General features: G+C 55.0%; 8 protein-coding genes across 8 annotated transcripts; all 8 read right to left on the bottom strand.

The window, feature by feature from the left end:
• Positions 1 to 312: 312 nt before the first annotated feature.
• LOC140596370 (ral guanine nucleotide dissociation stimulator-like) lies at positions 313 to 5,470 on the bottom strand. Its single transcript, XM_072745049.1, has 10 exons — positions 5,422 to 5,470; positions 4,987 to 5,225; positions 3,990 to 4,205; positions 3,528 to 3,631; positions 2,957 to 3,026; positions 2,129 to 2,200; positions 1,635 to 1,709; positions 1,056 to 1,088; positions 583 to 704; positions 313 to 391 (listed from the first exon to the last, which is right to left on the bottom strand). The coding sequence occupies exons 1-10, from the start codon at positions 5,468 to 5,470 to the stop codon at positions 313 to 315; spliced, it is 1,059 nt and encodes a 352-aa protein (XP_072601150.1).
• Positions 5,471 to 16,083: 10,613 nt separating this feature from the next.
• Positions 16,084 to 21,242, bottom strand: LOC140596382 (ral guanine nucleotide dissociation stimulator-like). The gene is made up of 10 exons (XM_072745053.1): positions 21,194 to 21,242; positions 20,759 to 20,997; positions 19,762 to 19,977; positions 19,300 to 19,403; positions 18,729 to 18,798; positions 17,901 to 17,972; positions 17,407 to 17,481; positions 16,827 to 16,859; positions 16,354 to 16,475; positions 16,084 to 16,162 (listed from the first exon to the last, which is right to left on the bottom strand). Exons 1-10 carry the CDS (start codon positions 21,240 to 21,242, stop codon positions 16,084 to 16,086), a joined length of 1,059 nt encoding a protein of 352 aa, XP_072601154.1.
• Positions 21,243 to 31,852: 10,610 nt separating this feature from the next.
• Positions 31,853 to 37,011, bottom strand: LOC140596393 (ral guanine nucleotide dissociation stimulator-like). The gene is made up of 10 exons (XM_072745056.1): positions 36,963 to 37,011; positions 36,528 to 36,766; positions 35,531 to 35,746; positions 35,069 to 35,172; positions 34,498 to 34,567; positions 33,670 to 33,741; positions 33,176 to 33,250; positions 32,596 to 32,628; positions 32,123 to 32,244; positions 31,853 to 31,931 (listed from the first exon to the last, which is right to left on the bottom strand). The coding sequence occupies exons 1-10, from the start codon at positions 37,009 to 37,011 to the stop codon at positions 31,853 to 31,855; spliced, it is 1,059 nt and encodes a 352-aa protein (XP_072601157.1).
• Positions 37,012 to 47,623: 10,612 nt separating this feature from the next.
• LOC140596400 (ral guanine nucleotide dissociation stimulator-like) lies at positions 47,624 to 52,782 on the bottom strand. The gene is made up of 10 exons (XM_072745063.1): positions 52,734 to 52,782; positions 52,299 to 52,537; positions 51,302 to 51,517; positions 50,840 to 50,943; positions 50,269 to 50,338; positions 49,441 to 49,512; positions 48,947 to 49,021; positions 48,367 to 48,399; positions 47,894 to 48,015; positions 47,624 to 47,702 (listed from the first exon to the last, which is right to left on the bottom strand). The coding sequence occupies exons 1-10, from the start codon at positions 52,780 to 52,782 to the stop codon at positions 47,624 to 47,626; spliced, it is 1,059 nt and encodes a 352-aa protein (XP_072601164.1).
• Positions 52,783 to 63,387: 10,605 nt separating this feature from the next.
• LOC140596407 (ral guanine nucleotide dissociation stimulator-like) lies at positions 63,388 to 68,546 on the bottom strand. Its single transcript, XM_072745071.1, has 10 exons — positions 68,498 to 68,546; positions 68,063 to 68,301; positions 67,066 to 67,281; positions 66,604 to 66,707; positions 66,033 to 66,102; positions 65,205 to 65,276; positions 64,711 to 64,785; positions 64,131 to 64,163; positions 63,658 to 63,779; positions 63,388 to 63,466 (listed from the first exon to the last, which is right to left on the bottom strand). The coding sequence occupies exons 1-10, from the start codon at positions 68,544 to 68,546 to the stop codon at positions 63,388 to 63,390; spliced, it is 1,059 nt and encodes a 352-aa protein (XP_072601172.1).
• A 10,617-nt stretch (positions 68,547 to 79,163) lies between these two features.
• Positions 79,164 to 84,322, bottom strand: LOC140596416 (ral guanine nucleotide dissociation stimulator-like). The gene is made up of 10 exons (XM_072745073.1): positions 84,274 to 84,322; positions 83,839 to 84,077; positions 82,842 to 83,057; positions 82,380 to 82,483; positions 81,809 to 81,878; positions 80,981 to 81,052; positions 80,487 to 80,561; positions 79,907 to 79,939; positions 79,434 to 79,555; positions 79,164 to 79,242 (listed from the first exon to the last, which is right to left on the bottom strand). The coding sequence occupies exons 1-10, from the start codon at positions 84,320 to 84,322 to the stop codon at positions 79,164 to 79,166; spliced, it is 1,059 nt and encodes a 352-aa protein (XP_072601174.1).
• Positions 84,323 to 94,936: 10,614 nt separating this feature from the next.
• LOC140596424 (ral guanine nucleotide dissociation stimulator-like) lies at positions 94,937 to 100,095 on the bottom strand. The gene is made up of 10 exons (XM_072745074.1): positions 100,047 to 100,095; positions 99,612 to 99,850; positions 98,615 to 98,830; positions 98,153 to 98,256; positions 97,582 to 97,651; positions 96,754 to 96,825; positions 96,260 to 96,334; positions 95,680 to 95,712; positions 95,207 to 95,328; positions 94,937 to 95,015 (listed from the first exon to the last, which is right to left on the bottom strand). The coding sequence occupies exons 1-10, from the start codon at positions 100,093 to 100,095 to the stop codon at positions 94,937 to 94,939; spliced, it is 1,059 nt and encodes a 352-aa protein (XP_072601175.1).
• A 10,614-nt stretch (positions 100,096 to 110,709) lies between these two features.
• LOC140596437 (ral guanine nucleotide dissociation stimulator-like) lies at positions 110,710 to 115,867 on the bottom strand. The gene is made up of 10 exons (XM_072745075.1): positions 115,819 to 115,867; positions 115,384 to 115,622; positions 114,387 to 114,602; positions 113,925 to 114,028; positions 113,354 to 113,423; positions 112,526 to 112,597; positions 112,032 to 112,106; positions 111,453 to 111,485; positions 110,980 to 111,101; positions 110,710 to 110,788 (listed from the first exon to the last, which is right to left on the bottom strand). Exons 1-10 carry the CDS (start codon positions 115,865 to 115,867, stop codon positions 110,710 to 110,712), a joined length of 1,059 nt encoding a protein of 352 aa, XP_072601176.1.
• Positions 115,868 to 136,280: the final 20,413 nt, after the last annotated feature.

Genomic DNA, 136,280 nt, shown 5'->3' on the forward strand with positions numbered 1-136,280 from the left:
CCCGGGTTTGAGGCCCATGACAGGCCGCCCACAGGGAGCCCGCCTCTCTCTCTGTGTCTCTCGTGAATAAAGAAGGAATATCTGGGGGAAAAAGATGGAAAGTGACTATGAGACTCTTTAACTCTCTCACATTACTACAGGAAGTCAAAGGCCCAAACTCCTCCTGGACTGTAAAGCGGCTTTAATATCACAACATTGAAGTCTTCCGTTTACAAGTGAAGACAATGACGTATCGTCCTCCCAGTAGAAGAGGCGGGAGGAAGTGGTGTCCTGCAGACGGGCCCCGTCCCCGTGAGGCCCCTGCACCTCGGCTCAGGCCTGAGGGTGACTGCGGGCGGCTCCTCCTGTCTGGGGGCAGGCTCGGGGCTCCAGCTGGCAGGACAGGGTGTAGCTGAGGACAGAGGGACACGTGTGAGTTGGGCAGGAGCTTCAATTCCGGAGCCTTCCCTGGGATTTCCAAGGAGCTGGAGCCTGGAGCCCCAGCAGCAGGGCTGGAGGCGGCCCCGGGGGCCTGAGGAGAAGGATCCCTAGAGGCCCCCCCGAGTTGGCTCCCCCTCCCGCCCTCAGCCCTGGGAGCCTCACCTCTCGTCCTCGCTGAGCCACGTCCCAGCCTGGAACCAGGCCCGGAACGGCTGCTCGGGCTCTATGTGGTACCGATCCGCGGCCACCTGGAGCAGCAGGATCTCGGTGAGGACTCGGTACTCCTGGGCCCAGAGAGAGGACATGGCATGAGAGGCCCGGGGGGCGGAGAGGCCTTCGGCGGCTGCGCCCGGGACAGGCGTCGGGGCTGGTCTCTGCCACGTGGTGACCCCCCATCCTGCACACTCCTCCCGGCCCAGCTTGTTCTCAGATGGGAGCACACCCCGCCCCGGCCTGGCCAGGTGTCCCCGATGGCGGTGCCTCTGGCCTTGACAACTACAGGGACTTTGCCGTTATCAGGGAGCCATTCCCGACAATGTGACAATGCGGGGATGGAGGACCAGCGTGGTCCTCCCTGGGACCCCTCTGCTGGCCCCAGCCCCACCCTCCCTGCGGGAGCTCAGAGAAACCCTCACCTTGTTCTTCTTCCGGTGGTTGACCTCATTGCCCTGGAAAGCAGACGAGCACAGGCCATCAGGGGGGCCGCGGGGTGCTGCTGGGTGCTGCTATCCCCCTCACGCCACCCTAGGGCCAGGCACACAGGGGCCAGGACTCCCAGGGGAACAGGCCTGCGATCCAGGCCAGGCCCCGGGAGCCAGGGAAAGGAGCCCTGGGGGGCAGGTGAGGCTTCCGGGAGCACAGGAGGGGAGGCCAGAGCCTCAGGTGGACAGGAGACGCGAGGCTCCCGAAGGGCCCGCTCAGGCCGGGGCCCCTGACGTCACTCTGCCCCCACAGGCAACCTCAACGGACAGGCTGAGGCCCACACAGCCTGACCTCTGAAGGTTGGCATTCGGGCCGCAGATTCGATCTCGGGACCCGTGACCTGGGTGCAGCCTCCCTCCTCTCCTCCCAGACGTGGGCCAGGGACCCTCGCTCCCAGGGCATTGGGGAGCCTGTCACGAGGGGAGACTTGCCAAGGACGGAGACCTCGGGGCTCGGCTCAGGGGCCCTGTGCTCCCCACATGAGGGCCCCGTCCCAGCCCCGGGCCACGCACCTCCAGGTACTCCTCCATGGCAGTATCCAACATGAACAGGTCGGTGAGGAAGGTGCCCAGGAAGGGGACGACACCCTGTGTCGGGGTGGGTGTGGAATGAGGCCCTGCTCCCGTGTCCACGGGGACCCTCCCCGGGACAGGTCAGCCCCCCGGCCCGCCCGCCCCAGCTCCCACCTGCTGCTGACCAGGACTCTTGGGGCATCCATGGTTTCCCCCCTCTCCCTCGGAGAACACCAGAGTCCTCCAAACAGCTCAAGGGCCAGCGGTAGGACATCGGGGTGTAGGTGCCCCGGGCCCTGCGCCCCACAGACACATTGTCTCCAGCTGTATAAACCCTCCTCCGGGTCACCTCGAAAGAAGTGTTGTCGAAGCTGTGGCTCCGGGAGGCAGAGCCGGAGTCGGGAGGCCCCACCTGCCTTGATTTGGGGGCTTCCAGCTCTCAGGGGAGACCCCTCTCCTCTGGGCTCGAGGCCACGGATCTGGGGCTCGCTCACCTGCTGCTGCTGCCGCCTCTTCCATGCTCTCTGCACGCTGATCCCCAGGGCTCCAAGCTTAGCTGGCCGGTCCTGCAGGGCCAAGGACAAGTTCCTCAAGAGCAGGATCACCCTGGGCCCTTCTCCCCATGATCGTTTTGTCTTTTTCTTTTCTCTTTTTAAATTTATTTTTAATTGCTGTTCAAATTGCCACCATATACAATACCCCAGTGCTCATCCCATCAGGTGCCCCCCTCAGTGCCCGTCACACTGTCACCGCCACCCCCGCCCTCACCCCTTCCACCCCCCATCTTTAACCTCAGACCCTGGACATCTGACCCAAGGCACAGGGTGGCAGCTACATCGTCCTTCAGCTTGCCATGAGGGATTCCAGAACAACCTCAGCTCCAGCATTCATGGCTGCGTGACCTTGAGCTTGCAGCAGCCTGGCCTCCCAGAGCCTGGATCCTCACTGGGAAAGGGGCGAATTCCAGCTCCCCCCTTGGTCCCCCGAGGACCCAGGGTCCTATTCCCACCATCACTGTTGGGGCCCTCATCCCATGCAAACCCCTCACAGAGCGCAGGCCTGTCCTCCGGGCTCTCCAGTTCGGGAGAGGCCCCCATCGGGACCGGCTGGCGACAGGGAGCGCGAGTGTCCAACTCAGGGATCCTGGTTCAGCGGCAGCTGCTTTTCCACCTCTTGTGGATTTTCACCCCAGGCTGCGTCCACGGTCATGCCAAAGGCTGCACTCGCTGAAGGAATGCTCCGGGACGGTCCCTGATTCAGTCACGAAGGACACCGTGGCTCCCACGCCGCCTCTCTTTCTATCCCAACACCTCCCATACTACCTTGAGAAGCAGGTTCCTGCTCTGGGCATTGTCCTGGGAGCACAGTTTTTCAAATGTTCGAATCTTCTTCCTGAGTAGAGCGAGAGAAGGCAGGACGGATGTTGGCACACTAGGGTAGGGTTGAGGGCAAGTTCCTGTGATCTGAGACCTCGAGGGAGTCCAACTGCTGGGTCGGGGTGTCTTTGGGTTCCTCTGACCACTCAGCTCGTTGCAGCACATGGGAGAGAGCTGTCGTGTGGGTCATCTGGTGCAACCGAAGCCCTCTTAATTGAACAGCTCTGCTTTGGTCACTTTTGGTTTCAATTGGGAAGAGACTCCAGTTGCTGTCATGTTCACATCCAGATACTTGTAACTCAGCACAGCCCAGACTCCCCAAATGGGGACATTAGGAGGCATGGTGGCCTCTTCACCTGGTAGGCTGAGAAAATCACCTGCCTGCCTGCCCACCCACGTCCTGTTGTCATGGAGTACTGCCTCCTAGGAAGTCCAGGGGGACCGAGGAAGCCAGAATGGACAGGCATCCGGGCCATCCCTCATCCTTCATGGTCCTTCTGGAGCGAGGACCCCTCACCTGGAAACTTTGGCCCATGTGTTCTTCAGGCGGTGAACGGAGACACTCTGCAGAGCCGAGAGGATGGCGTGCAGGGAGGAGTAGTTCCGTAAGGCTCGGCAAGCCTGGGGAGGAAGAGCAGGAGCTGTCAGGGGGCCGGCAGGAGCCCTGCTGGCTGGAGAGCTGCACTCCTCTCAGTGTCAGTCTCCTCTCCCGGATGAGACCGATGTCCAGGGGCCTACAGAAGGGCGCATGGAGGACGCCGCGAAGAGCCCTGCTGGGGAGAGGGGGCGTTTCCCGTCCCTCCAAGGAAAGAGTCACGTGGGGACTGAGCACCCCAACACTGGGCCATGCGAGGAAAGGTCAGCAAGGCCCCCCGGGAAGAAGACCTGAGACCAGAGACTTCAACCTTGAGGAATGGTCAAGGGAAGAGCAGTTCCCAGGCTCAGGAGAGCAGGTCCGCCGGGCCTCCCGTAGGCTTACCTTGGCCACCTTGATCCAGTGCTCCAGCACCACCGCCCTGTCCCGGGCCGTCATGTGTGCGTTGCCAAGGCAGGTGGTGATCACGCAGTTGGCCACGTTGTTGAACTGGGTCACGGTGGCACTGACTGTGCATGTCCGGTGCTCATAGCCAGGCTCATTTCTCTTGGACCAGATGGAGCCCAGGCACTGTTGGGGCTGCACCTTCTTGAACAGATCCTAGAGAAGAGGGGGACGCTCGCTCACACAGCCATTGCACATGCAGGATTCATGTCCTACATCGGGGTCCCCTGTCAGAGCCGGGGCTCAGCAAGGGCAGAAAGTGGCCTGAACCCAGGTAGAGTCGCTGCACTGCCCTGCATTCCTCTTCCCTGAGGGAGCCCAGTGCAGGATGAACGAGGAGCAGATACTCTCAGGGGGTGGTGGGGGGCAGGAGGGCGCTGTACCCTGGTCCTCCCCTGTAACTTCAAGTTACTGGTGGCAGCTCAAGGGGGCTCCTCAGGGGGCAACTTCCCCTCCCAGTGTTCATGCCCTGGCCCTCCTCCCCTCTCAGCAGCACATTCTCACAGAGGGGGGGAAAGCCACAGATTTGTCTGCCTCCCTTTACTTCAGCTCACATTTGACACCTAAACAGTGTGGGGTGCTCGGCCTCCAAGGCAGGTGCATGGTGAGCCTTGGGCTCAGCTGCACACAGTGAGTTGCCTCCGGCCCCCCGCCCCCCGCTCATGACCAGGGCCTGCCCGTTTGCCCACAGGTTCTGGCTCATTTAGGCGACACAGGGACTCTGCGTCAGTCCTTCCCAGGGTCTAGCTCCACAGTGTGCAGGTGGGCAGTGAGAGCAAGGGTTTGAGGCACGGGACAGGGCCTTGTGGTTGGTAAGGGATGGAGCTGAGATCTGGGCCCGACCACACAAGCCCACATCACGGAAAGGAAGGTTTTGGGCAGAAGACGGCAGGAAACAAGCCTGCCCCGGCCCCGGTCTGGAAGCCCCGCTGCTCACCGCGTCTATGGAGGTCAACTGCTCTGCCACCAGCTTGGGAGGGAAGGCCATGAGCCCGGGCTGCTCCCCATGCCGCGGGTGCTCGGGGGTTGCCCAGGGGCAGGTGGCCTCTGGGGCTGGAGGTGGCTCCGTCTTTGTGCTTTGGGAAGGAGTGTCAGTCCCCACGAAGGCTGGTGGTGGAACTGACTGCAGCTCACGACCCGGTACACGGGAGGAAGGCACCAGCTCTTGTGCCAGGTCTGGAGTAGTCGAGGGAGGAGACGCTGGAAGGAGCCGTGGAGCTGGCCCTGGGACAGGATAAGGAGACATGTGTGTCCACGGGACTGACTTGCCCCATGCCCTTCCAAACACAGGGAAGAGTCCATGGCCGATAGAGAAACACCCAGCCCCTGAACCCCATCCCGGAGAGTCTGCCCAGCTTGCCATCCCCCTTACCCTCTGACTCTGCATCTGCCTCCGTGAGCTGCAGAAGTTGCCGTGGCATCACGAGAATGGGGGCATGGCAACTCAGGCCATACAGGTTGGCCTGCACCCAGGGCCCCTGTACATCGAAGCAGGCCCAGTGCAGGGATGGCCAGGTGTTCTGCAGATTCTGGTCAGGCCAGGTCCCCGAGATGGGAGAGAGGCTGCTGGGGAGAGTCATATGCGGACCAGCATCAGAGCCTGGCCGCTCATGCCCCATGGTACTCCCATAGCACCATTCTTTGTGTATGGGTCCCCGAAATGTCCCCAGCATGACCTCTAGCCCTCCTGTCCCTGTTTTTGCAGTGGCGGACCTGGTATCCAGAAAACCTGTCTGAGTCTGGTTTTTCTACTTATCGTCTCTTCTCAATGACCAAGGGCCTCGTCTACTCCATCCTCCACGCCACAGGTATTGGGGCTTAGGTTTGTGGCAGATTGGTGAGTGCTCTGCTCACCAAAGCTTCTGTTCTTGGCCCCAGCGGTGGAGGTCACAAGAGGTGGTAGAGAGAGGTGCAGGAGGAGCAAGATGGGACAGTTGAAGGGATGGATGTTTGAGGCACCGAATCCGCCCAGGCTGTGCTCCGCTCCCCAGAGGGCTCCGGACCCCATCGACAGCTCCCTTTGACTCATTCGCCTCTTCACAGGAAGCCCCCACAGTGAAGCCCTCCCAGTGGAAATCAAGAGTCTATGAGATCCCTGGCTCTGGGAGTCACTCCCCAGCCACAAACCACAGTCTCCCAATGTGCTCTGTGGAGGAATTAAGGTTCTCCTCCTGGATCCAAAGATCAATCAAAGTTTTACTTGAACTTTCCCAAAATTATTTTGAGGATATTTACTAATTAGACAAGGAGAGAGAGAAGGAAAGAGTGAGAGAGAGAGAGAGAGAGAATAAGCAAGGTGAGCAGGCGCCCCACTGAGCAGGGAGCCCAATGTAGGGCTCAAACACAGGACCCTGGGACAATGACCTGACCTGATGGCCGAGGCCTTCCTGACCGAGCCACCCAGTGCCCTTAGTTGATCTTATCGTCCATGAGAATGGTCCAAATATGGGTGGATCCATTCATCCCTGGAGGCGGCCAGGAAGATGTCAGATCTAACAAACTATGGACGTGTGTGCCCACCACCTGCAGAGTGCTCGACTGTCTGACACCCTGATGAGTCTTGGACCGAGACGCTGTATGTTCTTTATTCCTTCAAATATCTCAGTGACTAGAAATGTGTCTGCAGTACTCGGTGCTTAATATGTGTTATTGGATGACGGACTCCCAACCAGCACTTTCCATCTCCTGAGTGGACCTGAAGCTGCTCGTTCATTCCTCAGTGACCTCTCCTCTGGCCACATAAAGGACAAGTATCAGGACCAGTGAGATGGAATCTGAGAAGTCCTTTGCACACAGGCAAACGGCCTGCTTTGTCCGTGCTTCTGTCAACCCAGAGGGCCACAGGCCCATGAGGGCCGATGAGGAGAGCTTGTTCGCTGGGGAGAGACGACTGCTCCACGGGAAGATGCCCAGCAGCCCTTTCTACAGGGCCAGGCCCCAGAGAAGTCCAGGCCATGTTTCCTCTCCGGATTTCCCACAGTAGCCTCATGAGGTTCATCCTCTTACCCCAGCACTTTTCAGAGGAGGACACGGAAGCTCAGAGAGGTGCAATGACATTGCCGAAACATACTGGTAGTAGAGGCGAGCCCCCCGCCCCTGTGCTGTGTATGGGGTGGTCACTCACCCAGAGAATTGCTGGCCCAGGACTTGTTGGGCTGCGGTGAACACTTGGTAGAGACATGAAATGACTGGGTTGATGATGAGGCTTCTGTCCTGGAAGGATGGCACCAAGGACTGTAGCAAATCATCCACTCTCCCTTCTCTGAGCGTCAGCATGGTCCGGGCCTCACGCAGGGATAGGGTTGATTCCTTTTCACACCAGAGACACAAGGAGGGGCCCTGCAGTCAGCTTCCAAACCGTGAACCACTGGGAAGATCAGGGTCCGTTGGTCGGCCCAGAGACTCCCATCCCCTCGGGAAGTTGCACAGGACAAGGGACTCGAGTGCCCACACAGAAAAAGGTTCGAGGCTTCAAAGTACCATTGGTTTCAGGGCAGACATGGTAAAGCATTGGCAACCTCAACACATTCTGTCAGCTGAGCAACAACAGCATTCCTCTCAGCTAATAGCTCTTATGAAGACCAGGATGCCACAGAGTCTTCAGTTACATCCCAACTGCCACTAGAACACAGAGGCCTAGACCCTCAAATGCTGCTCAAGATCATACACATTGGGGGTGAGAGGAGACCAGAGCATGAGCTGCATGGGGTCTCCCTTATGTGGATGTGGCTTGGGCTGTTCCTGACCTACGAGGAAGGCTCGGGGGAAAACTCCCTTCTCCTGCAGGGCCCAAGAGCATCAGTTGTTTCTTGTCTGGGTTCTGGGCTTGCCCTGATCCTCTCTGGGTCTTGAGTTTGACCATGAATGTGGACCTGCTCTTACCGCAGACCTTCAATGGATGTGGTTGGTGGCCTGATGCCCCTGTGCTTGTCAGGGGAGATGGAGGAGTTCAACTCTTGGAGAAACTCCTCCAAGAGTTCCTGGGTGGAACATTCCAAAGAGAGCCAGCTACTGGTGTCAGGAAGCATCAGAGGCCTTCCCCTAATCTGGGGCTCCAGGTTATGGCAGATCTAGCATCCAAAGCTGTCTATGGGGACACATAAGGTGCTCCTCGCAGCACTGCAGACATGGCAGGAGAATGGCATCAGGTCAGGTGCCAAGGGCCTTGAAAGTCTGAACCCTGTGGCAGACAGCCCCATTGATGAAGGACTACGACGATCTATCAGGATACAGCTCATGAGCTGTTGGGCCTACCGTGATCTGATGTGTTCTGAGAGACGACATGTTATTGAGAAACATATGGAGAGAAACTATGTACACATTCGATATGAAAACATATAGGATGGCTTCATCCCACCCTTGCTTTTGTGTTACATCTCCCTCTTTACTGTGATGATTTGGAAGGGCTCAGAGAAGGTCTGCAGGGACAGTGGAGCTGGCTTCTACACAGCATATCTGGGATGAGTAGGTCAATTAATAAAAACAGAAGTAAAACCCATAGATCCTCAAGGCTTGGGGAAAAACAAGCCAAAACAACCCCCCTACAACTCCTCCAAACGTGAACTCTCTGCCGCACCACTCCAACACAGGTGAAGGGTGTCCTCCCACATCCCACGTAGCCAGAGGCTAGGCGTGGAGGTTCAGATCTCTCTGAGGTTGGGCCTGTGGGACACTCTTGTGGCCACACTAGGGGAGGGCCCCGGGTTTCACTGCATGTTCGTGTGGGGGCCATATTTCTGGGGTGAGCCCTCTTCCCTGCCTCACCTCAGAGCAGCACCGATCCCTGTTTGTCGGGAGCACCAGATCATTGTCTAGGGAGCTGGAATAGTTGAATCCACACACCATCTCCTCCAAGACCTCCTGGGTGCAGGTCTGCAAATACAGTGCCCCGTATATACAGGGCCAAGAGACCTTAGGGTCCTCCCTCTCCATCACCCCCGAGGGGACACCCCCATTAGAAACCGCGTTCTCCCGTACAGGCCAGAGGGGCAGCTGTGGAGACATCTGGCAAGGAGGGAGCCACATGAAAGAGGCTGTTGGGTTCATGACCCACATACTGGGAGTGGAGCTGTGTGCCCAGCACTCCCCTTCTCATGCGCCTGCTATGGCCTGGGGTCCTAACACCAAAGGTGTGTCAGGCTGCCAACACCTGGCAGCTGGTCTCTTCCCAGAAGGGCACGTTCCTCTCCTCGGTCCCCTCTACACTCACACACACACACACACACACACACACACACACACACACACACCCAGACACAGTCACATACACATAAACACACAGACACACACACAGTGAGGTATCAGGGGTGGGAGCCCGCTCAGCTGAGATCACAGTGTGCCTGCTCTCCAGTGGCCTCCCCAAGTTGCCTTGTGGTACCTGTTGAGGTCTCCCGCCACAGAAGCAGAAGCTTCGGAGAAGAGGGCCGAGCCGACGTCGACAGCTACGTGAACATCTCTCACTCTGGACTCTGCAGAGCCCAGAGCGCCTCAACGTAGGACAACAGCAAGAGGACATCTTGTTCTCTCAACCGTCTCCAGTAAGGTGAGCGGTTGTGGAATGCAGGTGCCTGGTCACCAGAGTTCCGAATCAGTTGCGGGGCTGTCACCAAGGAAGTGACATCACTTTTTCGAGATCCTGGGACCTGGGCCCCTTCCTCCAGTCAGCCCTATCCTGAGCCCCTTCTTGGCAGATGAATGCTTCCCCCATGCCATCCCCTTCACTGTACATCATGAGCCACGAAATGCCATAGACACAACCCACTGAACATGCAATGAGGTCTACCTGTGAGGACCCGGAGCTGAATTCAGACCTTTATGTCTCTGTTTTCCCAGTGCTGTGTCCTACCTACCCCACCGGGTCTCTCAAATAGTCCAGTTTCCCAACCTGCACTGTGGGGATCAGCCTAGAATGTCCTCTCTAGACACATCACCAGGGGCCTATGGATGATATTTCTAAGGCGTGTGCGCCGGTATCCCGTGTATCTGAGGCACAGATATACGGATGGGAGGCTGACCAGACGGGGTGGCATGAGCCACGGAGCAACACTAGAAAGCGGCCTGGGCTCCAGCAATGGAATCTCACAATAGCAGGTTCCTCTGGCCTCATTTCAACGGGGGCACCATGATGGGATGGAAATGCTCCACAGGCAGCCAGGGTCTGAGGCTAGGACTTCTAGGACTGTGTTGACTAGCAGTGGTGAGAGTGGACATCCCTGTCTCCTTCCTGATCTTCGGGGAAAGGCTCCCAGTGCTTCCCCATTGAGAATGATATTGGCTGTGGGCTTTTGGCAGATGGCTTTTAAGATGTGAAGGAGTGTACCCACTGTCCCTACACTCTGAAGAGTTTTCATCAGGAATGGAGGCTGTATTTTGTCAAATGCTTTCTCTGCATCTATTGAGAGGACCCCATGATTCTTGTTTTTTCTCTTGCTGATATGACCAATCACATTGATTGCTTTAGAGTGTTGAACCAGCAGCCTTGCATCCTGGGCATAAATCCCACTTGGTCATGATGAACAATCCTCTTAATGTCGCATTGGATTCTATTGGCTTGTATCTTGTTGAGAATTTTTCCATCCATGTTCATTAGGGATATTGGTCTGTAATTCTCCTTTCTGGTGGGTTTTTTGTCTAGTTTTGGAAAAAAGGTGATGCTGTCCTCATAGAAGGAGTCTGGAATTACTCCATCTCTTTCTATCTTTCCGAACAGCTTTAGTAGAATAGGTATGGTTTCTCCTTTCCGTTTGACAGAATTCCCCAGGGAAACCATCTGGCCCTGGACTTTTGCGTCTTGGGAGGTTTTTGATGACGGCTTCAATTTCCTCCCTGGTTATTGGCCTGTCAGGTTTTCTATTTCCTTCTGTTCCAGTTTTGGTCATTTGTGGTTTCCCAGAAATGCGTCCATTTCTTCTATATTGTCTAATTTATTGGTGTATTGCTGCTCATGAAATGTTTTTAAAATCGTTTGTGTTTCCTTCGTGTTGGTGGGAATCTCTCCTTTGTCATTCATGATTTTATTAATTCGTGGCTTTTCTCTCTTCTTTTTAATAAGGCTGGCTCATGGTTTATCTACGTTCTTAATTTTTTCAAAGAACCAACTCCTTGTTTTGTTGATCGGGTCTTCCGATCTCTATTTCATTAAGTTCTGTTCGAATCTTTATTAACACTCTTCTTCTGCTGGGTGTAGTTTCTATTTGCTTTTTTGTCTCCAGTTCCTTTATATGCAAGGTGAGCTTTTGTATCTGAGTTCTTTCCAGGTTTTGGATGGATGCTTGCATTGTGATGTATTTCCCCCTCAGGCTGCTTTTGCTGTATCCCAAAGATTGGGAACTGTTCTACCTTCATTCTCATTAGCTTCCATGAGTCTTTTTAGTTCTTCTCTAATTTCCTGCTTGACCCTTTCATCTTTTCGCAGGATGGTCCTTCACCTCCATGTGTTTGAAATCCTTCCAAACTTCTTCTTGTGATTTAGTTCTAATTTCAAAGCATTATGGTGTGAAAATAGGCAGGGGACGATCCCAATCCTTGGTATCGGTTCAGACCTGATTTGTGACCCAGTATGTGGTCTCTTCTGGAGAAAGTTCCGGGCGCACTTGAGAAGAATGTGTATTCAGTTGCATTTGGATGTAAAGTTCTGTAAATATCTGTGAAATCCACCTGGTCCAGTGTATCATTTAAAGCTCTTGTTTCTTCGGAGATGTCGTGCTTAGAAGATCTGTCGATCGTATAAAGCGCTACGTTCAAGTCACCAAGTGTAAGTGTATTATTATCTCAGTATGTCTTAACTTTGGTGACTAATTGGGTGATGTACTTGGCAGCTCCCACATTCGGGGCATACATATTGATGATTGTTAGGTCTTCTTGTTGGATAGTATGATATAGTGTCCCTCTTCATCTCCCACTACAGTCTTGGGGATAAACTTTAGCTTATCTGATATAAGGATGGCTACCCCTGCTTTCTTTTGAGGACCATTTGAATGGTACACGGTTCTCCACCCTTTCATTTTTGGGCTGTAGGTGTTTCCCTCAAATGAGTCTCATGGATCCCTGGGTGGCTCAGCAGTTTGGCACCTGCCTTTGGCCCAGGGCGTGATCCTGGATTCCCGGGATTGAGTCCCACATCCGGCTCCAGGCCTGGAGCCTGCTTCTCTTTCTTCCTGTGTCTCTGCCTCTCTCTCTCTCTCTCTCTGTCCATCATCAATCAAAAAATCAATCAATCAATCAATCAATCAATCTTTCAAAAAAATAAAAATGAAATGAGTCTCTTGTAGACAGCAAATAGTTGGGTCTTGCTTTTTCATCCAGTCTGAAACTCTGTGCCTTTTGATGGGGTCATTAAGTCCATTCACGTTCAGAGTTAGTATTGAAAGATATACATTTAGTGTCATCATGATACCTATTCAGTCCGTGTTTTTGTGGATTGTCTCCTTGGACTTCCTCTTTCTTTACAGAGTCCTCCTTAGTATTTCTTGCAGAGCCGGCTTGGTGGTCACATATTCTTCCAGTTCCTGCCTATCTTGGAAGCTCTTGATCTCTCCTTCTGTTCTGGATGAGAGCCTTGCTGGATACAGGCTTCTCGGATGCAGGTTCATCTCATTTAGGACCCCTGAATACATCCTGCCGGCCCTTTCTGGCCTGTTGGGTCTCTCTGGAGAGGTCTGCTGTTAATCTAATATATCTACCCGTAAAAGTCAGAGATTTCTTGTCTCTTGCAGCTTTAAGGATCTTCTCTTTATCTTTGGAATTTGCAAGTTTCACTCTTAAATGTCAAGGTGTTGAGTGGTTTTTATTCCTTTTGGGGGGGATCTCTCTATTTCCTGGATCTGAATGCCTGTTTCCCTTCGCAAGTTAGGAAAGTTCTCAGCTTGGATTTGTTCAAGTGCAGTGTCTGGAACTCTGTCCCTTGCGGCACCCTCGGGAACCCCAAGTAAATGGAGATTTTTCCTTCTGAGGCTGTCATTTTATTCCCTTAACCAATCCTCATGATCTCTTAAATGTTTTTATCTTTTATCCTCAGTTTCCCCCTTTGCCTTCAACTTGTCTTCTATGTCTCTCACTCGTTCTTCTACCTCGTGAACCTTCGTCTTTAGGACCTCTAGTTTGGATTGCATCTCATTTAATGAATTTTTAATTTCTGCCTGATTAATTCTAAAATCTGCAGTCATGAAGTCTCTTGAATCCTTTACGCTTTTTTCTAGACACTTGTAGGTTTATAATTGTGCTTCTGAATTGGCTTTCTGACATTGAATTGTAATCCACATTCTGTAACTCAGTGGGAGAGACGACTGTTTCTGAGTCTCCCTTTTGAGGTTAGTTTTTCCTTCTAGTCATTTTGCTCAGTGCAGACTGGCCAGAAACAAGTTGTATTGGGAAAAGGAGAAAAAGAGAGAAGAGAAAGGAGAAGAAGAAGAAGAAGAAGAAGAAGAAGAAGAAGAAGAAGAAGAAGAAGAAGAAGAAGAAGAAGAAGAAGAAAGAAGGAGAAGGAGAAGGGAAAAAATGGAGGGGAAGCAAACAGAAAACAAAAAGCCAGCGGGGGTATCCTCTGACTCTATGTACTGTAAATCCTTCGACTTCCCCTGGACCTTTTCAGTGCTGCCTGGGAATAACTGGCTTTTCCGCTGTCCCTCTAGGTGGTCTTCTGGGGGCGAGGCCTGCTGTGCTGGTTCTCAGGTGTGAGCACCTGGGGGAGCTGCGCCGACCCTTGCCAGGTGCATGGCCAAGTGGGAACTGTTCATCCTGTGAGGACCCTGCTCCTACCCAGGTACAAGGTGACCTCAGGAAGAGCCACTGTGGCAGCAGCCAGCTCCCCAGCTCTGGAGTCAGCTCTCCCAGTAGCTACCTCAGCTCCCAGTCTGCAGGGGCCTGGATGCTCCGGGGGCAGGGCCCCAGACCTGCACAACTTGGTGACCCCCGGGCAGGAGCATCTTCCTCTCCTGGGCCCTCCGGGCTTCGCCTGTCCTGGGTGGAGGCCGGGACCTCGGCTGTGTCCCTGGAGCCCTGGGCACCGGGACCTGCGCTGCTTGAATCCACTCTCAGGGCCTTGGGGCCCGCTGCAGCCCTTCGGGGAGCTCGGCCGTGGGGTGGGGGCTTCCCCTGGGGCACAGGTGCTCTGTTAGTGCCCCCAGGAGCCTGAGGGCATCCCCGCCCTCCTGAGATCCTGCTCCAACTCACTGGAGCTCATGCTCCTCCGGGTGGGGAGGGCTCTCCTGTCCTTGGGGCCTTGCCCTGGGGCCTCAGCTTGGCTCCTCGGGGGGCCTCACCCTTGGAGGCTTTTTAATTTCTTTACTTTTTCCCCGTCTTCCTACCTTCATAGAAATGCCGCCTCTTCTCACTGCAGCCTTCCAGCTGTTCTCTCTTTAAATCTCAGGCCGAATTCATAGGTTTTCAGGATGATGCTAAAGTTATCTAGGTAAGTGGGGGGTGGGAAAGTGACCTGGGGACCCTCTTCTTCCACCGCCTTGGCCCCTCCCCCATTCGTAGGGGTAATTGATAGGAATATATTTATTGCCATTTGATCCCTCAGGTCATCAGCTTGGTGGCATTCCCCCATGGAAGCCCCTGAATGCTCCTCTCATTCATCATCCATCAAAGATCCAGACAGGAAATGCTCACGCGCCCACATGACATAATGAAGTACAAGACCTAAGGGGTCAGGCTCAGTTAGCGACTCCAGACAAGACAGTGTAAGTGTGTACACTGACTCTGTGTGCAAGCTGGTGAATGTCTGTGACCACGGACCTCGGAAAAACAAAGACCTAAAGTCATCCTGTCCAACAAGGAGAGTGTGGGGGTTTCTCTGGTCGAACCGTTATTCTGGCAATGGGGAGCCAATGTCTGACCCATCAGGTCCCAGCAGGTCTGAGTGGTCACTACCCCTGGACCAAGATGCCGGGGCCTTCAGGGAATTGCTCCCTCAAGAGAGCTGCCCAGGGAGGTACAGGGAGGCAGGAGATCCTAGCTCAGAAGCCAGCACAGGTGTTCTTGGAACCTGGCCCAGTTGTGGCCTTCATGTACACAAATATCTCTCCCCCTCATGCACACCAAGAGGGAAAAGGACGTCAGAGATCACTGACGAGGACCCCAGGAGGATTCCAGGCTTGGTCAGGGGTGAAGTTGGAACCTGAGAGCGAGACTGAGGGTGGAAAGCCCTGCCTGCCCTTATGTCATCCACTAATGACCTTCCCCTGGCCTCATGCCATCCATGTGTAGCACAGTCTCTTTACACGTGTGTCCCCCCACTTTAATGTTGTTGCAATCGCAGAGGTTGACCTAGACGACTCAATGCTCCGAATAATGAGAATGTCAAACCCCAAACCTGAGCTAAAATAATCCACATCAGAAAAATGGCAAGAAAAAGTCCTCCTTCCTTGAAAGTGTACAAAGGGAGCCCCTGTCCTGGGCAGGAGGGGGTCCTGGCGGGCGGTCCCCTTCAGGACCCCAGGTCGGTGGTGTTGCTGTTCCTGTGGAAGTCCCTGCACCCTCTAAATCTCAGGAGCTCGGAGGGGTGTCCCTGCTGTCTGGCCAAGTTCCTGACACTGTGCTCTGAGGAAGGGGGGCCTGGGGATGCCCTTGAGTAGCTGGGAGGAGGCAGGATCCTCTACTTCATCCCACATACAGGAGCTGGTGACTCTGTAAGATTTCTCCTTTAAAATGAGCATAAGAGGGTCTCCTGGTGGCTCAGTGTCGGGGTCTCTGCCTCTGTCTCAGGTCCTGACCCCGGAGCCCCGGGTTTGAGGCCCATGACAGGCCGCCCACAGGGAGCCCGCCTCTCTCTCTGTGTCTCTCGTGAATAAAGAAGGAATATCTGGGGGAAAAAGATGGAAAGTGACTATGAGACTCTTTAACTCTCTCACATTACTACAGGAAGTCAAAGGCCCAAACTCCTCCTGGACTGTAAAGCGGCTTTAATATCACAACATTGAAGTCTTCCGTTTACAAGTGAAGACAATGACGTATCGTCCTCCCAGTAGAAGAGGCGGGAGGAAGTGGTGTCCTGCAGACGGGCCCCGTCCCCGTGAGGCCCCTGCACCTCGGCTCAGGCCTGAGGGTGACTGCGGGCGGCTCCTCCTGTCTGGGGGCAGGCTCGGGGCTCCAGCTGGCAGGACAGGGTGTAGCTGAGGACAGAGGGACACGTGTGAGTTGGGCAGGAGCTTCAGTTCCGGAGCCTTCCCTGGGATTTCCAAGGAGCTGGAGCCTGGAGCCCCAGCAGCAGGGCTGGAGGCGGCCCCGGGGGCCTGAGGAGAAGGATCCCTAGAGGCCCCCCCGAGTTGGCTCCCCCTCCCGCCCTCAGCCCTGGGAGCCTCACCTCTCGTCCTCGCTGAGCCACGTCCCAGCCTGGAACCAGGCCCGGAACGGCTCCTCGGGCTCTATGTGGTACCGATCCGCGGCCACCTGGAGCAGCAGGATCTCGGTGAGGACTCGGTACTCCTGGGCCCAGAGAGAGGACATGGCATGAGAGGCCCGGGGGGCGGAGAGGCCTTCGGCGGCTGCGCCCGGGACAGGCGTCGGGGCTGGTCTCTGCCACGTGGTGACCCCCCATCCTGCACACTCCTCCCGGCCCAGCTTGTTCTCAGATGGGAGCACACCCCGCCCCGGCCTGGCCAGGTGTCCCCGATGGCGGTGCCTCTGGCCTTGACAACTACAGGGACTTTGCCGTTATCAGGGAGCCATTCCCGACAATGTGACAATGCGGGGATGGAGGCCAAGCGTGGTCCTCCCTGGGACCCTTCTGCTGGCCCCAGCCCCACCCTCCCTGCGGGAGCTCAGAGAAACCCTCACCTTGTTCTTCTTCCGGTGGTTGACCTCATTGCCCTGGAAAGCAGACGAGCACAGGCCATCAGGGGGGCCGCGGGGTGCTGCTGGGTGCTGCTATCCCCCTCACGCCACCCTAGGGCCAGGCACACAGGGGCCAGGACTCCCAGGGGAACAGGCCTGCGATCCAGGCCAGGCCCCGGGAGCCAGGGAAAGGAGCCCTGGGGGGGCAGGTGAGGCTTCCGGGAGCACAGGAGGGGAGGCCAGAGCCTCAGGTGGACAGGAGACGCGAGGCTCCCGAAGGGCCCGCTCAGGCCGGGGCCCCTGACGTCACTCTGCCCCCACAGGCAACCTCAACGGACAGGCTGAGGCCCACACAGCCTGACCTCTGAAGGTTGGCATTCGGGCCGCAGATTCGATCTCGGGACCCGTGACCTGGGTGCAGCCTCCCTCCTCTCCTCCCAGACGTGGGCCAGGGACCCTCGCTCCCAGGGCATTGGGGAGCCTGTCACGAGGGGAGACTTGCCAAGGACGGAGACCTCGGGGCTCGGCTCAGGGGCCCTGTGCTCCCCACATGAGGGCCCCGTCCCAGCCCCGGGCCACGCACCTCCAGGTACTCCTCCATGGCAGTATCCAACATGAACAGGTCGGTGAGGAAGGTGCCCAGGAAGGGGACGACACCCTGTGTCGGGGTGGGTGTGGAATGAGGCCCTGCTCCCGTGTCCACGGGGACCCTCCCCGGGACAGGTCAGCCCCCCGGCCCGCCCGCCCCAGCTCCCACCTGCTGCTGACCAGGACTCTTGGGGCATCCATGGTTTCCCCCCTCTCCCTCGGAGAACACCAGAGTCCTCCAAACAGCTCAAGGGCCAGCGGTAGGACATCGGGGTGTAGGTGCCCCGGGCCCTGCGCCCCACAGACACATTGTCTCCAGCTGTATAAACCCTCCTCCGGGTCACCTCGAAAGAAGTGTTGTCGAAGCTGTGGCTCCGGGAGGCAGAGCCGGAGTCGGGAGGCCCCACCTGCCTTGATTTGGGGGCTTCCAGCTCTCAGGGGAGACCCCTCTCCTCTGGGCTCGAGGCCACGGATCTGGGGCTCGCTCACCTGCTGCTGCTGCCGCCTCTTCCATGCTCTCTGCACGCTGATCCCCAGGGCTCCAAGCTTAGCTGGCCGGTCCTGCAGGGCCAAGGACAAGTTCCTCAAGAGCAGGATCACCCTGGGCCCTTCTCCCCATGATCGTTTTGTCTTTTTCTTTTCTCTTTTTAAATTTATTTTTAATTGCTGTTCAAATTGCCACCATATACAATACCCCAGTGCTCATCCCATCAGGTGCCCCCCTCAGTGCCCGTCACACTGTCACCGCCACCCCCGCCCTCACCCCTTCCACCCCCCATCTTTAACCTCAGACCCTGGACATCTGACCCAAGGCACAGGGTGGCAGCTACATCGTCCTTCAGCTTGCCATGAGGGATTCCAGAACAACCTCAGCTCCAGCATTCATGGCTGCGTGACCTTGAGCTTGCAGCAGCCTGGCCTCCCAGAGCCTGGATCCTCACTGGGAAAGGGGCGAATTCCAGCTCCCCCCTTGGTCCCCCGAGGACCCAGGGTCCTATTCCCACCATCACTGTTGGGGCCCTCATCCCATGCAAACCCCTCACAGAGCGCAGGCCTGTCCTCCGGGCTCTCCAGTTCGGGAGAGGCCCCCATCGGGACCGGCTGGCGACAGGGAGCGCGAGTGTCCAACTCAGGGATCCTGGTTCAGCGGCAGCTGCTTTTCCACCTCTTGTGGATTTTCACCCCAGGCTGCGTCCACGGTCATGCCAAAGGCTGCACTCGCTGAAGGAATGCTCCGGGACGGTCCCTGATTCAGTCACGAAGGACACCGTGGCTCCCACGCCGCCTCTCTTTCTATCCCAACACCTCCCATACTACCTTGAGAAGCAGGTTCCTGCTCTGGGCATTGTCCTGGGAGCACAGTTTTTCAAATGTTCGAATCTTCTTCCTGAGTAGAGCGAGAGAAGGCAGGACGGATGTTGGCACACTAGGGTAGGGTTGAGGGCAAGTTCCTGTGATCTGAGACCTCGAGGGAGTCCAACTGCTGGGTCGGGGTGTCTTTGGGTTCCTCTGACCACTCAGCTCGTTGCAGCACATGGGAGAGAGCTGTCGTGTGGGTCATCTGGTGCAACCGAAGCCCTCTTAATTGAACAGCTCTGCTTTGGTCACTTTTGGTTTCAATTGGGAAGAGACTCCAGTTGCTGTCATGTTCACATCCAGATACTTGTAACTCAGCACAGCCCAGACTCCCCAAATGGGGACATTAGGAGGCATGGTGGCCTCTTCACCTGGTAGGCTGAGAAAATCACCTGCCTGCCTGCCCACCCACGTCCTGTTGTCATGGAGTACTGCCTCCTAGGAAGTCCAGGGGGACCGAGGAAGCCAGAATGGACAGGCATCCGGGCCATCCCTCATCCTTCATGGTCCTTCTGGAGCGAGGACCCCTCACCTGGAAACTTTGGCCCATGTGTTCTTCAGGCGGTGAACGGAGACACTCTGCAGAGCCGAGAGGATGGCGTGCAGGGAGGAGTAGTTCCGTAAGGCTCGGCAGGCCTGGGGAGGAAGAGCAGGAGCTGTCAGGGGGCCGGCAGGAGCCCTGCTGGCTGGAGAGCTGCACTCCTCTCAGTGTCAGTCTCCTCTCCCGGATGAGACCGATGTCCAGGGGCCTACAGAAGGGCGCATGGAGGACGCCGCGAAGAGCCCTGCTGGGGAGAGGGGGCGTTTCCCGTCCCTCCAAGGAAAGAGTCACGTGGGGACTGAGCACCCCAACACTGGGCCATGCGAGGAAAGGTCAGCAAGGCCCCCCGGGAAGAAGACCTGAGACCAGAGACTTCAACCTTGAGGAATGGTCAAGGGAAGAGCAGTTCCCAGGCTCAGGAGAGCAGGTCCGCCGGGCCTCCCGTAGGCTTACCTTGGCCACCTTGATCCAGTGCTCCAGCACCACCGCCCTGTCCCGGGCCGTCATGTGTGCGTTGCCAAGGCAGGTGGTGATCACGCAGTTGGCCACGTTGTTGAACTGGGTCACGGTGGCACTGACTGTGCATGTCCGGTGCTCATAGCCAGGCTCATTTCTCTTGGACCAGATGGAGCCCAGGCACTGTTGGGGCTGCACCTTCTTGAACAGATCCTAGAGAAGAGGGGGACGCTCGCTCACACAGCCATTGCACATGCAGGATTCATGTCCTACATCGGGGTCCCCTGTCAGAGCCGGGGCTCAGCAAGGGCAGAAAGTGGCCTGAACCCAGGTAGAGTCGCTGCACTGCCCTGCATTCCTCTTCCCTGAGGGAGCCCAGTGCAGGATGAACGAGGAGCAGATACTCTCAGGGGGTGGTGGGGGGCAGGAGGGCGCTGTACCCTGGTCCTCCCCTGTAACTTCAAGTTACTGGTGGCAGCTCAAGGGGGCTCCTCAGGGGGCAACTTCCCCTCCCAGTGTTCATGCCCTGGCCCTCCTCCCCTCTCAGCAGCACATTCTCACAGAGGGGGGGAAAGCCACAGATTTGTCTGCCTCCCTTTACTTCAGCTCACATTTGACACCTAAACAGTGTGGGGTGCTCGGCCTCCAAGGCAGGTGCATGGTGAGCCTTGGGCTCAGCTGCACACAGTGAGTTGCCTCCGGCCCCCCGCCCCCCGCTCATGACCTGGGCCTGCCCGTTTGCCCACAGGTTCTGGCTCATTTAGGCGACACAGGGACTCTGCGTCAGTCCTTCCCAGGGTCTAGCTCCACAGTGTGCAGGTGGGCAGTGAGAGCAAGGGTTTGAGGCACGGGACAGGGCCTTGTGGTTGGTAAGGGATGGAGCTGAGATCTGGGCCCGACCACACAAGCCCACATCACGGAAAGGAAGGTTTTGGGCAGAAGACGGCAGGAAACAAGCCTGCCCCGGCCCCGGCCTGGAAGCCCCGCTGCTCACCGCGTCTATGGAGGTCAACTGCTCTGCCACCAGCTTGGGAGGGAAGGCCATGAGCCCGGGCTGCTCCCCATGCCGCGGGTGCTCGGGGGTTGCCCAGGGGCAGGTGGCCTCTGGGGCTGGAGGTGGCTCCGTCTTTGTGCTTTGGGAAGGAGTGTCAGTCCCCACGAAGGCTGGTGGTGGAACTGACTGCAGCTCACGACCCGGTACACGGGAGGAAGGCACCAGCTCTTGTGCCAGGTCTGGAGTAGTCGAGGGAGGAGACGCTGGAAGGAGCCGTGGAGCTGGCCCTGGGACAGGATAAGGAGACATGTGTGTCCACGGGACTGACTTGCCCCATGCCCTTCCAAACACAGGGAAGAGTCCATGGCCGATAGAGAAACACCCAGCCCCTGAACCCCATCCCGGAGAGTCTGCCCAGCTTGCCATCCCCCTTACCCTCTGACTCTGCATCTGCCTCCGTGAGCTGCAGAAGTTGCCGTGGCATCACGAGAATGGGGGCATGGCAACTCAGGCCATACAGGTTGGCCTGCACCCAGGGCCCCTGTACATCGAAGCAGGCCCAGTGCAGGGATGGCCAGGTGTTCTGCAGATTCTGGTCAGGCCAGGTCCCCGAGATGGGAGAGAGGCTGCTGGGGAGAGTCATATGCGGACCAGCATCAGAGCCTGGCCGCTCATGCCCCATGGTACTCCCATAGCACCATTCTTTGTGTATGGGTCCCCGAAATGTCCCCAGCATGACCTCTAGCCCTCCTGTCCCTGTTTTTGCAGTGGCGGACCTGGTATCCAGAAAACCTGTCTGAGTCTGGTTTTTCTACTTATCGTCTCTTCTCAATGACCAAGGGCCTCGTCTACTCCATCCTCCACGCCACAGGTATTGGGGCTTAGGTTTGTGGCAGATTGGTGAGTGCTCTGCTCACCAAAGCTTCTGTTCTTGGCCCCAGCGGTGGAGGTCACAAGAGGTGGTAGAGAGAGGTGCAGGAGGAGCAAGATGGGACAGTTGAAGGGATGGATGTTTGAGGCACCGAATCCGCCCAGGCTGTGCTCCGCTCCCCAGAGGGCTCCGGACCCCATCGACAGCTCCCTTTGACTCATTCGCCTCTTCACAGGAAGCCCCCACAGTGAAGCCCTCCCAGTGGAAATCAAGAGTCTATGAGATCCCTGGCTCTGGGAGTCACTCCCCAGCCACAAACCACAGTCTCCCAATGTGCTCTGTGGAGGAATTAAGGTTCTCCTCCTGGATCCAAAGATCAATCAAAGTTTTACTTGAACTTTCCCAAAATTATTTTGAGGATATTTACTAATTAGACAAGGAGAGAGAGAAGGAAAGAGTGAGAGAGAGAGAGAGAGAGAATAAGCAAGGTGAGCAGGCGCCCCACTGAGCAGGGAGCCCAATGTAGGGCTCAAACACAGGACCCTGGGACAATGACCTGACCTGATGGCCGAGGCCTTCCTGACCGAGCCACCCAGTGCCCTTAGTTGATCTTATCGTCCATGAGAATGGTCCAAATATGGGTGGATCCATTCATCCCTGGAGGCGGCCAGGAAGATGTCAGATCTAACAAACTATGGACGTGTGTGCCCACCACCTGCAGAGTGCTCGACTGTCTGACACCCTGATGAGTCTTGGACCGAGACGCTGTATGTTCTTTATTCCTTCAAATATCTCAGTGACTAGAAATGTGTCTGCAGTACTCGGTGCTTAATATGTGTTATTGGATGACGGACTCCCAACCAGCACTTTCCATCTCCTGAGTGGACCTGAAGCTGCTCGTTCATTCCTCAGTGACCTCTCCTCTGGCCACATAAAGGACAAGTATCAGGACCAGTGAGATGGAATCTGAGAAGTCCTTTGCACACAGGCAAACGGCCTGCTTTGTCCGTGCTTCTGTCAACCCAGAGGGCCACAGGCCCATGAGGGCCGATGAGGAGAGCTTGTTCGCTGGGGAGAGACGACTGCTCCACGGGAAGATGCCCAGCAGCCCTTTCTACAGGGCCAGGCCCCAGAGAAGTCCAGGCCATGTTTCCTCTCCGGATTTCCCACAGTAGCCTCATGAGGTTCATCCTCTTACCCCAGCACTTTTCAGAGGAGGACACGGAAGCTCAGAGAGGTGCAATGACATTGCCGAAACATACTGGTAGTAGAGGCGAGCCCCCCGCCCCTGTGCTGTGTATGGGGTGGTCACTCACCCAGAGAATTGCTGGCCCAGGACTTGTTGGGCTGCGGTGAACACTTGGTAGAGACATGAAATGACTGGGTTGATGATGAGGCTTCTGTCCTGGAAGGATGGCACCAAGGACTGTAGCAAATCATCCACTCTCCCTTCTCTGAGCGTCAGCATGGTCCGGGCCTCACGCAGGGATAGGGTTGATTCCTTTTCACACCAGAGACACAAGGAGGGGCCCTGCAGTCAGCTTCCAAACCGTGAACCACTGGGAAGATCAGGGTCCGTTGGTCGGCCCAGAGACTCCCATCCCCTCGGGAAGTTGCACAGGACAAGGGACTCGAGTGCCCACACAGAAAAAGGTTCGAGGCTTCAAAGTACCATTGGTTTCAGGGCAGACATGGTAAAGCATTGGCAACCTCAACACATTCTGTCAGCTGAGCAACAACAGCATTCCTCTCAGCTAATAGCTCTTATGAAGACCAGGATGCCACAGAGTCTTCAGTTACATCCCAACTGCCACTAGAACACAGAGGCCTAGACCCTCAAATGCTGCTCAAGATCATACACATTGGGGGTGAGAGGAGACCAGAGCATGAGCTGCATGGGGTCTCCCTTATGTGGATGTGGCTTGGGCTGTTCCTGACCTACGAGGAAGGCTCGGGGGAAAACTCCCTTCTCCTGCAGGGCCCAAGAGCATCAGTTGTTTCTTGTCTGGGTTCTGGGCTTGCCCTGATCCTCTCTGGGTCTTGAGTTTGACCATGAATGTGGACCTGCTCTTACCGCAGACCTTCAATGGATGTGGTTGGTGGCCTGATGCCCCTGTGCTTGTCAGGGGAGATGGAGGAGTTCAACTCTTGGAGAAACTCCTCCAAGAGTTCCTGGGTGGAACATTCCAAAGAGAGCCAGCTACTGGTGTCAGGAAGCATCAGAGGCCTTCCCCTAATCTGGGGCTCCAGGTTATGGCAGATCTAGCATCCAAAGCTGTCTATGGGGACACATAAGGTGCTCCTCGCAGCACTGCAGACATGGCAGGAGAATGGCATCAGGTCAGGTGCCAAGGGCCTTGAAAGTCTGAACCCTGTGGCAGACAGCCCCATTGATGAAGGACTACGACGATCTATCAGGATACAGCTCATGAGCTGTTGGGCCTACCGTGATCTGATGTGTTCTGAGAGACGACATGTTATTGAGAAACATATGGAGAGAAACTATGTACACATTCGATATGAAAACATATAGGATGGCTTCATCCCACCCTTGCTTTTGTGTTACATCTCCCTCTTTACTGTGATGATTTGGAAGGGCTCAGAGAAGGTCTGCAGGGACAGTGGAGCTGGCTTCTACACAGCATATCTGGGATGAGTAGGTCAATTAATAAAAACAGAAGTAAAACCCATAGATCCTCAAGGCTTGGGGAAAAACAAGCCAAAACAACCCCCCTACAACTCCTCCAAACGTGAACTCTCTGCCGCACCACTCCAACACAGGTGAAGGGTGTCCTCCCACATCCCACGTAGCCAGAGGCTAGGCGTGGAGGTTCAGATCTCTCTGAGGTTGGGCCTGTGGGACACTCTTGTGGCCACACTAGGGGAGGGCCCCGGGTTTCACTGCATGTTCGTGTGGGGGCCATATTTCTGGGGTGAGCCCTCTTCCCTGCCTCACCTCAGAGCAGCACCGATCCCTGTTTGTCGGGAGCACCAGATCATTGTCTAGGGAGCTGGAATAGTTGAATCCACACACCATCTCCTCCAAGACCTCCTGGGTGCAGGTCTGCAAATACAGTGCCCCGTATATACAGGGCCAAGAGACCTTAGGGTCCTCCCTCTCCATCACCCCCGAGGGGACACCCCCATTAGAAACCGCGTTCTCCCGTACAGGCCAGAGGGGCAGCTGTGGAGACATCTGGCAAGGAGGGAGCCACATGAAAGAGGCTGTTGGGTTCATGACCCACATACTGGGAGTGGAGCTGTGTGCCCAGCACTCCCCTTCTCATGCGCCTGCTATGGCCTGGGGTCCTAACACCAAAGGTGTGTCAGGCTGCCAACACCTGGCAGCTGGTCTCTTCCCAGAAGGGCACGTTCCTCTCCTCGGTCCCCTCTACACTCACACACACACACACACACACACACACACACACACACACCCAGACACAGTCACATACACATAAACACACAGACACACACACAGTGAGGTATCAGGGGTGGGAGCCCGCTCAGCTGAGATCACAGTGTGCCTGCTCTCCAGTGGCCTCCCCAAGTTGCCTTGTGGTACCTGTTGAGGTCTCCCGCCACAGAAGCAGAAGCTTCGGAGAAGAGGGCCGAGCCGACGTCGACAGCTACGTGAACATCTCTCACTCTGGACTCTGCAGAGCCCAGAGCGCCTCAACGTAGGACAACAGCAAGAGGACATCTTGTTCTCTCAACCGTCTCCAGTAAGGTGAGCGGTTGTGGAATGCAGGTGCCTGGTCACCAGAGTTCCGAATCAGTTGCGGGGCTGTCACCAAGGAAGTGACATCACTTTTTCGAGATCCTGGGACCTGGGCCCCTTCCTCCAGTCAGCCCTATCCTGAGCCCCTTCTTGGCAGATGAATGCTTCCCCCATGCCATCCCCTTCACTGTACATCATGAGCCACGAAATGCCATAGACACAACCCACTGAACATGCAATGAGGTCTACCTGTGAGGACCCGGAGCTGAATTCAGACCTTTATGTCTCTGTTTTCCCAGTGCTGTGTCCTACCTACCCCACCGGGTCTCTCAAATAGTCCAGTTTCCCAACCTGCACTGTGGGGATCAGCCTAGAATGTCCTCTCTAGACACATCACCAGGGGCCTATGGATGATATTTCTAAGGCGTGTGCGCCGGTATCCCGTGTATCTGAGGCACAGATATACGGATGGGAGGCTGACCAGACGGGGTGGCATGAGCCACGGAGCAACACTAGAAAGCGGCCTGGGCTCCAGCAATGGAATCTCACAATAGCAGGTTCCTCTGGCCTCATTTCAACGGGGGCACCATGATGGGATGGAAATGCTCCACAGGCAGCCAGGGTCTGAGGCTAGGACTTCTAGGACTGTGTTGACTAGCAGTGGTGAGAGTGGACATCCCTGTCTCCTTCCTGATCTTCGGGGAAAGGCTCCCAGTGCTTCCCCATTGAGAATGATATTGGCTGTGGGCTTTTGGCAGATGGCTTTTAAGATGTGAAGGAGTGTACCCACTGTCCCTACACTCTGAAGAGTTTTCATCAGGAATGGAGGCTGTATTTTGTCAAATGCTTTCTCTGCATCTATTGAGAGGACCCCATGATTCTTGTTTTTTCTCTTGCTGATATGACCAATCACATTGATTGCTTTAGAGTGTTGAACCAGCAGCCTTGCATCCTGGGCATAAATCCCACTTGGTCATGATGAACAATCCTCTTAATGTCGCATTGGATTCTATTGGCTTGTATCTTGTTGAGAATTTTTCCATCCATGTTCATTAGGGATATTGGTCTGTAATTCTCCTTTCTGGTGGGTTTTTTGTCTAGTTTTGGAAAAAAGGTGATGCTGTCCTCATAGAAGGAGTCTGGAATTACTCCATCTCTTTCTATCTTTCCGAACAGCTTTAGTAGAATAGGTATGGTTTCTCCTTTCCGTTTGACAGAATTCCCCAGGGAAACCATCTGGCCCTGGACTTTTGCGTCTTGGGAGGTTTTTGATGACGGCTTCAATTTCCTCCCTGGTTATTGGCCTGTCAGGTTTTCTATTTCCTTCTGTTCCAGTTTTGGTCATTTGTGGTTTCCCAGAAATGCGTCCATTTCTTCTATATTGTCTAATTTATTGGTGTATTGCTGCTCATGAAATGTTTTTAAAATCGTTTGTGTTTCCTTCGTGTTGGTGGGAATCTCTCCTTTGTCATTCATGATTTTATTAATTCGTGGCTTTTCTCTCTTCTTTTTAATAAGGCTGGCTCATGGTTTATCTACGTTCTTAATTTTTTCAAAGAACCAACTCCTTGTTTTGTTGATCGGGTCTTCCGATCTCTATTTCATTAAGTTCTGTTCGAATCTTTATTAACACTCTTCTTCTGCTGGGTGTAGTTTCTATTTGCTTTTTTGTCTCCAGTTCCTTTATATGCAAGGTGAGCTTTTGTATCTGAGTTCTTTCCAGGTTTTGGATGGATGCTTGCATTGTGATGTATTTCCCCCTCAGGCTGCTTTTGCTGTATCCCAAAGATTGGGAACTGTTCTACCTTCATTCTCATTAGCTTCCATGAGTCTTTTTAGTTCTTCTCTAATTTCCTGCTTGACCCTTTCATCTTTTCGCAGGATGGTCCTTCACCTCCATGTGTTTGAAATCCTTCCAAACTTCTTCTTGTGATTTAGTTCTAATTTCAAAGCATTATGGTGTGAAAATAGGCAGGGGACGATCCCAATCCTTGGTATCGGTTCAGACCTGATTTGTGACCCAGTATGTGGTCTCTTCTGGAGAAAGTTCCGGGCGCACTTGAGAAGAATGTGTATTCAGTTGCATTTGGATGTAAAGTTCTGTAAATATCTGTGAAATCCACCTGGTCCAGTGTATCATTTAAAGCTCTTGTTTCTTCGGAGATGTCGTGCTTAGAAGATCTGTCGATCGTATAAAGCGCTACGTTCAAGTCACCAAGTGTAAGTGTATTATTATCTCAGTATGTCTTAACTTTGGTGACTAATTGGGTGATGTACTTGGCAGCTCCCACATTCGGGGCATACATATTGATGATTGTTAGGTCTTCTTGTTGGATAGTATGATATAGTGTCCCTCTTCATCTCCCACTACAGTCTTGGGGATAAACTTTAGCTTATCTGATATAAGGATGGCTACCCCTGCTTTCTTTTGAGGACCATTTGAATGGTACACGGTTCTCCACCCTTTCATTTTTGGGCTGTAGGTGTTTCCCTCAAATGAGTCTCATGGATCCCTGGGTGGCTCAGCAGTTTGGCACCTGCCTTTGGCCCAGGGCGTGATCCTGGATTCCCGGGATTGAGTCCCACATCCGGCTCCAGGCCTGGAGCCTGCTTCTCTTTCTTCCTGTGTCTCTGCCTCTCTCTCTCTCTCTCTCTGTCCATCATCAATCAAAAAATCAATCAATCAATCAATCAATCAATCTTTCAAAAAAATAAAAATGAAATGAGTCTCTTGTAGACAGCAAATAGTTGGGTCTTGCTTTTTCATCCAGTCTGAAACTCTGTGCCTTTTGATGGGGTCATTAAGTCCATTCACGTTCAGAGTTAGTATTGAAAGATATACATTTAGTGTCATCATGATACCTATTCAGTCCGTGTTTTTGTGGATTGTCTCCTTGGACTTCCTCTTTCTTTACAGAGTCCTCCTTAGTATTTCTTGCAGAGCCGGCTTGGTGGTCACATATTCTTCCAGTTCCTGCCTATCTTGGAAGCTCTTGATCTCTCCTTCTGTTCTGGATGAGAGCCTTGCTGGATACAGGCTTCTCGGATGCAGGTTCATCTCATTTAGGACCCCTGAATACATCCTGCCGGCCCTTTCTGGCCTGTTGGGTCTCTCTGGAGAGGTCTGCTGTTAATCTAATATATCTACCCGTAAAAGTCAGAGATTTCTTGTCTCTTGCAGCTTTAAGGATCTTCTCTTTATCTTTGGAATTTGCAAGTTTCACTCTTAAATGTCAAGGTGTTGAGTGGTTTTTATTCCTTTTGGGGGGGATCTCTCTATTTCCTGGATCTGAATGCCTGTTTCCCTTCGCAAGTTAGGAAAGTTCTCAGCTTGGATTTGTTCAAGTGCAGTGTCTGGAACTCTGTCCCTTGCGGCACCCTCGGGAACCCCAAGTAAATGGAGATTTTTCCTTCTGAGGCTGTCATTTTATTCCCTTAACCAATCCTCATGATCTCTTAAATGTTTTTATCTTTTATCCTCAGTTTCCCCCTTTGCCTTCAACTTGTCTTCTATGTCTCTCACTCGTTCTTCTACCTCGTGAACCTTCGTCTTTAGGACCTCTAGTTTGGATTGCATCTCATTTAATGAATTTTTAATTTCTGCCTGATTAATTCTAAAATCTGCAGTCATGAAGTCTCTTGAATCCTTTACGCTTTTTTCTAGACACTTGTAGGTTTATAATTGTGCTTCTGAATTGGCTTTCTGACATTGAATTGTAATCCACATTCTGTAACTCAGTGGGAGAGACGACTGTTTCTGAGTCTCCCTTTTGAGGTTAGTTTTTCCTTCTAGTCATTTTGCTCAGTGCAGACTGGCCAGAAACAAGTTGTATTGGGAAAAGGAGAAAAAGAGAGAAGAGAAAGGAGAAGAAGAAGAAGAAGAAGAAGAAGAAGAAGAAGAAGAAGAAGAAGAAGAAGAAGAAGAAGAAGAAAGAAGAAAGAAGGAGAAGGAGAAGGGAAAAAATGGAGGGGAAGCAAACAGAAAACAAAAAGCCAGCGGGGGTATCCTCTGACTCTATGTACTGTAAATCCTTCGACTTCCCCTGGACCTTTTCAGTGCTGCCTGGGAATAACTGGCTTTTCCGCTGTCCCTCTAGGTGGTCTTCTGGGGGCGAGGCCTGCTGTGCTGGTTCTCAGGTGTGAGCACCTGGGGGAGCTGCGCCGACCCTTGCCAGGTGCATGGCCAAGTGGGAACTGTTCATCCTGTGAGGACCCTGCTCCTACCCAGGTACAAGGTGACCTCAGGAAGAGCCACTGTGGCAGCAGCCAGCTCCCCAGCTCTGGAGTCAGCTCTCCCAGTAGCTACCTCAGCTCCCAGTCTGCAGGGGCCTGGATGCTCCGGGGGCAGGGCCCCAGACCTGCACAACTTGGTGACCCCCGGGCAGGAGCATCTTCCTCTCCTGGGCCCTCCGGGCTTCGCCTGTCCTGGGTGGAGGCCGGGACCTCGGCTGTGTCCCTGGAGCCCTGGGCACCGGGACCTGCGCTGCTTGAATCCACTCTCAGGGCCTTGGGGCCCGCTGCAGCCCTTCGGGGAGCTCGGCCGTGGGGTGGGGGCTTCCCCTGGGGCACAGGTGCTCTGTTAGTGCCCCCAGGAGCCTGAGGGCATCCCCGCCCTCCTGAGATCCTGCTCCAACTCACTGGAGCTCATGCTCCTCCGGGTGGGGAGGGCTCTCCTGTCCTTGGGGCCTTGCCCTGGGGCCTCAGCTTGGCTCCTCGGGGGGCCTCACCCTTGGAGGCTTTTTAATTTCTTTACTTTTTCCCCGTCTTCCTACCTTCATAGAAATGCCGCCTCTTCTCACTGCAGCCTTCCAGCTGTTCTCTCTTTAAATCTCAGGCCGAATTCATAGGTTTTCAGGATGATGCTAAAGTTATCTAGGTAAGTGGGGGGTGGGAAAGTGACCTGGGGACCCTCTTCTTCCACCGCCTTGGCCCCTCCCCCATTCGTAGGGGTAATTGATAGGAATATATTTATTGCCATTTGATCCCTCAGGTCATCAGCTTGGTGGCATTCCCCCATGGAAGCCCCTGAATGCTCCTCTCATTCATCATCCATCAAAGATCCAGACAGGAAATGCTCACGCGCCCACATGACATAATGAAGTACAAGACCTAAGGGGTCAGGCTCAGTTAGCGACTCCAGACAAGACAGTGTAAGTGTGTACACTGACTCTGTGTGCAAGCTGGTGAATGTCTGTGACCACGGACCTCGGAAAAACAAAGACCTAAAGTCATCCTGTCCAACAAGGAGAGTGTGGGGGTTTCTCTGGTCGAACCGTTATTCTGGCAATGGGGAGCCAATGTCTGACCCATCAGGTCCCAGCAGGTCTGAGTGGTCACTACCCCTGGACCAAGATGCCGGGGCCTTCAGGGAATTGCTCCCTCAAGAGAGCTGCCCAGGGAGGTACAGGGAGGCAGGAGATCCTAGCTCAGAAGCCAGCACAGGTGTTCTTGGAACCTGGCCCAGTTGTGGCCTTCATGTACACAAATATCTCTCCCCCTCATGCACACCAAGAGGGAAAAGGACGTCAGAGATCACTGACGAGGACCCCAGGAGGATTCCAGGCTTGGTCAGGGGTGAAGTTGGAACCTGAGAGCGAGACTGAGGGTGGAAAGCCCTGCCTGCCCTTATGTCATCCACTAATGACCTTCCCCTGGCCTCATGCCATCCATGTGTAGCACAGTCTCTTTACACGTGTGTCCCCCCACTTTAATGTTGTTGCAATCGCAGAGGTTGACCTAGACGACTCAATGCTCCGAATAATGAGAATGTCAAACCCCAAACCTGAGCTAAAATAATCCACATCAGAAAAATGGCAAGAAAAAGTCCTCCTTCCTTGAAAGTGTACAAAGGGAGCCCCTGTCCTGGGCAGGAGGGGGTCCTGGCGGGCGGTCCCCTTCAGGACCCCAGGTCGGTGGTGTTGCTGTTCCTGTGGAAGTCCCTGCACCCTCTAAATCTCAGGAGCTCGGAGGGGTGTCCCTGCTGTCTGGCCAAGTTCCTGACACTGTGCTCTGAGGAAGGGGGGCCTGGGGATGCCCTTGAGTAGCTGGGAGGAGGCAGGATCCTCTACTTCATCCCACATACAGGAGCTGGTGACTCTGTAAGATTTCTCCTTTAAAATGAGCATAAGAGGGTCTCCTGGTGGCTCAGTGTCGGGGTCTCTGCCTCTGTCTCAGGTCCTGACCCCGGAGCCCCGGGTTTGAGGCCCATGACAGGCCGCCCACAGGGAGCCCGCCTCTCTCTCTGTGTCTCTCGTGAATAAAGAAGGAATATCTGGGGGAAAAAGATGGAAAGTGACTATGAGACTCTTTAACTCTCTCACATTACTACAGGAAGTCAAAGGCCCAAACTCCTCCTGGACTGTAAAGCGGCTTTAATATCACAACATTGAAGTCTTCCGTTTACAAGTGAAGACAATGACGTATCGTCCTCCCAGTAGAAGAGGCGGGAGGAAGTGGTGTCCTGCAGACGGGCCCCGTCCCCGTGAGGCCCCTGCACCTCGGCTCAGGCCTGAGGGTGACTGCGGGCGGCTCCTCCTGTCTGGGGGCAGGCTCGGGGCTCCAGCTGGCAGGACAGGGTGTAGCTGAGGACAGAGGGACACGTGTGAGTTGGGCAGGAGCTTCAGTTCCGGAGCCTTCCCTGGGATTTCCAAGGAGCTGGAGCCTGGAGCCCCAGCAGCAGGGCTGGAGGCGGCCCCGGGGGCCTGAGGAGAAGGATCCCTAGAGGCCCCCCCGAGTTGGCTCCCCCTCCCGCCCTCAGCCCTGGGAGCCTCACCTCTCGTCCTCGCTGAGCCACGTCCCAGCCTGGAACCAGGCCCGGAACGGCTGCTCGGGCTCTATGTGGTACCGATCCGCGGCCACCTGGAGCAGCAGGATCTCGGTGAGGACTCGGTACTCCTGGGCCCAGAGAGAGGACATGGCATGAGAGGCCCGGGGGGCGGAGAGGCCTTCGGCGGCTGCGCCCGGGACAGGCGTCGGGGCTGGTCTCTGCCACGTGGTGACCCCCCATCCTGCACACTCCTCCCGGCCCAGCTTGTTCTCAGATGGGAGCACACCCCGCCCCGGCCTGGCCAGGTGTCCCCGATGGCGGTGCCTCTGGCCTTGACAACTACAGGGACTTTGCCGTTATCAGGGAGCCATTCCCGACAATGTGACAATGCGGGGATGGAGGCCAAGCGTGGTCCTCCCTGGGACCCTTCTGCTGGCCCCAGCCCCACCCTCCCTGCGGGAGCTCAGAGAAACCCTCACCTTGTTCTTCTTCCGGTGGTTGACCTCATTGCCCTGGAAAGCAGACGAGCACAGGCCATCAGGGGGGCCGCGGGGTGCTGCTGGGTGCTGCTATCCCCCTCACGCCACCCTAGGGCCAGGCACACAGGGGCCAGGACTCCCAGGGGAACAGGCCTGCGATCCAGGCCAGGCCCCGGGAGCCAGGGAAAGGAGCCCTGGGGGGGCAGGTGAGGCTTCCGGGAGCACAGGAGGGGAGGCCAGAGCCTCAGGTGGACAGGAGACGCGAGGCTCCCGAAGGGCCCGCTCAGGCCGGGGCCCCTGACGTCACTCTGCCCCCACAGGCAACCTCAACGGACAGGCTGAGGCCCACACAGCCTGACCTCTGAAGGTTGGCATTCGGGCCGCAGATTCGATCTCGGGACCCGTGACCTGGGTGCAGCCTCCCTCCTCTCCTCCCAGACGTGGGCCAGGGACCCTCGCTCCCAGGGCATTGGGGAGCCTGTCACGAGGGGAGACTTGCCAAGGACGGAGACCTCGGGGCTCGGCTCAGGGGCCCTGTGCTCCCCACATGAGGGCCCCGTCCCAGCCCCGGGCCACGCACCTCCAGGTACTCCTCCATGGCAGTATCCAACATGAACAGGTCGGTGAGGAAGGTGCCCAGGAAGGGGACGACACCCTGTGTCGGGGTGGGTGTGGAATGAGGCCCTGCTCCCGTGTCCACGGGGACCCTCCCCGGGACAGGTCAGCCCCCCGGCCCGCCCGCCCCAGCTCCCACCTGCTGCTGACCAGGACTCTTGGGGCATCCATGGTTTCCCCCCTCTCCCTCGGAGAACACCAGAGTCCTCCAAACAGCTCAAGGGCCAGCGGTAGGACATCGGGGTGTAGGTGCCCCGGGCCCTGCGCCCCACAGACACATTGTCTCCAGCTGTATAAACCCTCCTCCGGGTCACCTCGAAAGAAGTGTTGTCGAAGCTGTGGCTCCGGGAGGCAGAGCCGGAGTCGGGAGGCCCCACTTGCCTTGATTTGGGGGCTTCCAGCTCTCAGGGGAGACCCCTCTCCTCTGGGCTCGAGGCCACGGATCTGGGGCTCGCTCACCTGCTGCTGCTGCCGCCTCTTCCATGCTCTCTGCACGCTGATCCCCAGGGCTCCAAGCTTAGCTGGCCGGTCCTGCAGGGCCAAGGACAAGTTCCTCAAGAGCAGGATCACCCTGGGCCCTTCTCCCCATGATCGTTTTGTCTTTTTCTTTTCTCTTTTTAAATTTATTTTTAATTGCTGTTCAAATTGCCACCATATACAATACCCCAGTGCTCATCCCATCAGGTGCCCCCCTCAGTGCCCGTCACACTGTCACCGCCACCCCCGCCCTCACCCCTTCCACCCCCCATCTTTAACCTCAGACCCTGGACATCTGACCCAAGGCACAGGGTGGCAGCTACATCGTCCTTCAGCTTGCCATGAGGGATTCCAGAACAACCTCAGCTCCAGCATTCATGGCTGCGTGACCTTGAGCTTGCAGCAGCCTGGCCTCCCAGAGCCTGGATCCTCACTGGGAAAGGGGCGAATTCCAGCTCCCCCCTTGGTCCCCCGAGGACCCAGGGTCCTATTCCCACCATCACTGTTGGGGCCCTCATCCCATGCAAACCCCTCACAGAGCGCAGGCCTGTCCTCCGGGCTCTCCAGTTCGGGAGAGGCCCCCATCGGGACCGGCTGGCGACAGGGAGCGCGAGTGTCCAACTCAGGGATCCTGGTTCAGCGGCAGCTGCTTTTCCACCTCTTGTGGATTTTCACCCCAGGCTGCGTCCACGGTCATGCCAAAGGCTGCACTCGCTGAAGGAATGCTCCGGGACGGTCCCTGATTCAGTCACGAAGGACACCGTGGCTCCCACGCCGCCTCTCTTTCTATCCCAACACCTCCCATACTACCTTGAGAAGCAGGTTCCTGCTCTGGGCATTGTCCTGGGAGCACAGTTTTTCAAATGTTCGAATCTTCTTCCTGAGTAGAGCGAGAGAAGGCAGGACGGATGTTGGCACACTAGGGTAGGGTTGAGGGCAAGTTCCTGTGATCTGAGACCTCGAGGGAGTCCAACTGCTGGGTCGGGGTGTCTTTGGGTTCCTCTGACCACTCAGCTCGTTGCAGCACATGGGAGAGAGCTGTCGTGTGGGTCATCTGGTGCAACCGAAGCCCTCTTAATTGAACAGCTCTGCTTTGGTCACTTTTGGTTTCAATTGGGAAGAGACTCCAGTTGCTGTCATGTTCACATCCAGATACTTGTAACTCAGCACAGCCCAGACTCCCCAAATGGGGACATTAGGAGGCATGGTGGCCTCTTCACCTGGTAGGCTGAGAAAATCACCTGCCTGCCTGCCCACCCACGTCCTGTTGTCATGGAGTACTGCCTCCTAGGAAGTCCAGGGGGACCGAGGAAGCCAGAATGGACAGGCATCCGGGCCATCCCTCATCCTTCATGGTCCTTCTGGAGCGAGGACCCCTCACCTGGAAACTTTGGCCCATGTGTTCTTCAGGCGGTGAACGGAGACACTCTGCAGAGCCGAGAGGATGGCGTGCAGGGAGGAGTAGTTCCGTAAGGCTCGGCAGGCCTGGGGAGGAAGAGCAGGAGCTGTCAGGGGGCCGGCAGGAGCCCTGCTGGCTGGAGAGCTGCACTCCTCTCAGTGTCAGTCTCCTCTCCCGGATGAGACCGATGTCCAGGGGCCTACAGAAGGGCGCATGGAGGACGCCGCGAAGAGCCCTGCTGGGGAGAGGGGGCGTTTCCCATCCCTCCAAGGAAAGAGTCACGTGGGGACTGAGCACCCCAACACTGGGCCATGCGAGGAAAGGTCAGCAAGGCCCCCCGGGAAGAAGACCTGAGACCAGAGACTTCAACCTTGAGGAATGGTCAAGGGAAGAGCAGTTCCCAGGCTCAGGAGAGCAGGTCCGCCGGGCCTCCCGTAGGCTTACCTTGGCCACCTTGATCCAGTGCTCCAGCACCACCGCCCTGTCCCGGGCCGTCATGTGTGCGTTGCCAAGGCAGGTGGTGATCACGCAGTTGGCCACGTTGTTGAACTGGGTCACGGTGGCACTGACTGTGCATGTCCGGTGCTCATAGCCAGGCTCATTTCTCTTGGACCAGATGGAGCCCAGGCACTGTTGGGGCTGCACCTTCTTGAACAGATCCTAGAGAAGAGGGGGACGCTCGCTCACACAGCCATTGCACATGCAGGATTCATGTCCTACATCGGGGTCCCCTGTCAGAGCCGGGGCTCAGCAAGGGCAGAAAGTGGCCTGAACCCAGGTAGAGTCGCTGCACTGCCCTGCATTCCTCTTCCCTGAGGGAGCCCAGTGCAGGATGAACGAGGAGCAGATACTCTCAGGGGGTGGTGGGGGGCAGGAGGGCGCTGTACCCTGGTCCTCCCCTGTAACTTCAAGTTACTGGTGGCAGCTCAAGGGGGCTCCTCAGGGGGCAACTTCCCCTCCCAGTGTTCATGCCCTGGCCCTCCTCCCCTCTCAGCAGCACATTCTCACAGAGGGGGGGAAAGCCACAGATTTGTCTGCCTCCCTTTACTTCAGCTCACATTTGACACCTAAACAGTGTGGGGTGCTCGGCCTCCAAGGCAGGTGCATGGTGAGCCTTGGGCTCAGCTGCACACAGTGAGTTGCCTCCGGCCCCCCGCCCCCCGCTCATGACCTGGGCCTGCCCGTTTGCCCACAGGTTCTGGCTCATTTAGGCGACACAGGGACTCTGCGTCAGTCCTTCCCAGGGTCTAGCTCCACAGTGTGCAGGTGGGCAGTGAGAGCAAGGGTTTGAGGCACGGGACAGGGCCTTGTGGTTGGTAAGGGATGGAGCTGAGATCTGGGCCCGACCACACAAGCCCACATCACGGAAAGGAAGGTTTTGGGCAGAAGACGGCAGGAAACAAGCCTGCCCCGGCCCCGGCCTGGAAGCCCCGCTGCTCACCGCGTCTATGGAGGTCAACTGCTCTGCCACCAGCTTGGGAGGGAAGGCCATGAGCCCGGGCTGCTCCCCATGCCGCGGGTGCTCGGGGGTTGCCCAGGGGCAGGTGGCCTCTGGGGCTGGAGGTGGCTCCGTCTTTGTGCTTTGGGAAGGAGTGTCAGTCCCCACGAAGGCTGGTGGTGGAACTGACTGCAGCTCACGACCCGGTACACGGGAGGAAGGCACCAGCTCTTGTGCCAGGTCTGGAGTAGTCGAGGGAGGAGACGCTGGAAGGAGCCGTGGAGCTGGCCCTGGGACAGGATAAGGAGACATGTGTGTCCACGGGACTGACTTGCCCCATGCCCTTCCAAACACAGGGAAGAGTCCATGGCCGATAGAGAAACACCCAGCCCCTGAACCCCATCCCGGAGAGTCTGCCCAGCTTGCCATCCCCCTTACCCTCTGACTCTGCATCTGCCTCCGTGAGCTGCAGAAGTTGCCGTGGCATCACGAGAATGGGGGCATGGCAACTCAGGCCATACAGGTTGGCCTGCACCCAGGGCCCCTGTACATCGAAGCAGGCCCAGTGCAGGGATGGCCAGGTGTTCTGCAGATTCTGGTCAGGCCAGGTCCCCGAGATGGGAGAGAGGCTGCTGGGGAGAGTCATATGCGGACCAGCATCAGAGCCTGGCCGCTCATGCCCCATGGTACTCCCATAGCACCATTCTTTGTGTATGGGTCCCCGAAATGTCCCCAGCATGACCTCTAGCCCTCCTGTCCCTGTTTTTGCAGTGGCGGACCTGGTATCCAGAAAACCTGTCTGAGTCTGGTTTTTCTACTTATCGTCTCTTCTCAATGACCAAGGGCCTCGTCTACTCCATCCTCCACGCCACAGGTATTGGGGCTTAGGTTTGTGGCAGATTGGTGAGTGCTCTGCTCACCAAAGCTTCTGTTCTTGGCCCCAGCGGTGGAGGTCACAAGAGGTGGTAGAGAGAGGTGCAGGAGGAGCAAGATGGGACAGTTGAAGGGATGGATGTTTGAGGCACCGAATCCGCCCAGGCTGTGCTCCGCTCCCCAGAGGGCTCCGGACCCCATCGACAGCTCCCTTTGACTCATTCGCCTCTTCACAGGAAGCCCCCACAGTGAAGCCCTCCCAGTGGAAATCAAGAGTCTATGAGATCCCTGGCTCTGGGAGTCACTCCCCAGCCACAAACCACAGTCTCCCAATGTGCTCTGTGGAGGAATTAAGGTTCTCCTCCTGGATCCAAAGATCAATCAAAGTTTTACTTGAACTTTCCCAAAATTTTTTTGAGGATATTTACTAATTAGACGAGGAGAGAGAGAAGGAAAGAGTGAGAGAGAGAGAGAGAGAGAATAAGCAAGGTGAGCAGGCGCCCCACTGAGCAGGGAGCCCAATGTAGGGCTCAAACACAGGACCCTGGGACAACGACCTGACCTGATGGCCGAGGCCTTCCTGACCGAGCCACCCAGTGCCCTTAGTTGATCTTATCGTCCATGAGAATGGTCCAAATATGGGTGGATCCATTCATCCCTGGAGGCGGCCAGGAAGATGTCAGATCTAACAAACTATGGACGTGTGTGCCCACCACCTGCAGAGTGCTCGACTGTCTGACACCCTGATGAGTCTTGGACCGAGACGCTGTATGTTCTTTATTCCTTCAAATATCTCAGTGACTAGAAATGTGTCTGCAGTACTCGGTGCTTAATATGTGTTATTGGATGACGGACTCCCAACCAGCACTTTCCATCTCCTGAGTGGACCTGAAGCTGCTCGTTCATTCCTCAGTGACCTCTCCTCTGGCCACATAAAGGACAAGTATCAGGACCAGTGAGATGGAATCTGAGAAGTCCTTTGCACACAGGCAAACGGCCTGCTTTGTCCGTGCTTCTGTCAACCCAGAGGGCCACAGGCCCATGAGGGCCGATGAGGAGAGCTTGTTCGCTGGGGAGAGACGACTGCTCCACGGGAAGATGCCCAGCAGCCCTTTCTACAGGGCCAGGCCCCAGAGAAGTCCAGGCCATGTTTCCTCTCCGGATTTCCCACAGTAGCCTCATGAGGTTCATCCTCTTACCCCAGCACTTTTCAGAGGAGGACACGGAAGCTCAGAGAGGTGCAATGACATTGCCGAAACATACTGGTAGTAGAGGCGAGCCCCCCGCCCCTGTGCTGTGTATGGGGTGGTCACTCACCCAGAGAATTGCTGGCCCAGGACTTGTTGGGCTGCGGTGAACACTTGGTAGAGACATGAAATGACTGGGTTGATGATGAGGCTTCTGTCCTGGAAGGATGGCACCAAGGACTGTAGCAAATCATCCACTCTCCCTTCTCTGAGCGTCAGCATGGTCCGGGCCTCACGCAGGGATAGGGTTGATTCCTTTTCACACCAGAGACACAAGGAGGGGCCCTGCAGTCAGCTTCCAAACCGTGAACCACTGGGAAGATCAGGGTCCGTTGGTCGGCCCAGAGACTCCCATCCCCTCGGGAAGTTGCACAGGACAAGGGACTCGAGTGCCCACACAGAAAAAGGTTCGAGGCTTCAAAGTACCATTGGTTTCAGGGCAGACATGGTAAAGCATTGGCAACCTCAACACATTCTGTCAGCTGAGCAACAACAGCATTCCTCTCAGCTAATAGCTCTTATGAAGACCAGGATGCCACAGAGTCTTCAGTTACATCCCAACTGCCACTAGAACACAGAGGCCTAGACCCTCAAATGCTGCTCAAGATCATACACATTGGGGGTGAGAGGAGACCAGAGCATGAGCTGCATGGGGTCTCCCTTATGTGGATGTGGCTTGGGCTGTTCCTGACCTACGAGGAAGGCTCGGGGGAAAACTCCCTTCTCCTGCAGGGCCCAAGAGCATCAGTTGTTTCTTGTCTGGGTTCTGGGCTTGCCCTGATCCTCTCTGGGTCTTGAGTTTGACCATGAATGTGGACCTGCTCTTACCGCAGACCTTCAATGGATGTGGTTGGTGGCCTGATGCCCCTGTGCTTGTCAGGGGAGATGGAGGAGTTCAACTCTTGGAGAAACTCCTCCAAGAGTTCCTGGGTGGAACATTCCAAAGAGAGCCAGCTACTGGTGTCAGGAAGCATCAGAGGCCTTCCCCTAATCTGGGGCTCCAGGTTATGGCAGATCTAGCATCCAAAGCTGTCTATGGGGACACATAAGGTGCTCCTCGCAGCACTGCAGACATGGCAGGAGAATGGCATCAGGTCAGGTGCCAAGGGCCTTGAAAGTCTGAACCCTGTGGCAGACAGCCCCATTGATGAAGGACTACGACGATCTATCAGGATACAGCTCATGAGCTGTTGGGCCTACCGTGATCTGATGTGTTCTGAGAGACGACATGTTATTGAGAAACATATGGAGAGAAACTATGTACACATTCGATATGAAAACATATAGGATGGCTTCATCCCACCCTTGCTTTTGTGTTACATCTCCCTCTTTACTGTGATGATTTGGAAGGGCTCAGAGAAGGTCTGCAGGGACAGTGGAGCTGGCTTCTACACAGCATATCTGGGATGAGTAGGTCAATTAATAAAAACAGAAGTAAAACCCATAGATCCTCAAGGCTTGGGGAAAAACAAGCCAAAACAACCCCCCCACAACTCCTCCAAACGTGAACTCTCTGCCGCACCACTCCAACACAGGTGAAGGGTGTCCTCCGACATCCCACGTAGCCAGAGGCTAGGCGTGGAGGTTCAGATCTCTCTGAGGTTGGGCCTGTGGGACACTCTTGTGGCCACACTAGGGGAGGGCCCCGGGTTTCACTGCATGTTCGTGTGGGGGCCATATTTCTGGGGTGAGCCCTCTTCCCTGCCTCACCTCAGAGCAGCACCGATCCCTGTTTGTCGGGAGCACCAGATCATTGTCTAGGGAGCTGGAATAGTTGAATCCACACACCATCTCCTCCAAGACCTCCTGGGTGCAGGTCTGCAAATACAGTGCCCCGTATATACAGGGCCAAGAGACCTTAGGGTCCTCCCTCTCCATCACCCCCGAGGGGACACCCCCATTAGAAACCGCGTTCTCCCGTACAGGCCAGAGGGGCAGCTGTGGAGACATCTGGCAAGGAGGGAGCCACATGAAAGAGGCTGTTGGGTTCATGACCCACATACTGGGAGTGGAGCTGTGTGCCCAGCACTCCCCTTCTCATGTGCCTGCTATGGCCTGGGGTCCTAACACCAAAGGTGTGTCAGGCTGCCAACACCTGGCAGCTGGTCTCTTCCCAGAAGGGCACGTTCCTCTCCTTGGTCCCCTCTACACTCGCACACACACACACACACACACACACACACACACCCAGACACAGTCACATACACATAAACACACAGACACACACACAGTGAGGTATCAGGGGTGGGAGCCCGCTCAGCTGAGATCACAGTGTGCCTGCTCTCCAGTGGCCTCCCCAAGTTGCCTTGTGGTACCTGTTGAGGTCTCCCGCCACAGAAGCAGAAGCTTCGGAGAAGAGGGCCGAGCCGACGTCGACAGCTACGTGAACATCTCTCACTCTGGACTCTGCAGAGCCCAGAGCGCCTCAACGTAGGACAACAGCAAGAGGACATCTTGTTCTCTCAACCGTCTCCAGTAAGGTGAGCGGTTGTGGAATGCAGGTGCCTGGTCACCAGAGTTCCGAATCAGTTGCGGGGCTGTCACCAAGGAAGTGACATCACTTTTTCGAGATCCTGGGACCTGGGCCCCTTCCTCCAGTCAGCCCTATCCTGAGCCCCTTCTTGGCAGATGAATGCTTCCCCCATGCCATCCCCTTCACTGTACATCATGAGCCACGAAATGCCATAGACACAACCCACTGAACATGCAATGAGGTCTACCTGTGAGGACCCGGAGCTGAATTCAGACCTTTATGTCTCTGTTTTCCCAGTGCTGTGTCCTACCTACCCCACCGGGTCTCTCAAATAGTCCAGTTTCCCAACCTGCACTGTGGGGATCAGCCTAGAATGTCCTCTCTAGACACATCACCAGGGGCCTATGGATGATATTTCTAAGGCGTGTGCGCCGGTATCCCGTGTATCTGAGGCACAGATATACGGATGGGAGGCTGACCAGACGGGGTGGCATGAGCCACGGAGCAACACTAGAAAGCGGCCTGGGCTCCAGCAATGGAATCTCACAATAGCAGGTTCCTCTGGCCTCATTTCAACGGGGGCACCATGATGGGATGGAAATGCTCCACAGGCAGCCAGGGTCTGAGGCTAGGACTTCTAGGACTGTGTTGACTAGCAGTGGTGAGAGTGGACATCCCTGTCTCCTTCCTGATCTTCGGGGAAAGGCTCCCAGTGCTTCCCCATTGAGAATGATATTGGCTGTGGGCTTTTGGCAGATGGCTTTTAAGATGTGAAGGAGTGTACCCACTGTCCCTACACTCTGAAGAGTTTTCATCAGGAATGGAGGCTGTATTTTGTCAAATGCTTTCTCTGCATCTATTGAGAGGACCCCATGGTTCTTGTTTTTTCTCCTGCTGATATGACCAATCACATTGATTGCTTTAGAGTGTTGAACCAGCAGCCTTGCATCCTGGGCATAAATCCCACTTGGTCATGATGAACAATCCTCTTAATGTCGCATTGGATTCTATTGGCTTGTATCTTGTTGAGAATTTTTCCATCCATGTTCATTAGGGATATTGGTCTGTAATTCTCCTTTCTGGTGGGTTTTTTGTCTAGTTTTGGAAAAAAGGTGATGCTGTCCTCATAGAAGGAGTCTGGAATTACTCCATCTCTTTCTATCTTTCCGAACAGCTTTAGTAGAATAGGTATGGTTTCTCCTTTCCGTTTGACAGAATTCCCCAGGGAAACCATCTGGCCCTGGACTTTTGCGTCTTGGGAGGTTTTTGATGACGGCTTCAATTTCCTCCCTGGTTATTGGCCTGTCAGGTTTTCTATTTCCTTCTGTTCCAGTTTTGGTCATTTGTGGTTTCCCAGAAATGCGTCCATTTCTTCTATATTGTCTAATTTATTGGTGTATTGCTGCTCATGAAATGTTTTTAAAATCGTTTGTGTTTCCTTCGTGTTGGTGGGAATCTCTCCTTTGTCATTCATGATTTTATTAATTCGTGGCTTTTCTCTCTTCTTTTTAATAAGGCTGGCTCATGGTTTATCTATGTTCTTAATTTTTTCAAAGAACCAACTCCTTGTTTTGTTGATCGGGTCTTCCGATCTCTATTTCATTAAGTTCTGTTCGAATCTTTATTAACACTCTTCTTCTGCTGGGTTTAGTTTCTATTTGCTTTTTTGTCTCCAGTTCCTTTATATGCAAGGTGAGCTTTTGTATCTGAGTTCTTTCCAGGTTTTGGATGGATGCTTGCATTGTGATGTATTTCCCCCTCAGGCTGCTTTTGCTGTATCCCAAAGATTGGGAACTGTTCTACCTTCATTCTCATTAGCTTCCATGAGTCTTTTTAGTTCTTCTCTAATTTCCTGCTTGACCCTTTCATCTTTTCGCAGGATGGTCCTTCACCTCCATGTGTTTGAAATCCTTCCAAACTTCTTCTTGTGATTTAGTTCTAATTTCAAAGCATTATGGTGTGAAAATAGGCAGGGGACGATCCCAATCCTTGGTATCGGTTCAGACCTGATTTGTGACCCAGTATGTGGTCTCTTCTGGAGAAAGTTCCGGGCGCACTTGAGAAGAATGTGTATTCAGTTGCATTTGGATGTAAAGTTCTGTAAATATCTGTGAAATCCACCTGGTCCAGTGTATCATTTAAAGCTCTTGTTTCTTCGGAGATGTCGTGCTTAGAAGATCTGTCGATCGTATAAAGCGCTACGTTCAAGTCACCAAGTGTAAGTGTATTATTATCTCAGTATGTCTTAACTTTGGTGACTAATTGGGTGATGTACTTGGCAGCTCCCACATTCGGGGCATACATATTGATGATTGTTAGGTCTTCTTGTTGGATAGTATGATATAGTGTCCCTCTTCATCTCCCACTACAGTCTTGGGGATAAACTTTAGCTTATCTGATATAAGGATGGCTACCCCTGCTTTCTTTTGAGGACCATTTGAATGGTACACGGTTCTCCACCCTTTCATTTTTGGGCTGTAGGTGTTTCCCTCAAATGAGTCTCATGGATCCCTGGGTGGCTCAGCAGTTTGGCACCTGCCTTTGGCCCAGGGCGTGATCCTGGATTCCCGGGATTGAGTCCCACATCCGGCTCCAGGCCTGGAGCCTGCTTCTCTTTCTTCCTGTGTCTCTGCCTCTCTCTCTCTCTCTCTCTGTCCATCATCAATCAAAAAATCAATCAATCAATCAATCAATCTTTCAAAAAAATAAAAATGAAATGAGTCTCTTGTAGACAGCAAATAGTTGGGTCTTGCTTTTTCATCCAGTCTGAAACTCTGTGCCTTTTGATGGGGTCATTAAGTCCATTCACGTTCAGAGTTAGTATTGAAAGATATACATTTAGTGTCATCATGATACCTATTCAGTCCGTGTTTTTGTGGATTGTCTCCTTGGACTTCCTCTTTCTATTACAGAGTCCTCCTTAGTATTTCTTGCAGAGCCGGCTTGGTGGTCACATATTCTTCCAGTTCCTGCCTATCTTGGAAGCTCTTGATCTCTCCTTCTGTTCTGGATGAGAGCCTTGCTGGATACAGGCTTCTCGGATGCAGGTTCATCTCATTTAGGACCCCTGAATACATCCTGCCGGCCCTTTCTGGCCTGTTGGGTCTCTCTGGAGAGGTCTGCTGTTAATCTAATATATCTACCCGTAAAAGTCAGAGATTTCTTGTCTCTTGCAGCTTTAAGGATCTTCTCTTTATCTTTGGAATTTGCAAGTTTCACTCTTAAATGTCAAGGTGTTGAGTGGTTTTTATTCATTTTGGGGGGGATCTCTCTATTTCCTGGATCTGAATGCCTGTTTCCCTTCGCAAGTTAGGAAAGTTCTCAGCTTGGATTTGTTCAAGTGCAGTGTCTGGAACTCTGTCCCTTGCGGCACCCTCGGGAACCCCAAGTAAATGGAGATTTTTCCTTCTGAGGCTGTCATTTTATTCCCTTAACCAATCCTCATGATCTCTTAAATGTTTTTATCTTTTATCCTCAGTTTCCCCCTTTGCCTTCAACTTGTCTTCTATGTCTCTCACTCGTTCTTCTACCTCGTGAACCTTCGTCTTTAGGACCTCTAGTTTGGATTGCATCTCATTTAATGAATTTTTAATTTCTGCCTGATTAATTCTAAAATCTGCAGTCATGAAGTCTCTTGAATCCTTTACGCTTTTTTCTAGACACTTGTAGGTTTATAATTGTGCTTCTGAATTGGCTTTCTGACATTGAATTGTAATCCACATTCTGTAACTCAGTGGGAGAGACGACTGTTTCTGAGTCTCCCTTTTGAGGTTAGTTTTTCCTTCTAGTCATTTTGCTCAGTGCAGACTGGCCAGAAACAAGTTGTATTGGGAAAAGGAGAAAAAGAGAGAAGAGAAAGGAGAAGAAGAAGAAGAAGAAGAAGAAGAAGAAGAAGAAGAAGAAGAAGAAGAAGAAGAAGAAGAAGGAGAAGAAGAAGAAGAAGAAAGAAGAAAGAAGGAGAAGGGAAAAAATGGAGGGGAAGCAAACAGAAAACAAAAAGCCAGCGGGGGTATCCTCTGACTCTATGTACTGTAAATCCTTCGACTTCCCCTGGACCTTTTCAGTGCTGCCTGGGAATAACTGGCTTTTCCGCTGTCCCTCTAGGTGGTCTTCTGGGGGCGAGGCCTGCTGTGCTGGTTCTCAGGTGTGAGCACCTGGGGGAGCTGCGCCGACCCTTGCCAGGTGCATGGCCAAGTGGGAACTGTTCATCCTGTGAGGACCCTGCTCCTACCCAGGTACAAGGTGACCTCAGGAAGAGCCACTGTGGCAGCAGCCAGCTCCCCAGCTCTGGAGTCAGCTCTCCCAGTAGCTACCTCAGCTCCCAGTCTGCAGGGGCCTGGATGCTCCGGGGGCAGGGCCCCAGACCTGCACAACTTGGTGACCCCCGGGCAGGAGCATCTTCCTCTCCTGGGCCCTCCGGGCTTCGCCTGTCCTGGGTGGAGGCCGGGACCTCGGCTGTGTCCCTGGAGTCCTGGGCACCGGGACCTGCGCTGCTTGAATCCACTCTCAGGGCCTTGGGGCCCGCTGCAGCCCTTCGGGGAGCTCGGCCGTGGGGTGGGGGCTTCCCCTGGGGCACAGGTGCTCTGTTAGTGCCCCCAGGAGCCTGAGGGCATCCCCGCCCTCCTGAGATCCTGCTCCAACTCACTGGAGCTCATGCTCCTCCGGGTGGGGAGGGCTCTCCTGTCCTTGGGGCCTTGCCCTGGGGCCTCAGCTTGGCTCCTCGGGGGGCCTCACCCTTGGAGGCTTTTTAATTTCTTTACTTTTTCCCCGTCTTCCTACCTTCATAGAAATGCCGCCTCTTCTCACTGCAGCCTTCCAGCTGTTCTCTCTTTAAATCTCAGGCCGAATTCATAGGTTTTCAGGATGATGCTAAAGTTATCTAGGTAAGTGGGGGGTGGGAAAGTGACCTGGGGACCCTCTTCTTCCACCGCCTTGGCCCCTCCCCCATTCGTAGGGGTAATTGATAGGAATATATTTATTGCCATTTGATCCCTCAGGTCATCAGCTTGGTGGCATTCCCCCATGGAAGCCCCTGAATGCTCCTCTCATTCATCATCCATCAAAGATCCAGACAGGAAATGCTCACGCGCCCACATGACATAATGAAGTACAAGACCTAAGGGGTCAGGCTCAGTTAGCGACTCCAGACAAGACAGTGTAAGTGTGTACACTGACTCTGTGTGCAAGCTGGTGAATGTCTGTGACCACGGACCTCGGAAAAACAAAGACCTAAAGTCATCCTGTCCAACAAGGAGAGTGTGGGGGTTTCTCTGGTCGAACCGTTATTCTGGCAATGGGGAGCCAATGTCTGACCCATCAGGTCCCAGCAGGTCTGAGTGGTCACTACCCCTGGACCAAGATGCCGGGGCCTTCAGGGAATTGCTCCCTCAAGAGAGCTGCCCAGGGAGGTACAGGGAGGCAGGAGATCCTAGCTCAGAAGCCAGCACAGGTGTTCTTGGAACCTGGCCCAGTTGTGGCCTTCATGTACACAAATATCTCTCCCCCTCATGCACACCAAGAGGGAAAAGGACGTCAGAGATCACTGACGAGGACCCCAGGAGGATTCCAGGCTTGGTCAGGGGTGAAGTTGGAACCTGAGAGCGAGACTGAGGGTGGAAAGCCCTGCCTGCCCTTATGTCATCCACTAATGACCTTCCCCTGGCCTCATGCCATCCATGTGTAGCACAGTCTCTTTACACGTGTGTCCCCCCACTTTAATGTTGCAATCGCAGAGGTTGACCTGGACGACTCAATGCTCCGAATAATGAGAATGTCAAACCCCAAACCTGAGCTAAAATAATCCACATCAGAAAAATGGCAAGAAAAAGTCCTCCTTCCTTGAAAGTGTACAAAGGGAGCCCCTGTCCTGGGCAGGAGGGGGTCCTGGCGGGCGGTCCCCTTCAGGACCCCAGGTCGGTGGTGTTGCTGTTCCTGTGGAAGTCCCTGCACCCTCTAAATCTCAGGAGCTCGGAGGGGTGTCCCTGCTGTCTGGCCAAGTTCCTGACACTGTGCTCTGAGGAAGGGGGGCCTGGGGATGCCCTTGAGTAGCTGGGAGGAGGCAGGATCCTCTACTTCATCCCACATACAGGAGCTGGTGACTCTGTAAGATTTCTCCTTTAAAATGAGCATAAGAGGGTCTCCTGGTGGCTCAGTGTCGGGGTCTCTGCCTCTGTCTCAGGTCCTGACCCCGGAGCCCCGGGTTTGAGGCCCATGACAGGCCGCCCACAGGGAGCCCGCCTCTCTCTCTGTGTCTCTCGTGAATAAAGAAGGAATATCTGGGGGAAAAAGATGGAAAGTGACTATGAGACTCTTTAACTCTCTCACATTACTACAGGAAGTCAAAGGCCCAAACTCCTCCTGGACTGTAAAGCGGCTTTAATATCACAACATTGAAGTCTTCCGTTTACAAGTGAAGACAATGACGTATCGTCCTCCCAGTAGAAGAGGCGGGAGGAAGTGGTGTCCTGCAGACGGGCCCCGTCCCCGTGAGGCCCCTGCACCTCGGCTCAGGCCTGAGGGTGACTGCGGGCGGCTCCTCCTGTCTGGGGGCAGGCTCGGGGCTCCAGCTGGCAGGACAGGGTGTAGCTGAGGACAGAGGGACACGTGTGAGTTGGGCAGGAGCTTCAGTTCCGGAGCCTTCCCTGGGATTTCCAAGGAGCTGGAGCCTGGAGCCCCAGCAGCAGGGCTGGAGGCGGCCCCGGGGGCCTGAGGAGAAGGATCCCTAGAGGCCCCCCCGAGTTGGCTCCCCCTCCCGCCCTCAGCCCTGGGAGCCTCACCTCTCGTCCTCGCTGAGCCACGTCCCAGCCTGGAACCAGGCCCGGAACGGCTGCTCGGGCTCTATGTGGTACCGATCCGCGGCCACCTGGAGCAGCAGGATCTCGGTGAGGACTCGGTACTCCTGGGCCCAGAGAGAGGACATGGCATGAGAGGCCCGGGGGGCGGAGAGGCCTTCGGCGGCTGCGCCCGGGACAGGCGTCGGGGCTGGTCTCTGCCACGTGGTGACCCCCCATCCTGCACACTCCTCCCGGCCCAGCTTGTTCTCAGATGGGAGCACACCCCGCCCCGGCCTGGCCAGGTGTCCCCGATGGCGGTGCCTCTGGCCTTGACAACTACAGGGACTTTGCCGTTATCAGGGAGCCATTCCCGACAATGTGACAATGCGGGGATGGAGGACAGGCGTGGTCCTCCCTGGGACCCTTCTGCTGGCCCCAGCCCCACCCTCCCTGCGGGAGCTCAGAGAAACCCTCACCTTGTTCTTCTTCCGGTGGTTGACCTCATTGCCCTGGAAAGCAGACGAGCACAGGCCATCAGGGGGGCCGCGGGGTGCTGCTGGGTGCTGCTATCCCCCTCACGCCACCCTAGGGCCAGGCACACAGGGGCCAGGACTCCCAGGGGAACAGGCCTGCGATCCAGGCCAGGCCCCGGGAGCCAGGGAAAGGAGCCCTGGGGGGGCAGGTGAGGCTTCTGGGAGCACAGGAGGGGAGGCCAGAGCCTCAGGTGGACAGGAGACGCGAGGCTCCCGAAGGGCCCGCTCAGGCCGGGGCCCCTGACGTCACTCTGCCCCCACAGGCAACCTCAACGGACAGGCTGAGGCCCACACAGCCTGACCTCTGAAGGTTGGCATTCGGGCCGCAGATTCGATCTCGGGACCCGTGACCTGGGTGCAGCCTCCCTCCTCTCCTCCCAGACGTGGGCCAGGGACCCTCGCTCCCAGGGCATTGGGGAGCCTGTCACGAGGGGAGACTTGCCAAGGACGGAGACCTCGGGGCTCGGCTCAGGGGCCCTGTGCTCCCCACATGAGGGCCCCGTCCCAGCCCCGGGCCACGCACCTCCAGGTACTCCTCCATGGCAGTATCCAACATGAACAGGTCGGTGAGGAAGGTGCCCAGGAAGGGGACGACACCCTGTGTCGGGGTGGGTGTGGAATGAGGCCCTGCTCCCGTGTCCACGGGGACCCTCCCCGGGACAGGTCAGCCCCCCGGCCCGCCCGCCCCAGCTCCCACCTGCTGCTGACCAGGACTCTTGGGGCATCCATGGTTTCCCCCCTCTCCCTCGGAGAACACCAGAGTCCTCCAAACAGCTCAAGGGCCAGCGGTAGGACATCGGGGTGTAGGTGCCCCGGGCCCTGCGCCCCACAGACACATTGTCTCCAGCTGTATAAACCCTCCTCCGGGTCACCTCGAAAGAAGTGTTGTCGAAGCTGTGGCTCCGGGAGGCAGAGCCGGAGTCGGGAGGCCCCACCTGCCTTGATTTGGGGGCTTCCAGCTCTCAGGGGAGACCCCTCTCCTCTGGGCTCGAGGCCACGGATCTGGGGCTCGCTCACCTGCTGCTGCTGCCGCCTCTTCCATGCTCTCTGCACGCTGATCCCCAGGGCTCCAAGCTTAGCTGGCCGGTCCTGCAGGGCCAAGGACAAGTTCCTCAAGAGCAGGATCACCCTGGGCCCTTCTCCCCATGATCGTTTTGTCTTTTTCTTTTCTCTTTTTAAATTTATTTTTAATTGCTGTTCAAATTGCCACCATATACAATACCCCAGTGCTCATCCCATCAGGTGCCCCCCTCAGTGCCCGTCACACTGTCACCGCCACCCCCGCCCTCACCCCTTCCACCCCCCATCTTTAACCTCAGACCCTGGACATCTGACCCAAGGCACAGGGTGGCAGCTACATCGTCCTTCAGCTTGCCATGAGGGATTCCAGAACAACCTCAGCTCCAGCATTCATGGCTGCGTGACCTTGAGCTTGCAGCAGCCTGGCCTCCCAGAGCCTGGATCCTCACTGGGAAAGGGGCGAATTCCAGCTCCCCCCTTGGTCCCCCGAGGACCCAGGGTCCTATTCCCACCATCACTGTTGGGGCCCTCATCCCATGCAAACCCCTCACAGAGCGCAGGCCTGTCCTCCGGGCTCTCCAGTTCGGGAGAGGCCCCCATCGGGACCGGCTGGCGACAGGGAGCGCGAGTGTCCAACTCAGGGATCCTGGTTCAGCGGCAGCTGCTTTTCCACCTCTTGTGGATTTTCACCCCAGGCTGCGTCCACGGTCATGCCAAAGGCTGCACTCGCTGAAGGAATGCTCCGGGACGGTCCCTGATTCAGTCACGAAGGACACCGTGGCTCCCACGCCGCCTCTCTTTCTATCCCAACACCTCCCATACTACCTTGAGAAGCAGGTTCCTGCTCTGGGCATTGTCCTGGGAGCACAGTTTTTCAAATGTTCGAATCTTCTTCCTGAGTAGAGCGAGAGAAGGCAGGACGGATGTTGGCACACTAGGGTAGGGTTGAGGGCAAGTTCCTGTGATCTGAGACCTCGAGGGAGTCCAACTGCTGGGTCGGGGTGTCTTTGGGTTCCTCTGACCACTCAGCTCGTTGCAGCACATGGGAGAGAGCTGTCGTGTGGGTCATCTGGTGCAACCGAAGCCCTCTTAATTGAACAGCTCTGCTTTGGTCACTTTTGGTTTCAATTGGGAAGAGACTCCAGTTGCTGTCATGTTCACATCCAGATACTTGTAACTCAGCACAGCCCAGACTCCCCAAATGGGGACATTAGGAGGCATGGTGGCCTCTTCACCTGGTAGGCTGAGAAAATCACCTGCCTGCCTGCCCACCCACGTCCTGTTGTCATGGAGTACTGCCTCCTAGGAAGTCCAGGGGGACCGAGGAAGCCAGAATGGACAGGCATCCGGGCCATCCCTCATCCTTCATGGTCCTTCTGGAGCGAGGACCCCTCACCTGGAAACTTTGGCCCATGTGTTCTTCAGGCGGTGAACGGAGACACTCTGCAGAGCCGAGAGGATGGCGTGCAGGGAGGAGTAGTTCCGTAAGGCTCGGCAGGCCTGGGGAGGAAGAGCAGGAGCTGTCAGGGGGCCGGCAGGAGCCCTGCTGGCTGGAGAGCTGCACTCCTCTCAGTGTCAGTCTCCTCTCCCGGATGAGACCGATGTCCAGGGGCCTACAGAAGGGCGCATGGAGGACGCCGCGAAGAGCCCTGCTGGGGAGAGGGGGCGTTTCCCGTCCCTCCAAGGAAAGAGTCACGTGGGGACTGAGCACCCCAACACTGGGCCATGCGAGGAAAGGTCAGCAAGGCCCCCCGGGAAGAAGACCTGAGACCAGAGACTTCAACCTTGAGGAATGGTCAAGGGAAGAGCAGTTCCCAGGCTCAGGAGAGCAGGTCCGCCGGGCCTCCCGTAGGCTTACCTTGGCCACCTTGATCCAGTGCTCCAGCACCACCGCCCTGTCCCGGGCCGTCATGTGTGCGTTGCCAAGGCAGGTGGTGATCACGCAGTTGGCCACGTTGTTGAACTGGGTCACGGTGGCACTGACTGTGCATGTCCGGTGCTCATAGCCAGGCTCATTTCTCTTGGACCAGATGGAGCCCAGGCACTGTTGGGGCTGCACCTTCTTGAACAGATCCTAGAGAAGAGGGGGACGCTCGCTCACACAGCCATTGCACATGCAGGATTCATGTCCTACATCGGGGTCCCCTGTCAGAGCCGGGGCTCAGCAAGGGCAGAAAGTGGCCTGAACCCAGGTAGAGTCGCTGCACTGCCCTGCATTCCTCTTCCCTGAGGGAGCCCAGTGCAGGATGAACGAGGAGCAGATACTCTCAGGGGGTGGTGGGGGGCAGGAGGGCGCTGTACCCTGGTCCTCCCCTGTAACTTCAAGTTACTGGTGGCAGCTCAAGGGGGCTCCTCAGGGGGCAACTTCCCCTCCCAGTGTTCATGCCCTGGCCCTCCTCCCCTCTCAGCAGCACATTCTCACAGAGGGGGGGAAAGCCACAGATTTGTCTGCCTCCCTTTACTTCAGCTCACATTTGACACCTAAACAGTGTGGGGTGCTCGGCCTCCAAGGCAGGTGCATGGTGAGCCTTGGGCTCAGCTGCACACAGTGAGTTGCCTCCGGCCCCCCGCCCCCCGCTCATGACCTGGGCCTGCCCGTTTGCCCACAGGTTCTGGCTCATTTAGGCGACACAGGGACTCTGCGTCAGTCCTTCCCAGGGTCTAGCTCCACAGTGTGCAGGTGGGCAGTGAGAGCAAGGGTTTGAGGCACGGGACAGGGCCTTGTGGTTGGTAAGGGATGGAGCTGAGATCTGGGCCCGACCACACAAGCCCACATCACGGAAAGGAAGGTTTTGGGCAGAAGACGGCAGGAAACAAGCCTGCCCCGGCCCCGGCCTGGAAGCCCCGCTGCTCACCGCGTCTATGGAGGTCAACTGCTCTGCCACCAGCTTGGGAGGGAAGGCCATGAGCCCGGGCTGCTCCCCATGCCGCGGGTGCTCGGGGGTTGCCCAGGGGCAGGTGGCCTCTGGGGCTGGAGGTGGCTCCGTCTTTGTGCTTTGGGAAGGAGTGTCAGTCCCCACGAAGGCTGGTGGTGGAACTGACTGCAGCTCACGACCCGGTACACGGGAGGAAGGCACCAGCTCTTGTGCCAGGTCTGGAGTAGTCGAGGGAGGAGACGCTGGAAGGAGCCGTGGAGCTGGCCCTGGGACAGGATAAGGAGACATGTGTGTCCACGGGACTGACTTGCCCCATGCCCTTCCAAACACAGGGAAGAGTCCATGGCCGATAGAGAAACACCCAGCCCCTGAACCCCATCCCGGAGAGTCTGCCCAGCTTGCCATCCCCCTTACCCTCTGACTCTGCATCTGCCTCCGTGAGCTGCAGAAGTTGCCGTGGCATCACGAGAATGGGGGCATGGCAACTCAGGCCATACAGGTTGGCCTGCACCCAGGGCCCCTGTACATCGAAGCAGGCCCAGTGCAGGGATGGCCAGGTGTTCTGCAGATTCTGGTCAGGCCAGGTCCCCGAGATGGGAGAGAGGCTGCTGGGGAGAGTCATATGCGGACCAGCATCAGAGCCTGGCCGCTCATGCCCCATGGTACTCCCATAGCACCATTCTTTGTGTATGGGTCCCCGAAATGTCCCCAGCATGACCTCTAGCCCTCCTGTCCCTGTTTTTGCAGTGGCGGACCTGGTATCCAGAAAACCTGTCTGAGTCTGGTTTTTCTACTTATCGTCTCTTCTCAATGACCAAGGGCCTCGTCTACTCCATCCTCCACGCCACAGGTATTGGGGCTTAGGTTTGTGGCAGATTGGTGAGTGCTCTGCTCACCAAAGCTTCTGTTCTTGGCCCCAGCGGTGGAGGTCACAAGAGGTGGTAGAGAGAGGTGCAGGAGGAGCAAGATGGGACAGTTGAAGGGATGGATGTTTGAGGCACCGAATCCGCCCAGGCTGTGCTCCGCTCCCCAGAGGGCTCCGGACCCCATCGACAGCTCCCTTTGACTCATTCGCCTCTTCACAGGAAGCCCCCACAGTGAAGCCCTCCCAGTGGAAATCAAGAGTCTATGAGATCCCTGGCTCTGGGAGTCACTCCCCAGCCACAAACCACAGTCTCCCAATGTGCTCTGTGGAGGAATTAAGGTTCTCCTCCTGGATCCAAAGATCAATCAAAGTTTTACTTGAACTTTCCCAAAATTTTTTTGAGGATATTTACTAATTAGACGAGGAGAGAGAGAAGGAAAGAGTGAGAGAGAGAGAGAGAGAGAATAAGCAAGGTGAGCAGGCGCCCCACTGAGCAGGGAGCCCAATGTAGGGCTCAAACACAGGACCCTGGGACAACGACCTGACCTGATGGCCGAGGCCTTCCTGACCGAGCCACCCAGTGCCCTTAGTTGATCTTATCGTCCATGAGAATGGTCCAAATATGGGTGGATCCATTCATCCCTGGAGGCGGCCAGGAAGATGTCAGATCTAACAAACTATGGACGTGTGTGCCCACCACCTGCAGAGTGCTCGACTGTCTGACACCCTGATGAGTCTTGGACCGAGACGCTGTATGTTCTTTATTCCTTCAAATATCTCAGTGACTAGAAATGTGTCTGCAGTACTCGGTGCTTAATATGTGTTATTGGATGACGGACTCCCAACCAGCACTTTCCATCTCCTGAGTGGACCTGAAGCTGCTCGTTCATTCCTCAGTGACCTCTCCTCTGGCCACATAAAGGACAAGTATCAGGACCAGTGAGATGGAATCTGAGAAGTCCTTTGCACACAGGCAAACGGCCTGCTTTGTCCGTGCTTCTGTCAACCCAGAGGGCCACAGGCCCATGAGGGCCGATGAGGAGAGCTTGTTCGCTGGGGAGAGACGACTGCTCCACGGGAAGATGCCCAGCAGCCCTTTCTACAGGGCCAGGCCCCAGAGAAGTCCAGGCCATGTTTCCTCTCCGGATTTCCCACAGTAGCCTCATGAGGTTCATCCTCTTACCCCAGCACTTTTCAGAGGAGGACACGGAAGCTCAGAGAGGTGCAATGACATTGCCGAAACATACTGGTAGTAGAGGCGAGCCCCCCGCCCCTGTGCTGTGTATGGGGTGGTCACTCACCCAGAGAATTGCTGGCCCAGGACTTGTTGGGCTGCGGTGAACACTTGGTAGAGACATGAAATGACTGGGTTGATGATGAGGCTTCTGTCCTGGAAGGATGGCACCAAGGACTGTAGCAAATCATCCACTCTCCCTTCTCTGAGCGTCAGCATGGTCCGGGCCTCACGCAGGGATAGGGTTGATTCCTTTTCACACCAGAGACACAAGGAGGGGCCCTGCAGTCAGCTTCCAAACCGTGAACCACTGGGAAGATCAGGGTCCGTTGGTCGGCCCAGAGACTCCCATCCCCTCGGGAAGTTGCACAGGACAAGGGACTCGAGTGCCCACACAGAAAAAGGTTCGAGGCTTCAAAGTACCATTGGTTTCAGGGCAGACATGGTAAAGCATTGGCAACCTCAACACATTCTGTCAGCTGAGCAACAACAGCATTCCTCTCAGCTAATAGCTCTTATGAAGACCAGGATGCCACAGAGTCTTCAGTTACATCCCAACTGCCACTAGAACACAGAGGCCTAGACCCTCAAATGCTGCTCAAGATCATACACATTGGGGGTGAGAGGAGACCAGAGCATGAGCTGCATGGGGTCTCCCTTATGTGGATGTGGCTTGGGCTGTTCCTGACCTACGAGGAAGGCTCGGGGGAAAACTCCCTTCTCCTGCAGGGCCCAAGAGCATCAGTTGTTTCTTGTCTGGGTTCTGGGCTTGCCCTGATCCTCTCTGGGTCTTGAGTTTGACCATGAATGTGGACCTGCTCTTACCGCAGACCTTCAATGGATGTGGTTGGTGGCCTGATGCCCCTGTGCTTGTCAGGGGAGATGGAGGAGTTCAACTCTTGGAGAAACTCCTCCAAGAGTTCCTGGGTGGAACATTCCAAAGAGAGCCAGCTACTGGTGTCAGGAAGCATCAGAGGCCTTCCCCTAATCTGGGGCTCCAGGTTATGGCAGATCTAGCATCCAAAGCTGTCTATGGGGACACATAAGGTGCTCCTCGCAGCACTGCAGACATGGCAGGAGAATGGCATCAGGTCAGGTGCCAAGGGCCTTGAAAGTCTGAACCCTGTGGCAGACAGCCCCATTGATGAAGGACTACGACGATCTATCAGGATACAGCTCATGAGCTGTTGGGCCTACCGTGATCTGATGTGTTCTGAGAGACGACATGTTATTGAGAAACATATGGAGAGAAACTATGTACACATTCGATATGAAAACATATAGGATGGCTTCATCCCACCCTTGCTTTTGTGTTACATCTCCCTCTTTACTGTGATGATTTGGAAGGGCTCAGAGAAGGTCTGCAGGGACAGTGGAGCTGGCTTCTACACAGCATATCTGGGATGAGTAGGTCAATTAATAAAAACAGAAGTAAAACCCATAGATCCTCAAGGCTTGGGGAAAAACAAGCCAAAACAACCCCCCTACAACTCCTCCAAACGTGAACTCTCTGCCGCACCACTCCAACACAGGTGAAGGGTGTCCTCCCACATCCCACGTAGCCAGAGGCTAGGCGTGGAGGTTCAGATCTCTCTGAGGTTGGGCCTGTGGGACACTCTTGTGGCCACACTAGGGGAGGGCCCCGGGTTTCACTGCATGTTCGTGTGGGGGCCATATTTCTGGGGTGAGCCCTCTTCCCTGCCTCACCTCAGAGCAGCACCGATCCCTGTTTGTCGGGAGCACCAGATCATTGTCTAGGGAGCTGGAATAGTTGAATCCACACACCATCTCCTCCAAGACCTCCTGGGTGCAGGTCTGCAAATACAGTGCCCCGTATATACAGGGCCAAGAGACCTTAGGGTCCTCCCTCTCCATCACCCCCGAGGGGACACCCCCATTAGAAACCGCGTTCTCCCGTACAGGCCAGAGGGGCAGCTGTGGAGACATCTGGCAAGGAGGGAGCCACATGAAAGAGGCTGTTGGGTTCATGACCCACATACTGGGAGTGGAGCTGTGTGCCCAGCACTCCCCTTCTCATGCGCCTGCTATGGCCTGGGGTCCTAACACCAAAGGTGTGTCAGGCTGCCAACACCTGGCAGCTGGTCTCTTCCCAGAAGGGCACGTTCCTCTCCTCGGTCCCCTCTACACTCACACACACACACACACACACACACACACACACACACCCAGACACAGTCACATACACATAAACACACAGACACACACACAGTGAGGTATCAGGGGTGGGAGCCCGCTCAGCTGAGATCACAGTGTGCCTGCTCTCCAGTGGCCTCCCCAAGTTGCCTTGTGGTACCTGTTGAGGTCTCCCGCCACAGAAGCAGAAGCTTCGGAGAAGAGGGCCGAGCCGACGTCGACAGCTACGTGAACATCTCTCACTCTGGACTCTGCAGAGCCCAGAGCGCCTCAACGTAGGACAACAGCAAGAGGACATCTTGTTCTCTCAACCGTCTCCAGTAAGGTGAGCGGTTGTGGAATGCAGGTGCCTGGTCACCAGAGTTCCGAATCAGTTGCGGGGCTGTCACCAAGGAAGTGACATCACTTTTTCGAGATCCTGGGACCTGGGCCCCTTCCTCCAGTCAGCCCTATCCTGAGCCCCTTCTTGGCAGATGAATGCTTCCCCCATGCCATCCCCTTCACTGTACATCATGAGCCACGAAATGCCATAGACACAACCCACTGAACATGCAATGAGGTCTACCTGTGAGGACCCGGAGCTGAATTCAGACCTTTATGTCTCTGTTTTCCCAGTGCTGTGTCCTACCTACCCCACCGGGTCTCTCAAATAGTCCAGTTTCCCAACCTGCACTGTGGGGATCAGCCTAGAATGTCCTCTCTAGACACATCACCAGGGGCCTATGGATGATATTTCTAAGGCGTGTGCGCCGGTATCCCGTGTATCTGAGGCACAGATATACGGATGGGAGGCTGACCAGACGGGGTGGCATGAGCCACGGAGCAACACTAGAAAGCGGCCTGGGCTCCAGCAATGGAATCTCACAATAGCAGGTTCCTCTGGCCTCATTTCAACGGGGGCACCATGATGGGATGGAAATGCTCCACAGGCAGCCAGGGTCTGAGGCTAGGACTTCTAGGACTGTGTTGACTAGCAGTGGTGAGAGTGGACATCCCTGTCTCCTTCCTGATCTTCGGGGAAAGGCTCCCAGTGCTTCCCCATTGAGAATGATATTGGCTGTGGGCTTTTGGCAGATGGCTTTTAAGATGTGAAGGAGTGTACCCACTGTCCCTACACTCTGAAGAGTTTTCATCAGGAATGGAGGCTGTATTTTGTCAAATGCTTTCTCTGCATCTATTGAGAGGACCCCATGGTTCTTGTTTTTTCTCTTGCTGATATGACCAATCACATTGATTGCTTTAGAGTGTTGAACCAGCAGCCTTGCATCCTGGGCATAAATCCCACTTGGTCATGATGAACAATCCTCTTAATGTCGCATTGGATTCTATTGGCTTGTATCTTGTTGAGAATTTTTCCATCCATGTTCATTAGGGATATTGGTCTGTAATTCTCCTTTCTGGTGGGTTTTTTGTCTAGTTTTGGAAAAAAGGTGATGCTGTCCTCATAGAAGGAGTCTGGAATTACTCCATCTCTTTCTATCTTTCCGAACAGCTTTAGTAGAATAGGTATGGTTTCTCCTTTCCGTTTGACAGAATTCCCCAGGGAAACCATCTGGCCCTGGACTTTTGCGTCTTGGGAGGTTTTTGATGACGGCTTCAATTTCCTCCCTGGTTATTGGCCTGTCAGGTTTTCTATTTCCTTCTGTTCCAGTTTTGGTCATTTGTGGTTTCCCAGAAATGCGTCCATTTCTTCTATATTGTCTAATTTATTGGTGTATTGCTGCTCATGAAATGTTTTTAAAATCGTTTGTGTTTCCTTCGTGTTGGTGGGAATCTCTCCTTTGTCATTCATGATTTTATTAATTCGTGGCTTTTCTCTCTTCTTTTTAATAAGGCTGGCTCATGGTTTATCTACGTTCTTAATTTTTTCAAAGAACCAACTCCTTGTTTTGTTGATCGGGTCTTCCGATCTCTATTTCATTAAGTTCTGTTCGAATCTTTATTAACACTCTTCTTCTGCTGGGTGTAGTTTCTATTTGCTTTTTTGTCTCCAGTTCCTTTATATGCAAGGTGAGCTTTTGTATCTGAGTTCTTTCCAGGTTTTGGATGGATGCTTGCATTGTGATGTATTTCCCCCTCAGGCTGCTTTTGCTGTATCCCAAAGATTGGGAACTGTTCTACCTTCATTCTCATTAGCTTCCATGAGTCTTTTTAGTTCTTCTCTAATTTCCTGCTTGACCCTTTCATCTTTTCGCAGGATGGTCCTTCACCTCCATGTGTTTGAAATCCTTCCAAACTTCTTCTTGTGATTTAGTTCTAATTTCAAAGCATTATGGTGTGAAAATAGGCAGGGGACGATCCCAATCCTTGGTATCGGTTCAGACCTGATTTGTGACCCAGTATGTGGTCTCTTCTGGAGAAAGTTCCGGGCGTACTTGAGAAGAATGTGTATTCAGTTGCATTTGGATGTAAAGTTCTGTAAATATCTGTGAAATCCACCTGGTCCAGTGTATCATTTAAAGCTCTTGTTTCTTCGGAGATGTCGTGCTTAGAAGATCTGTCGATCGTATAAAGCGCTACGTTCAAGTCACCAAGTGTAAGTGTATTATTATCTCAGTATGTCTTAACTTTGGTGACTAATTGGGTGATGTACTTGGCAGCTCCCACATTCGGGGCATACATATTGATGATTGTTAGGTCTTCTTGTTGGATAGTATGATATAGTGTCCCTCTTCATCTCCCACTACAGTCTTGGGGATAAACTTTAGCTTATCTGATATAAGGATGGCTACCCCTGCTTTCTTTTGAGGACCATTTGAATGGTACACGGTTCTCCACCCTTTCATTTTTGGGCTGTAGGTGTTTCCCTCAAATGAGTCTCATGGATCCCTGGGTGGCTCAGCAGTTTGGCACCTGCCTTTGGCCCAGGGCGTGATCCTGGATTCCCGGGATTGAGTCCCACATCCGGCTCCAGGCCTGGAGCCTGCTTCTCTTTCTTCCTGTGTCTCTGCCTCTCTCTCTCTCTCTCTCTGTCCATCATCAATCAAAAAATCAATCAATCAATCAATCAATCAATCTTTCAAAAAAATAAAAATGAAATGAGTCTCTTGTAGACAGCAAATAGTTGGGTCTTGCTTTTTCATCCAGTCTGAAACTCTGTGCCTTTTGATGGGGTCATTAAGTCCATTCACGTTCAGAGTTAGTATTGAAAGATATACATTTAGTGTCATCATGATACCTATTCAGTCCGTGTTTTTGTGGATTGTCTCCTTGGACTTCCTCTTTCTTTACAGAGTCCTCCTTAGTATTTCTTGCAGAGCCGGCTTGGTGGTCACATATTCTTCCAGTTCCTGCCTATCTTGGAAGCTCTTGATCTCTCCTTCTGTTCTGGATGAGAGCCTTGCTGGATACAGGCTTCTCGGATGCAGGTTCATCTCATTTAGGACCCCTGAATACATCCTGCCGGCCCTTTCTGGCCTGTTGGGTCTCTCTGGAGAGGTCTGCTGTTAATCTAATATATCTACCCGTAAAAGTCAGAGATTTCTTGTCTCTTGCAGCTTTAAGGATCTTCTCTTTATCTTTGGAATTTGCAAGTTTCACTCTTAAATGTCAAGGTGTTGAGTGGTTTTTATTCCTTTTGGGGGGGATCTCTCTATTTCCTGGATCTGAATGCCTGTTTCCCTTCGCAAGTTAGGAAAGTTCTCAGCTTGGATTTGTTCAAGTGCAGTGTCTGGAACTCTGTCCCTTGCGGCACCCTCGGGAACCCCAAGTAAATGGAGATTTTTCCTTCTGAGGCTGTCATTTTATTCCCTTAACCAATCCTCATGATCTCTTAAATGTTTTTATCTTTTATCCTCAGTTTCCCCCTTTGCCTTCAACTTGTCTTCTATGTCTCTCACTCGTTCTTCTACCTCGTGAACCTTCGTCTTTAGGACCTCTAGTTTGGATTGCATCTCATTTAATGAATTTTTAATTTCTGCCTGATTAATTCTAAAATCTGCAGTCATGAAGTCTCTTGAATCCTTTACGCTTTTTTCTAGACACTTGTAGGTTTATAATTGTGCTTCTGAATTGGCTTTCTGACATTGAATTGTAATCCACATTCTGTAACTCAGTGGGAGAGACGACTGTTTCTGAGTCTCCCTTTTGAGGTTAGTTTTTCCTTCTAGTCATTTTGCTCAGTGCAGACTGGCCAGAAACAAGTTGTATTGGGAAAAGGAGAAAAAGAGAGAAGAGAAAGGAGAAGAAGAAGAAGAAGAAGAAGAAGAAGAAGAAGAAGAAGAAGAAGAAGAAGAAGAAGAAGAAAGAAGAAAGAAGGAGAAGGAGAAGGGAAAAAATGGAGGGGAAGCAAACAGAAAACAAAAAGCCAGCGGGGGTATCCTCTGACTCTATGTACTGTAAATCCTTCGACTTCCCCTGGACCTTTTCAGTGCTGCCTGGGAATAACTGGCTTTTCCGCTGTCCCTCTAGGTGGTCTTCTGGGGGCGAGGCCTGCTGTGCTGGTTCTCAGGTGTGAGCACCTGGGGGAGCTGCGCCGACCCTTGCCAGGTGCATGGCCAAGTGGGAACTGTTCATCCTGTGAGGACCCTGCTCCTACCCAGGTACAAGGTGACCTCAGGAAGAGCCACTGTGGCAGCAGCCAGCTCCCCAGCTCTGGAGTCAGCTCTCCCAGTAGCTACCTCAGCTCCCAGTCTGCAGGGGCCTGGATGCTCCGGGGGCAGGGCCCCAGACCTGCACAACTTGGTGACCCCCGGGCAGGAGCATCTTCCTCTCCTGGGCCCTCCGGGCTTCGCCTGTCCTGGGTGGAGGCCGGGACCTCGGCTGTGTCCCTGGAGCCCTGGGCACCGGGACCTGCGCTGCTTGAATCCACTCTCAGGGCCTTGGGGCCCGCTGCAGCCCTTCGGGGAGCTCGGCCGTGGGGTGGGGGCTTCCCCTGGGGCACAGGTGCTCTGTTAGTGCCCCCAGGAGCCTGAGGGCATCCCCGCCCTCCTGAGATCCTGCTCCAACTCACTGGAGCTCATGCTCCTCCGGGTGGGGAGGGCTCTCCTGTCCTTGGGGCCTTGCCCTGGGGCCTCAGCTTGGCTCCTCGGGGGGCCTCACCCTTGGAGGCTTTTTAATTTCTTTACTTTTTCCCCGTCTTCCTACCTTCATAGAAATGCCGCCTCTTCTCACTGCAGCCTTCCAGCTGTTCTCTCTTTAAATCTCAGGCCGAATTCATAGGTTTTCAGGATGATGCTAAAGTTATCTAGGTAAGTGGGGGGTGGGAAAGTGACCTGGGGACCCTCTTCTTCCACCGCCTTGGCCCCTCCCCCATTCGTAGGGGTAATTGATAGGAATATATTTATTGCCATTTGATCCCTCAGGTCATCAGCTTGGTGGCATTCCCCCATGGAAGCCCCTGAATGCTCCTCTCATTCATCATCCATCAAAGATCCAGACAGGAAATGCTCACGCGCCCACATGACATAATGAAGTACAAGACCTAAGGGGTCAGGCTCAGTTAGCGACTCCAGACAAGACAGTGTAAGTGTGTACACTGACTCTGTGTGCAAGCTGGTGAATGTCTGTGACCACGGACCTCGGAAAAACAAAGACCTAAAGTCATCCTGTCCAACAAGGAGAGTGTGGGGGTTTCTCTGGTCGAACCGTTATTCTGGCAATGGGGAGCCAATGTCTGACCCATCAGGTCCCAGCAGGTCTGAGTGGTCACTACCCCTGGACCAAGATGCCGGGGCCTTCAGGGAATTGCTCCCTCAAGAGAGCTGCCCAGGGAGGTACAGGGAGGCAGGAGATCCTAGCTCAGAAGCCAGCACAGGTGTTCTTGGAACCTGGCCCAGTTGTGGCCTTCATGTACACAAATATCTCTCCCCCTCATGCACACCAAGAGGGAAAAGGACGTCAGAGATCACTGACGAGGACCCCAGGAGGATTCCAGGCTTGGTCAGGGGTGAAGTTGGAACCTGAGAGCGAGACTGAGGGTGGAAAGCCCTGCCTGCCCTTATGTCATCCACTAATGACCTTCCCCTGGCCTCATGCCATCCATGTGTAGCACAGTCTCTTTACACGTGTGTCCCCCCACTTTAATGTTGTTGCAATCGCAGAGGTTGACCTAGACGACTCAATGCTCCGAATAATGAGAATGTCAAACCCCAAACCTGAGCTAAAATAATCCACATCAGAAAAATGGCAAGAAAAAGTCCTCCTTCCTTGAAAGTGTACAAAGGGAGCCCCTGTCCTGGGCAGGAGGGGGTCCTGGCGGGCGGTCCCCTTCAGGACCCCAGGTCGGTGGTGTTGCTGTTCCTGTGGAAGTCCCTGCACCCTCTAAATCTCAGGAGCTCGGAGGGGTGTCCCTGCTGTCTGGCCAAGTTCCTGACACTGTGCTCTGAGGAAGGGGGGCCTGGGGATGCCCTTGAGTAGCTGGGAGGAGGCAGGATCCTCTACTTCATCCCACATACAGGAGCTGGTGACTCTGTAAGATTTCTCCTTTAAAATGAGCATAAGAGGGTCTCCTGGTGGCTCAGTGTCGGGGTCTCTGCCTCTGTCTCAGGTCCTGACCCCGGAGCCCCGGGTTTGAGGCCCATGACAGGCCGCCCACAGGGAGCCCGCCTCTCTCTCTGTGTCTCTCGTGAATAAAGAAGGAATATCTGGGGGAAAAAGATGGAAAGTGACTATGAGACTCTTTAACTCTCTCACATTACTACAGGAAGTCAAAGGCCCAAACTCCTCCTGGACTGTAAAGCGGCTTTAATATCACAACATTGAAGTCTTCCGTTTACAAGTGAAGACAATGACGTATCGTCCTCCCAGTAGAAGAGGCGGGAGGAAGTGGTGTCCTGCAGACGGGCCCCGTCCCCGTGAGGCCCCTGCACCTCGGCTCAGGCCTGAGGGTGACTGCGGGCGGCTCCTCCTGTCTGGGGGCAGGCTCGGGGCTCCAGCTGGCAGGACAGGGTGTAGCTGAGGACAGAGGGACACGTGTGAGTTGGGCAGGAGCTTCAGTTCCGGAGCCTTCCCTGGGATTTCCAAGGAGCTGGAGCCTGGAGCCCCAGCAGCAGGGCTGGAGGCGGCCCCGGGGGCCTGAGGAGAAGGATCCCTAGAGGCCCCCCCGAGTTGGCTCCCCCTCCCGCCCTCAGCCCTGGGAGCCTCACCTCTCGTCCTCGCTGAGCCACGTCCCAGCCTGGAACCAGGCCCGGAACGGCTGCTCGGGCTCTATGTGGTACCGATCCGCGGCCACCTGGAGCAGCAGGATCTCGGTGAGGACTCGGTACTCCTGGGCCCAGAGAGAGGACATGGCATGAGAGGCCCGGGGGGCGGAGAGGCCTTCGGCGGCTGCGCCCGGGACAGGCGTCGGGGCTGGTCTCTGCCACGTGGTGACCCCCCATCCTGCACACTCCTCCCGGCCCAGCTTGTTCTCAGATGGGAGCACACCCCGCCCCGGCCTGGCCAGGTGTCCCCGATGGCGGTGCCTCTGGCCTTGACAACTACAGGGACTTTGCCGTTATCAGGGAGCCATTCCCGACAATGTGACAATGCGGGGATGGAGGCCAAGCGTGGTCCTCCCTGGGACCCTTCTGCTGGCCCCAGCCCCACCCTCCCTGCGGGAGCTCAGAGAAACCCTCACCTTGTTCTTCTTCCGGTGGTTGACCTCATTGCCCTGGAAAGCAGACGAGCACAGGCCATCAGGGGGGCCGCGGGGTGCTGCTGGGTGCTGCTATCCCCCTCACGCCACCCTAGGGCCAGGCACACAGGGGCCAGGACTCCCAGGGGAACAGGCCTGCGATCCAGGCCAGGCCCCGGGAGCCAGGGAAAGGAGCCCTGGGGGGGCAGGTGAGGCTTCCGGGAGCACAGGAGGGGAGGCCAGAGCCTCAGGTGGACAGGAGACGCGAGGCTCCCGAAGGGCCCGCTCAGGCCGGGGCCCCTGACGTCACTCTGCCCCCACAGGCAACCTCAACGGACAGGCTGAGGCCCACACAGCCTGACCTCTGAAGGTTGGCATTCGGGCCGCAGATTCGATCTCGGGACCCGTGACCTGGGTGCAGCCTCCCTCCTCTCCTCCCAGACGTGGGCCAGGGACCCTCGCTCCCAGGGCATTGGGGAGCCTGTCACGAGGGGAGACTTGCCAAGGACGGAGACCTCGGGGCTCGGCTCAGGGGCCCTGTGCTCCCCACATGAGGGCCCCGTCCCAGCCCCGGGCCACGCACCTCCAGGTACTCCTCCATGGCAGTATCCAACATGAACAGGTCGGTGAGGAAGGTGCCCAGGAAGGGGACGACACCCTGTGTCGGGGTGGGTGTGGAATGAGGCCCTGCTCCCGTGTCCACGGGGACCCTCCCCGGGACAGGTCAGCCCCCCGGCCCGCCCGCCCCAGCTCCCACCTGCTGCTGACCAGGACTCTTGGGGCATCCATGGTTTCCCCCCTCTCCCTCGGAGAACACCAGAGTCCTCCAAACAGCTCAAGGGCCAGCGGTAGGACATCGGGGTGTAGGTGCCCCGGGCCCTGCGCCCCACAGACACATTGTCTCCAGCTGTATAAACCCTCCTCCGGGTCACCTCGAAAGAAGTGTTGTCGAAGCTGTGGCTCCGGGAGGCAGAGCCGGAGTCGGGAGGCCCCACCTGCCTTGATTTGGGGGCTTCCAGCTCTCAGGGGAGACCCCTCTCCTCTGGGCTCGAGGCCACGGATCTGGGGCTCGCTCACCTGCTGCTGCTGCCGCCTCTTCCATGCTCTCTGCACGCTGATCCCCAGGGCTCCAAGCTTAGCTGGCCGGTCCTGCAGGGCCAAGGACAAGTTCCTCAAGAGCAGGATCACCCTGGGCCCTTCTCCCCATGATCGTTTTGTCTTTTTCTTTTCTCTTTTTAAATTTATTTTTAATTGCTGTTCAAATTGCCACCATATACAATACCCCAGTGCTCATCCCATCAGGTGCCCCCCTCAGTGCCCGTCACACTGTCACCGCCACCCCCGCCCTCACCCCTTCCACCCCCCATCTTTAACCTCAGACCCTGGACATCTGACCCAAGGCACAGGGTGGCAGCTACATCGTCCTTCAGCTTGCCATGAGGGATTCCAGAACAACCTCAGCTCCAGCATTCATGGCTGCGTGACCTTGAGCTTGCAGCAGCCTGGCCTCCCAGAGCCTGGATCCTCACTGGGAAAGGGGCGAATTCCAGCTCCCCCCTTGGTCCCCCGAGGACCCAGGGTCCTATTCCCACCATCACTGTTGGGGCCCTCATCCCATGCAAACCCCTCACAGAGCGCAGGCCTGTCCTCCGGGCTCTCCAGTTCGGGAGAGGCCCCCATCGGGACCGGCTGGCGACAGGGAGCGCGAGTGTCCAACTCAGGGATCCTGGTTCAGCGGCAGCTGCTTTTCCACCTCTTGTGGATTTTCACCCCAGGCTGCGTCCACGGTCATGCCAAAGGCTGCACTCGCTGAAGGAATGCTCCGGGACGGTCCCTGATTCAGTCACGAAGGACACCGTGGCTCCCACGCCGCCTCTCTTTCTATCCCAACACCTCCCATACTACCTTGAGAAGCAGGTTCCTGCTCTGGGCATTGTCCTGGGAGCACAGTTTTTCAAATGTTCGAATCTTCTTCCTGAGTAGAGCGAGAGAAGGCAGGACGGATGTTGGCACACTAGGGTAGGGTTGAGGGCAAGTTCCTGTGATCTGAGACCTCGAGGGAGTCCAACTGCTGGGTCGGGGTGTCTTTGGGTTCCTCTGACCACTCAGCTCGTTGCAGCACATGGGAGGGAGCTGTCGTGTGGGTCATCTGGTGCAACCGAAGCCCTCTTAATTGAACAGCTCTGCTTTGGTCACTTTTGGTTTCAATTGGGAAGAGACTCCAGTTGCTGTCATGTTCACATCCAGATACTTGTAACTCAGCACAGCCCAGACTCCCCAAATGGGGACATTAGGAGGCATGGTGGCCTCTTCACCTGGTAGGCTGAGAAAATCACCTGCCTGCCTGCCCACCCACGTCCTGTTGTCATGGAGTACTGCCTCCTAGGAAGTCCAGGGGGACCGAGGAAGCCAGAATGGACAGGCATCCGGGCCATCCCTCATCCTTCATGGTCCTTCTGGAGCGAGGACCCCTCACCTGGAAACTTTGGCCCATGTGTTCTTCAGGCGGTGAACGGAGACACTCTGCAGAGCCGAGAGGATGGCGTGCAGGGAGGAGTAGTTCCGTAAGGCTCGGCAGGCCTGGGGAGGAAGAGCAGGAGCTGTCAGGGGGCCGGCAGGAGCCCTGCTGGCTGGAGAGCTGCACTCCTCTCAGTGTCAGTCTCCTCTCCCGGATGAGACCGATGTCCAGGGGCCTACAGAAGGGCGCATGGAGGACGCCGCGAAGAGCCCTGCTGGGGAGAGGGGGCGTTTCCCGTCCCTCCAAGGAAAGAGTCACGTGGGGACTGAGCACCCCAACACTGGGCCATGCGAGGAAAGGTCAGCAAGGCCCCCCGGGAAGAAGACCTGAGACCAGAGACTTCAACCTTGAGGAATGGTCAAGGGAAGAGCAGTTCCCAGGCTCAGGAGAGCAGGTCCGCCGGGCCTCCCGTAGGCTTACCTTGGCCACCTTGATCCAGTGCTCCAGCACCACCGCCCTGTCCCGGGCCGTCATGTGTGCGTTGCCAAGGCAGGTGGTGATCACGCAGTTGGCCACGTTGTTGAACTGGGTCACGGTGGCACTGACTGTGCATGTCCGGTGCTCATAGCCAGGCTCATTTCTCTTGGACCAGATGGAGCCCAGGCACTGTTGGGGCTGCACCTTCTTGAACAGATCCTAGAGAAGAGGGGGACGCTCGCTCACACAGCCATTGCACATGCAGGATTCATGTCCTACATCGGGGTCCCCTGTCAGAGCCGGGGCTCAGCAAGGGCAGAAAGTGGCCTGAACCCAGGTAGAGTCGCTGCACTGCCCTGCATTCCTCTTCCCTGAGGGAGCCCAGTGCAGGATGAACGAGGAGCAGATACTCTCAGGGGGTGGTGGGGGGCAGGAGGGCGCTGTACCCTGGTCCTCCCCTGTAACTTCAAGTTACTGGTGGCAGCTCAAGGGGGCTCCTCAGGGGGCAACTTCCCCTCCCAGTGTTCATGCCCTGGCCCTCCTCCCCTCTCAGCAGCACATTCTCACAGAGGGGGGGAAAGCCACAGATTTGTCTGCCTCCCTTTACTTCAGCTCACATTTGACACCTAAACAGTGTGGGGTGCTCGGCCTCCAAGGCAGGTGCATGGTGAGCCTTGGGCTCAGCTGCACACAGTGAGTTGCCTCCGGCCCCCCGCCCCCCGCTCATGACCAGGGCCTGCCCGTTTGCCCACAGGTTCTGGCTCATTTAGGCGACACAGGGACTCTGCGTCAGTCCTTCCCAGGGTCTAGCTCCACAGTGTGCAGGTGGGCAGTGAGAGCAAGGGTTTGAGGCACGGGACAGGGCCTTGTGGTTGGTAAGGGATGGAGCTGAGATCTGGGCCCGACCACACAAGCCCACATCACGGAAAGGAAGGTTTTGGGCAGAAGACGGCAGGAAACAAGCCTGCCCCGGCCCCGGCCTGGAAGCCCCGCTGCTCACCGCGTCTATGGAGGTCAACTGCTCTGCCACCAGCTTGGGAGGGAAGGCCATGAGCCCGGGCTGCTCCCCATGCCGCGGGTGCTCGGGGGTTGCCCAGGGGCAGGTGGCCTCTGGGGCTGGAGGTGGCTCCGTCTTTGTGCTTTGGGAAGGAGTGTCAGTCCCCACGAAGGCTGGTGGTGGAACTGACTGCAGCTCACGACCCGGTACACGGGAGGAAGGCACCAGCTCTTGTGCCAGGTCTGGAGTAGTCGAGGGAGGAGACGCTGGAAGGAGCCGTGGAGCTGGCCCTGGGACAGGATAAGGAGACATGTGTGTCCACGGGACTGACTTGCCCCATGCCCTTCCAAACACAGGGAAGAGTCCATGGCCGATAGAGAAACACCCAGCCCCTGAACCCCATCCCGGAGAGTCTGCCCAGCTTGCCATCCCCCTTACCCTCTGACTCTGCATCTGCCTCCGTGAGCTGCAGAAGTTGCCGTGGCATCACGAGAATGGGGGCATGGCAACTCAGGCCATACAGGTTGGCCTGCACCCAGGGCCCCTGTACATCGAAGCAGGCCCAGTGCAGGGATGGCCAGGTGTTCTGCAGATTCTGGTCAGGCCAGGTCCCCGAGATGGGAGAGAGGCTGCTGGGGAGAGTCATATGCGGACCAGCATCAGAGCCTGGCCGCTCATGCCCCATGGTACTCCCATAGCACCATTCTTTGTGTATGGGTCCCCGAAATGTCCCCAGCATGACCTCTAGCCCTCCTGTCCCTGTTTTTGCAGTGGCGGACCTGGTATCCAGAAAACCTGTCTGAGTCTGGTTTTTCTACTTATCGTCTCTTCTCAATGACCAAGGGCCTCGTCTACTCCATCCTCCACGCCACAGGTATTGGGGCTTAGGTTTGTGGCAGATTGGTGAGTGCTCTGCTCACCAAAGCTTCTGTTCTTGGCCCCAGCGGTGGAGGTCACAAGAGGTGGTAGAGAGAGGTGCAGGAGGAGCAAGATGGGACAGTTGAAGGGATGGATGTTTGAGGCACCGAATCCGCCCAGGCTGTGCTCCGCTCCCCAGAGGGCTCCGGACCCCATCGACAGCTCCCTTTGACTCATTCGCCTCTTCACAGGAAGCCCCCACAGTGAAGCCCTCCCAGTGGAAATCAAGAGTCTATGAGATCCCTGGCTCTGGGAGTCACTCCCCAGCCACAAACCACAGTCTCCCAATGTGCTCTGTGGAGGAATTAAGGTTCTCCTCCTGGATCCAAAGATCAATCAAAGTTTTACTTGAACTTTCCCAAAATTTTTTTGAGGATATTTACTAATTAGACGAGGAGAGAGAGAAGGAAAGAGTGAGAGAGAGAGAGAGAGAGAATAAGCAAGGTGAGCAGGCGCCCCACTGAGCAGGGAGCCCAATGTAGGGCTCAAACACAGGACCCTGGGACAACGACCTGACCTGATGGCCGAGGCCTTCCTGACCGAGCCACCCAGTGCCCTTAGTTGATCTTATCGTCCATGAGAATGGTCCAAATATGGGTGGATCCATTCATCCCTGGAGGCGGCCAGGAAGATGTCAGATCTAACAAACTATGGACGTGTGTGCCCACCACCTGCAGAGTGCTCGACTGTCTGACACCCTGATGAGTCTTGGACCGAGACGCTGTATGTTCTTTATTCCTTCAAATATCTCAGTGACTAGAAATGTGTCTGCAGTACTCGGTGCTTAATATGTGTTATTGGATGACGGACTCCCAACCAGCACTTTCCATCTCCTGAGTGGACCTGAAGCTGCTCGTTCATTCCTCAGTGACCTCTCCTCTGGCCACATAAAGGACAAGTATCAGGACCAGTGAGATGGAATCTGAGAAGTCCTTTGCACACAGGCAAACGGCCTGCTTTGTCCGTGCTTCTGTCAACCCAGAGGGCCACAGGCCCATGAGGGCCGATGAGGAGAGCTTGTTCGCTGGGGAGAGACGACTGCTCCACGGGAAGATGCCCAGCAGCCCTTTCTACAGGGCCAGGCCCCAGAGAAGTCCAGGCCATGTTTCCTCTCCGGATTTCCCACAGTAGCCTCATGAGGTTCATCCTCTTACCCCAGCACTTTTCAGAGGAGGACACGGAAGCTCAGAGAGGTGCAATGACATTGCCGAAACATACTGGTAGTAGAGGCGAGCCCCCCGCCCCTGTGCTGTGTATGGGGTGGTCACTCACCCAGAGAATTGCTGGCCCAGGACTTGTTGGGCTGCGGTGAACACTTGGTAGAGACATGAAATGACTGGGTTGATGATGAGGCTTCTGTCCTGGAAGGATGGCACCAAGGACTGTAGCAAATCATCCACTCTCCCTTCTCTGAGCGTCAGCATGGTCCGGGCCTCACGCAGGGATAGGGTTGATTCCTTTTCACACCAGAGACACAAGGAGGGGCCCTGCAGTCAGCTTCCAAACCGTGAACCACTGGGAAGATCAGGGTCCGTTGGTCGGCCCAGAGACTCCCATCCCCTCGGGAAGTTGCACAGGACAAGGGACTCGAGTGCCCACACAGAAAAAGGTTCGAGGCTTCAAAGTACCATTGGTTTCAGGGCAGACATGGTAAAGCATTGGCAACCTCAACACATTCTGTCAGCTGAGCAACAACAGCATTCCTCTCAGCTAATAGCTCTTATGAAGACCAGGATGCCACAGAGTCTTCAGTTACATCCCAACTGCCACTAGAACACAGAGGCCTAGACCCTCAAATGCTGCTCAAGATCATACACATTGGGGGTGAGAGGAGACCAGAGCATGAGCTGCATGGGGTCTCCCTTATGTGGATGTGGCTTGGGCTGTTCCTGACCTACGAGGAAGGCTCGGGGGAAAACTCCCTTCTCCTGCAGGGCCCAAGAGCATCAGTTGTTTCTTGTCTGGGTTCTGGGCTTGCCCTGATCCTCTCTGGGTCTTGAGTTTGACCATGAATGTGGACCTGCTCTTACCGCAGACCTTCAATGGATGTGGTTGGTGGCCTGATGCCCCTGTGCTTGTCAGGGGAGATGGAGGAGTTCAACTCTTGGAGAAACTCCTCCAAGAGTTCCTGGGTGGAACATTCCAAAGAGAGCCAGCTACTGGTGTCAGGAAGCATCAGAGGCCTTCCCCTAATCTGGGGCTCCAGGTTATGGCAGATCTAGCATCCAAAGCTGTCTATGGGGACACATAAGGTGCTCCTCGCAGCACTGCAGACATGGCAGGAGAATGGCATCAGGTCAGGTGCCAAGGGCCTTGAAAGTCTGAACCCTGTGGCAGACAGCCCCATTGATGAAGGACTACGACGATCTATCAGGATACAGCTCATGAGCTGTTGGGCCTACCATGATCTGATGTGTTCTGAGAGACGACATGTTATTGAGAAACATATGGAGAGAAACTATGTACACATTCGATATGAAAACATATAGGATGGCTTCATCCCACCCTTGCTTTTGTGTTACATCTCCCTCTTTACTGTGATGATTTGGAAGGGCTCAGAGAAGGTCTGCAGGGACAGTGGAGCTGGCTTCTACACAGCATATCTGGGATGAGTAGGTCAATTAATAAAAACAGAAGTAAAACCCATAGATCCTCAAGGCTTGGGGAAAAACAAGCCAAAACAACCCCCCCACAACTCCTCCAAACGTGAACTCTCTGCCGCACCACTCCAACACAGGTGAAGGGTGTCCTCCGACATCCCACGTAGCCAGAGGCTAGGCGTGGAGGTTCAGATCTCTCTGAGGTTGGGCCTGTGGGACACTCTTGTGGCCACACTAGGGGAGGGCCCCGGGTTTCACTGCATGTTCGTGTGGGGGCCATATTTCTGGGGTGAGCCCTCTTCCCTGCCTCACCTCAGAGCAGCACCGATCCCTGTTTGTCGGGAGCACCAGATCATTGTCTAGGGAGCTGGAATAGTTGAATCCACACACCATCTCCTCCAAGACCTCCTGGGTGCAGGTCTGCAAATACAGTGCCCCGTATATACAGGGCCAAGAGACCTTAGGGTCCTCCCTCTCCATCACCCCCGAGGGGACACCCCCATTAGAAACCGCGTTCTCCCGTACAGGCCAGAGGGGCAGCTGTGGAGACATCTGGCAAGGAGGGAGCCACATGAAAGAGGCTGTTGGGTTCATGACCCACATACTGGGAGTGGAGCTGTGTGCCCAGCACTCCCCTTCTCATGTGCCTGCTATGGCCTGGGGTCCTAACACCAAAGGTGTGTCAGGCTGCCAACACCTGGCAGCTGGTCTCTTCCCAGAAGGGCACGTTCCTCTCCTCGGTCCCCTCTACACTCGCACACACACACACACACACACACACACACACACCCCCAGACACAGTCACATACACATAAACACACAGACACACACACAGTGAGGTATCAGGGGTGGGAGCCCGCTCAGCTGAGATCACAGTGTGCCTGCTCTCCAGTGGCCTCCCCAAGTTGCCTTGTGGTACCTGTTGAGGTCTCCCGCCACAGAAGCAGAAGCTTCGGAGAAGAGGGCCGAGCCGACGTCGACAGCTACGTGAACATCTCTCACTCTGGACTCTGCGGAGCCCAGAGCGCCTCAACGTAGGACAACAGCAAGAGGACATCTTGTTCTCTCAACCGTCTCCAGTAAGGTGAGCGGTTGTGGAATGCAGGTGCCTGGTCACCAGAGTTCCGAATCAGTTGCGGGGCTGTCACCAAGGAAGTGACATCACTTTTTCGAGATCCTGGGACCTGGGCCCCTTCCTCCAGTCAGCCCTATCCTGAGCCCCTTCTTGGCAGATGAATGCTTCCCCCATGCCATCCCCTTCACTGTACATCATGAGCCACGAAATGCCATAGACACAACCCACTGAACATGCAATGAGGTCTACCTGTGAGGACCCGGAGCTGAATTCAGACCTTTATGTCTCTGTTTTCCCAGTGCTGTGTCCTACCTACCCCACCGGGTCTCTCAAATAGTCCAGTTTCCCAACCTGCACTGTGGGGATCAGCCTAGAATGTCCTCTCTAGACACATCACCAGGGGCCTATGGATGATATTTCTAAGGCGTGTGCGCCGGTATCCCGTGTATCTGAGGCACAGATATACGGATGGGAGGCTGACCAGACGGGGTGGCATGAGCCACGGAGCAACACTAGAAAGCGGCCTGGGCTCCAGCAATGGAATCTCACAATAGCAGGTTCCTCTGGCCTCATTTCAACGGGGGCACCATGATGGGATGGAAATGCTCCACAGGCAGCCAGGGTCTGAGGCTAGGACTTCTAGGACTGTGTTGACTAGCAGTGGTGAGAGTGGACATCCCTGTCTCCTTCCTGATCTTCGGGGAAAGGCTCCCAGTGCTTCCCCATTGAGAATGATATTGGCTGTGGGCTTTTGGCAGATGGCTTTTAAGATGTGAAGGAGTGTACCCACTGTCCCTACACTCTGAAGAGTTTTCATCAGGAATGGAGGCTGTATTTTGTCAAATGCTTTCTCTGCATCTATTGAGAGGACCCCATGGTTCTTGTTTTTTCTCCTGCTGATATGACCAATCACATTGATTGCTTTAGAGTGTTGAACCAGCAGCCTTGCATCCTGGGCATAAATCCCACTTGGTCATGATGAACAATCCTCTTAATGTCGCATTGGATTCTATTGGCTTGTATCTTGTTGAGAATTTTTCCATCCATGTTCATTAGGGATATTGGTCTGTAATTCTCCTTTCTGGTGGGTTTTTTGTCTAGTTTTGGAAAAAAGGTGATGCTGTCCTCATAGAAGGAGTCTGGAATTACTCCATCTCTTTCTATCTTTCCGAACAGCTTTAGTAGAATAGGTATGGTTTCTCCTTTCCGTTTGACAGAATTCCCCAGGGAAACCATCTGGCCCTGGACTTTTGCGTCTTGGGAGGTTTTTGATGACGGCTTCAATTTCCTCCCTGGTTATTGGCCTGTCAGGTTTTCTATTTCCTTCTGTTCCAGTTTTGGTCATTTGTGGTTTCCCAGAAATGCGTCCATTTCTTCTATATTGTCTAATTTATTGGTGTATTGCTGCTCATGAAATGTTTTTAAAATCGTTTGTGTTTCCTTCGTGTTGGTGGGAATCTCTCCTTTGTCATTCATGATTTTATTAATTCGTGGCTTTTCTCTCTTCTTTTTAATAAGGCTGGCTCATGGTTTATCTACGTTCTTAATTTTTTCAAAGAACCAACTCCTTGTTTTGTTGATCGGGTCTTCCGATCTCTATTTCATTAAGTTCTGTTCGAATCTTTATTAACACTCTTCTTCTGCTGGGTTTAGTTTCTATTTGCTTTTTTGTCTCCAGTTCCTTTATATGCAAGGTGAGCTTTTGTATCTGAGTTCTTTCCAGGTTTTGGATGGATGCTTGCATTGTGATGTATTTCCCCCTCAGGCTGCTTTTGCTGTATCCCAAAGATTGGGAACTGTTCTACCTTCATTCTCATTAGCTTCCATGAGTCTTTTTAGTTCTTCTCTAATTTCCTGCTTGACCCTTTCATCTTTTCGCAGGATGGTCCTTCACCTCCATGTGTTTGAAATCCTTCCAAACTTCTTCTTGTGATTTAGTTCTAATTTCAAAGCATTATGGTGTGAAAATAGGCAGGGGACGATCCCAATCCTTGGTATCGGTTCAGACCTGATTTGTGACCCAGTATGTGGTCTCTTCTGGAGAAAGTTCCGGGCGCACTTGAGAAGAATGTGTATTCAGTTGCATTTGGATGTAAAGTTCTGTAAATATCTGTGAAATCCACCTGGTCCAGTGTATCATTTAAAGCTCTTGTTTCTTCGGAGATGTCGTGCTTAGAAGATCTGTCGATCGTATAAAGCGCTACGTTCAAGTCACCAAGTGTAAGTGTATTATTATCTCAGTATGTCTTAACTTTGGTGACTAATTGGGTGATGTACTTGGCAGCTCCCACATTCGGGGCATACATATTGATGATTGTTAGGTCTTCTTGTTGGATAGTATGATATAGTGTCCCTCTTCATCTCCCACTACAGTCTTGGGGATAAACTTTAGCTTATCTGATATAAGGATGGCTACCCCTGCTTTCTTTTGAGGACCATTTGAATGGTACACGGTTCTCCACCCTTTCATTTTTGGGCTGTAGGTGTTTCCCTCAAATGAGTCTCATGGATCCCTGGGTGGCTCAGCAGTTTGGCACCTGCCTTTGGCCCAGGGCGTGATCCTGGATTCCCGGGATTGAGTCCCACATCCGGCTCCAGGCCTGGAGCCTGCTTCTCTTTCTTCCTGTGTCTCTGCCTCTCTCTCTCTCTCTCTCTGTCCATCATCAATCAAAAAATCAATCAATCAATCAATCAATCTTTCAAAAAAATAAAAATGAAATGAGTCTCTTGTAGACAGCAAATAGTTGGGTCTTGCTTTTTCATCCAGTCTGAAACTCTGTGCCTTTTGATGGGGTCATTAAGTCCATTCACGTTCAGAGTTAGTATTGAAAGATATACATTTAGTGTCATCATGATACCTATTCAGTCCGTGTTTTTGTGGATTGTCTCCTTGGACTTCCTCTTTCTATTACAGAGTCCTCCTTAGTATTTCTTGCAGAGCCGGCTTGGTGGTCACATATTCTTCCAGTTCCTGCCTATCTTGGAAGCTCTTGATCTCTCCTTCTGTTCTGGATGAGAGCCTTGCTGGATACAGGCTTCTCGGATGCAGGTTCATCTCATTTAGGACCCCTGAATACATCCTGCCGGCCCTTTCTGGCCTGTTGGGTCTCTCTGGAGAGGTCTGCTGTTAATCTAATATATCTACCCGTAAAAGTCAGAGATTTCTTGTCTCTTGCAGCTTTAAGGATCTTCTCTTTATCTTTGGAATTTGCAAGTTTCACTCTTAAATGTCAAGGTGTTGAGTGGTTTTTATTCATTTTGGGGGGGATCTCTCTATTTCCTGGATCTGAATGCCTGTTTCCCTTCGCAAGTTAGGAAAGTTCTCAGCTTGGATTTGTTCAAGTGCAGTGTCTGGAACTCTGTCCCTTGCGGCACCCTCGGGAACCCCAAGTAAATGGAGATTTTTCCTTCTGAGGCTGTCATTTTATTCCCTTAACCAATCCTCATGATCTCTTAAATGTTTTTATCTTTTATCCTCAGTTTCCCCCTTTGCCTTCAACTTGTCTTCTATGTCTCTCACTCGTTCTTCTACCTCGTGAACCTTCGTCTTTAGGACCTCTAGTTTGGATTGCATCTCATTTAATGAATTTTTAATTTCTGCCTGATTAATTCTAAAATCTGCAGTCATGAAGTCTCTTGAATCCTTTACGCTTTTTTCTAGACACTTGTAGGTTTATAATTGTGCTTCTGAATTGGCTTTCTGACATTGAATTGTAATCCACATTCTGTAACTCAGTGGGAGAGACGACTGTTTCTGAGTCTCCCTTTTGAGGTTAGTTTTTCCTTCTAGTCATTTTGCTCAGTGCAGACTGGCCAGAAACAAGTTGTATTGGGAAAAGGAGAAAAAGAGAGAAGAGAAAGGAGAAGAAGAAGAAGAAGAAGAAGAAGAAGAAGAAGAAGAAGAAGAAGAAGAAGAAGAAGAAGAAGGAGAAGAAGAAGAAGAAGAAAGAAGAAAGAAGGAGAAGGGAAAAAATGGAGGGGAAGCAAACAGAAAACAAAAAGCCAGCGGGGGTATCCTCTGACTCTATGTACTGTAAATCCTTCGACTTCCCCTGGACCTTTTCAGTGCTGCCTGGGAATAACTGGCTTTTCCGCTGTCCCTCTAGGTGGTCTTCTGGGGGCGAGGCCTGCTGTGCTGGTTCTCAGGTGTGAGCACCTGGGGGAGCTGCGCCGACCCTTGCCAGGTGCATGGCCAAGTGGGAACTGTTCATCCTGTGAGGACCCTGCTCCTACCCAGGTACAAGGTGACCTCAGGAAGAGCCACTGTGGCAGCAGCCAGCTCCCCAGCTCTGGAGTCAGCTCTCCCAGTAGCTACCTCAGCTCCCAGTCTGCAGGGGCCTGGATGCTCCGGGGGCAGGGCCCCAGACCTGCACAACTTGGTGACCCCCGGGCAGGAGCATCTTCCTCTCCTGGGCCCTCCGGGCTTCGCCTGTCCTGGGTGGAGGCCGGGACCTCGGCTGTGTCCCTGGAGCCCTGGGCACCGGGACCTGCGCTGCTTGAATCCACTCTCAGGGCCTTGGGGCCCGCTGCAGCCCTTCGGGGAGCTCGGCCGTGGGGTGGGGGCTTCCCCTGGGGCACAGGTGCTCTGTTAGTGCCCCCAGGAGCCTGAGGGCATCCCCGCCCTCCTGAGATCCTGCTCCAACTCACTGGAGCTCATGCTCCTCCGGGTGGGGAGGGCTCTCCTGTCCTTGGGGCCTTGCCCTGGGGCCTCAGATTGGCTCCTCGGGGGGCCTCACCCTTGGAGGCTTTTTAATTTCTTTACTTTTTCCCCGTCTTCCTACCTTCATAGAAATGCCGCCTCTTCTCACTGCAGCCTTCCAGCTGTTCTCTCTTTAAATCTCAGGCCGAATTCATAGGTTTTCAGGATGATGCTAAAGTTATCTAGGTAAGTGGGGGGTGGGAAAGTGACCTGGGGACCCTCTTCTTCCACCGCCTTGGCCCCTCCCCCATTCGTAGGGGTAATTGATAGGAATATATTTATTGCCATTTGATCCCTCAGGTCATCAGCTTGGTGGCATTCCCCCATGGAAGCCCCTGAATGCTCCTCTCATTCATCATCCATCAAAGATCCAGACAGGAAATGCTCACGCGCCCACATGACATAATGAAGTACAAGACCTAAGGGGTCAGGCTCAGTTAGCGACTCCAGACAAGACAGTGTAAGTGTGTACACTGACTCTGTGTGCAAGCTGGTGAATGTCTGTGACCACGGACCTCGGAAAAACAAAGACCTAAAGTCATCCTGTCCAACAAGGAGAGTGTGGGGGTTTCTCTGGTCGAACCGTTATTCTGGCAATGGGGAGCCAATGTCTGACCCATCAGGTCCCAGCAGGTCTGAGTGGTCACTACCCCTGGACCAAGATGCCGGGGCCTTCAGGGAATTGCTCCCTCAAGAGAGCTGCCCAGGGAGGTACAGGGAGGCAGGAGATCCTAGCTCAGAAGCCAGCACAGGTGTTCTTGGAACCTGGCCCAGTTGTGGCCTTCATGTACACAAATATCTCTCCCCCTCATGCACACCAAGAGGGAAAAGGACGTCAGAGATCACTGACGAGGACCCCAGGAGGATTCCAGGCTTGGTCAGGGGTGAAGTTGGAACCTGAGAGCGAGACTGAGGGTGGAAAGCCCTGCCTGCCCTTATGTCATCCACTAATGACCTTCCCCTGGCCTCATGCCATCCATGTGTAGCACAGTCTCTTTACACGTGTGTCCCCCCACTTTAATGTTGTTGCAATCGCAGAGGTTGACCTGGACGACTCAATGCTCCGAATAATGAGAATGTCAAACCCCAAACCTGAGCTAAAATAATCCACATCAGAAAAATGGCAAGAAAAAGTCCTCCTTCCTTGAAAGTGTACAAAGGGAGCCCCTGTCCTGGGCAGGAGGGGGTCCTGGCGGGCGGTCCCCTTCAGGACCCCAGGTCGGTGGTGTTGCTGTTCCTGTGGAAGTCCCTGCACCCTCTAAATCTCAGGAGCTCGGAGGGGTGTCCCTGCTGTCTGGCCAAGTTCCTGACACTGTGCTCTGAGGAAGGGGGGCCTGGGGATGCCCTTGAGTAGCTGGGAGGAGGCAGGATCCTCTACTTCATCCCACATACAGGAGCTGGTGACTCTGTAAGATTTCTCCTTTAAAATGAGCATAAGAGGGTCTCCTGGTGGCTCAGTGTCGGGGTCTCTGCCTCTGTCTCAGGTCCTGACCCCGGAGCCCCGGGTTTGAGGCCCATGACAGGCCGCCCACAGGGAGCCCGCCTCTCTCTCTGTGTCTCTCGTGAATAAAGAAGGAATATCTGGGGGAAAAAGATGGAAAGTGACTATGAGACTCTTTAACTCTCTCACATTACTACAGGAAGTCAAAGGCCCAAACTCCTCCTGGACTGTAAAGCGGCTTTAATATCACAACATTGAAGTCTTCCGTTTACAAGTGAAGACAATGACGTATCGTCCTCCCAGTAGAAGAGGCGGGAGGAAGTGGTGTCCTGCAGACGGGCCCCGTCCCCGTGAGGCCCCTGCACCTCGGCTCAGGCCTGAGGGTGACTGCGGGCGGCTCCTCCTGTCTGGGGGCAGGCTCGGGGCTCCAGCTGGCAGGACAGGGTGTAGCTGAGGACAGAGGGACACGTGTGAGTTGGGCAGGAGCTTCAGTTCCGGAGCCTTCCCTGGGATTTCCAAGGAGCTGGAGCCTGGAGCCCCAGCAGCAGGGCTGGAGGCGGCCCCGGGGGCCTGAGGAGAAGGATCCCTAGAGGCCCCCCCGAGTTGGCTCCCCCTCCCGCCCTCAGCCCTGGGAGCCTCACCTCTCGTCCTCGCTGAGCCACGTCCCAGCCTGGAACCAGGCCCGGAACGGCTGCTCGGGCTCTATGTGGTACCGATCCGCGGCCACCTGGAGCAGCAGGATCTCGGTGAGGACTCGGTACTCCTGGGCCCAGAGAGAGGACATGGCATGAGAGGCCCGGGGGGCGGAGAGGCCTTCGGCGGCTGCGCCCGGGACAGGCGTCGGGGCTGGTCTCTGCCACGTGGTGACCCCCCATCCTGCACACTCCTCCCGGCCCAGCTTGTTCTCAGATGGGAGCACACCCCGCCCCGGCCTGGCCAGGTGTCCCCGATGGCGGTGCCTCTGGCCTTGACAACTACAGGGACTTTGCCGTTATCAGGGAGCCATTCCCGACAATGTGACAATGCGGGGATGGAGGCCAAGCGTGGTCCTCCCTGGGACCCTTCTGCTGGCCCCAGCCCCACCCTCCCTGCGGGAGCTCAGAGAAACCCTCACCTTGTTCTTCTTCCGGTGGTTGACCTCATTGCCCTGGAAAGCAGACGAGCACAGGCCATCAGGGGGGCCGCGGGGTGCTGCTGGGTGCTGCTATCCCCCTCACGCCACCCTAGGGCCAGGCACACAGGGGCCAGGACTCCCAGGGGAACAGGCCTGCGATCCAGGCCAGGCCCCGGGAGCCAGGGAAAGGAGCCCTGGGGGGGCAGGTGAGGCTTCCGGGAGCACAGGAGGGGAGGCCAGAGCCTCAGGTGGACAGGAGACGCGAGGCTCCCGAAGGGCCCGCTCAGGCCGGGGCCCCTGACGTCACTCTGCCCCCACAGGCAACCTCAACGGACAGGCTGAGGCCCACACAGCCTGACCTCTGAAGGTTGGCATTCGGGCCGCAGATTCGATCTCGGGACCCGTGACCTGGGTGCAGCCTCCCTCCTCTCCTCCCAGACGTGGGCCAGGGACCCTCGCTCCCAGGGCATTGGGGAGCCTGTCACGAGGGGAGACTTGCCAAGGACGGAGACCTCGGGGCTCGGCTCAGGGGCCCTGTGCTCCCCACATGAGGGCCCCGTCCCAGCCCCGGGCCACGCACCTCCAGGTACTCCTCCATGGCAGTATCCAACATGAACAGGTCGGTGAGGAAGGTGCCCAGGAAGGGGACGACACCCTGTGTCGGGGTGGGTGTGGAATGAGGCCCTGCTCCCGTGTCCACGGGGACCCTCCCCGGGACAGGTCAGCCCCCCGGCCCGCCCGCCCCAGCTCCCACCTGCTGCTGACCAGGACTCTTGGGGCATCCATGGTTTCCCCCCTCTCCCTCGGAGAACACCAGAGTCCTCCAAACAGCTCAAGGGCCAGCGGTAGGACATCGGGGTGTAGGTGCCCCGGGCCCTGCGCCCCACAGACACATTGTCTCCAGCTGTATAAACCCTCCTCCGGGTCACCTCGAAAGAAGTGTTGTCGAAGCTGTGGCTCCGGGAGGCAGAGCCGGAGTCGGGAGGCCCCACCTGCCTTGATTTGGGGGCTTCCAGCTCTCAGGGGAGACCCCTCTCCTCTGGGCTCGAGGCCACGGATCTGGGGCTCGCTCACCTGCTGCTGCTGCCGCCTCTTCCATGCTCTCTGCACGCTGATCCCCAGGGCTCCAAGCTTAGCTGGCCGGTCCTGCAGGGCCAAGGACAAGTTCCTCAAGAGCAGGATCACCCTGGGCCCTTCTCCCCATGATCGTTTTGTCTTTTTCTTTTCTCTTTTTAAATTTATTTTTAATTGCTGTTCAAATTGCCACCATATACAATACCCCAGTGCTCATCCCATCAGGTGCCCCCCTCAGTGCCCGTCACACTGTCACCGCCACCCCCGCCCTCACCCCTTCCACCCCCCATCTTTAACCTCAGACCCTGGACATCTGACCCAAGGCACAGGGTGGCAGCTACATCGTCCTTCAGCTTGCCATGAGGGATTCCAGAACAACCTCAGCTCCAGCATTCATGGCTGCGTGACCTTGAGCTTGCAGCAGCCTGGCCTCCCAGAGCCTGGATCCTCACTGGGAAAGGGGCGAATTCCAGCTCCCCCCTTGGTCCCCCGAGGACCCAGGGTCCTATTCCCACCATCACTGTTGGGGCCCTCATCCCATGCAAACCCCTCACAGAGCGCAGGCCTGTCCTCCGGGCTCTCCAGTTCGGGAGAGGCCCCCATCGGGACCGGCTGGCGACAGGGAGCGCGAGTGTCCAACTCAGGGATCCTGGTTCAGCGGCAGCTGCTTTTCCACCTCTTGTGGATTTTCACCCCAGGCTGCGTCCACGGTCATGCCAAAGGCTGCACTCGCTGAAGGAATGCTCCGGGACGGTCCCTGATTCAGTCACGAAGGACACCGTGGCTCCCACGCCGCCTCTCTTTCTATCCCAACACCTCCCATACTACCTTGAGAAGCAGGTTCCTGCTCTGGGCATTGTCCTGGGAGCACAGTTTTTCAAATGTTCGAATCTTCTTCCTGAGTAGAGCGAGAGAAGGCAGGACGGATGTTGGCACACTAGGGTAGGGTTGAGGGCAAGTTCCTGTGATCTGAGACCTCGAGGGAGTCCAACTGCTGGGTCGGGGTGTCTTTGGGTTCCTCTGACCACTCAGCTCGTTGCAGCACATGGGAGAGAGCTGTCGTGTGGGTCATCTGGTGCAACCGAAGCCCTCTTAATTGAACAGCTCTGCTTTGGTCACTTTTGGTTTCAATTGGGAAGAGACTCCAGTTGCTGTCATGTTCACATCCAGATACTTGTAACTCAGCACAGCCCAGACTCCCCAAATGGGGACATTAGGAGGCATGGTGGCCTCTTCACCTGGTAGGCTGAGAAAATCACCTGCCTGCCTGCCCACCCACGTCCTGTTGTCATGGAGTACTGCCTCCTAGGAAGTCCAGGGGGACCGAGGAAGCCAGAATGGACAGGCATCCGGGCCATCCCTCATCCTTCATGGTCCTTCTGGAGCGAGGACCCCTCACCTGGAAACTTTGGCCCATGTGTTCTTCAGGCGGTGAACGGAGACACTCTGCAGAGCCGAGAGGATGGCGTGCAGGGAGGAGTAGTTCCGTAAGGCTCGGCAGGCCTGGGGAGGAAGAGCAGGAGCTGTCAGGGGGCCGGCAGGAGCCCTGCTGGCTGGAGAGCTGCACTCCTCTCAGTGTCAGTCTCCTCTCCCGGATGAGACCGATGTCCAGGGGCCTACAGAAGGGCGCATGGAGGACGCCGCGAAGAGCCCTGCTGGGGAGAGGGGGCGTTTCCCGTCCCTCCAAGGAAAGAGTCACGTGGGGACTGAGCACCCCAACACTGGGCCATGCGAGGAAAGGTCAGCAAGGCCCCCCGGGAAGAAGACCTGAGACCAGAGACTTCAACCTTGAGGAATGGTCAAGGGAAGAGCAGTTCCCAGGCTCAGGAGAGCAGGTCCGCCGGGCCTCCCGTAGGCTTACCTTGGCCACCTTGATCCAGTGCTCCAGCACCACCGCCCTGTCCCGGGCCGTCATGTGTGCGTTGCCAAGGCAGGTGGTGATCACGCAGTTGGCCACGTTGTTGAACTGGGTCACGGTGGCACTGACTGTGCATGTCCGGTGCTCATAGCCAGGCTCATTTCTCTTGGACCAGATGGAGCCCAGGCACTGTTGGGGCTGCACCTTCTTGAACAGATCCTAGAGAAGAGGGGGACGCTCGCTCACACAGCCATTGCACATGCAGGATTCATGTCCTACATCGGGGTCCCCTGTCAGAGCCGGGGCTCAGCAAGGGCAGAAAGTGGCCTGAACCCAGGTAGAGTCGCTGCACTGCCCTGCATTCCTCTTCCCTGAGGGAGCCCAGTGCAGGATGAACGAGGAGCAGATACTCTCAGGGGGTGGTGGGGGGCAGGAGGGCGCTGTACCCTGGTCCTCCCCTGTAACTTCAAGTTACTGGTGGCAGCTCAAGGGGGCTCCTCAGGGGGCAACTTCCCCTCCCAGTGTTCATGCCCTGGCCCTCCTCCCCTCTCAGCAGCACATTCTCACAGAGGGGGGGAAAGCCACAGATTTGTCTGCCTCCCTTTACTTCAGCTCACATTTGACACCTAAACAGTGTGGGGTGCTCGGCCTCCAAGGCAGGTGCATGGTGAGCCTTGGGCTCAGCTGCACACAGTGAGTTGCCTCCGGCCCCCCGCCCCCCGCTCATGACCTGGGCCTGCCCGTTTGCCCACAGGTTCTGGCTCATTTAGGCGACACAGGGACTCTGCGTCAGTCCTTCCCAGGGTCTAGCTCCACAGTGTGCAGGTGGGCAGTGAGAGCAAGGGTTTGAGGCACGGGACAGGGCCTTGTGGTTGGTAAGGGATGGAGCTGAGATCTGGGCCCGACCACACAAGCCCACATCACGGAAAGGAAGGTTTTGGGCAGAAGACGGCAGGAAACAAGCCTGCCCCGGCCCCGGCCTGGAAGCCCCGCTGCTCACCGCGTCTATGGAGGTCAACTGCTCTGCCACCAGCTTGGGAGGGAAGGCCATGAGCCCGGGCTGCTCCCCATGCCGCGGGTGCTCGGGGGTTGCCCAGGGGCAGGTGGCCTCTGGGGCTGGAGGTGGCTCCGTCTTTGTGCTTTGGGAAGGAGTGTCAGTCCCCACGAAGGCTGGTGGTGGAACTGACTGCAGCTCACGACCCGGTACACGGGAGGAAGGCACCAGCTCTTGTGCCAGGTCTGGAGTAGTCGAGGGAGGAGACGCTGGAAGGAGCCGTGGAGCTGGCCCTGGGACAGGATAAGGAGACATGTGTGTCCACGGGACTGACTTGCCCCATGCCCTTCCAAACACAGGGAAGAGTCCATGGCCGATAGAGAAACACCCAGCCCCTGAACCCCATCCCGGAGAGTCTGCCCAGCTTGCCATCCCCCTTACCCTCTGACTCTGCATCTGCCTCCGTGAGCTGCAGAAGTTGCCGTGGCATCACGAGAATGGGGGCATGGCAACTCAGGCCATACAGGTTGGCCTGCACCCAGGGCCCCTGTACATCGAAGCAGGCCCAGTGCAGGGATGGCCAGGTGTTCTGCAGATTCTGGTCAGGCCAGGTCCCCGAGATGGGAGAGAGGCTGCTGGGGAGAGTCATATGCGGACCAGCATCAGAGCCTGGCCGCTCATGCCCCATGGTACTCCCATAGCACCATTCTTTGTGTATGGGTCCCCGAAATGTCCCCAGCATGACCTCTAGCCCTCCTGTCCCTGTTTTTGCAGTGGCGGACCTGGTATCCAGAAAACCTGTCTGAGTCTGGTTTTTCTACTTATCGTCTCTTCTCAATGACCAAGGGCCTCGTCTACTCCATCCTCCACGCCACAGGTATTGGGGCTTAGGTTTGTGGCAGATTGGTGAGTGCTCTGCTCACCAAAGCTTCTGTTCTTGGCCCCAGCGGTGGAGGTCACAAGAGGTGGTAGAGAGAGGTGCAGGAGGAGCAAGATGGGACAGTTGAAGGGATGGATGTTTGAGGCACCGAATCCGCCCAGGCTGTGCTCCGCTCCCCAGAGGGCTCCGGACCCCATCGACAGCTCCCTTTGACTCATTCGCCTCTTCACAGGAAGCCCCCACAGTGAAGCCCTCCCAGTGGAAATCAAGAGTCTATGAGATCCCTGGCTCTGGGAGTCACTCCCCAGCCACAAACCACAGTCTCCCAATGTGCTCTGTGGAGGAATTAAGGTTCTCCTCCTGGATCCAAAGATCAATCAAAGTTTTACTTGAACTTTCCCAAAATTATTTTGAGGATATTTACTAATTAGACAAGGAGAGAGAGAAGGAAAGAGTGAGAGAGAGAGAGAGAGAGAATAAGCAAGGTGAGCAGGCGCCCCACTGAGCAGGGAGCCCAATGTAGGGCTCAAACACAGGACCCTGGGACAATGACCTGACCTGATGGCCGAGGCCTTCCTGACCGAGCCACCCAGTGCCCTTAGTTGATCTTATCGTCCATGAGAATGGTCCAAATATGGGTGGATCCATTCATCCCTGGAGGCGGCCAGGAAGATGTCAGATCTAACAAACTATGGACGTGTGTGCCCACCACCTGCAGAGTGCTCGACTGTCTGACACCCTGATGAGTCTTGGACCGAGACGCTGTATGTTCTTTATTCCTTCAAATATCTCAGTGACTAGAAATGTGTCTGCAGTACTCGGTGCTTAATATGTGTTATTGGATGACGGACTCCCAACCAGCACTTTCCATCTCCTGAGTGGACCTGAAGCTGCTCGTTCATTCTTCAGTGACCTCTCCTCTGGCCACATAAAGGACAAGTATCAGGACCAGTGAGATGGAATCTGAGAAGTCCTTTGCACACAGGCAAACGGCCTGCTTTGTCCGTGCTTCTGTCAACCCAGAGGGCCACAGGCCCATGAGGGCCGATGAGGAGAGCTTGTTCGCTGGGGAGAGACGACTGCTCCACGGGAAGATGCCCAGCAGCCCTTTCTACAGGGCCAGGCCCCAGAGAAGTCCAGGCCATGTTTCCTCTCCGGATTTCCCACAGTAGCCTCATGAGGTTCATCCTCTTACCCCAGCACTTTTCAGAGGAGGACACGGAAGCTCAGAGAGGTGCAATGACATTGCCGAAACATACTGGTAGTAGAGGCGAGCCCCCCGCCCCTGTGCTGTGTATGGGGTGGTCACTCACCCAGAGAATTGCTGGCCCAGGACTTGTTGGGCTGCGGTGAACACTTGGTAGAGACATGAAATGACTGGGTTGATGATGAGGCTTCTGTCCTGGAAGGATGGCACCAAGGACTGTAGCAAATCATCCACTCTCCCTTCTCTGAGCGTCAGCATGGTCCGGGCCTCACGCAGGGATAGGGTTGATTCCTTTTCACACCAGAGACACAAGGAGGGGCCCTGCAGTCAGCTTCCAAACCGTGAACCACTGGGAAGATCAGGGTCCGTTGGTCGGCCCAGAGACTCCCATCCCCTCGGGAAGTTGCACAGGACAAGGGACTCGAGTGCCCACACAGAAAAAGGTTCGAGGCTTCAAAGTACCATTGGTTTCAGGGCAGACATGGTAAAGCATTGGCAACCTCAACACATTCTGTCAGCTGAGCAACAACAGCATTCCTCTCAGCTAATAGCTCTTATGAAGACCAGGATGCCACAGAGTCTTCAGTTACATCCCAACTGCCACTAGAACACAGAGGCCTAGACCCTCAAATGCTGCTCAAGATCATACACATTGGGGGTGAGAGGAGACCAGAGCATGAGCTGCATGGGGTCTCCCTTATGTGGATGTGGCTTGGGCTGTTCCTGACCTACGAGGAAGGCTCGGGGGAAAACTCCCTTCTCCTGCAGGGCCCAAGAGCATCAGTTGTTTCTTGTCTGGGTTCTGGGCTTGCCCTGATCCTCTCTGGGTCTTGAGTTTGACCATGAATGTGGACCTGCTCTTACCGCAGACCTTCAATGGATGTGGTTGGTGGCCTGATGCCCCTGTGCTTGTCAGGGGAGATGGAGGAGTTCAACTCTTGGAGAAACTCCTCCAAGAGTTCCTGGGTGGAACATTCCAAAGAGAGCCAGCTACTGGTGTCAGGAAGCATCAGAGGCCTTCCCCTAATCTGGGGCTCCAGGTTATGGCAGATCTAGCATCCAAAGCTGTCTATGGGGACACATAAGGTGCTCCTCGCAGCACTGCAGACATGGCAGGAGAATGGCATCAGGTCAGGTGCCAAGGGCCTTGAAAGTCTGAACCCTGTGGCAGACAGCCCCATTGATGAAGGACTACGACGATCTATCAGGATACAGCTCATGAGCTGTTGGGCCTACCGTGATCTGATGTGTTCTGAGAGACGACATGTTATTGAGAAACATATGGAGAGAAACTATGTACACATTCGATATGAAAACATATAGGATGGCTTCATCCCACCCTTGCTTTTGTGTTACATCTCCCTCTTTACTGTGATGATTTGGAAGGGCTCAGAGAAGGTCTGCAGGGACAGTGGAGCTGGCTTCTACACAGCATATCTGGGATGAGTAGGTCAATTAATAAAAACAGAAGTAAAACCCATAGATCCTCAAGGCTTGGGGAAAAACAAGCCAAAACAACCCCCCTACAACTCCTCCAAACGTGAACTCTCTGCCGCACCACTCCAACACAGGTGAAGGGTGTCCTCCCACATCCCACGTAGCCAGAGGCTAGGCGTGGAGGTTCAGATCTCTCTGAGGTTGGGCCTGTGGGACACTCTTGTGGCCACACTAGGGGAGGGCCCCGGGTTTCACTGCATGTTCGTGTGGGGGCCATATTTCTGGGGTGAGCCCTCTTCCCTGCCTCACCTCAGAGCAGCACCGATCCCTGTTTGTCGGGAGCACCAGATCATTGTCTAGGGAGCTGGAATAGTTGAATCCACACACCATCTCCTCCAAGACCTCCTGGGTGCAGGTCTGCAAATACAGTGCCCCGTATATACAGGGCCAAGAGACCTTAGGGTCCTCCCTCTCCATCACCCCCGAGGGGACACCCCCATTAGAAACCGCGTTCTCCCGTACAGGCCAGAGGGGCAGCTGTGGAGACATCTGGCAAGGAGGGAGCCACATGAAAGAGGCTGTTGGGTTCATGACCCACATACTGGGAGTGGAGCTGTGTGCCCAGCACTCCCCTTCTCATGCGCCTGCTATGGCCTGGGGTCCTAACACCAAAGGTGTGTCAGGCTGCCAACACCTGGCAGCTGGTCTCTTCCCAGAAGGGCACGTTCCTCTCCTCGGTCCCCTCTACACTCACACACACACACACACACACACACACACACACACACCCAGACACAGTCACATACACATAAACACACAGACACACACACAGTGAGGTATCAGGGGTGGGAGCCCGCTCAGCTGAGATCACAGTGTGCCTGCTCTCCAGTGGCCTCCCCAAGTTGCCTTGTGGTACCTGTTGAGGTCTCCCGCCACAGAAGCAGAAGCTTCGGAGAAGAGGGCCGAGCCGACGTCGACAGCTACGTGAACATCTCTCACTCTGGACTCTGCAGAGCCCAGAGCGCCTCAACGTAGGACAACAGCAAGAGGACATCTTGTTCTCTCAACCGTCTCCAGTAAGGTGAGCGGTTGTGGAATGCAGGTGCCTGGTCACCAGAGTTCCGAATCAGTTGCGGGGCTGTCACCAAGGAAGTGACATCACTTTTTCGAGATCCTGGGACCTGGGCCCCTTCCTCCAGTCAGCCCTATCCTGAGCCCCTTCTTGGCAGATGAATGCTTCCCCCATGCCATCCCCTTCACTGTACATCATGAGCCACGAAATGCCATAGACACAACCCACTGAACATGCAATGAGGTCTACCTGTGAGGACCCGGAGCTGAATTCAGACCTTTATGTCTCTGTTTTCCCAGTGCTGTGTCCTACCTACCCCACCGGGTCTCTCAAATAGTCCAGTTTCCCAACCTGCACTGTGGGGATCAGCCTAGAATGTCCTCTCTAGACACATCACCAGGGGCCTATGGATGATATTTCTAAGGCGTGTGCGCCGGTATCCCGTGTATCTGAGGCACAGATATACGGATGGGAGGCTGACCAGACGGGGTGGCATGAGCCACGGAGCAACACTAGAAAGCGGCCTGGGCTCCAGCAATGGAATCTCACAATAGCAGGTTCCTCTGGCCTCATTTCAACGGGGGCACCATGATGGGATGGAAATGCTCCACAGGCAGCCAGGGTCTGAGGCTAGGACTTCTAGGACTGTGTTGACTAGCAGTGGTGAGAGTGGACATCCCTGTCTCCTTCCTGATCTTCGGGGAAAGGCTCCCAGTGCTTCCCCATTGAGAATGATATTGGCTGTGGGCTTTTGGCAGATGGCTTTTAAGATGTGAAGGAGTGTACCCACTGTCCCTACACTCTGAAGAGTTTTCATCAGGAATGGAGGCTGTATTTTGTCAAATGCTTTCTCTGCATCTATTGAGAGGACCCCATGGTTCTTGTTTTTTCTCTTGCTGATATGACCAATCACATTGATTGCTTTAGAGTGTTGAACCAGCAGCCTTGCATCCTGGGCATAAATCCCACTTGGTCATGATGAACAATCCTCTTAATGTCGCATTGGATTCTATTGGCTTGTATCTTGTTGAGAATTTTTCCATCCATGTTCATTAGGGATATTGGTCTGTAATTCTCCTTTCTGGTGGGTTTTTTGTCTAGTTTTGGAAAAAAGGTGATGCTGTCCTCATAGAAGGAGTCTGGAATTACTCCATCTCTTTCTATCTTTCCGAACAGCTTTAGTAGAATAGGTATGGTTTCTCCTTTCCGTTTGACAGAATTCCCCAGGGAAACCATCTGGCCCTGGACTTTTGCGTCTTGGGAGGTTTTTGATGACGGCTTCAATTTCCTCCCTGGTTATTGGCCTGTCAGGTTTTCTATTTCCTTCTGTTCCAGTTTTGGTCATTTGTGGTTTCCCAGAAATGCGTCCATTTCTTCTATATTGTCTAATTTATTGGTGTATTGCTGCTCATGAAATGTTTTTAAAATCGTTTGTGTTTCCTTCGTGTTGGTGGGAATCTCTCCTTTGTCATTCATGATTTTATTAATTCGTGGCTTTTCTCTCTTCTTTTTAATAAGGCTGGCTCATGGTTTATCTACGTTCTTAATTTTTTCAAAGAACCAACTCCTTGTTTTGTTGATCGGGTCTTCCGATCTCTATTTCATTAAGTTCTGTTCGAATCTTTATTAACACTCTTCTTCTGCTGGGTGTAGTTTCTATTTGCTTTTTTGTCTCCAGTTCCTTTATATGCAAGGTGAGCTTTTGTATCTGAGTTCTTTCCAGGTTTTGGATGGATGCTTGCATTGTGATGTATTTCCCCCTCAGGCTGCTTTTGCTGTATCCCAAAGATTGGGAACTGTTCTACCTTCATTCTCATTAGCTTCCATGAGTCTTTTTAGTTCTTCTCTAATTTCCTGCTTGACCCTTTCATCTTTTCGCAGGATGGTCCTTCACCTCCATGTGTTTGAAATCCTTCCAAACTTCTTCTTGTGATTTAGTTCTAATTTCAAAGCATTATGGTGTGAAAATAGGCAGGGGACGATCCCAATCCTTGGTATCGGTTCAGACCTGATTTGTGACCCAGTATGTGGTCTCTTCTGGAGAAAGTTCCGGGCGCACTTGAGAAGAATGTGTATTCAGTTGCATTTGGATGTAAAGTTCTGTAAATATCTGTGAAATCCACCTGGTCCAGTGTATCATTTAAAGCTCTTGTTTCTTCGGAGATGTCGTGCTTAGAAGATCTGTCGATCGTATAAAGCGCTACGTTCAAGTCACCAAGTGTAAGTGTATTATTATCTCAGTATGTCTTAACTTTGGTGACTAATTGGGTGATGTACTTGGCAGCTCCCACATTCGGGGCATACATATTGATGATTGTTAGGTCTTCTTGTTGGATAGTATGATATAGTGTCCCTCTTCATCTCCCACTACAGTCTTGGGGATAAACTTTAGCTTATCTGATATAAGGATGGCTACCCCTGCTTTCTTTTGAGGACCATTTGAATGGTACACGGTTCTCCACCCTTTCATTTTTGGGCTGTAGGTGTTTCCCTCAAATGAGTCTCATGGATCCCTGGGTGGCTCAGCAGTTTGGCACCTGCCTTTGGCCCAGGGCGTGATCCTGGATTCCCGGGATTGAGTCCCACATCCGGCTCCAGGCCTGGAGCCTGCTTCTCTTTCTTCCTGTGTCTCTGCCTCTCTCTCTCTCTCTCTCTGTCCATCATCAATCAAAAAATCAATCAATCAATCAATCAATCAATCTTTCAAAAAAATAAAAATGAAATGAGTCTCTTGTAGACAGCAAATAGTTGGGTCTTGCTTTTTCATCCAGTCTGAAACTCTGTGCCTTTTGATGGGGTCATTAAGTCCATTCACGTTCAGAGTTAGTATTGAAAGATATACATTTAGTGTCATCATGATACCTATTCAGTCCGTGTTTTTGTGGATTGTCTCCTTGGACTTCCTCTTTCTTTACAGAGTCCTCCTTAGTATTTCTTGCAGAGCCGGCTTGGTGGTCACATATTCTTCCAGTTCCTGCCTATCTTGGAAGCTCTTGATCTCTCCTTCTGTTCTGGATGAGAGCCTTGCTGGATACAGGCTTCTCGGATGCAGGTTCATCTCATTTAGGACCCCTGAATACATCCTGCCGGCCCTTTCTGGCCTGTTGGGTCTCTCTGGAGAGGTCTGCTGTTAATCTAATATATCTACCCGTAAAAGTCAGAGATTTCTTGTCTCTTGCAGCTTTAAGGATCTTCTCTTTATCTTTGGAATTTGCAAGTTTCACTCTTAAATGTCAAGGTGTTGAGTGGTTTTTATTCCTTTTGGGGGGGATCTCTCTATTTCCTGGATCTGAATGCCTGTTTCCCTTCGCAAGTTAGGAAAGTTCTCAGCTTGGATTTGTTCAAGTGCAGTGTCTGGAACTCTGTCCCTTGCGGCACCCTCGGGAACCCCAAGTAAATGGAGATTTTTCCTTCTGAGGCTGTCATTTTATTCCCTTAACCAATCCTCATGATCTCTTAAATGTTTTTATCTTTTATCCTCAGTTTCCCCCTTTGCCTTCAACTTGTCTTCTATGTCTCTCACTCGTTCTTCTACCTCGTGAACCTTCGTCTTTAGGACCTCTAGTTTGGATTGCATCTCATTTAATGAATTTTTAATTTCTGCCTGATTAATTCTAAAATCTGCAGTCATGAAGTCTCTTGAATCCTTTACGCTTTTTTCTAGACACTTGTAGGTTTATAATTGTGCTTCTGAATTGGCTTTCTGACATTGAATTGTAATCCACATTCTGTAACTCAGTGGGAGAGACGACTGTTTCTGAGTCTCCCTTTTGAGGTTAGTTTTTCCTTCTAGTCATTTTGCTCAGTGCAGACTGGCCAGAAACAAGTTGTATTGGGAAAAGGAGAAAAAGAGAGAAGAGAAAGGAGAAGAAGAAGAAGAAGAAGAAGAAGAAGAAGAAGAAGAAGAAGAAGAAGAAGAAGAAGAAGAAGAAGAAGAAAGAAGAAAGAAGGAGAAGGAGAAGGGAAAAAATGGAGGGGAAGCAAACAGAAAACAAAAAGCCAGCGGGGGTATCCTCTGACTCTATGTACTGTAAATCCTTCGACTTCCCCTGGACCTTTTCAGTGCTGCCTGGGAATAACTGGCTTTTCCGCTGTCCCTCTAGGTGGTCTTCTGGGGGCGAGGCCTGCTGTGCTGGTTCTCAGGTGTGAGCACCTGGGGGAGCTGCGCCGACCCTTGCCAGGTGCATGGCCAAGTGGGAACTGTTCATCCTGTGAGGACCCTGCTCCTACCCAGGTACAAGGTGACCTCAGGAAGAGCCACTGTGGCAGCAGCCAGCTCCCCAGCTCTGGAGTCAGCTCTCCCAGTAGCTACCTCAGCTCCCAGTCTGCAGGGGCCTGGATGCTCCGGGGGCAGGGCCCCAGACCTGCACAACTTGGTGACCCCCGGGCAGGAGCATCTTCCTCTCCTGGGCCCTCCGGGCTTCGCCTGTCCTGGGTGGAGGCCGGGACCTCGGCTGTGTCCCTGGAGCCCTGGGCACCGGGACCTGCGCTGCTTGAATCCACTCTCAGGGCCTTGGGGCCCGCTGCAGCCCTTCGGGGAGCTCGGCCGTGGGGTGGGGGCTTCCCCTGGGGCACAGGTGCTCTGTTAGTGCCCCCAGGAGCCTGAGGGCATCCCCGCCCTCCTGAGATCCTGCTCCAACTCACTGGAGCTCATGCTCCTCCGGGTGGGGAGGGCTCTCCTGTCCTTGGGGCCTTGCCCTGGGGCCTCAGCTTGGCTCCTCGGGGGGCCTCACCCTTGGAGGCTTTTTAATTTCTTTACTTTTTCCCCGTCTTCCTACCTTCATAGAAATGCCGCCTCTTCTCACTGCAGCCTTCCAGCTGTTCTCTCTTTAAATCTCAGGCCGAATTCATAGGTTTTCAGGATGATGCTAAAGTTATCTAGGTAAGTGGGGGGTGGGAAAGTGACCTGGGGACCCTCTTCTTCCACCGCCTTGGCCCCTCCCCCATTCGTAGGGGTAATTGATAGGAATATATTTATTGCCATTTGATCCCTCAGGTCATCAGCTTGGTGGCATTCCCCCATGGAAGCCCCTGAATGCTCCTCTCATTCATCATCCATCAAAGATCCAGACAGGAAATGCTCACGCGCCCACATGACATAATGAAGTACAAGACCTAAGGGGTCAGGCTCAGTTAGCGACTCCAGACAAGACAGTGTAAGTGTGTACACTGACTCTGTGTGCAAGCTGGTGAATGTCTGTGACCACGGACCTCGGAAAAACAAAGACCTAAAGTCATCCTGTCCAACAAGGAGAGTGTGGGGGTTTCTCTGGTCGAACCGTTATTCTGGCAATGGGGAGCCAATGTCTGACCCATCAGGTCCCAGCAGGTCTGAGTGGTCACTACCCCTGGACCAAGATGCCGGGGCCTTCAGGGAATTGCTCCCTCAAGAGAGCTGCCCAGGGAGGTACAGGGAGGCAGGAGATCCTAGCTCAGAAGCCAGCACAGGTGTTCTTGGAACCTGGCCCAGTTGTGGCCTTCATGTACACAAATATCTCTCCCCCTCATGCACACCAAGAGGGAAAAGGACGTCAGAGATCACTGACGAGGACCCCAGGAGGATTCCAGGCTTGGTCAGGGGTGAAGTTGGAACCTGAGAGCGAGACTGAGGGTGGAAAGCCCTGCCTGCCCTTATGTCATCCACTAATGACCTTCCCCTGGCCTCATGCCATCCATGTGTAGCACAGTCTCTTTACACGTGTGTCCCCCCACTTTAATGTTGTTGCAATCGCAGAGGTTGACCTAGACGACTCAATGCTCCGAATAATGAGAATGTCAAACCCCAAACCTGAGCTAAAATAATCCACATCAGAAAAATGGCAAGAAAAAGTCCTCCTTCCTTGAAAGTGTACAAAGGGAGCCCCTGTCCTGGGCAGGAGGGGGTCCTGGCGGGCGGTCCCCTTCAGGACCCCAGGTCGGTGGTGTTGCTGTTCCTGTGGAAGTCCCTGCACCCTCTAAATCTCAGGAGCTCGGAGGGGTGTCCCTGCTGTCTGGCCAAGTTCCTGACACTGTGCTCTGAGGAAGGGGGGCCTGGGGATGCCCTTGAGTAGCTGGGAGGAGGCAGGATCCTCTACTTCATCCCACATACAGGAGCTGGTGACTCTGTAAGATTTCTCCTTTAAAATGAGCATAAGAGGGTCTCCTGGTGGCTCAGTGTCGGGGTCTCTGCCTCTGTCTCAGGTCCTGACCCCGGAGCCCCGGGTTTGAGGCCCATGACAGGCCGCCCACAGGGAGCCCGCCTCTCTCTCTGTGTCTCTCGTGAATAAAGAAGGAATATCTGGGGGAAAAAGATGGAAAGTGACTATGAGACTCTTTAACTCTCTCACATTACTACAGGAAGTCAAAGGCCCAAACTCCTCCTGGACTGTAAAGCGGCTTTAATATCACAACATTGAAGTCTTCCGTTTACAAGTGAAGACAATGACGTATCGTCCTCCCAGTAGAAGAGGCGGGAGGAAGTGGTGTCCTGCAGACGGGCCCCGTCCCCGTGAGGCCCCTGCACCTCGGCTCAGGCCTGAGGGTGACTGCGGGCGGCTCCTCCTGTCTGGGGGCAGGCTCGGGGCTCCAGCTGGCAGGACAGGGTGTAGCTGAGGACAGAGGGACACGTGTGAGTTGGGCAGGAGCTTCAGTTCCGGAGCCTTCCCTGGGATTTCCAAGGAGCTGGAGCCTGGAGCCCCAGCAGCAGGGCTGGAGGCGGCCCCGGGGGCCTGAGGAGAAGGATCCCTAGAGGCCCCCCCGAGTTGGCTCCCCCTCCCGCCCTCAGCCCTGGGAGCCTCACCTCTCGTCCTCGCTGAGCCACGTCCCAGCCTGGAACCAGGCCCGGAACGGCTGCTCGGGCTCTATGTGGTACCGATCCGCGGCCACCTGGAGCAGCAGGATCTCGGTGAGGACTCGGTACTCCTGGGCCCAGAGAGAGGACATGGCATGAGAGGCCCGGGGGGCGGAGAGGCCTTCGGCGGCTGCGCCCGGGACAGGCGTCGGGGCTGGTCTCTGCCACGTGGTGACCCCCCATCCTGCACACTCCTCCCGGCCCAGCTTGTTCTCAGATGGGAGCACACCCCGCCCCGGCCTGGCCAGGTGTCCCCGATGGCGGTGCCTCTGGCCTTGACAACTACAGGGACTTTGCCGTTATCAGGGAGCCATTCCCGACAATGTGACAATGCGGGGATGGAGGCCAAGCGTGGTCCTCCCTGGGACCCTTCTGCTGGCCCCAGCCCCACCCTCCCTGCGGGAGCTCAGAGAAACCCTCACCTTGTTCTTCTTCCGGTGGTTGACCTCATTGCCCTGGAAAGCAGACGAGCACAGGCCATCAGGGGGGCCGCGGGGTGCTGCTGGGTGCTGCTATCCCCCTCACGCCACCCTAGGGCCAGGCACACAGGGGCCAGGACTCCCAGGGGAACAGGCCTGCGATCCAGGCCAGGCCCCGGGAGCCAGGGAAAGGAGCCCTGGGGGGGCAGGTGAGGCTTCCGGGAGCACAGGAGGGGAGGCCAGAGCCTCAGGTGGACAGGAGACGCGAGGCTCCCGAAGGGCCCGCTCAGGCCGGGGCCCCTGACGTCACTCTGCCCCCACAGGCAACCTCAACGGACAGGCTGAGGCCCACACAGCCTGACCTCTGAAGGTTGGCATTCGGGCCGCAGATTCGATCTCGGGACCCGTGACCTGGGTGCAGCCTCCCTCCTCTCCTCCCAGACGTGGGCCAGGGACCCTCGCTCCCAGGGCATTGGGGAGCCTGTCACGAGGGGAGACTTGCCAAGGACGGAGACCTCGGGGCTCGGCTCAGGGGCCCTGTGCTCCCCACATGAGGGCCCCGTCCCAGCCCCGGGCCACGCACCTCCAGGTACTCCTCCATGGCAGTATCCAACATGAACAGGTCGGTGAGGAAGGTGCCCAGGAAGGGGACGACACCCTGTGTCGGGGTGGGTGTGGAATGAGGCCCTGCTCCCGTGTCCACGGGGACCCTCCCCGGGACAGGTCAGCCCCCCGGCCCGCCCGCCCCAGCTCCCACCTGCTGCTGACCAGGACTCTTGGGGCATCCATGGTTTCCCCCCTCTCCCTCGGAGAACACCAGAGTCCTCCAAACAGCTCAAGGGCCAGCGGTAGGACATCGGGGTGTAGGTGCCCCGGGCCCTGCGCCCCACAGACACATTGTCTCCAGCTGTATAAACCCTCCTCCGGGTCACCTCGAAAGAAGTGTTGTCGAAGCTGTGGCTCCGGGAGGCAGAGCCGGAGTCGGGAGGCCCCACCTGCCTTGATTTGGGGGCTTCCAGCTCTCAGGGGAGACCCCTCTCCTCTGGGCTCGAGGCCACGGATCTGGGGCTCGCTCACCTGCTGCTGCTGCCGCCTCTTCCATGCTCTCTGCACGCTGATCCCCAGGGCTCCAAGCTTAGCTGGCCGGTCCTGCAGGGCCAAGGACAAGTTCCTCAAGAGCAGGATCACCCTGGGCCCTTCTCCCCATGATCGTTTTGTCTTTTTCTTTTCTCTTTTTAAATTTATTTTTAATTGCTGTTCAAATTGCCACCATATACAATACCCCAGTGCTCATCCCATCAGGTGCCCCCCTCAGTGCCCGTCACACTGTCACCGCCACCCCCGCCCTCACCCCTTCCACCCCCCATCTTTAACCTCAGACCCTGGACATCTGACCCAAGGCACAGGGTGGCAGCTACATCGTCCTTCAGCTTGCCATGAGGGATTCCAGAACAACCTCAGCTCCAGCATTCATGGCTGCGTGACCTTGAGCTTGCAGCAGCCTGGCCTCCCAGAGCCTGGATCCTCACTGGGAAAGGGGCGAATTCCAGCTCCCCCCTTGGTCCCCCGAGGACCCAGGGTCCTATTCCCACCATCACTGTTGGGGCCCTCATCCCATGCAAACCCCTCACAGAGCGCAGGCCTGTCCTCCGGGCTCTCCAGTTCGGGAGAGGCCCCCATCGGGACCGGCTGGCGACAGGGAGCGCGAGTGTCCAACTCAGGGATCCTGGTTCAGCGGCAGCTGCTTTTCCACCTCTTGTGGATTTTCACCCCAGGCTGCGTCCACGGTCATGCCAAAGGCTGCACTCGCTGAAGGAATGCTCCGGGACGGTCCCTGATTCAGTCACGAAGGACACCGTGGCTCCCACGCCGCCTCTCTTTCTATCCCAACACCTCCCATACTACCTTGAGAAGCAGGTTCCTGCTCTGGGCATTGTCCTGGGAGCACAGTTTTTCAAATGTTCGAATCTTCTTCCTGAGTAGAGCGAGAGAAGGCAGGACGGATGTTGGCACACTAGGGTAGGGTTGAGGGCAAGTTCCTGTGATCTGAGACCTCGAGGGAGTCCAACTGCTGGGTCGGGGTGTCTTTGGGTTCCTCTGACCACTCAGCTCGTTGCAGCACATGGGAGAGAGCTGTCGTGTGGGTCATCTGGTGCAACCGAAGCCCTCTTAATTGAACAGCTCTGCTTTGGTCACTTTTGGTTTCAATTGGGAAGAGACTCCAGTTGCTGTCATGTTCACATCCAGATACTTGTAACTCAGCACAGCCCAGACTCCCCAAATGGGGACATTAGGAGGCATGGTGGCCTCTTCACCTGGTAGGCTGAGAAAATCACCTGCCTGCCTGCCCACCCACGTCCTGTTGTCATGGAGTACTGCCTCCTAGGAAGTCCAGGGGGACCGAGGAAGCCAGAATGGACAGGCATCCGGGCCATCCCTCATCCTTCATGGTCCTTCTGGAGCGAGGACCCCTCACCTGGAAACTTTGGCCCATGTGTTCTTCAGGCGGTGAACGGAGACACTCTGCAGAGCCGAGAGGATGGCGTGCAGGGAGGAGTAGTTCCGTAAGGCTCGGCAGGCCTGGGGAGGAAGAGCAGGAGCTGTCAGGGGGCCGGCAGGAGCCCTGCTGGCTGGAGAGCTGCACTCCTCTCAGTGTCAGTCTCCTCTCCCGGATGAGACCGATGTCCAGGGGCCTACAGAAGGGCGCATGGAGGACGCCGCGAAGAGCCCTGCTGGGGAGAGGGGGCGTTTCCCGTCCCTCCAAGGAAAGAGTCACGTGGGGACTGAGCACCCCAACACTGGGCCATGCGAGGAAAGGTCAGCAAGGCCCCCCGGGAAGAAGACCTGAGACCAGAGACTTCAACCTTGAGGAATGGTCAAGGGAAGAGCAGTTCCCAGGCTCAGGAGAGCAGGTCCGCCGGGCCTCCCGTAGGCTTACCTTGGCCACCTTGATCCAGTGCTCCAGCACCACCGCCCTGTCCCGGGCCGTCATGTGTGCGTTGCCAAGGCAGGTGGTGATCACGCAGTTGGCCACGTTGTTGAACTGGGTCACGGTGGCACTGACTGTGCATGTCCGGTGCTCATAGCCAGGCTCATTTCTCTTGGACCAGATGGAGCCCAGGCACTGTTGGGGCTGCACCTTCTTGAACAGATCCTAGAGAAGAGGGGGACGCTCGCTCACACAGCCATTGCACATGCAGGATTCATGTCCTACATCGGGGTCCCCTGTCAGAGCCGGGGCTCAGCAAGGGCAGAAAGTGGCCTGAACCCAGGTAGAGTCGCTGCACTGCCCTGCATTCCTCTTCCCTGAGGGAGCCCAGTGCAGGATGAACGAGGAGCAGATACTCTCAGGGGGTGGTGGGGGGCAGGAGGGCGCTGTACCCTGGTCCTCCCCTGTAACTTCAAGTTACTGGTGGCAGCTCAAGGGGGCTCCTCAGGGGGCAACTTCCCCTCCCAGTGTTCATGCCCTGGCCCTCCTCCCCTCTCAGCAGCACATTCTCACAGAGGGGGGGAAAGCCACAGATTTGTCTGCCTCCCTTTACTTCAGCTCACATTTGACACCTAAACAGTGTGGGGTGCTCGGCCTCCAAGGCAGGTGCATGGTGAGCCTTGGGCTCAGCTGCACACAGTGAGTTGCCTCCGGCCCCCCGCCCCCCGCTCATGACCAGGGCCTGCCCGTTTGCCCACAGGTTCTGGCTCATTTAGGCGACACAGGGACTCTGCGTCAGTCCTTCCCAGGGTCTAGCTCCACAGTGTGCAGGTGGGCAGTGAGAGCAAGGGTTTGAGGCACGGGACAGGGCCTTGTGGTTGGTAAGGGATGGAGCTGAGATCTGGGCCCGACCACACAAGCCCACATCACGGAAAGGAAGGTTTTGGGCAGAAGACGGCAGGAAACAAGCCTGCCCCGGCCCCGGCCTGGAAGCCCCGCTGCTCACCGCGTCTATGGAGGTCAACTGCTCTGCCACCAGCTTGGGAGGGAAGGCCATGAGCCCGGGCTGCTCCCCATGCCGCGGGTGCTCGGGGGTTGCCCAGGGGCAGGTGGCCTCTGGGGCTGGAGGTGGCTCCGTCTTTGTGCTTTGGGAAGGAGTGTCAGTCCCCACGAAGGCTGGTGGTGGAACTGACTGCAGCTCACGACCCGGTACACGGGAGGAAGGCACCAGCTCTTGTGCCAGGTCTGGAGTAGTCGAGGGAGGAGACGCTGGAAGGAGCCGTGGAGCTGGCCCTGGGACAGGATAAGGAGACATGTGTGTCCACGGGACTGACTTGCCCCATGCCCTTCCAAACACAGGGAAGAGTCCATGGCCGATAGAGAAACACCCAGCCCCTGAACCCCATCCCGGAGAGTCTGCCCAGCTTGCCATCCCCCTTACCCTCTGACTCTGCATCTGCCTCCGTGAGCTGCAGAAGTTGCCGTGGCATCACGAGAATGGGGGCATGGCAACTCAGGCCATACAGGTTGGCCTGCACCCAGGGCCCCTGTACATCGAAGCAGGCCCAGTGCAGGGATGGCCAGGTGTTCTGCAGATTCTGGTCAGGCCAGGTCCCCGAGATGGGAGAGAGGCTGCTGGGGAGAGTCATATGCGGACCAGCATCAGAGCCTGGCCGCTCATGCCCCATGGTACTCCCATAGCACCATTCTTTGTGTATGGGTCCCCGAAATGTCCCCAGCATGACCTCTAGTCCTCCTGTCCCTGTTTTTGCAGTGGCGGACCTGGTATCCAGAAAACCTGTCTGAGTCTGGTTTTTCTACTTATCGTCTCTTCTCAATGACCAAGGGCCTCGTCTACTCCATCCTCCACGCCACAGGTATTGGGGCTTAGGTTTGTGGCAGATTGGTGAGTGCTCTGCTCACCAAAGCTTCTGTTCTTGGCCCCAGCGGTGGAGGTCACAAGAGGTGGTAGAGAGAGGTGCAGGAGGAGCAAGATGGGACAGTTGAAGGGATGGATGTTTGAGGCACCGAATCCGCCCAGGCTGTGCTCCGCTCCCCAGAGGGCTCCGGACCCCATCGACAGCTCCCTTTGACTCATTCGCCTCTTCACAGGAAGCCCCCACAGTGAAGCCCTCCCAGTGGAAATCAAGAGTCTATGAGATCCCTGGCTCTGGGAGTCACTCCCCAGCCACAAACCACAGTCTCCCAATGTGCTCTGTGGAGGAATTAAGGTTCTCCTCCTGGATCCAAAGATCAATCAAAGTTTTACTTGAACTTTCCCAAAATTTTTTTGAGGATATTTACTAATTAGACGAGGAGAGAGAGAAGGAAAGAGTGAGAGAGAGAGAGAGAGAGAATAAGCAAGGTGAGCAGGCGCCCCACTGAGCAGGGAGCCCAATGTAGGGCTCAAACACAGGACCCTGGGACAACGACCTGACCTGATGGCCGAGGCCTTCCTGACCGAGCCACCCAGTGCCCTTAGTTGATCTTATCGTCCATGAGAATGGTCCAAATATGGGTGGATCCATTCATCCCTGGAGGCGGCCAGGAAGATGTCAGATCTAACAAACTATGGACGTGTGTGCCCACCACCTGCAGAGTGCTCGACTGTCTGACACCCTGATGAGTCTTGGACCGAGACGCTGTATGTTCTTTATTCCTTCAAATATCTCAGTGACTAGAAATGTGTCTGCAGTACTCGGTGCTTAATATGTGTTATTGGATGACGGACTCCCAACCAGCACTTTCCATCTCCTGAGTGGACCTGAAGCTGCTCGTTCATTCCTCAGTGACCTCTCCTCTGGCCACATAAAGGACAAGTATCAGGACCAGTGAGATGGAATCTGAGAAGTCCTTTGCACACAGGCAAACGGCCTGCTTTGTCCGTGCTTCTGTCAACCCAGAGGGCCACAGGCCCATGAGGGCCGATGAGGAGAGCTTGTTCGCTGGGGAGAGACGACTGCTCCACGGGAAGATGCCCAGCAGCCCTTTCTACAGGGCCAGGCCCCAGAGAAGTCCAGGCCATGTTTCCTCTCCGGATTTCCCACAGTAGCCTCATGAGGTTCATCCTCTTACCCCAGCACTTTTCAGAGGAGGACACGGAAGCTCAGAGAGGTGCAATGACATTGCCGAAACATACTGGTAGTAGAGGCGAGCCCCCCGCCCCTGTGCTGTGTATGGGGTGGTCACTCACCCAGAGAATTGCTGGCCCAGGACTTGTTGGGCTGCGGTGAACACTTGGTAGAGACATGAAATGACTGGGTTGATGATGAGGCTTCTGTCCTGGAAGGATGGCACCAAGGACTGTAGCAAATCATCCACTCTCCCTTCTCTGAGCGTCAGCATGGTCCGGGCCTCACGCAGGGATAGGGTTGATTCCTTTTCACACCAGAGACACAAGGAGGGGCCCTGCAGTCAGCTTCCAAACCGTGAACCACTGGGAAGATCAGGGTCCGTTGGTCGGCCCAGAGACTCCCATCCCCTCGGGAAGTTGCACAGGACAAGGGACTCGAGTGCCCACACAGAAAAAGGTTCGAGGCTTCAAAGTACCATTGGTTTCAGGGCAGACATGGTAAAGCATTGGCAACCTCAACACATTCTGTCAGCTGAGCAACAACAGCATTCCTCTCAGCTAATAGCTCTTATGAAGACCAGGATGCCACAGAGTCTTCAGTTACATCCCAACTGCCACTAGAACACAGAGGCCTAGACCCTCAAATGCTGCTCAAGATCATACACATTGGGGGTGAGAGGAGACCAGAGCATGAGCTGCATGGGGTCTCCCTTATGTGGATGTGGCTTGGGCTGTTCCTGACCTACGAGGAAGGCTCGGGGGAAAACTCCCTTCTCCTGCAGGGCCCAAGAGCATCAGTTGTTTCTTGTCTGGGTTCTGGGCTTGCCCTGATCCTCTCTGGGTCTTGAGTTTGACCATGAATGTGGACCTGCTCTTACCGCAGACCTTCAATGGATGTGGTTGGTGGCCTGATGCCCCTGTGCTTGTCAGGGGAGATGGAGGAGTTCAACTCTTGGAGAAACTCCTCCAAGAGTTCCTGGGTGGAACATTCCAAAGAGAGCCAGCTACTGGTGTCAGGAAGCATCAGAGGCCTTCCCCTAATCTGGGGCTCCAGGTTATGGCAGATCTAGCATCCAAAGCTGTCTATGGGGACACATAAGGTGCTCCTCGCAGCACTGCAGACATGGCAGGAGAATGGCATCAGGTCAGGTGCCAAGGGCCTTGAAAGTCTGAACCCTGTGGCAGACAGCCCCATTGATGAAGGACTACGACGATCTATCAGGATACAGCTCATGAGCTGTTGGGCCTACCATGATCTGATGTGTTCTGAGAGACGACATGTTATTGAGAAACATATGGAGAGAAACTATGTACACATTCGATATGAAAACATATAGGATGGCTTCATCCCACCCTTGCTTTTGTGTTACATCTCCCTCTTTACTGTGATGATTTGGAAGGGCTCAGAGAAGGTCTGCAGGGACAGTGGAGCTGGCTTCTACACAGCATATCTGGGATGAGTAGGTCAATTAATAAAAACAGAAGTAAAACCCATAGATCCTCAAGGCTTGGGGAAAAACAAGCCAAAACAACCCCCCCACAACTCCTCCAAACGTGAACTCTCTGCCGCACCACTCCAACACAGGTGAAGGGTGTCCTCCGACATCCCACGTAGCCAGAGGCTAGGCGTGGAGGTTCAGATCTCTCTGAGGTTGGGCCTGTGGGACACTCTTGTGGCCACACTAGGGGAGGGCCCCGGGTTTCACTGCATGTTCGTGTGGGGGCCATATTTCTGGGGTGAGCCCTCTTCCCTGCCTCACCTCAGAGCAGCACCGATCCCTGTTTGTCGGGAGCACCAGATCATTGTCTAGGGAGCTGGAATAGTTGAATCCACACACCATCTCCTCCAAGACCTCCTGGGTGCAGGTCTGCAAATACAGTGCCCCGTATATACAGGGCCAAGAGACCTTAGGGTCCTCCCTCTCCATCACCCCCGAGGGGACACCCCCATTAGAAACCGCGTTCTCCCGTACAGGCCAGAGGGGCAGCTGTGGAGACATCTGGCAAGGAGGGAGCCACATGAAAGAGGCTGTTGGGTTCATGACCCACATACTGGGAGTGGAGCTGTGTGCCCAGCACTCCCCTTCTCATGTGCCTGCTATGGCCTGGGGTCCTAACACCAAAGGTGTGTCAGGCTGCCAACACCTGGCAGCTGGTCTCTTCCCAGAAGGGCACGTTCCTCTCCTCGGTCCCCTCTACACTCGCACACACACACACACACACACACACACACACACCCCCAGACACAGTCACATACACATAAACACACAGACACACACACAGTGAGGTATCAGGGGTGGGAGCCCGCTCAGCTGAGATCACAGTGTGCCTGCTCTCCAGTGGCCTCCCCAAGTTGCCTTGTGGTACCTGTTGAGGTCTCCCGCCACAGAAGCAGAAGCTTCGGAGAAGAGGGCCGAGCCGACGTCGACAGCTACGTGAACATCTCTCACTCTGGACTCTGCGGAGCCCAGAGCGCCTCAACGTAGGACAACAGCAAGAGGACATCTTGTTCTCTCAACCGTCTCCAGTAAGGTGAGCGGTTGTGGAATGCAGGTGCCTGGTCACCAGAGTTCCGAATCAGTTGCGGGGCTGTCACCAAGGAAGTGACATCACTTTTTCGAGATCCTGGGACCTGGGCCCCTTCCTCCAGTCAGCCCTATCCTGAGCCCCTTCTTGGCAGATGAATGCTTCCCCCATGCCATCCCCTTCACTGTACATCATGAGCCACGAAATGCCATAGACACAACCCACTGAACATGCAATGAGGTCTACCTGTGAGGACCCGGAGCTGAATTCAGACCTTTATGTCTCTGTTTTCCCAGTGCTGTGTCCTACCTACCCCACCGGGTCTCTCAAATAGTCCAGTTTCCCAACCTGCACTGTGGGGATCAGCCTAGAATGTCCTCTCTAGACACATCACCAGGGGCCTATGGATGATATTTCTAAGGCGTGTGCGCCGGTATCCCGTGTATCTGAGGCACAGATATACGGATGGGAGGCTGACCAGACGGGGTGGCATGAGCCACGGAGCAACACTAGAAAGCGGCCTGGGCTCCAGCAATGGAATCTCACAATAGCAGGTTCCTCTGGCCTCATTTCAACGGGGGCACCATGATGGGATGGAAATGCTCCACAGGCAGCCAGGGTCTGAGGCTAGGACTTCTAGGACTGTGTTGACTAGCAGTGGTGAGAGTGGACATCCCTGTCTCCTTCCTGATCTTCGGGGAAAGGCTCCCAGTGCTTCCCCATTGAGAATGATATTGGCTGTGGGCTTTTGGCAGATGGCTTTTAAGATGTGAAGGAGTGTACCCACTGTCCCTACACTCTGAAGAGTTTTCATCAGGAATGGAGGCTGTATTTTGTCAAATGCTTTCTCTGCATCTATTGAGAGGACCCCATGGTTCTTGTTTTTTCTCCTGCTGATATGACCAATCACATTGATTGCTTTAGAGTGTTGAACCAGCAGCCTTGCATCCTGGGCATAAATCCCACTTGGTCATGATGAACAATCCTCTTAATGTCGCATTGGATTCTATTGGCTTGTATCTTGTTGAGAATTTTTCCATCCATGTTCATTAGGGATATTGGTCTGTAATTCTCCTTTCTGGTGGGTTTTTTGTCTAGTTTTGGAAAAAAGGTGATGCTGTCCTCATAGAAGGAGTCTGGAATTACTCCATCTCTTTCTATCTTTCCGAACAGCTTTAGTAGAATAGGTATGGTTTCTCCTTTCCGTTTGACAGAATTCCCCAGGGAAACCATCTGGCCCTGGACTTTTGCGTCTTGGGAGGTTTTTGATGACGGCTTCAATTTCCTCCCTGGTTATTGGCCTGTCAGGTTTTCTATTTCCTTCTGTTCCAGTTTTGGTCATTTGTGGTTTCCCAGAAATGCGTCCATTTCTTCTATATTGTCTAATTTATTGGTGTATTGCTGCTCATGAAATGTTTTTAAAATCGTTTGTGTTTCCTTCGTGTTGGTGGGAATCTCTCCTTTGTCATTCATGATTTTATTAATTCGTGGCTTTTCTCTCTTCTTTTTAATAAGGCTGGCTCATGGTTTATCTACGTTCTTAATTTTTTCAAAGAACCAACTCCTTGTTTTGTTGATCGGGTCTTCCGATCTCTATTTCATTAAGTTCTGTTCGAATCTTTATTAACACTCTTCTTCTGCTGGGTTTAGTTTCTATTTGCTTTTTTGTCTCCAGTTCCTTTATATGCAAGGTGAGCTTTTGTATCTGAGTTCTTTCCAGGTTTTGGATGGATGCTTGCATTGTGATGTATTTCCCCCTCAGGCTGCTTTTGCTGTATCCCAAAGATTGGGAACTGTTCTACCTTCATTCTCATTAGCTTCCATGAGTCTTTTTAGTTCTTCTCTAATTTCCTGCTTGACCCTTTCATCTTTTCGCAGGATGGTCCTTCACCTCCATGTGTTTGAAATCCTTCCAAACTTCTTCTTGTGATTTAGTTCTAATTTCAAAGCATTATGGTGTGAAAATAGGCAGGGGACGATCCCAATCCTTGGTATCGGTTCAGACCTGATTTGTGACCCAGTATGTGGTCTCTTCTGGAGAAAGTTCCGGGCGCACTTGAGAAGAATGTGTATTCAGTTGCATTTGGATGTAAAGTTCTGTAAATATCTGTGAAATCCACCTGGTCCAGTGTATCATTTAAAGCTCTTGTTTCTTCGGAGATGTCGTGCTTAGAAGATCTGTCGATCGTATAAAGCGCTACGTTCAAGTCACCAAGTGTAAGTGTATTATTATCTCAGTATGTCTTAACTTTGGTGACTAATTGGGTGATGTACTTGGCAGCTCCCACATTCGGGGCATACATATTGATGATTGTTAGGTCTTCTTGTTGGATAGTATGATATAGTGTCCCTCTTCATCTCCCACTACAGTCTTGGGGATAAACTTTAGCTTATCTGATATAAGGATGGCTACCCCTGCTTTCTTTTGAGGACCATTTGAATGGTACACGGTTCTCCACCCTTTCATTTTTGGGCTGTAGGTGTTTCCCTCAAATGAGTCTCATGGATCCCTGGGTGGCTCAGCAGTTTGGCACCTGCCTTTGGCCCAGGGCGTGATCCTGGATTCCCGGGATTGAGTCCCACATCCGGCTCCAGGCCTGGAGCCTGCTTCTCTTTCTTCCTGTGTCTCTGCCTCTCTCTCTCTCTCTCTCTGTCCATCATCAATCAAAAAATCAATCAATCAATCAATCAATCTTTCAAAAAAATAAAAATGAAATGAGTCTCTTGTAGACAGCAAATAGTTGGGTCTTGCTTTTTCATCCAGTCTGAAACTCTGTGCCTTTTGATGGGGTCATTAAGTCCATTCACGTTCAGAGTTAGTATTGAAAGATATACATTTAGTGTCATCATGATACCTATTCAGTCCGTGTTTTTGTGGATTGTCTCCTTGGACTTCCTCTTTCTATTACAGAGTCCTCCTTAGTATTTCTTGCAGAGCCGGCTTGGTGGTCACATATTCTTCCAGTTCCTGCCTATCTTGGAAGCTCTTGATCTCTCCTTCTGTTCTGGATGAGAGCCTTGCTGGATACAGGCTTCTCGGATGCAGGTTCATCTCATTTAGGACCCCTGAATACATCCTGCCGGCCCTTTCTGGCCTGTTGGGTCTCTCTGGAGAGGTCTGCTGTTAATCTAATATATCTACCCGTAAAAGTCAGAGATTTCTTGTCTCTTGCAGCTTTAAGGATCTTCTCTTTATCTTTGGAATTTGCAAGTTTCACTCTTAAATGTCAAGGTGTTGAGTGGTTTTTATTCATTTTGGGGGGGATCTCTCTATTTCCTGGATCTGAATGCCTGTTTCCCTTCGCAAGTTAGGAAAGTTCTCAGCTTGGATTTGTTCAAGTGCAGTGTCTGGAACTCTGTCCCTTGCGGCACCCTCGGGAACCCCAAGTAAATGGAGATTTTTCCTTCTGAGGCTGTCATTTTATTCCCTTAACCAATCCTCATGATCTCTTAAATGTTTTTATCTTTTATCCTCAGTTTCCCCCTTTGCCTTCAACTTGTCTTCTATGTCTCTCACTCGTTCTTCTACCTCGTGAACCTTCGTCTTTAGGACCTCTAGTTTGGATTGCATCTCATTTAATGAATTTTTAATTTCTGCCTGATTAATTCTAAAATCTGCAGTCATGAAGTCTCTTGAATCCTTTACGCTTTTTTCTAGACACTTGTAGGTTTATAATTGTGCTTCTGAATTGGCTTTCTGACATTGAATTGTAATCCACATTCTGTAACTCAGTGGGAGAGACGACTGTTTCTGAGTCTCCCTTTTGAGGTTAGTTTTTCCTTCTAGTCATTTTGCTCAGTGCAGACTGGCCAGAAACAAGTTGTATTGGGAAAAGGAGAAAAAGAGAGAAGAGAAAGGAGAAGAAGAAGAAGAAGAAGAAGAAGAAGAAGAAGAAGAAGAAGAAGAAGAAGAAGAAGAAGGAGAAGAAGAAGAAGAAGAAAGAAGAAAGAAGGAGAAGGGAAAAAATGGAGGGGAAGCAAACAGAAAACAAAAAGCCAGCGGGGGTATCCTCTGACTCTATGTACTGTAAATCCTTCGACTTCCCCTGGACCTTTTCAGTGCTGCCTGGGAATAACTGGCTTTTCCGCTGTCCCTCTAGGTGGTCTTCTGGGGGCGAGGCCTGCTGTGCTGGTTCTCAGGTGTGAGCACCTGGGGGAGCTGCGCCGACCCTTGCCAGGTGCATGGCCAAGTGGGAACTGTTCATCCTGTGAGGACCCTGCTCCTACCCAGGTACAAGGTGACCTCAGGAAGAGCCACTGTGGCAGCAGCCAGCTCCCCAGCTCTGGAGTCAGCTCTCCCAGTAGCTACCTCAGCTCCCAGTCTGCAGGGGCCTGGATGCTCCGGGGGCAGGGCCCCAGACCTGCACAACTTGGTGACCCCCGGGCAGGAGCATCTTCCTCTCCTGGGCCCTCCGGGCTTCGCCTGTCCTGGGTGGAGGCCGGGACCTCGGCTGTGTCCCTGGAGCCCTGGGCACCGGGACCTGCGCTGCTTGAATCCACTCTCAGGGCCTTGGGGCCCGCTGCAGCCCTTCGGGGAGCTCGGCCGTGGGGTGGGGGCTTCCCCTGGGGCACAGGTGCTCTGTTAGTGCCCCCAGGAGCCTGAGGGCATCCCCGCCCTCCTGAGATCCTGCTCCAACTCACTGGAGCTCATGCTCCTCCGGGTGGGGAGGGCTCTCCTGTCCTTGGGGCCTTGCCCTGGGGCCTCAGCTTGGCTCCTCGGGGGGCCTCACCCTTGGAGGCTTTTTAATTTCTTTACTTTTTCCCCGTCTTCCTACCTTCATAGAAATGCCGCCTCTTCTCACTGCAGCCTTCCAGCTGTTCTCTCTTTAAATCTCAGGCCGAATTCATAGGTTTTCAGGATGATGCTAAAGTTATCTAGGTAAGTGGGGGGTGGGAAAGTGACCTGGGGACCCTCTTCTTCCACCGCCTTGGCCCCTCCCCCATTCGTAGGGGTAATTGATAGGAATATATTTATTGCCATTTGATCCCTCAGGTCATCAGCTTGGTGGCATTCCCCCATGGAAGCCCCTGAATGCTCCTCTCATTCATCATCCATCAAAGATCCAGACAGGAAATGCTCACGCGCCCACATGACATAATGAAGTACAAGACCTAAGGGGTCAGGCTCAGTTAGCGACTCCAGACAAGACAGTGTAAGTGTGTACACTGACTCTGTGTGCAAGCTGGTGAATGTCTGTGACCACGGACCTCGGAAAAACAAAGACCTAAAGTCATCCTGTCCAACAAGGAGAGTGTGGGGGTTTCTCTGGTCGAACCGTTATTCTGGCAATGGGGAGCCAATGTCTGACCCATCAGGTCCCAGCAGGTCTGAGTGGTCACTACCCCTGGACCAAGATGCCGGGGCCTTCAGGGAATTGCTCCCTCAAGAGAGCTGCCCAGGGAGGTACAGGGAGGCAGGAGATCCTAGCTCAGAAGCCAGCACAGGTGTTCTTGGAACCTGGCCCAGTTGTGGCCTTCATGTACACAAATATCTCTCCCCCTCATGCACACCAAGAGGGAAAAGGACGTCAGAGATCACTGACGAGGACCCCAGGAGGATTCCAGGCTTGGTCAGGGGTGAAGTTGGAACCTGAGAGCGAGACTGAGGGTGGAAAGCCCTGCCTGCCCTTATGTCATCCACTAATGACCTTCCCCTGGCCTCATGCCATCCATGTGTAGCACAGTCTCTTTACACGTGTGTCCCCCCACTTTAATGTTGTTGCAATCGCAGAGGTTGACCTGGACGACTCAATGCTCCGAATAATGAGAATGTCAAACCCCAAACCTGAGCTAAAATAATCCACATCAGAAAAATGGCAAGAAAAAGTCCTCCTTCCTTGAAAGTGTACAAAGGGAGCCCCTGTCCTGGGCAGGAGGGGGTCCTGGCGGGCGGTCCCCTTCAGGACCCCAGGTCGGTGGTGTTGCTGTTCCTGTGGAAGTCCCTGCACCCTCTAAATCTCAGGAGCTCGGAGGGGTGTCCCTGCTGTCTGGCCAAGTTCCTGACACTGTGCTCTGAGGAAGGGGGGCCTGGGGATGCCCTTGAGTAGCTGGGAGGAGGCAGGATCCTCTACTTCATCCCACATACAGGAGCTGGTGACTCTGTAAGATTTCTCCTTTAAAATGAGCATAAGAGGGTCTCCTGGTGGCTCAGTGTCGGGGTCTCTGCCTCTGTCTCAGGTCCTGACCCCGGAGCCCCGGGTTTGAGGCCCATGACAGGCCGCCCACAGGGAGCCCGCCTCTCTCTCTGTGTCTCTCGTGAATAAAGAAGGAATATCTGGGGGAAAAAGATGGAAAGTGACTATGAGACTCTTTAACTCTCTCACATTACTACAGGAAGTCAAAGGCCCAAACTCCTCCTGGACTGTAAAGCGGCTTTAATATCACAACATTGAAGTCTTCCGTTTACAAGTGAAGACAATGACGTATCGTCCTCCCAGTAGAAGAGGCGGGAGGAAGTGGTGTCCTGCAGACGGGCCCCGTCCCCGTGAGGCCCCTGCACCTCGGCTCAGGCCTGAGGGTGACTGCGGGCGGCTCCTCCTGTCTGGGGGCAGGCTCGGGGCTCCAGCTGGCAGGACAGGGTGTAGCTGAGGACAGAGGGACACGTGTGAGTTGGGCAGGAGCTTCAGTTCCGGAGCCTTCCCTGGGATTTCCAAGGAGCTGGAGCCTGGAGCCCCAGCAGCAGGGCTGGAGGCGGCCCCGGGGGCCTGAGGAGAAGGATCCCTAGAGGCCCCCCCGAGTTGGCTCCCCCTCCCGCCCTCAGCCCTGGGAGCCTCACCTCTCGTCCTCGCTGAGCCACGTCCCAGCCTGGAACCAGGCCCGGAACGGCTGCTCGGGCTCTATGTGGTACCGATCCGCGGCCACCTGGAGCAGCAGGATCTCGGTGAGGACTCGGTACTCCTGGGCCCAGAGAGAGGACATGGCATGAGAGGCCCGGGGGGCGGAGAGGCCTTCGGCGGCTGCGCCCGGGACAGGCGTCGGGGCTGGTCTCTGCCACGTGGTGACCCCCCATCCTGCACACTCCTCCCGGCCCAGCTTGTTCTCAGATGGGAGCACACCCCGCCCCGGCCTGGCCAGGTGTCCCCGATGGCGGTGCCTCTGGCCTTGACAACTACAGGGACTTTGCCGTTATCAGGGAGCCATTCCCGACAATGTGACAATGCGGGGATGGAGGACCAGCGTGGTCCTCCCTGGGACCCCTCTGCTGGCCCCAGCCCCACCCTCCCTGCGGGAGCTCAGAGAAACCCTCACCTTGTTCTTCTTCCGGTGGTTGACCTCATTGCCCTGGAAAGCAGACGAGCACAGGCCATCAGGGGGGCCGCGGGGTGCTGCTGGGTGCTGCTATCCCCCTCACGCCACCCTAGGGCCAGGCACACAGGGGCCAGGACTCCCAGGGGAACAGGCCTGCGATCCAGGCCAGGCCCCGGGAGCCAGGGAAAGGAGCCCTGGGGGGCAGGTGAGGCTTCCGGGAGCACAGGAGGGGAGGCCAGAGCCTCAGGTGGACAGGAGACGCGAGGCTCCCGAAGGGCCCGCTCAGGCCGGGGCCCCTGACGTCACTCTGCCCCCACAGGCAACCTCAACGGACAGGCTGAGGCCCACACAGCCTGACCTCTGAAGGTTGGCATTCGGGCCGCAGATTCGATCTCGGGACCCGTGACCTGGGTGCAGCCTCCCTCCTCTCCTCCCAGACGTGGGCCAGGGACCCTCGCTCCCAGGGCATTGGGGAGCCTGTCACGAGGGGAGACTTGCCAAGGACGGAGACCTCGGGGCTCGGCTCAGGGGCCCTGTGCTCCCCACATGAGGGCCCCGTCCCAGCCCCGGGCCACGCACCTCCAGGTACTCCTCCATGGCAGTATCCAACATGAACAGGTCGGTGAGGAAGGTGCCCAGGAAGGGGACGACACCCTGTGTCGGGGTGGGTGTGGAATGAGGCCCTGCTCCCGTGTCCACGGGGACCCTCCCCGGGACAGGTCAGCCCCCCGGCCCGCCCGCCCCAGCTCCCACCTGCTGCTGACCAGGACTCTTGGGGCATCCATGGTTTCCCCCCTCTCCCTCGGAGAACACCAGAGTCCTCCAAACAGCTCAAGGGCCAGCGGTAGGACATCGGGGTGTAGGTGCCCCGGGCCCTGCGCCCCACAGACACATTGTCTCCAGCTGTATAAACCCTCCTCCGGGTCACCTCGAAAGAAGTGTTGTCGAAGCTGTGGCTCCGGGAGGCAGAGCCGGAGTCGGGAGGCCCCACCTGCCTTGATTTGGGGGCTTCCAGCTCTCAGGGGAGACCCCTCTCCTCTGGGCTCGAGGCCACGGATCTGGGGCTCGCTCACCTGCTGCTGCTGCCGCCTCTTCCATGCTCTCTGCACGCTGATCCCCAGGGCTCCAAGCTTAGCTGGCCGGTCCTGCAGGGCCAAGGACAAGTTCCTCAAGAGCAGGATCACCCTGGGCCCTTCTCCCCATGATCGTTTTGTCTTTTTCTTTTCTCTTTTTAAATTTATTTTTAATTGCTGTTCAAATTGCCACCATATACAATACCCCAGTGCTCATCCCATCAGGTGCCCCCCTCAGTGCCCGTCACACTGTCACCGCCACCCCCGCCCTCACCCCTTCCACCCCCCATCTTTAACCTCAGACCCTGGACATCTGACCCAAGGCACAGGGTGGCAGCTACATCGTCCTTCAGCTTGCCATGAGGGATTCCAGAACAACCTCAGCTCCAGCATTCATGGCTGCGTGACCTTGAGCTTGCAGCAGCCTGGCCTCCCAGAGCCTGGATCCTCACTGGGAAAGGGGCGAATTCCAGCTCCCCCCTTGGTCCCCCGAGGACCCAGGGTCCTATTCCCACCATCACTGTTGGGGCCCTCATCCCATGCAAACCCCTCACAGAGCGCAGGCCTGTCCTCCGGGCTCTCCAGTTCGGGAGAGGCCCCCATCGGGACCGGCTGGCGACAGGGAGCGCGAGTGTCCAACTCAGGGATCCTGGTTCAGCGGCAGCTGCTTTTCCACCTCTTGTGGATTTTCACCCCAGGCTGCGTCCACGGTCATGCCAAAGGCTGCACTCGCTGAAGGAATGCTCCGGGACGGTCCCTGATTCAGTCACGAAGGACACCGTGGCTCCCACGCCGCCTCTCTTTCTATCCCAACACCTCCCATACTACCTTGAGAAGCAGGTTCCTGCTCTGGGCATTGTCCTGGGAGCACAGTTTTTCAAATGTTCGAATCTTCTTCCTGAGTAGAGCGAGAGAAGGCAGGACGGATGTTGGCACACTAGGGTAGGGTTGAGGGCAAGTTCCTGTGATCTGAGACCTCGAGGGAGTCCAACTGCTGGGTCGGGGTGTCTTTGGGTTCCTCTGACCACTCAGCTCGTTGCAGCACATGGGAGAGAGCTGTCGTGTGGGTCATCTGGTGCAACCGAAGCCCTCTTAATTGAACAGCTCTGCTTTGGTCACTTTTGGTTTCAATTGGGAAGAGACTCCAGTTGCTGTCATGTTCACATCCAGATACTTGTAACTCAGCACAGCCCAGACTCCCCAAATGGGGACATTAGGAGGCATGGTGGCCTCTTCACCTGGTAGGCTGAGAAAATCACCTGCCTGCCTGCCCACCCACGTCCTGTTGTCATGGAGTACTGCCTCCTAGGAAGTCCAGGGGGACCGAGGAAGCCAGAATGGACAGGCATCCGGGCCATCCCTCATCCTTCATGGTCCTTCTGGAGCGAGGACCCCTCACCTGGAAACTTTGGCCCATGTGTTCTTCAGGCGGTGAACGGAGACACTCTGCAGAGCCGAGAGGATGGCGTGCAGGGAGGAGTAGTTCCGTAAGGCTCGGCAGGCCTGGGGAGGAAGAGCAGGAGCTGTCAGGGGGCCGGCAGGAGCCCTGCTGGCTGGAGAGCTGCACTCCTCTCAGTGTCAGTCTCCTCTCCCGGATGAGACCGATGTCCAGGGGCCTACAGAAGGGCGCATGGAGGACGCCGCGAAGAGCCCTGCTGGGGAGAGGGGGCGTTTCCCGTCCCTCCAAGGAAAGAGTCACGTGGGGACTGAGCACCCCAACACTGGGCCATGCGAGGAAAGGTCAGCAAGGCCCCCCGGGAAGAAGACCTGAGACCAGAGACTTCAACCTTGAGGAATGGTCAAGGGAAGAGCAGTTCCCAGGCTCAGGAGAGCAGGTCCGCCGGGCCTCCCGTAGGCTTACCTTGGCCACCTTGATCCAGTGCTCCAGCACCACCGCCCTGTCCCGGGCCGTCATGTGTGCGTTGCCAAGGCAGGTGGTGATCACGCAGTTGGCCACGTTGTTGAACTGGGTCACGGTGGCACTGACTGTGCATGTCCGGTGCTCATAGCCAGGCTCATTTCTCTTGGACCAGATGGAGCCCAGGCACTGTTGGGGCTGCACCTTCTTGAACAGATCCTAGAGAAGAGGGGGACGCTCGCTCACACAGCCATTGCACATGCAGGATTCATGTCCTACATCGGGGTCCCCTGTCAGAGCCGGGGCTCAGCAAGGGCAGAAAGTGGCCTGAACCCAGGTAGAGTCGCTGCACTGCCCTGCATTCCTCTTCCCTGAGGGAGCCCAGTGCAGGATGAACGAGGAGCAGATACTCTCAGGGGGTGGTGGGGGGCAGGAGGGCGCTGTACCCTGGTCCTCCCCTGTAACTTCAAGTTACTGGTGGCAGCTCAAGGGGGCTCCTCAGGGGGCAACTTCCCCTCCCAGTGTTCATGCCCTGGCCCTCCTCCCCTCTCAGCAGCACATTCTCACAGAGGGGGGGAAAGCCACAGATTTGTCTGCCTCCCTTTACTTCAGCTCACATTTGACACCTAAACAGTGTGGGGTGCTCGGCCTCCAAGGCAGGTGCATGGTGAGCCTTGGGCTCAGCTGCACACAGTGAGTTGCCTCCGGCCCCCCGCCCCCCGCTCATGACCAGGGCCTGCCCGTTTGCCCACAGGTTCTGGCTCATTTAGGCGACACAGGGACTCTGCGTCAGTCCTTCCCAGGGTCTAGCTCCACAGTGTGCAGGTGGGCAGTGAGAGCAAGGGTTTGAGGCACGGGACAGGGCCTTGTGGTTGGTAAGGGATGGAGCTGAGATCTGGGCCCGACCACACAAGCCCACATCACGGAAAGGAAGGTTTTGGGCAGAAGACGGCAGGAAACAAGCCTGCCCCGGCCCCGGCCTGGAAGCCCCGCTGCTCACCGCGTCTATGGAGGTCAACTGCTCTGCCACCAGCTTGGGAGGGAAGGCCATGAGCCCGGGCTGCTCCCCATGCCGCGGGTGCTCGGGGGTTGCCCAGGGGCAGGTGGCCTCTGGGGCTGGAGGTGGCTCCGTCTTTGTGCTTTGGGAAGGAGTGTCAGTCCCCACGAAGGCTGGTGGTGGAACTGACTGCAGCTCACGACCCGGTACACGGGAGGAAGGCACCAGCTCTTGTGCCAGGTCTGGAGTAGTCGAGGGAGGAGACGCTGGAAGGAGCCGTGGAGCTGGCCCTGGGACAGGATAAGGAGACATGTGTGTCCACGGGACTGACTTGCCCCATGCCCTTCCAAACACAGGGAAGAGTCCATGGCCGATAGAGAAACACCCAGCCCCTGAACCCCATCCCGGAGAGTCTGCCCAGCTTGCCATCCCCCTTACCCTCTGACTCTGCATCTGCCTCCGTGAGCTGCAGAAGTTGCCGTGGCATCACGAGAATGGGGGCATGGCAACTCAGGCCATACAGGTTGGCCTGCACCCAGGGCCCCTGTACATCGAAGCAGGCCCAGTGCAGGGATGGCCAGGTGTTCTGCAGATTCTGGTCAGGCCAGGTCCCCGAGATGGGAGAGAGGCTGCTGGGGAGAGTCATATGCGGACCAGCATCAGAGCCTGGCCGCTCATGCCCCATGGTACTCCCATAGCACCATTCTTTGTGTATGGGTCCCCGAAATGTCCCCAGCATGACCTCTAGCCCTCCTGTCCCTGTTTTTGCAGTGGCGGACCTGGTATCCAGAAAACCTGTCTGAGTCTGGTTTTTCTACTTATCGTCTCTTCTCAATGACCAAGGGCCTCGTCTACTCCATCCTCCACGCCACAGGTATTGGGGCTTAGGTTTGTGGCAGATTGGTGAGTGCTCTGCTCACCAAAGCTTCTGTTCTTGGCCCCAGCGGTGGAGGTCACAAGAGGTGGTAGAGAGAGGTGCAGGAGGAGCAAGATGGGACAGTTGAAGGGATGGATGTTTGAGGCACCGAATCCGCCCAGGCTGTGCTCCGCTCCCCAGAGGGCTCCGGACCCCATCGACAGCTCCCTTTGACTCATTCGCCTCTTCACAGGAAGCCCCCACAGTGAAGCCCTCCCAGTGGAAATCAAGAGTCTATGAGATCCCTGGCTCTGGGAGTCACTCCCCAGCCACAAACCACAGTCTCCCAATGTGCTCTGTGGAGGAATTAAGGTTCTCCTCCTGGATCCAAAGATCAATCAAAGTTTTACTTGAACTTTCCCAAAATTATTTTGAGGATATTTACTAATTAGACAAGGAGAGAGAGAAGGAAAGAGTGAGAGAGAGAGAGAGAGAGAATAAGCAAGGTGAGCAGGCGCCCCACTGAGCAGGGAGCCCAATGTAGGGCTCAAACACAGGACCCTGGGACAATGACCTGACCTGATGGCCGAGGCCTTCCTGACCGAGCCACCCAGTGCCCTTAGTTGATCTTATCGTCCATGAGAATGGTCCAAATATGGGTGGATCCATTCATCCCTGGAGGCGGCCAGGAAGATGTCAGATCTAACAAACTATGGACGTGTGTGCCCACCACCTGCAGAGTGCTCGACTGTCTGACACCCTGATGAGTCTTGGACCGAGACGCTGTATGTTCTTTATTCCTTCAAATATCTCAGTGACTAGAAATGTGTCTGCAGTACTCGGTGCTTAATATGTGTTATTGGATGACGGACTCCCAACCAGCACTTTCCATCTCCTGAGTGGACCTGAAGCTGCTCGTTCATTCTTCAGTGACCTCTCCTCTGGCCACATAAAGGACAAGTATCAGGACCAGTGAGATGGAATCTGAGAAGTCCTTTGCACACAGGCAAACGGCCTGCTTTGTCCGTGCTTCTGTCAACCCAGAGGGCCACAGGCCCATGAGGGCCGATGAGGAGAGCTTGTTCGCTGGGGAGAGACGACTGCTCCACGGGAAGATGCCCAGCAGCCCTTTCTACAGGGCCAGGCCCCAGAGAAGTCCAGGCCATGTTTCCTCTCCGGATTTCCCACAGTAGCCTCATGAGGTTCATCCTCTTACCCCAGCACTTTTCAGAGGAGGACACGGAAGCTCAGAGAGGTGCAATGACATTGCCGAAACATACTGGTAGTAGAGGCGAGCCCCCCGCCCCTGTGCTGTGTATGGGGTGGTCACTCACCCAGAGAATTGCTGGCCCAGGACTTGTTGGGCTGCGGTGAACACTTGGTAGAGACATGAAATGACTGGGTTGATGATGAGGCTTCTGTCCTGGAAGGATGGCACCAAGGACTGTAGCAAATCATCCACTCTCCCTTCTCTGAGCGTCAGCATGGTCCGGGCCTCACGCAGGGATAGGGTTGATTCCTTTTCACACCAGAGACACAAGGAGGGGCCCTGCAGTCAGCTTCCAAACCGTGAACCACTGGGAAGATCAGGGTCCGTTGGTCGGCCCAGAGACTCCCATCCCCTCGGGAAGTTGCACAGGACAAGGGACTCGAGTGCCCACACAGAAAAAGGTTCGAGGCTTCAAAGTACCATTGGTTTCAGGGCAGACATGGTAAAGCATTGGCAACCTCAACACATTCTGTCAGCTGAGCAACAACAGCATTCCTCTCAGCTAATAGCTCTTATGAAGACCAGGATGCCACAGAGTCTTCAGTTACATCCCAACTGCCACTAGAACACAGAGGCCTAGACCCTCAAATGCTGCTCAAGATCATACACATTGGGGGTGAGAGGAGACCAGAGCATGAGCTGCATGGGGTCTCCCTTATGTGGATGTGGCTTGGGCTGTTCCTGACCTACGAGGAAGGCTCGGGGGAAAACTCCCTTCTCCTGCAGGGCCCAAGAGCATCAGTTGTTTCTTGTCTGGGTTCTGGGCTTGCCCTGATCCTCTCTGGGTCTTGAGTTTGACCATGAATGTGGACCTGCTCTTACCGCAGACCTTCAATGGATGTGGTTGGTGGCCTGATGCCCCTGTGCTTGTCAGGGGAGATGGAGGAGTTCAACTCTTGGAGAAACTCCTCCAAGAGTTCCTGGGTGGAACATTCCAAAGAGAGCCAGCTACTGGTGTCAGGAAGCATCAGAGGCCTTCCCCTAATCTGGGGCTCCAGGTTATGGCAGATCTAGCATCCAAAGCTGTCTATGGGGACACATAAGGTGCTCCTCGCAGCACTGCAGACATGGCAGGAGAATGGCATCAGGTCAGGTGCCAAGGGCCTTGAAAGTCTGAACCCTGTGGCAGACAGCCCCATTGATGAAGGACTACGACGATCTATCAGGATACAGCTCATGAGCTGTTGGGCCGACCGTGATCTGATGTGTTTTGAGAGACGACATGTTATTGAGAAACATATGGAGAGAAACTATGTACACATTCGATATGAAAACATATAGGATGGCTTCATCCCATCCTTGCTTTTGTGTTACATCTCCCTCTTTACTGTGATGATTTGGAAGGGCTCAGAGAAGGTCTGCAGGGACAGTGGAGCTGACTTCTACACAGCATATCTGGGATGAGTAGGTCAATTAATAAAAACAGAAGTAAAACCCATAGATCCTCAAGGCTTGGGGAAAAACAAGCCAAAACAACCCCCCTACAACTCCTCCAAACGTGAACTCTCTGCCGCACCACTCCAACACAGGTGAAGGGTGTCCTCCCACATCCCACGTAGCCAGAGGCTAGGCGTGGAGGTTCAGATCTCTCTGAGGTTGGGCCTGTGGGACACTCTTGTGGCCACACTAGGGGAGGGCCCCGGGTTTCACTGCATGTTCGTGTGGGGGCCATATTTCTGGGGTGAGCCCTCTTCCCTGCCTCACCTCAGAGCAGCACCGATCCCTGTTTGTCGGGAGCACCAGATCATTGTCTAGGGAGCTGGAATAGTTGAATCCACACACCATCTCCTCCAAGACCTCCTGGGTGCAGGTCTGCAAATACAGTGCCCCGTATATACAGGGCCAAGAGACCTTAGGGTCCTCCCTCTCCATCACCCCCGAGGGGACACCCCCATTAGAAACCGCGTTCTCCCGTACAGGCCAGAGGGGCAGCTGTGGAGACATCTGGCAAGGAGGGAGCCACATGAAAGAGGCTGTTGGGTTCATGACCCACATACTGGGAGTGGAGCTGTGTGCCCAGCACTCCCCTTCTCATGCGCCTGCTATGGCCTGGGGTCCTAACACCAAAGGTGTGTCAGGCTGCCAACACCTGGCAGCTGGTCTCTTCCCAGAAGGGCACGTTCCTCTCCTCGGTCCCCTCTACACTCGCACACACACACACACACACACACACACACACACACACACCCAGACACAGTCACATACACATAAACACACAGACACACACACAGTGAGGTATCAGGGGTGGGAGCCCGCTCAGCTGAGATCACAGTGTGCCTGCTCTCCAGTGGCCTCCCCAAGTTGCCTTGTGGTACCTGTTGAGGTCTCCCGCCACAGAAGCAGAAGCTTCGGAGAAGAGGGCCGAGCCGACGTCGACAGCTACGTGAACATCTCTCACTCTGGACTCTGCGGAGCCCAGAGCGCCTCAACGTAGGACAACAGCAAGAGGACATCTTGTTCTCTCAACCGTCTCCAGTAAGGTGAGCGGTTGTGGAATGCAGGTGCCTGGTCACCAGAGTTCCGAATCAGTTGCGGGGCTGTCACCAAGGAAGTGACATCACTTTTTCGAGATCCTGGGACCTGGGCCCCTTCCTCCAGTCAGCCCTATCCTGAGCCCCTTCTTGGCAGATGAATGCTTCCCCCATGCCATCCCCTTCACTGTACATCATGAGCCACGAAATGCCATAGACACAACCCACTGAACATGCAATGAGGTCTACCTGTGAGGACCCGGAGCTGAATTCAGACCTTTATGTCTCTGTTTTCCCAGTGCTGTGTCCTACCTACCCCACCGGGTCTCTCAAATAGTCCAGTTTCCCAACCTGCACTGTGGGGATCAGCCTAGAATGTCCTCTCTAGACACATCACCAGGGGCCTATGGATGATATTTCTAAGGCGTGTGCGCCGGTATCCCGTGTATCTGAGGCACAGATATACGGATGGGAGGCTGACCAGACGGGGTGGCATGAGCCACGGAGCAACACTAGAAAGCGGCCTGGGCTCCAGCAATGGAATCTCACAATAGCAGGTTCCTCTGGCCTCATTTCAACGGGGGCACCATGATGGGATGGAAATGCTCCACAGGCAGCCAGGGTCTGAGGCTAGGACTTCTAGGACTGTGTTGACTAGCAGTGGTGAGAGTGGACATCCCTGTCTCCTTCCTGATCTTCGGGGAAAGGCTCCCAGTGCTTCCCCATTGAGAATGATATTGGCTGTGGGCTTTTGGCAGATGGCTTTTAAGATGTGAAGGAGTGTACCCACTGTCCCTACACTCTGAAGAGTTTTCATCAGGAATGGAGGCTGTATTTTGTCAAATGCTTTCTCTGCATCTATTGAGAGGACCCCATGGTTCTTGTTTTTTCTCTTGCTGATATGACCAATCACATTGATTGCTTTAGAGTGTTGAACCAGCAGCCTTGCATCCTGGGCATAAATCCCACTTGGTCATGATGAACAATCCTCTTAATGTCGCATTGGATTCTATTGGCTTGTATCTTGTTGAGAATTTTTCCATCCATGTTCATTAGGGATATTGGTCTGTAATTCTCCTTTCTGGTGGGTTTTTTGTCTAGTTTTGGAAAAAAGGTGATGCTGTCCTCATAGAAGGAGTCTGGAATTACTCCATCTCTTTCTATCTTTCCGAACAGCTTTAGTAGAATAGGTATGGTTTCTCCTTTCCGTTTGACAGAATTCCCCAGGGAAACCATCTGGCCCTGGACTTTTGCGTCTTGGGAGGTTTTTGATGACGGCTTCAATTTCCTCCCTGGTTATTGGCCTGTCAGGTTTTCTATTTCCTTCTGTTCCAGTTTTGGTCATTTGTGGTTTCCCAGAAATGCGTCCATTTGTTCTATATTGTCTAATTTATTGGTGTATTGCTGCTCATGAAATGTTTTTAAAATCGTTTGTGTTTCCTTCGTGTTGGTGGGAATCTCTCCTTTGTCATTCATGATTTTATTAATTCGTGGCTTTTCTCTCTTCTTTTTAATAAGGCTGGCTCATGGTTTATCTACGTTCTTAATTTTTTCAAAGAACCAACTCCTTGTTTTGTTGATCGGGTCTTCCGATCTCTATTTCATTAAGTTCTGTTCGAATCTTTATTAACACTCTTCTTCTGCTGGGTGTAGTTTCTATTTGCTTTTTTGTCTCCAGTTCCTTTATATGCAAGGTGAGCTTTTGTATCTGAGTTCTTTCCAGGTTTTGGATGGATGCTTGCATTGTGATGTATTTCCCCCTCAGGCTGCTTTTGCTGTATCCCAAAGATTGGGAACTGTTCTACCTTCATTCTCATTAGCTTCCATGAGTCTTTTTAGTTCTTCTCTAATTTCCTGCTTGACCCTTTCATCTTTTCGCAGGATGGTCCTTCACCTCCATGTGTTTGAAATCCTTCCAAACTTCTTCTTGTGATTTAGTTCTAATTTCAAAGCATTATGGTGTGAAAATAGGCAGGGGACGATCCCAATCCTTGGTATCGGTTCAGACCTGATTTGTGACCCAGTATGTGGTCTCTTCTGGAGAAAGTTCCGGGCGCACTTGAGAAGAATGTGTATTCAGTTGCATTTGGATGTAAAGTTCTGTAAATATCTGTGAAATCCACCTGGTCCAGTGTATCATTTAAAGCTCTTGTTTCTTCGGAGATGTCGTGCTTAGAAGATCTGTCGATCGTATAAAGCGCTACGTTCAAGTCACCAAGTGTAAGTGTATTATTATCTCAGTATGTCTTAACTTTGGTGACTAATTGGGTGATGTACTTGGCAGCTCCCACATTCGGGGCATACATATTGATGATTGTTAGGTCTTCTTGTTGGATAGTATGATATAGTGTCCCTCTTCATCTCCCACTACAGTCTTGGGGATAAACTTTAGCTTATCTGATATAAGGATGGCTACCCCTGCTTTCTTTTGAGGACCATTTGAATGGTACACGGTTCTCCACCCTTTCATTTTTGGGCTGTAGGTGTTTCCCTCAAATGAGTCTCATGGATCCCTGGGTGGCTCAGCAGTTTGGCACCTGCCTTTGGCCCAGGGCGTGATCCTGGATTCCCGGGATTGAGTCCCACATCCGGCTCCAGGCCTGGAGCCTGCTTCTCTTTCTTCCTGTGTCTCTGCCTCTCTCTCTCTCTCTCTCTGTCCATCATCAATCAAAAAATCAATCAATCAATCAATCAATCAATCTTTCAAAAAAATAAAAATGAAATGAGTCTCTTGTAGACAGCAAATAGTTGGGTCTTGCTTTTTCATCCAGTCTGAAACTCTGTGCCTTTTGATGGGGTCATTAAGTCCATTCACGTTCAGAGTTAGTATTGAAAGATATACATTTAGTGTCATCATGATACCTATTCAGTCCGTGTTTTTGTGGATTGTCTCCTTGGACTTCCTCTTTCTTTACAGAGTCCTCCTTAGTATTTCTTGCAGAGCCGGCTTGGTGGTCACATATTCTTCCAGTTCCTGCCTATCTTGGAAGCTCTTGATCTCTCCTTCTGTTCTGGATGAGAGCCTTGCTGGATACAGGCTTCTCGGATGCAGGTTCATCTCATTTAGGACCCCTGAATACATCCTGCCGGCCCTTTCTGGCCTGTTGGGTCTCTCTGGAGAGGTCTGCTGTTAATCTAATATATCTACCCGTAAAAGTCAGAGATTTCTTGTCTCTTGCAGCTTTAAGGATCTTCTCTTTATCTTTGGAATTTGCAAGTTTCACTCTTAAATGTCAAGGTGTTGAGTGGTTTTTATTCCTTTTGGGGGGGATCTCTCTATTTCCTGGATCTGAATGCCTGTTTCCCTTCGCAAGTTAGGAAAGTTCTCAGCTTGGATTTGTTCAAGTGCAGTGTCTGGAACTCTGTCCCTTGCGGCACCCTCGGGAACCCCAAGTAAATGGAGATTTTTCCTTCTGAGGCTGTCATTTTATTCCCTTAACCAATCCTCATGATCTCTTAAATGTTTTTATCTTTTATCCTCAGTTTCCCCCTTTGCCTTCAACTTGTCTTCTATGTCTCTCACTCGTTCTTCTACCTCGTGAACCTTCGTCTTTAGGACCTCTAGTTTGGATTGCATCTCATTTAATGAATTTTTAATTTCTGCCTGATTAATTCTAAAATCTGCAGTCATGAAGTCTCTTGAATCCTTTACGCTTTTTTCTAGACACTTGTAGGTTTATAATTGTGCTTCTGAATTGGCTTTCTGACATTGAATTGTAATCCACATTCTGTAACTCAGTGGGAGAGACGACTGTTTCTGAGTCTCCCTTTTGAGGTTAGTTTTTCCTTCTAGTCATTTTGCTCAGTGCAGACTGGCCAGAAACAAGTTGTATTGGGAAAAGGAGAAAAAGAGAGAAGAGAAAGGAGAAGAAGAAGAAGAAGAAGAAGAAGAAGAAGAAGAAGAAGAAGAAGAAGAAGAAGAAGAAAGAAGAAAGAAGGAGAAGGAGAAGGAAAAAAATGGAGGGGAAGCAAACAGAAAACAAAAAGCCAGCGGGGGTATCCTCTGACTCTATGTACTGTAAATCCTTCGACTTCCCCTGGACCTTTTCAGTGCTGCCTGGGAATAACTGGCTTTTCCGCTGTCCCTCTAGGTGGTCTTCTGGGGGCGAGGCCTGCTGTGCTGGTTCTCAGGTGTGAGCACCTGGGGGAGCTGCGCCGACCCTTGCCAGGTGCATGGCCAAGTGGGAACTGTTCATCCTGTGAGGACCCTGCTCCTACCCAGGTACAAGGTGACCTCAGGAAGAGCCACTGTGGCAGCAGCCAGCTCCCCAGCTCTGGAGTCAGCTCTCCCAGTAGCTACCTCAGCTCCCAGTCTGCAGGGGCCTGGATGCTCCGGGGGCAGGGCCCCAGACCTGCACAACTTGGTGACCCCCGGGCAGGAGCATCTTCCTCTCCTGGGCCCTCTGGGCTTCGCCTGTCCTGGGTGGAGGCCGGGACCTCGGCTGTGTCCCTGGAGCCCTGGGCACCGGGACCTGCGCTGCTTGAATCCACTCTCAGGGCCTTGGGGCCCGCTGCAGCCCTTCGGGGAGCTCGGCCGTGGGGTGGGGGCTTCCCCTGGGGCACAGGTGCTCTGTTAGTGCCCCCAGGAGCCTGAGGGCATCCCCGCCCTCCTGAGATCCTGCTCCAACTCACTGGAGCTCATGCTCCTCCGGGTGGGGAGGGCTCTCCTGTCCTTGGGGCCTTGCCCTGGGGCCTCAGCTTGGCTCCTCGGGGGGCCTCACCCTTGGAGGCTTTTTAATTTCTTTACTTTTTCCCCGTCTTCCTACCTTCATAGAAATGCCGCCTCTTCTCACTGCAGCCTTCCAGCTGTTCTCTCTTTAAATCTCAGGCCGAATTCATAGGTTTTCAGGATGATGCTAAAGTTATCTAGGTAAGTGGGGGGTGGGAAAGTGACCTGGGGACCCTCTTCTTCCACCGCCTTGGCCCCTCCCCCATTCGTAGGGGTAATTGATAGGAATATATTTATTGCCATTTGATCCCTCAGGTCATCAGCTTGGTGGCATTCCCCCATGGAAGCCCCTGAATGCTCCTCTCATTCATCATCCATCAAAGATCCAGACAGGAAATGCTCACGCGCCCACATGACATAATGAAGTACAAGACCTAAGGGGTCAGGCTCAGTTAGCGACTCCAGACAAGACAGTGTAAGTGTGTACACTGACTCTGTGTGCAAGCTGGTGAATGTCTGTGACCACGGACCTCGGAAAAACAAAGACCTAAAGTCATCCTGTCCAACAAGGAGAGTGTGGGGGTTTCTCTGGTCGAACCGTTATTCTGGCAATGGGGAGCCAATGTCTGACCCATCAGGTCCCAGCAGGTCTGAGTGGTCACTACCCCTGGACCAAGATGCCGGGGCCTTCAGGGAATTGCTCCCTCAAGAGAGCTGCCCAGGGAGGTACAGGGAGGCAGGAGATCCTAGCTCAGAAGCCAGCACAGGTGTTCTTGGAACCTGGCCCAGTTGTGGCCTTCATGTACACAAATATCTCTCCCCCTCATGCACACCAAGAGGGAAAAGGACGTCAGAGATCACTGACGAGGACCCCAGGAGGATTCCAGGCTTGGTCAGGGGTGAAGTTGGAACCTGAGAGCGAGACTGAGGGTGGAAAGCCCTGCCTGCCCTTATGTCATCCACTAATGACCTTCCCCTGGCCTCATGCCATCCATGTGTAGCACAGTCTCTTTACACGTGTGTCCCCCCACTTTAATGTTGTTGCAATCGCAGAGGTTGACCTAGACGACTCAATGCTCCGAATAATGAGAATGTCAAACCCCAAACCTGAGCTAAAATAATCCACATCAGAAAAATGGCAAGAAAAAGTCCTCCTTCCTTGAAAGTGTACAAAGGGAGCCCCTGTCCTGGGCAGGAGGGGGTCCTGGCGGGCGGTCCCCTTCAGGACCCCAGGTCGGTGGTGTTGCTGTTCCTGTGGAAGTCCCTGCACCCTCTAAATCTCAGGAGCTCGGAGGGGTGTCCCTGCTGTCTGGCCAAGTTCCTGACACTGTGCTCTGAGGAAGGGGGGCCTGGGGATGCCCTTGAGTAGCTGGGAGGAGGCAGGATCCTCTACTTCATCCCACATACAGGAGCTGGTGACTCTGTAAGATTTCTCCTTTAAAATGAGCATAAGAGGGTCTCCTGGTGGCTCAGTGTCGGGGTCTCTGCCTCTGTCTCAGGTCCTGACCCCGGAGCCCCGGGTTTGAGGCCCATGACAGGCCGCCCACAGGGAGCCCGCCTCTCTCTCTGTGTCTCTCGTGAATAAAGAAGGAATATCTGGGGGAAAAAGATGGAAAGTGACTATGAGACTCTTTAACTCTCTCACATTACTACAGGAAGTCAAAGGCCCAAACTCCTCCTGGACTGTAAAGCGGCTTTAATATCACAACATTGAAGTCTTCCGTTTACAAGTGAAGACAATGACGTATCGTCCTCCCAGTAGAAGAGGCGGGAGGAAGTGGTGTCCTGCAGACGGGCCCCGTCCCCGTGAGGCCCCTGCACCTCGGCTCAGGCCTGAGGGTGACTGCGGGCGGCTCCTCCTGTCTGGGGGCAGGCTCGGGGCTCCAGCTGGCAGGACAGGGTGTAGCTGAGGACAGAGGGACACGTGTGAGTTGGGCAGGAGCTTCAGTTCCGGAGCCTTCCCTGGGATTTCCAAGGAGCTGGAGCCTGGAGCCCCAGCAGCAGGGCTGGAGGCGGCCCCGGGGGCCTGAGGAGAAGGATCCCTAGAGGCCCCCCCGAGTTGGCTCCCCCTCCCGCCCTCAGCCCTGGGAGCCTCACCTCTCGTCCTCGCTGAGCCACGTCCCAGCCTGGAACCAGGCCCGGAACGGCTGCTCGGGCTCTATGTGGTACCGATCCGCGGCCACCTGGAGCAGCAGGATCTCGGTGAGGACTCGGTACTCCTGGGCCCAGAGAGAGGACATGGCATGAGAGGCCCGGGGGGCGGAGAGGCCTTCGGCGGCTGCGCCCGGGACAGGCGTCGGGGCTGGTGTCTGCCACGTGGTGACCCCCCATCCTGCACACTCCTCCCGGCCCAGCTTGTTCTCAGATGGGAGCACACCCCGCCCCGGCCTGGCCAGGTGTCCCCGATGGCGGTGCCTCTGGCCTTGACAACTACAGGGACTTTGCCGTTATCAGGGAGCCATTCCCGACAATGTGACAATGCGGGGATGGAGGCCAAGCGTGGTCCTCCCTGGGACCCTTCTGCTGGCCCCAGCCCCACCCTCCCTGCGGGAGCTCAGAGAAACCCTCACCTTGTTCTTCTTCCGGTGGTTGACCTCATTGCCCTGGAAAGCAGACGAGCACAGGCCATCAGGGGGGCCGCGGGGTGCTGCTGGGTGCTGCTATCCCCCTCACGCCACCCTAGGGCCAGGCACACAGGGGCCAGGACTCCCAGGGGAACAGGCCTGCGATCCAGGCCAGGCCCCGGGAGCCAGGGAAAGGAGCCCTGGGGGGGCAGGTGAGGCTTCCGGGAGCACAGGAGGGGAGGCCAGAGCCTCAGGTGGACAGGAGACGCGAGGCTCCCGAAGGGCCCGCTCAGGCCGGGGCCCCTGACGTCACTCTGCCCCCACAGGCAACCTCAACGGACAGGCTGAGGCCCACACAGCCTGACCTCTGAAGGTTGGCATTCAGGCCGCAGATTCGATCTCGGGACCCGTGACCTGGGTGCAGCCTCCCTCCTCTCCTCCCAGACGTGGGCCAGGGACCCTCGCTCCCAGGGCATTGGGGAGCCTGTCACGAGGGGAGACTTGCCAAGGACGGAGACCTCGGGGCTCGGCTCAGGGGCCCTGTGCTCCCCACATGAGGGCCCCGTCCCAGCCCCGGGCCACGCACCTCCAGGTACTCCTCCATGGCAGTATCCAACATGAACAGGTCGGTGAGGAAGGTGCCCAGGAAGGGGACGACACCCTGTGTCGGGGTGGGTGTGGAATGAGGCCCTGCTCCCGTGTCCACGGGGACCCTCCCCGGGACAGGTCAGCCCCCCGGCCCGCCCGCCCCAGCTCCCACCTGCTGCTGACCAGGACTCTTGGGGCATCCATGGTTTCCCCCCTCTCCCTCGGAGAACACCAGAGTCCTCCAAACAGCTCAAGGGCCAGCGGTAGGACATCGGGGTGTAGGTGCCCCGGGCCCTGCGCCCCACAGACACATTGTCTCCAGCTGTATAAACCCTCCTCCGGGTCACCTCGAAAGAAGTGTTGTCGAAGCTGTGGCTCCGGGAGGCAGAGCCGGAGTCGGGAGGCCCCACCTGCCTTGATTTGGGGGCTTCCAGCTCTCAGGGGAGACCCCTCTCCTCTGGGCTCGAGGCCACGGATCTGGGGCTCGCTCACCTGCTGCTGCTGCCGCCTCTTCCATGCTCTCTGCACGCTGATCCCCAGGGCTCCAAGCTTAGCTGGCCGGTCCTGCAGGGCCAAGGACAAGTTCCTCAAGAGCAGGATCACCCTGGGCCCTTCTCCCCATGATCGTTTTGTCTTTTTCTTTTCTCTTTTTAAATTTATTTTTAATTGCTGTTCAAATTGCCACCATATACAATACCCCAGTGCTCATCCCATCAGGTGCCCCCCTCAGTGCCCGTCACACTGTCACCGCCACCCCCGCCCTCACCCCTTCCACCCCCCATCTTTAACCTCAGACCCTGGACATCTGACCCAAGGCACAGGGTGGCAGCTACATCGTCCTTCAGCTTGCCATGAGGGATTCCAGAACAACCTCAGCTCCAGCATTCATGGCTGCGTGACCTTGAGCTTGCAGCAGCCTGGCCTCCCAGAGCCTGGATCCTCACTGGGAAAGGGGCGAATTCCAGCTCCCCCCTTGGTCCCCCGAGGACCCAGGGTCCTATTCCCACCATCACTGTTGGGGCCCTCATCCCATGCAAACCCCTCACAGAGCGCAGGCCTGTCCTCCGGGCTCTCCAGTTCGGGAGAGGCCCCCATCGGGACCGGCTGGCGACAGGGAGCGCGAGTGTCCAACTCAGGGATCCTGGTTCAGCGGCAGCTGCTTTTCCACCTCTTGTGGATTTTCACCCCAGGCTGCGTCCACGGTCATGCCAAAGGCTGCACTCGCTGAAGGAATGCTCCGGGACGGTCCCTGATTCAGTCACGAAGGACACCGTGGCTCCCACGCCGCCTCTCTTTCTATCCCAACACCTCCCATACTACCTTGAGAAGCAGGTTCCTGCTCTGGGCATTGTCCTGGGAGCACAGTTTTTCAAATGTTCGAATCTTCTTCCTGAGTAGAGCGAGAGAAGGCAGGACGGATGTTGGCACACTAGGGTAGGGTTGAGGGCAAGTTCCTGTGATCTGAGACCTCGAGGGAGTCCAACTGCTGGGTCGGGGTGTCTTTGGGTTCCTCTGACCACTCAGCTCGTTGCAGCACATGGGAGGGAGCTGTCGTGTGGGTCATCTGGTGCAACCGAAGCCCTCTTAATTGAACAGCTCTGCTTTGGTCACTTTTGGTTTCAATTGGGAAGAGACTCCAGTTGCTGTCATGTTCACATTCAGATACTTGTAACTCAGCACAGCCCAGACTCCCCAAATGGGGACATTAGGAGGCATGGTGGCCTCTTCACCTGGTAGGCTGAGAAAATCACCTGCCTGCCTGCCCACCCACGTCCTGTTGTCATGGAGTACTGCCTCCTAGGAAGTCCAGGGGGACCGAGGAAGCCAGAATGGACAGGCATCCGGGCCATCCCTCATCCTTCATGGTCCTTCTGGAGCGAGGACCCCTCACCTGGAAACTTTGGCCCATGTGTTCTTCAGGCGGTGAACGGAGACACTCTGCAGAGCCGAGAGGATGGCGTGCAGGGAGGAGTAGTTCCGTAAGGCTCGGCAGGCCTGGGGAGGAAGAGCAGGAGCTGTCAGGGGGCCGGCAGGAGCCCTGCTGGCTGGAGAGCTGCACTCCTCTCAGTGTCAGTCTCCTCTCCCGGATGAGACCGATGTCCAGGGGCCTACAGAAGGGCGCATGGAGGACGCCGCGAAGAGCCCTGCTGGGGAGAGGGGGCGTTTCCCGTCCCTCCAAGGAAAGAGTCACGTGGGGACTGAGCACCCCAACACTGGGCCATGCGAGGAAAGGTCAGCAAGGCCCCCCGGGAAGAAGACCTGAGACCAGAGACTTCAACCTTGAGGAATGGTCAAGGGAAGAGCAGTTCCCAGGCTCAGGAGAGCAGGTCCGCCGGGCCTCCCGTAGGCTTACCTTGGCCACCTTGATCCAGTGCTCCAGCACCACCGCCCTGTCCCGGGCCGTCATGTGTGCGTTGCCAAGGCAGGTGGTGATCACGCAGTTGGCCACGTTGTTGAACTGGGTCACGGTGGCACTGACTGTGCATGTCCGGTGCTCATAGCCAGGCTCATTTCTCTTGGACCAGATGGAGCCCAGGCACTGTTGGGGCTGCACCTTCTTGAACAGATCCTAGAGAAGAGGGGGACGCTCGCTCACACAGCCATTGCACATGCAGGATTCATGTCCTACATCGGGGTCCCCTGTCAGAGCCGGGGCTCAGCAAGGGCAGAAAGTGGCCTGAACCCAGGTAGAGTCGCTGCACTGCCCTGCATTCCTCTTCCCTGAGGGAGCCCAGTGCAGGATGAACGAGGAGCAGATACTCTCAGGGGGTGGTGGGGGGCAGGAGGGCGCTGTACCCTGGTCCTCCCCTGTAACTTCAAGTTACTGGTGGCAGCTCAAGGGGGCTCCTCAGGGGGCAACTTCCCCTCCCAGTGTTCATGCCCTGGCCCTCCTCCCCTCTCAGCAGCACATTCTCACAGAGGGGGGGAAAGCCACAGATTTGTCTGCCTCCCTTTACTTCAGCTCACATTTGACACCTAAACAGTGTGGGGTGCTCGGCCTCCAAGGCAGGAGCATGGTGAGCCTTGGGCTCAGCTGCACACAGTGAGTTGCCTCCGGCCCCCCGCCCCCCGCTCATGACCAGGGCCTGCCCGTTTGCCCACAGGTTCTGGCTCATTTAGGCGACACAGGGACTCTGCGTCAGTCCTTCCCAGGGTCTAGCTCCACAGTGTGCAGGTGGGCAGTGAGAGCAAGGGTTTGAGGCACGGGACAGGGCCTTGTGGTTGGTAAGGGATGGAGCTGAGATCTGGGCCCGACCACACAAGCCCACATCACGGAAAGGAAGGTTTTGGGCAGAAGACGGCAGGAAACAAGCCTGCCCCGGCCCCGGCCTGGAAGCCCCGCTGCTCACCGCGTCTATGGAGGTCAACTGCTCTGCCACCAGCTTGGGAGGGAAGGCCATGAGCCCGGGCTGCTCCCCATGCCGCGGGTGCTCGGGGGTTGCCCAGGGGCAGGTGGCCTCTGGGGCTGGAGGTGGCTCCGTCTTTGTGCTTTGGGAAGGAGTGTCAGTCCCCACGAAGGCTGGTGGTGGAACTGACTGCAGCTCACGACCCGGTACACGGGAGGAAGGCACCAGCTCTTGTGCCAGGTCTGGAGTAGTCGAGGGAGGAGACGCTGGAAGGAGCCGTGGAGCTGGCCCTGGGACAGGATAAGGAGACATGTGTGTCCACGGGACTGACTTGCCCCATGCCCTTCCAAACACAGGGAAGAGTCCATGGCCGATAGAGAAACACCCAGCCCCTGAACCCCATCCCGGAGAGTCTGCCCAGCTTGCCATCCCCCTTACCCTCTGACTCTGCATCTGCCTCCGTGAGCTGCAGAAGTTGCCGTGGCATCACGAGAATGGGGGCATGGCAACTCAGGCCATACAGGTTGGCCTGCACCCAGGGCCCCTGTACATCGAAGCAGGCCCAGTGCAGGGATGGCCAGGTGTTCTGCAGATTCTGGTCAGGCCAGGTCCCCGAGATGGGAGAGAGGCTGCTGGGGAGAGTCATATGCGGACCAGCATCAGAGCCTGGCCGCTCATGCCCCATGGTACTCCCATAGCACCATTCTTTGTGTATGGGTCCCCGAAATGTCCCCAGCATGACCTCTAGCCCTCCTGTCCCTGTTTTTGCAGTGGCGGACCTGGTATCCAGAAAACCTGTCTGAGTCTGGTTTTTCTACTTATCGTCTCTTCTCAATGACCAAGGGCCTCGTCTACTCCATCCTCCACGCCACAGGTATTGGGGCTTAGGTTTGTGGCAGATTGGTGAGTGCTCTGCTCACCAAAGCTTCTGTTCTTGGCCCCAGCGGTGGAGGTCACAAGAGGTGGTAGAGAGAGGTGCAGGAGGAGCAAGATGGGACAGTTGAAGGGATGGATGTTTGAGGCACCGAATCCGCCCAGGCTGTGCTCCGCTCCCCAGAGGGCTCCGGACCCCATCGACAGCTCCCTTTGACTCATTCACCTCTTCACAGGAAGCCCCCACAGTGAAGCCCTCCCAGTGGAAATCAAGAGTCTATGAGATCCCTGGCTCTGGGAGTCACTCCCCAGCCACAAACCACAGTCTCCCAATGTGCTCTGTGGAGGAATTAAGGTTCTCCTCCTGGATCCAAAGATCAATCAAAGTTTTACTTGAACTTTCCCAAAATTTTTTTGAGGATATTTACTAATTAGACAAGGAGAGAGAGAAGGAAAGAGTGAGAGAGAGAGAGAGAGAGAGAGAGAATAAGCAAGGTGAGCAGGCGCCCCACTGAGCAGGGAGCCCAATGTAGGGCTCAAACACAGGACCCTGGGACAACGACCTGACCTGATGGCCGAGGCCTTCCTGACCGAGCCACCCAGTGCCCTTAGTTGATCTTATCGTCCATGAGAATGGTCCAAATATGGGTGGATCCATTCATCCCTGGAGGCGGCCAGGAAGATGTCAGATCTAACAAACTATGGACGTGTGTGCCCACCACCTGCAGAGTGCTCGACTGTCTGACACCCTGATGAGTCTTGGACCGAGACGCTGTATGTTCTTTATTCCTTCAAATATCTCAGTGACTAGAAATGTGTCTGCAGTACTCGGTGCTTAATATGTGTTATTGGATGACGGACTCCCAACCAGCACTTTCCATCTCCTGAGTGGACCTGAAGCTGCTCGTTCATTCCTCAGTGACCTCTCCTCTGGCCACATAAAGGACAAGTATCAGGACCAGTGAGATGGAATCTGAGAAGTCCTTTGCACACAGGCAAACGGCCTGCTTTGTCCGTGCTTCTGTCAACCCAGAGGGCCACAGGCCCATGAGGGCCGATGAGGAGAGCTTGTTCGCTGGGGAGAGACGACTGCTCCACGGGAAGATGCCCAGCAGCCCTTTCTACAGGGCCAGGCCCCAGAGAAGTCCAGGCCATGTTTCCTCTCCGGATTTCCCACAGTAGCCTCATGAGGTTCATCCTCTTACCCCAGCACTTTTCAGAGGAGGACACGGAAGCTCAGAGAGGTGCAATGACATTGCCGAAACATACTGGTAGTAGAGGCGAGCCCCCCGCCCCTGTGCTGTGTATGGGGTGGTCACTCACCCAGAGAATTGCTGGCCCAGGACTTGTTGGGCTGCGGTGAACACTTGGTAGAGACATGAAATGACTGGGTTGATGATGAGGCTTCTGTCCTGGAAGGATGGCACCAAGGACTGTAGCAAATCATCCACTCTCCCTTCTCTGAGCGTCAGCATGGTCCGGGCCTCACGCAGGGATAGGGTTGATTCCTTTTCACACCAGAGACACAAGGAGGGGCCCTGCAGTCAGCTTCCAAACCGTGAACCACTGGGAAGATCAGGGTCCGTTGGTCGGCCCAGAGACTCCCATCCCCTCGGGAAGTTGCACAGGACAAGGGACTCGAGTGCCCACACAGAAAAAGGTTCGAGGCTTCAAAGTACCATTGGTTTCAGGGCAGACATGGTAAAGCATTGGCAACCTCAACACATTCTGTCAGCTGAGCAACAACAGCATTCCTCTCAGCTAATAGCTCTTATGAAGACCAGGATGCCACAGAGTCTTCAGTTACATCCCAACTGCCACTAGAACACAGAGGCCTAGACCCTCAAATGCTGCTCAAGATCATACACATTGGGGGTGAGAGGAGACCAGAGCATGAGCTGCATGGGGTCTCCCTTATGTGGATGTGGCTTGGGCTGTTCCTGACCTACGAGGAAGGCTCGGGGGAAAACTCCCTTCTCCTGCAGGGCCCAAGAGCATCAGTTGTTTCTTGTCTGGGTTCTGGGCTTGCCCTGATCCTCTCTGGGTCTTGAGTTTGACCATGAATGTGGACCTGCTCTTACCGCAGACCTTCAATGGATGTGGTTGGTGGCCTGATGCCCCTGTGCTTGTCAGGGGAGATGGAGGAGTTCAACTCTTGGAGAAACTCCTCCAAGAGTTCCTGGGTGGAACATTCCAAAGAGAGCCAGCTACTGGTGTCAGGAAGCATCAGAGGCCTTCCCCTAATCTGGGGCTCCAGGTTATGGCAGATCTAGCATCCAAAGCTGTCTATGGGGACACATAAGGTGCTCCTCGCAGCACTGCAGACATGGCAGGAGAATGGCATCAGGTCAGGTGCCAAGGGCCTTGAAAGTCTGAACCCTGTGGCAGACAGCCCCATTGATGAAGGACTACGACGATCTATCAGGATACAGCTCATGAGCTGTTGGGCCGACCATGATCTGATGTGTTCTGAGAGACGACATGTTATTGAGAAACATATGGAGAGAAACTATGTACACATTCGATATGAAAACATATAGGATGGCTTCATCCCACCCTTGCTTTTGTGTTACATCTCCCTCTTTACTGTGATGATTTGGAAGGGCTCAGAGAAGGTCTGCAGGGACAGTGGAGCTGGCTTCTACACAGCATATCTGGGATGAGTAGGTCAATTAATAAAAACAGAAGTAAAACCCATAGATCCTCAAGGCTTGGGGAAAAACAAGCCAAAACAACCCCCCCACAACTCCTCCAAACGTGAACTCTCTGCCGCACCACTCCAACACAGGTGAAGGGTGTCCTCCGACATCCCACGTAGCCAGAGGCTAGGCGTGGAGGTTCAGATCTCTCTGAGGTTGGGCCTGTGGGACACTCTTGTGGCCACACTAGGGGAGGGCCCCGGGTTTCACTGCATGTTCGTGTGGGGGCCATATTTCTGGGGTGAGCCCTCTTCCCTGCCTCACCTCAGAGCAGCACCGATCCCTGTTTGTCGGGAGCACCAGATCATTGTCTAGGGAGCTGGAATAGTTGAATCCACACACCATCTCCTCCAAGACCTCCTGGGTGCAGGTCTGCAAATACAGTGCCCCGTATATACAGGGCCAAGAGACCTTAGGGTCCTCCCTCTCCATCACCCCCGAGGGGACACCCCCATTAGAAACCGCGTTCTCCCGTACAGGCCAGAGGGGCAGCTGTGGAGACATCTGGCAAGGAGGGAGCCACATGAAAGAGGCTGTTGGGTTCATGACCCACATACTGGGAGTGGAGCTGTGTGCCCAGCACTCCCCTTCTCATGTGCCTGCTATGGCCTGGGGTCCTAACACCAAAGGTGTGTCAGGCTGCCAACACCTGGCAGCTGGTCTCTTCCCAGAAGGGCACGTTCCTCTCCTCGGTCCCCTCTACACTCGCACACACACACACACACACACACACACACACACACACACACCCCCAGACACAGTCACATACACATAAACACACAGACACACACACAGTGAGGTATCAGGGGTGGGAGCCCGCTCAGCTGAGATCACAGTGTGCCTGCTCTCCAGTGGCCTCCCCAAGTTGCCTTGTGGTACCTGTTGAGGTCTCCCGCCACAGAAGCAGAAGCTTCGGAGAAGAGGGCCGAGCCGACGTCGACAGCTACGTGAACATCTCTCACTCTGGACTCTGCGGAGCCCAGAGCGCCTCAACGTAGGACAACAGCAAGAGGACATCTTGTTCTCTCAACCGTCTCCAGTAAGGTGAGCGGTTGTGGAATGCAGGTGCCTGGTCACCAGAGTTCCGAATCAGTTGCGGGGCTGTCACCAAGGAAGTGACATCACTTTTTCGAGATCCTGGGACCTGGGCCCCTTCCTCCAGTCAGCCCTATCCTGAGCCCCTTCTTGGCAGATGAATGCTTCCCCCATGCCATCCCCTTCACTGTACATCATGAGCCACGAAATGCCATAGACACAACCCACTGAACATGCAATGAGGTCTACCTGTGAGGACCCGGAGCTGAATTCAGACCTTTATGTCTCTGTTTTCCCAGTGCTGTGTCCTACCTACCCCACCGGGTCTCTCAAATAGTCCAGTTTCCCAACCTGCACTGTGGGGATCAGCCTAGAATGTCCTCTCTAGACACATCACCAGGGGCCTATGGATGATATTTCTAAGGCGTGTGCGCCGGTATCCCGTGTATCTGAGGCACAGATATACGGATGGGAGGCTGACCAGACGGGGTGGCATGAGCCACGGAGCAACACTAGAAAGCGGCCTGG

The sequence above is a fragment of the Vulpes vulpes genome, chromosome 2, assembly GCF_048418805.1.
Source record: "Vulpes vulpes isolate BD-2025 chromosome 2, VulVul3, whole genome shotgun sequence".
NCBI lineage: Eukaryota > Metazoa > Chordata > Mammalia > Carnivora > Canidae > Vulpes > Vulpes vulpes.

Excerpts from the sequence above, each read along its gene's own strand:
- LOC140596393 (XM_072745056.1), bottom strand. The coding sequence starts at position 37,011 with ATGCCACGGCAACTTCTGCAGCTCACGGAGGCAGATGCAGAGTCAGAG. Across the intron at positions 35,747-36,527 it reads AGTTGACCTCCATAGACGCG|GATCTGTTCAAGAAGGTGCA; the intron begins GTGAGCAGCGGG and ends CCTCTTCTCTAG. Across the intron at positions 33,251-33,669 it reads AGAGGCGGCAGCAGCAGCAG|GGTGTCGTCCCCTTCCTGGG; the intron begins GTGAGCGAGCCC and ends ACCCCGACACAG.
- LOC140596416 (XM_072745073.1), bottom strand. The coding sequence starts at position 84,322 with ATGCCACGGCAACTTCTGCAGCTCACGGAGGCAGATGCAGAGTCAGAG. Across the intron at positions 84,078-84,273 it reads GGCAGATGCAGAGTCAGAGG|ACCTGGCACAAGAGCTGGTG; the intron begins GTAAGGGGGATG and ends CGACTACTCCAG. Across the intron at positions 79,243-79,433 it reads TGGCTCAGCGAGGACGAGAG|CTACACCCTGTCCTGCCAGC; the intron begins GTGAGGCTCCCA and ends CTCTGTCCTCAG.
- LOC140596407 (XM_072745071.1), bottom strand. The coding sequence starts at position 68,546 with ATGCCACGGCAACTTCTGCAGCTCACGGAGGCAGATGCAGAGTCAGAG. Across the intron at positions 68,302-68,497 it reads GGCAGATGCAGAGTCAGAGG|ACCTGGCACAAGAGCTGGTG; the intron begins GTAAGGGGGATG and ends CGACTACTCCAG. Across the intron at positions 66,103-66,603 it reads ACATGGGCCAAAGTTTCCAG|GAAGAAGATTCGAACATTTG; the intron begins GTGAGGGGTCCT and ends CGCTCTACTCAG.
- LOC140596424 (XM_072745074.1), bottom strand. The coding sequence starts at position 100,095 with ATGCCACGGCAACTTCTGCAGCTCACGGAGGCAGATGCAGAGTCAGAG. Across the intron at positions 98,257-98,614 it reads ACTGGATCAAGGTGGCCAAG|GCCTGCCGAGCCTTACGGAA; the intron begins GTAAGCCTACGG and ends CTTCCTCCCCAG. Across the intron at positions 97,652-98,152 it reads ACATGGGCCAAAGTTTCCAG|GAAGAAGATTCGAACATTTG; the intron begins GTGAGGGGTCCT and ends CGCTCTACTCAG.
- LOC140596382 (XM_072745053.1), bottom strand. The coding sequence starts at position 21,242 with ATGCCACGGCAACTTCTGCAGCTCACGGAGGCAGATGCAGAGTCAGAG. Across the intron at positions 19,404-19,761 it reads ACTGGATCAAGGTGGCCAAG|GCCTGCCGAGCCTTACGGAA; the intron begins GTAAGCCTACGG and ends CTTCCTCCCCAG. Across the intron at positions 16,163-16,353 it reads TGGCTCAGCGAGGACGAGAG|CTACACCCTGTCCTGCCAGC; the intron begins GTGAGGCTCCCA and ends CTCTGTCCTCAG.
- LOC140596370 (XM_072745049.1), bottom strand. The coding sequence starts at position 5,470 with ATGCCACGGCAACTTCTGCAGCTCACGGAGGCAGATGCAGAGTCAGAG. Across the intron at positions 1,710-2,128 it reads AGAGGCGGCAGCAGCAGCAG|GGTGTCGTCCCCTTCCTGGG; the intron begins GTGAGCGAGCCC and ends ACCCCGACACAG. Across the intron at positions 705-1,055 it reads ACCACCGGAAGAAGAACAAG|GAGTACCGAGTCCTCACCGA; the intron begins GTGAGGGTTTCT and ends CTCTGGGCCCAG.
- LOC140596400 (XM_072745063.1), bottom strand. The coding sequence starts at position 52,782 with ATGCCACGGCAACTTCTGCAGCTCACGGAGGCAGATGCAGAGTCAGAG. Across the intron at positions 48,016-48,366 it reads ACCACCGGAAGAAGAACAAG|GAGTACCGAGTCCTCACCGA; the intron begins GTGAGGGTTTCT and ends CTCTGGGCCCAG. Across the intron at positions 47,703-47,893 it reads TGGCTCAGCGAGGACGAGAG|CTACACCCTGTCCTGCCAGC; the intron begins GTGAGGCTCCCA and ends CTCTGTCCTCAG.
- LOC140596437 (XM_072745075.1), bottom strand. The coding sequence starts at position 115,867 with ATGCCACGGCAACTTCTGCAGCTCACGGAGGCAGATGCAGAGTCAGAG. Across the intron at positions 115,623-115,818 it reads GGCAGATGCAGAGTCAGAGG|ACCTGGCACAAGAGCTGGTG; the intron begins GTAAGGGGGATG and ends CGACTACTCCAG. Across the intron at positions 114,029-114,386 it reads ACTGGATCAAGGTGGCCAAG|GCCTGCCGAGCCTTACGGAA; the intron begins GTAAGCCTACGG and ends CTTCCTCCCCAG.